Source organism: Microtus oregoni, unplaced genomic scaffold, assembly GCF_018167655.1.
Source record: "Microtus oregoni isolate MIOR12 unplaced genomic scaffold, Mior012 000072F_ref0000427, whole genome shotgun sequence".
Lineage (NCBI taxonomy): Eukaryota > Metazoa > Chordata > Mammalia > Rodentia > Cricetidae > Microtus > Microtus oregoni.
In genome coordinates, this window is record NW_024543979.1 from 5,955,661 (window position 1) to 6,075,963 (window position 120,303).

The window sequence follows — 120,303 nt, forward strand, 5'->3', positions numbered from 1 at the left end:
CTTGATCTCCAGATCTTTCCACCTCCCAAGTGAAGACACTATAAGCATGCACCACCACACCAAGTTCACTGATTTTTTTAACCTTAAAAGTAACATGGGTTTTTATAACATATTTTAGAACCATGTTTTTTAAACAGAATCAATACATTTTAATAGACCAGATAATGGCCAATGGTGGATTCATTTGGTGGATGATAGCTTATGTTCTCACTGCAAAGATGAAGATGTAAAAATGTAAAAAATGTAAGGTTTTCTAGGACATATTCTCCTTTTCCAGGTAAAACAACTTTTTTTGTTTCCTCTCATGATTATTATCAATGAGATGAGCTAACATGTAATACTTAATAACATTGTCTTGGTGCTTAGACCCTTTTAATTATAATTTAGTGTGTTACTATTTTGTGAACTTAAAAAAATAACCATTGCTGATTTAGAGTCAAACAGAAACCAAACAGGAAAAGGTCTTCATTAGATACTGTACACAAGAAGTTCCTTTTTTATATTTATAATTTTTATTTTAAAAATGTGACAATTCCATATATGTATATAATGAATTCCAGCTAATCTTACTCCCTCCCACCTTTATTTTTTCCCTTCCAACCCCTTTAAATACCCTCTTTACAAGTCTGTTTCCCACATTCATAAATTTGGATTTTGTCTCTAGACCCACAGAGTTTAACCAGTGCTGTCTATGTGAATATCTACTGGAGCCTAACTGCCTCTCCTCTGAGTATACATGTGAAATCAACGATTGCCTTTCTCCTATAATCTACCACTAACCAACAGCTTAGCATAATGGAGTATTGTCATGTTGAGTCCCTCTGTGACCCTTGCTGTGTTGATGAGGGACTTAGTCTTGTGCAGGTAACCATAGATGTGAGATTGAGCAGGGTTGCCAGGGCCATGTCATGCCCACAATGTAGCATTCCCAGAGTTCTTCTCGTCTTCTGACTTCTCTTCTCTTTATACCCCTCTTCCGCACAGTTCTAAGCTTTAGAGGGGGTAGTACAGGTGTCCTGGTTAGAGTTGAGCACTCAAGTGTCACTTACTCTGGTCCCTTGAGCATCCATGAGTCTCTGCATTCAACACAGTTCGTTACACTCAGAATCTTTCTTGGGTAATGTTGGCTGTAGCATGTGTCCATGAGTAGAAAGGTAAATATTTAGAGGACAGAATGAGACCGCAGCTCTTTAAATAACTGTAGAAAATTTTTACTATAAAACCTAAGACCCCAGTTTCTGGGTTATTTTTTTTTTTGGCTGAGTTTACAGAAAAATAAAAACGTTTTAGTTGTTATTTTTAAGGATAATTCAAAGAAAATGGGAGAGTGATTTTAAAATATCACTTTTTCTTAAGAGCTAACAATTGTACGTAGGTAATTGATAAGAGCAAACTCATTATACAAGCTAAGGCCACAAGATTCTGCCAGAATCCCCATGAAGAGAGACTGATGCTCCGCATTGTCAAGAATTCTTCTCCAGTACATCTGTTAGTCAACACACAAAAAAAGAAATGTCAAAGTTTATTTATACATTCACTGTTACATGATTTTAAAAACCCATAGTTCCAACATATCATTTACAGTTTCTTTTTTATATTTAACTGGTTGTAGTAATGATGTACTTACAATTTTGTTACATATTATGCCAATTTAAACTACTTGAATCAGGTACCTTAGTTAGTATAAAAAAACCATCCCAAGAGGCATAGCTGTAACATCCATTTAAAAGCAGTGGAAGTAGGCTTAGTAAACTTAGGCTTAGTAAACTTAGCTGTGCCATTCATTTCTAAATCTACAATACTGCTCTCTTCAAAGGGCAAAGGCATGGATGAAGTATTTGGTTTCTCTTAAGTGGAAAACCTCAGGTATATAATGACACACAGATGCTCTAAGAAATCAAAGCTTTGTGTGAGTCTTCTGACTCACACACAGTCATGCAAAAGAACACAGCATCAAATTTTAGACCAAGGGCCAGAAGAGAAGAAGGGTTTAAGACAGAAGTCAGTCAGTTTCTATCAGCTCCTGTACTAAGAGAATGGTGACAATTATGGATGCTCAGCTATGGAACATCCCCAGGAACCCAGGACTACAGTCAGAGGCTGGGTAGCAGTTGGAGCACAGAATATTGCAGGGGCCTGGACACAGGTTAGAAAAGCAGCTGCTGCCAAAAGTTATGGATACTCTACAATACTTCCTGTGTATCTCCATCTCTGTATGTCTCTATCTTTGTGTGTCTCCATTCCTGTGTGTCTCCATCCCTGTGTGCCTCCATCCCTATGTCTATCCATTCCCTTGTATTTTTTAGGATTGAACAGTTCCAAAATCCACTTCAAGGGCAGATTCCTCCTTCCTCTTGTGAAGACAATCCTTTTGTGAGAATGAGGTCTGTTGTTGATGGCTGTCCATAGTTTCACTTTACCCATCCAAGTCTTCCTGACCAGACACTGGTAAGGAATTTGTATTTCAAGGATGACAGGAGAGAAGAGACATGGGAAATAAGAAACACCCCACACTTGTTTTCTTATCAGTAATTCAAACATAAATTTGGCTTACTATTATTCATTATTATTGTGAGCATTCATGAGAGATTTAAGATATCAGCATATTATTCTCTCATTTATATATCAAAATCAAATCAAAGAAAACAATCATAGAAAGTAAAGGTGTTTTATGGCATCAGACAAAAAAAATATTTCCTTCTCGATGTGGAGACACAGAACTGGCTTACAGTGCAGGCTCCTCCTAGGACAGATGAGACAAACTTGGGAAACGGTTGCTTGGCAAACCAAGCATAGATGAAAGCAAACTTTCTCTGTCCATTTATCAAACATTGTGTTGGAATCTGTACCCTGGATAGGGAAGTGGCCTTTGAGCTCGGTTCTTCATGCTCTACTGGTTACTAAGGAGTGCTTTGCTCCTGTATACATGTTGTCTTGTTTCTATGTACTTCTTTTCATTTTTATTACTGTTATTAATTGAGGTATTGTTTCTTGCAAGGTGAGGCAAGAGTTTCTCATGATCATGTACTTGAGTAAAGGGGGGTTTCAGAGTTGAGGTAATGCTTTTTAGTCTGTATAAAATGCCATACAAAATAAACCTTATTATGCAGTTGTCCATACTCTGCATCCCCTGTGTCCTGATTTGCATGAGACCCTTACACAGGGACCCCAACACACTAGACACTGACATCTCAACATTGTGAAATGTGTGTTTTTCATTGCAGGACAAGTCTTGATCGGACATTTTACACACACACACACACACACACACACACACACACACACACACCAGCCTCTGATTTCCTAAAGTACTCTAGAGTGTGAGGCAGAGGGAAGACCCTGAATGCTGCCAGGCAAAGCTAAGTCCAGTTGGTCCTTGCTATCCTCACATTCTTGGGCTCTGCTCACAGGTGCCATAATCTGTACATGTGAAAACTGTATGCCCTTGTAAACTATCAGAGCAGCTATGTCAAACTCAAATATTCTGAAGCAAGGAACTCAAATCCACAATCAATATACCAAAACTATTTTTAAAGGGCCAAAAAATTCTTTCTGCACATTATCTACACATGGAACAGTAGGATGGAAACACAGCCACCTGTGCATTGGTTACCATGACTCACTCTGGGGAATGGGCAGAGAGCAGAGTGTTAACCCTGAAAGGATGGGTTTCCTCTCTAAGTCTAGGAGCATTATGTGTCCCCATCGCTACACTGAACTGAAGCTTACATTACAAAGTTGTGACATTTATTGATTTCTACCATTCTGTGTTCTGGACAGAAGTTTTGTCCCAGGACTTCATTGTGTAGCAAAGCCTATAACACAAACAAGAACAGGGAAAGGCAAATAGTTTAACATTTCCATAAGTTTCCAAAGAATAAATACAGTTATAACTTTAAGTTCAAACTTGACAGTAATTTCCAAAATATTTTTAGACAAAGAACTTAGTTCAGTCTGTCTAGCAAATTTAGTGTCCCTCCCCACACTGAGGAGTTTCAAGATTAAAATGATGGGGTTTCCAACTACTAAGATGTGAACTCCCTACCTAAACTACTGCAGGATCCTCCCTCTCTGCCAAGTCCATAACCCCATAAACAACATAATTGAAACAGTACTACTGATTTATAGCAACAATATATTCTTGCTTATTTTCATCAAAACCAGTTGTGAAAGTCAATATGGCTCTGCTATCACATAGTTTCCGTTTCTTTTATTATCTAAATTATATATCTTAGTACCTGACCCTTTAGTTATTTCCTTATTGAGTAGCATCTCAACTATAAGCTTTTTATCATATCATCTGCCTCTCCCATTTACTCTCACCCTTTATTTCCCTTAAATAACACATGACCAGGGGAAATCCCGAGATGACTCACTCACCTTTGGCTATAAAACCAAGAGGAAAGTTCTCATTTTTTGCTCCTGCAAGTAAACCCCTGGGCAGCAGCTGGTTAGAGATTACAGCTGAGGAAAGGACTTGGTTGGGAATCATTTCATTTGCTACAGTTGGAGAACCCAAGCACAGTTACAGACAGACAACTTACTGTAAATCCATAATGTGGAATGCTAAAGTAGTAAAGCCAGGAGAGGTCGTGCATGAAGTTTATAGAAAATAGTGACAGACCTGTGATAAACTACAAAGAGCAAAACCACACATTAGAACCAGTCCAGTGAGTTTATACAATAACCAGCTATCTTAGTTTTTTTCCCTGTGACGGTGATAAAACACCATGACAGAGAAAAGTCAGGAGTTTTTCCAAGTATAAATTACAAACATAATGGTAACAAAATGAGGGAATTGGTCTCATTCACAGTAACCTCAAAACGGGAGGAGGGAAAGAGAGGAAATATATTACAATAAATCTAAATAAATAAAATAATTGTACAAGAGAAAAATTAAGATATGGATAAACAATTGAAGATACAAGAAGATAGACAGACCTTTATGCTTATAGATTCATAGGGTAAATAGGAAAGTATCCATCCTAACTAAAGCAATCAACAGATTCAGTGCAATCCCCATCAAAATTCCAATAAAATTTACATAAATTGAAAAAAATACTAAATTTCACATGGAAACAATCCTGAACATTAAGAATAAACCTGTCAGATGTATCATTACCAATTGATGAGAGAATCCATCCCTCAGTAGCACTAGGAATAAGAGGTTTTCAGTGGGCGCTTCCACATAGCTAGCTTAGCCCCAGAAATAATAACACAAAAACTGTATTCTTTTAAATACTGCCTGGCCCATTAGTTCTAGCCTCTTATCGGCTAATTCTCATGTCTTGATTAACCCATTTCTAATAATCTGTGTAGCACCACAAAGTGATGGTTTACCGGGAAAGATTTTAGCCTACATTCATCTCAGGTCAAAGAATCATGGCGTCTGACTCACTTCCCTTCTTCCCAGCATTCTGTTCTGTCTACTCCACCCACCTATGTTCTGACCTATCAGGCCAAGCAGTTTCTTTATTAATTAACCAATGAAAGTAACACATAGACAGATGACCCTCCTACATCAGAACAAGAGTGATAAACTCTGGCAAAAGTAACCACCCATGTCTCATAAAGAGGGCAACATGCTACTCCACTCAGAGGAAAGGATACTTGAGTCTGGGCATGTCTTCCCTCACAGGTGTAGCTGTCACTCCTTGGGCACATGCACTGTACAGTTTACCCAAGTATTCAGGTCTCTACGTGTGTTTTATAAGCACATTTAGCAAAGGTAAAAGCAGAGTGAATGCTACCAACTCCATGTCCTTTAGGTTATGAGGGATTGATAGAGTCCTTTGGGAATTAATTTTAAAGACTGCCTGGATGATCCAAATGGAACAACTTGGGACACATGTACTTGTCCACCAGAAAAAGCTTTCTATTTTTTATTTGTTTGTAGGTATATTTTGTTTCCTAGGTAAGGTTAAGACTAGACACTCATCAAAACAAACTGTTAGGAAAGCTGTTTTTGTTACATTAACAAGTGTTTTTATCACATTAAAATAATAAACAAGACTTTTAATATGACGTTCCATTTCCCTGGGACAATTATTTCAGCACACTTTCACTTGGCTGGAATGAGTCCCACCTCCTTAACCTTCTGAACTGTGTTCTTAGTTAACATCACAGGAAATGGGTCGCCTAGGTTCTTCTGAACTTGTTTTATGTCTTTTTTTTTTTTTTTTGTCTTTTAGCAATATTTGGTTCTCAAGGAGAAAAACAAGGGCTGGAAATTTTAGCAGAGGATTCTGGGTGAAAATTCTGTAACCTAAGAGAAAGTAAAGTGGAGGAGTAATCCTCAACACAGTTGATGAGAAATTGATTTTAGTTTCGCTGGTGGTAAGTGCGGTGGACTCCCTAAGACTGGAGACATGCAACATTCGTACCTATTCATCTGAGGAGGAACTGGAACCCTACCAGTGCACATTAAAGTATTTGTTTGTTGTTTAGTTTCTTTGTTTCTGTGGAATTTGTAGAAGTCCATCTGGATTCCTTCAAAGGGGTTCAGTTCAGATCTCCCATGTGGGTTTTTAATTATATCCATACTCTTTTTTTTCTTTTGGCAAGTTCATTAACACTCATACTGGACTGATACACACCTGTATAGATTCTAGCTAAATTTGGTTTCTATTGTTGTGATACCATGAGCAAAAGTATGGGGGAAAGGGGGTTTATTTGGCTTTCCCGTCATGACCACAGTCTATCATTAAGAGAACTCAACATGGAAACTCAAGGGAGGAACCTGGAGGCAGGAGCTGAAGCAGAGATCATGGAAGAATGGTGCTTAATGTCTTACTCATCATGGCTTCTACAGCCTGGATGACCTTCCTACTGTAGTGTTGTCCACAGTGGGCTGGGACTTTCCACATCAATCATTAAGAAAAGAACACTTCCTCCCTAGACTTGCCTACAAGTGAATCTGAAGGAATCTTTTTTCAACAGAGGGTGGTTTTGTTTTGCTTTGTTTGAAACAAGGTTTCTCTGAGTCATACTGGTTCAAATTCATTTAATCTTTATGCTGAGAATTGCAGTTATGGGTTGGTTGTGTAATCATTAGGTGGTACTAGCTTCAAGAAAGCATTAGACTAGACCAGATATCTTGTTAATGGTTTTTAAAATCAAGTATCCTAGATAAGTAACAACACATAGTTGTAGGATCAGGCTCAGTTGTAAATACAAAAAAAGCCAAGTGATTGCCAGCAAGCAAATGATTAATTCCTTTCACCCATTTCTGACCTCAAGTTTCAATAATAAATTCAGACAAATCAAGGCTACAGAAGATAACTTTACTCTGTAGCCACAAATGAGGGCTGCAGGTGTTCTTGGATAATTAGAAGATATGCATAGTCTTTATGTTTGGAATGTGACTTTTCATGACTCTTATACTGCCTGAAATTGTTGGCTTGGATATAAAACTATAAGAAATACAGAAGGCAAAGCAATGTAGTAATTCAAGGATCGACGAGAAAGAACAAAATGAATGTAAGAGCAAGAGGGGCCAACCTGAGAAAATAAAGACAAGTAACCACCAAGAGTATGCATGAGTTTTTAAACTTCCCTTAAAAAGACCTTAGATAGAAGAGGTCTAAGTTATTTGCGATGCTGTGGGTTTCTCTTTGAGATTTAGCCTGAGACTGGTTTCCTGGGACTGGAATAATGTAAATCCTGTCTGATGTTGTGGTTAGCGGGGTCATAGGTTCCAGGGGAAAATCTACTGTTATTCTTCTAAATGGATATGGTATTAACTGACTTCCAATGAGTTGTGATACTCATAGATTAGTGCATCTCAAACTTTCATCAGAGAAGTTCCTTTAGCAGGAGACAGTGATTAGCAAAGCCACACCACAGGTCAACACAGAGTGAAAAGAGACTACACAGGATCCAGCCCTGAATGGGACATCTAGATATCACACCCTCCTCCCAAGGATTCAAGGATCATGAAAGAGAGGCTAGAGATATTGTATGAGCCAGAGTCAGTGGACAACTACAACAAGACAGTGCTTCCTGTCACAACAGGACAGTGACACATATGAGTGTAGAGCAGCTATGACAACATGGGCATCACCTGTACAAGATCAAGACAGACAAAATCCTGCATGGAGGGGAGAAATAACCATGAACTCCTACCCCTACTTAAGGAGCTATTGGTAGTGATGATTGCTGGAAGGGGGAGAGCCAAATTTCTTTAAGAATGTGGCCCCTGAGAGCCTACCCATGCTCCAGTAGATGGCTCTCCACACAGGCACGTATGGGCACAGCTAGGTAGACTCAGTGGTTTACAAAATCTAAACAAAGAATGAGACAGGGAGGGTAAAATTGTGAGAGCAACAGGAAATGTAGCAGTTACTTCCCTGTTGCTCTAACACAACAAGTCAGCTTGTAGAAGGGAGAGTTCCTTTGGCTTTGGGTTTCCAGAGAGATAAGAGGCCATCTTGGCAGGGAGGCCTGGCAACAGGCAACAGGCAATGTAGTGGGAGAGGAAGCTGAATACTCACATCTTCACATTACAATGCAAAGCAGAGAGGAAGGAGGATAGACACCCACAGCCCCTCCCCTGCCCAGGGACAGACTTTCCCATCAGTCTCTACCTCCTAATGGTTCCAGAGCCTCTCACACAATATCATCATCTGTGAAGCAAGTGTTCAAGTTCCTTACCCTTAAGGGACATTTTTCATTAAAAATTTTACAGGGCAGAATTTGGGAGAGAGAAAATTGCATGAACTTCATTTAAACACTTTATGTGTATTTAAGAATTTCTCAACAAAAATTAATTAATAACGTATTTGTTGAAAGTTTACATTAGAGGATGGTCATACATTTATGACCATATAAATAAGAATAAGAACAAATTTTTGCATTTTCTCAATGGAATGCATCTGCCATTGCCAAGCAATAGCATGTTCCTGCACTAACAGAAATACGTGAACAATTAATATGCTACATTAATCGTTCTACTTACTTGATATGTTTTTTTAAAAAATGTGGAATCTGGTTGCATTTATCAATTGATTCATTTACATTCAGTGTGTAATTCATGGGCATGAAAGACTAAGACTGAGTAACCAATTACAGACAGATGAGCAGAAGTGTGCTAATTCAGGAGACTGGTTAGTACTTAGAAGTCTGGCTGGAACCTTCCACTATTTCTGTCATTTTTCAGAACAAGTGAACCCTGAGATAGATGCCTTGTACTCAACAATTACACTGACCATGACCTTGGCTTTCCCACCAGAGACTTCTGGATAAACCAAATCATATCTGCTGTGGTTATAAGAGTTGGCAATTCTCTCAACCAGCAAGAAAGGAAGGCAGCAATCTGTCTTGTTGTGGGGCAATCAGCCAATCACACCACTCCAATTTTTATGGCTTTGTAATATGATCCCAAGCAATGTCTGTTAAGAGCTCACTAGAAAGGACATGCCAACCACGTCATAGGACTGACACCACAGCAGCAGCCACAAATGTTAATGGAAAGGTGGCTCCTTCTCTCCTACAGACCATAATAAGCTTTAGCACAAAGCCTCGTGTCCCATGTTTTGAGGTGTCAAGCAGGTTATATATACAAGAAGGAACACATTACCTATTAGAAAAAAAATAATTCTTACTCACCACCGTGAACATAAAATATATGGTGATCAGTTGTGTTGGTACAGCTGCTGCATTCTCCCCTGCTCCTAAAGACAGCAGCAGGGAACTGGTACAGAAAGCCAACATTGTGACTGTAAATATCATAGTGAAGAAACCCTTCACATCTGTTCGTACTCCTTAGAAAGAAAAAAAGGGGGGTTAGTCCAGCTACTGAAATCCAGGATATTTTACAGTTTTCAAATAATATTTCAATCTCCAAAGAGACTGGTAACAATTTTAGAGTCTAAATAAAGCAAAAATTAATCCTTTATAATACATATGAATAGATACCTAATAACTGATCTTGCTCCACTGACACTGTCTCAAATGTATAAGTTATTAATTAATTAATGATAATACATATGATCTCTTAGTAAAATAAGACCTTTATAAACAGCTTTGCAGTTCTTTTGAAAGCAAGTCTTGGAGACTTTTTTTGAACTGAACACCTGATTTACATGGCACATAGTGGAGACATGCTCTTCTACTTTAGACTCGCCACAGTTGTACAAACCAAAACACGCTCCTCCAAGAGTAAACACACATTCTCTTGCTTCGTCACTTACCTGCTATGCTGAATACTATAACAGTAAATATAATACTTGGGAATAACCTTCTGGGCACCAGCTCACCCAGCAATTTCCCAAGGAAGTATGATGACACTCTGTAGTATCCACTGGTGTGCTCATGTCTAGAGAGACAAAGATCATGTTATACATCTTATATAGATTAGTCCAGAAGGCACAGGGGAGATGCTGGCTAAACTGACTTCTGCTGCCACAGGGAGCCTAACAGGACAGTGTTCCCTACTGCACAGGGTGACTCCCATACCTGTCCCCATCTTCGGTACCAGCATCTCTAAGCCATCATCATTATAAAATTCTCACTATGATTCTACCCACCAGAGAACTCTCCCCTCTTTAGTCCACTCTGGCCACACAACAGCCCCTCCAAGGAAACAGCCCAATGTGCCCACTCTCCTCAGAGTCTCTGCCCTCTGAAGCTGACCCCTGGCTCCCTGAGGAGCAGCTCATTCATACCTCACCTCAGACCATAGACATGTGTTGGGACCAATTGAGTCCTGGCCTCCAGCTGCTCTTCCCTGTCTAGAGCCTTCTAATTGAAGTTACTAGAAGCTGTGCCTCGCCTAGAGGATCAGAGGATGGGATTTTCACCTGTTGGCCATTGACTGCAGGGTATTTAAGCCTCCATGGTGTTATTAAAGAAGGGCTTTTGTACCAGCGATTAGAGGTTCTTTTGCTGGTGTGTCTCTGCGTGTGTTTCCTCAGCCCCCAACCCCTTGCCTGAAGCTAGCGCTCAGAGAGCGGCAGCAGGGGGGGGGGGGTGCACGGCAGTCATGGAAACTCCTCTCCTTCCAGTTCTTATGAAGAAGGTGACACTGTCACTCTGAGGTCACAGTGCAGCTTCAGGACACTACATCCTTCTCTTCTGCTGCTCTCACTTGGGGCAGATTTATTCCTTCAATAATCTCACTTTTCAACCATGAATCCTTACCAGTACCAAATCTATCTTCCCTTCCTGATATCTTTCTCTACGCCATTCCATGGTCTTCCACTCCTAGTGTCTTCATTGTAGCCCTGATTTTCCTTTTTGAGAATAGACCACGAGTGCAGGCTGGACTCAAACTCCATATGTAGCCAACAATGACCATCCTCCTGCCTCTATCCTGTCCACAAGTGCTGGGATTACAGAAATAAAGTCATACTCAGGGTTTTGTGATTCTGTGACTCCAAAATGGGATTTTATGCACTGTACCAACTGAGCAAGAGTAGTGGCATTGCAATTGTATTTTAGTAAATAAAGCTTTCCAGAAGATCTGAGAGTAAAACAGTTCCACTGATCAGTTTTACACCAGGTAGTGGCAACACACAACTTTAATCCCAGTGGCCACACTGGTTGCCATCGAAATGCCTTTAATCCCAGCCCTAGATAGGATTATAAAACAAGAGGAAATGGCTCTCAACACAGTCTCATTCTGAGATTCTTTGAGGCAGGATTGCCATTTTGGACTGAGGTCAAGGTAATAACCAGTGGCTGGCTGCTTTACCTTTTGCTCTTCAGGTTGAACCCAAAATTAAGTCTCTGAACTTTTATTAATCATGCTTCATTAAGGTACCCAACATAGGCACAAATTTACAAACATACACACCAAAAAAAAAAAACATATGCCTGAGGCTTTTTAGCCACCAGCCCATGCCAGGCCTGGGATTGGAATTCCAGCTTTGGAAATTGGAACCCAAACCTAGCCATCTGGGTTTGTGAGAAGCATTAGCACTCCCATCTACCCCAGCTCTGCTTCCTCTCATACTGGGCCCCCCACGGGCCCCCCACGTGGTTTTCCTAAGCCCCATGTAGCTTCCTGTGACTTCTGCAGTTCTGCAGCTTTCCACCAGTCCCATATGCATGCAGCTCCTACATGGCTACTGCGGTTTCCCACTTCCCATGGTTCTTATATGCTACTGCTGCACAGCTGCCCCGAGCAGCATCTCTTTACCAAAATTCCATTCAATTTTGGTTTTGAGTTCTGCTTAGAAAATCCATAGGTTTTTCTGGCCCACATTTTTTTTTTATTGCGAAAAGAAGAAAAAAAAACATAAACAAAAAACAAGTCTCCACCTCCTCCCAGCCTCCCACCTCCCTTCCCCTCCTCCCACCCCTCTCCCCCTCCTCCCACCCTTCTCCCCCTCCTCCCACCCTTTTCCCCCTCCCCCCACTCCTCTCCCCCTCCCTCTCCAGTCCACAGAGCAGTCCGGGTTCCCTGCCCTGTGTTAAGTCCTAGGTCCTCCCCCCTCCGTCCATATCTAGGAAGGTGAACATCCAAACTGGCTAGGCTCCCACAAAGCCAGCACATTAAGTAGGATCAAAACCCCCTGCCATTGTCCTTGGTGTCTCATCAGCCCTCATTGTTCGCCATGTTCAGAGAGTCCGGTTTTATCCCATGCTTTTTCGGTCGCAGTCCAGCTGCTGGCCCACATTTTTATTACACCTTAAAAGTCTCAGGTAAACCAGAATTTTAACAGAGGCAAAACATATATATAAAGACAACTATAATTTTTTTGTAAACCACTCCTAAAATAATGGCAGATATTATAATCATCTAAGAATTTAATAACCTTTGCATTTCTGTTATGGATAGAATTAATAACCTACCTGGGACTTCTACCTTATTAGCCATAACTGTCATCAATTTGATTATTAATATTATATCTTTAAGGAAATTGTTCAATAACAGAGTCAAGAATGAGAAACTTTAAAAAAATGATACAACTTTACAGACTAATAATGAGAAGTTGGCTGAAAGGATTCATACGATTAAAAATCATGAACATAATTTGAAAGGGAAAATTCAATCCATGTCAATGGGTGATGAAAACCTTACAAAATGGTACTGAGAGATTATCTGAAAGAATACATATTGTTGAAATTGACAATCAAAATCTGTTAAACGTTATGACAAGCTAGCAGATAGAACATCCCTCCTAGAAGGAAATCTATGTACCATCCAAATAATCTCTAAGGATGAGAAGATATCACTAATGGAAAAATTTTAAAACTTGGAGTCACATTATCATAATGAGAATCAGAAAGTAATTGATTTGAAGAAATAATTAGAAATAGTCACAGGTCAAGAGGTTCAGACCTTACAAAAGACAGTAACAAAAAGATTTGAGTTTGTTGAGAAACTTATCAGAACTGATAAGGAAGGAGAGGAGTTACATACAAAAGATAATTTTAGATATTTAGTATTGCCAATACCTCTCAGAGTCAGAAATGACATACCAAAAGATTTAGCTATAACTTATCCTGTTATTACCTCTGAAAAGCCAGCAAATACTCAATACCCAAAAAGATATACAGAATATAAATGGGAATTTATATGTATGAAAGATCTGAAAGATATTAAGCAATCAGTATCTTATACATTTCTAAACTTCTTCAAGGTATTATACTGTACAGCTCATTTAACAATGTATGCAAATTTATAGTCTTTGAAAATTATTATTACCAACTATTTAGGATAATAGGAGATACGGTTAGTAGTTCATCACCTACAACAATTGAACTTATAGTCACATATGGTATCTTTTCATGCTAAAACATAGATATATTTTAGATAGATAGGTCTTCTTCAAACACTTCAGAGCTCTACAGAATATGAAATTTAAATATTTTAATAACCTAGGCTCTTCTTTTTATGACAGTGATATCTATCTGCTCCTGGCAGCAGCAATCTTCTACTTCAGAGAAGATAATGGGCATTGAAGAAATTCCACATGGAGTTTGCTTTCTTTGTGACAAAAATAAGACACTGGGCAAGAAAATGTCCTTGCCTCATCTGCTGACAGCATGCTTTCCTAATTGGATAAGCAGGACAGGAAAGAAAGTAACTGCCAAACGTTGTCAAGACCAAGAGGGACAGCCCTTCAGAATGTCCTGCTTCGCAGAAAGATCTGTTGGATCTGTTAGGCCTATAGGCTGAAAATGGAGATACCCTATTGTTGCAGAGGAATTTTGGGTGACTGTCCAGAAAGTCAGCTGTTTCTGTCATTATTCACATATTTTGTGGAAGTCACATGCTTGCACTTTCTGTTTGTTCAGTTAATATTATTTTCTTCTTGGGTCTCTGAGATAGTTGAAGATTAGATTAGGTTATTAGATTAGAATAGGTTATAGACACAGAAAGCAAGTTATTATAGAAAGTAAATTAGGTACAACACTTTGGACTCACCAAGATAGGATAGATTTAAAGTATTTTCTCTAAATTTGTCAAATGCAAATGGACTAGACATTGTTGATATATTTATTGCCTGTGTATATTGTATATAGTCATTGTACTTATTGTATTTTGTTTTCTTATATTATAGCTTTCTTTTGACTTTAGACAAAAAGGGGAAATGTAGTGGCATTTCAATTGTATTTACTAAACAAAACTTGCCTGAAGATCTGAGAGTGAAACAGCACCCCCCTATCAGCCTTACACCAGACAGTGGTAACACACACCTTTAATCTCAATGGCTACACTGGTTGCCATAGAAACCAGGCAGTGCATGTCTTTAATCACAGTGGTGCACACCTTTAATCCCAGCCCTAGAGAAGATTATAAAATGGGAGGAAACAGCACTCAACACAGTCTCATTCTGAGATTCCTGGAGGCATGATCGACATTTTGGACTGAGGTCAAGGTAAGAGCCAGACGTTGGCTGCTTTACTTTTTGGTCTTTAGGTTGAACCCCAATTTTAGTCTGAGTTTTTATTAATCATGTTTCAAGCAAGGCCCTCAGTTCCTCTTTGATGACTCCCCTCCTCAGCATGTACTTGGGGGCAAATCTTGCCCATCTTTGAGAGGAGTGACTCCTAAGCATGTTTGAGGAACACAGGAGATAAACAGCTCTTTTATATTCAGCTCCTGTCTGGCTCTTTCCAGTACTGCATCAAGAGGAGGACTCTCACTCCAATGTGCTGCTGAACTCAGTACACTTAAGCTCAATGAAACCCCTGAGGTTTCCGGACCTTCCAGTGATTCTCAGCCCCTACTACTGTGTCTGCAGCACTGAGATCTGGTGACCACACCCAAAATTTGAAACTTTCACAGAGCATCAGACACTTTTGTTCTTGATTTCCCATTCAGCTTTTCATTAATATTAGTAATCTCTTTACATGCTTCAAAACGCCTGGGGCCACAACAATAATGAACACAAACTTTCATAATTTGTTTACTTTTCAACTAAACAAATAATAAAATGGAAAAATACTAGTATTTCATGTGATAACATCCAAGCCCAACTATGAATATAATTAGCTTGGTCACCATGACCTTAAGCCTGCCTCTGGAGCAGGGGCTACTTACACAAAGCGATCCCTGTCAATCATGAAGAGCTCCCCTGCAGACGTGCCTGTGATACACTCAACACTTGTAAGCAAGAAGAGCATGACAGATCTGCAGAAAGAAAATAGAGGAAAATCAAACAGAAAATTCAACATTGGAATGGCTTCTTTACAACAGAGCTTTCTATAGATTAAATAAAATCATATAAATTTATTTTTTAAAAATGACAATAAAGAAGCAGTATTGGAAAGAATTGCTGCAGACTGAGGCCAGCTTGGGCTGCATGACAAGGTCTGGGCCTGTCAGGTCACAGTTGTGTCCCTGCCTCAAAGGACCAAACAAGGACAGAGGACCAGAGGACCACGTGACCAACCATAGTGTGGAGGAGCTGAGCACCATGTGCCCAGCAATAGAGCAGAGGACCTGGGTTTCTCCTCCCCTCCTAATGAGCCAGTCTTGCTTTCAAGGCTCTGCTCTACTAGATGCACAACTCTCTTCCTCGCCACTCTTACACGCCCATACACACCCTTCCCTTAGTGTTCATGGAATTCTCCCTCTGTCTGCCTCCAATAAATTGTCCTCAAGTTCCCATCTGGGTTTACTCTCATGTATGTTTATCAATAAAACCAAGAACTTAGAAGGGGAATTTGTGACCCTGGCTACACTTAACCATAAATGTCACGTCTAAATACTTATCTGTTATTTTAAATTTTATAATTATAGATTGACAACCTATGACCACATATTGAAGGTATAAACTAACATGATTCATGAGCAGTTTTGTAAAATAATTATATAAAACTATATTAGGTGATGTTCATCACTACAAATATACATCATTTTCATAAAAATGTATCAGAAATATATTCTCAGAAACCTTGAAATGTGTATTATATTTTCTGAATTGAATGTGCTGTACAATTTATCTCAAAGGAAAAGCATCCTATTCTCCTGTGTAACTAATACTGTTCTCCTTGCCCATACTCGTGTCTTCTCTCCACACTGCCTCTGCCCATCATCACTTTATCCCCTGTTTCCAGGAGGGCAATTGCTTCATAATCCACAGGGAAGTGAAACACATTTGTCTTTCTGTGTTTAGATTATTTTACTTTGCATGATGTTCCTCAAATCTTCAGTTTTATCCATGTTGTCATAAAATCTTATTTTGAAAATCAGCCGCATTACAAGTCACATTTTTTGTACCAGCTTTCTGCTGGTAGACACTTAAGTTCCATCACTTGATTACTGTGCATCGGGCTCCAATGAATACCAGACTTCACATGCATTTGGGGAAAATTGTGTTTGTAAATAGGCACAGAATAAATTTCTAGGTCTAATTATTTCCTGTGATGTCATTTCCTTAATATTTGGCTGCCTCAACCCTACAATGCTTCTGAGACAAAGGAACTCATACATCACAAAATTGAAACCTAGTTACTAGTTACACAGGTTGGACAAAGTGAAAAGGTAATGCTGGATCAAAACAAGAGAAGTATCTTTTGGACTCTGGAATATTGCTGACGATGAAAATACTAATATTGACCCTGAAAGTAATTTTTTTATCACTTTATCACTCACTGGTTTATTTTTAATTTAATTTATTTTTTTTAAAAATAAAACAAACTATCTTTTTTTCATTTAACATACCAATCCCAGTTCCCACTCCTTCTTCTCCTCCTATTTCCTCCACATATCCCCTACCTCATCCTCTATTCACTCCTAAGAGAGGGTAGGGCACATTGTTTGGGGGAAGGTCCAAGGCCCTCCCTACTATATCTGGGCTGAGCAAGGTATCCATCCAAAGAGAAGATTTATGGGAATAAAGCCAGTAGAAGCAGTAGGAATAAATCTTGGTGCCACTGCCAGTGACCTCACAGTCTGCCTCAGTCATCCAACTGCCACCCACATTCAGAGGGACAAGTTTGGACCTATGCAGGCTCCTTCCCTGTCTGGCTGGAGCTGGTGAGTTCCCATTAGCTCAAGTAAACTGTTTCAGTGAGTGTCCCCATCATGGTCTTGATCTCTTTGATCATATTCTCACTCCTCCCAATCTTCAACTGTACTTTGGGAGCTCAGCCCAGTGCTCTGCTGCAGGTCTCTGTCTCTGTTTTCATTGGTTGCTGAATGAAAATTCTATGGTGATATTGGGTGAAGAACTAAAAAGAGAATTCTCAACAGAAAAGTCTCAGATGGCTGAAAGGCACTTAATGAAATGTTCAACATCCTTAGCCATAGGGCAAATGCAAACCAAAACAACACTGAGATACCATCCTGCACCAGTCAGAATGGCTAAGATCAAAAACACTAATGATAGCTCATGCTGGAGAGGATATGGAGTAAGAAAAACACTCCTCTATTACTGGTGGGAATGCAAACTCGTACAATCACTCTGGAAATCAGTATGGCAGTTTCTCAGAAAATTGGGAATCCACCTACCTCAGGATCTAGCAATACCACTCTTGGGAATATACCCAAAGGATGCTCAATCATACTACAAGGACATTTGTTCTACTATTTTCATAGCAGCATTATTTGTAATAGTCAGAACCTGGAAACAGCCTAGATCTCCCTCAGCCAAAGAATGGATAAAGAAAATGTGACACATTACACATTAGAGTACTCCTCAGAGGTAAAAAGCAATTTCAAGACATCTTGAAATTTGCATGCAAATGGATAGAACTAGAAAAAAATCTTAAGTGAGGTAACCCAGACCCAGAAAGATGAACATTGTATGTACTCACTCATAACTGGATACTAGCTATAAAGCAAAGGATAATGAACCTATAGTCCATGACCCTAGAGAAGCTAAGTAACAAAGTGAACCTTAAGAAAAACATATATAGGTCCCCCTGGAAAGTAGAAATGGACAAGATCTCCTGACAAAATTAGGAGCATGAGGGTGGGGAGAGAAGGGAGGATAGATAGGAAAGAGGAGAGAAGAAGGGGAGTGGGTAGAATAACTTGAGGGAATGGGATAGTCAAGATGGAGGACGGACAGAGATGAGAGCAAGGAGAGAGACATTTTGATTGAGGGAGCCATTATGGGGCTAGCAAGAAACCTGGCACTAGAGAAATTCCCAGGAATCCACATGGATAACCCCAGCTAAGACCATAAACAATAGTGGAAAGGTTGCCCGAACTGGCCTTACCCTGTAATCAGATTGATGAATATGTTAAATATCACCATAGAAAGTAATTTAATAGCTTTATTCCACAGAGCCTGTTGAGGAAGTGTTTAGAGCTATGCTACTTAGGTTTCTGTTGCTGTGATGAACACCCTGATTGAAAGAGACATAGGGAAAATAGGATTTATTTGGCTTACATATCCCAGGTCACAGTCCATTCCCAAGGAATGTCACACAGGAATTCACGGCAGGACCGTGGAGGCAGGGATAGAGGCTGGGGCCTTAGGAGAGTGCTCCTCATGGCTAGCTCAGCCTGCTTTCTTATTAAACTCAGAACCACCTGCCCAGGGGTTGCACCACTGTCAGTGGGCTGGCCCCTCCCACATCCATCATTAATCAAGATAATGCCCCACAGCCTTTCTTTCCCACAAGCCACCCTAATAGATGCATTTTCTTAATCAAGGTTTCTTCTTCCCACATGACTCTGGCTGATGTGAAGTTGACAAAAACAAACCTAACCAGGACACTATCTAAAAGGATCAACCATTAATCAGGAAGACTGGAATAAACCATACACAAAGGCCATTGTCACACAGTCCAACTTCTTATAAAAAAATATAAGACACAAAGGCCCCTCCTGGGATGAGACCTCAGTGGCAAGGAGATGGTAGGCAGAGGCTGCTGAGGCACAGTCAGTACAACTGGGAGAAGGAATTGATTCATAAGAAAATTTCCATCTACACAATATCCCCAAATTGTACACATATTAAAGTTCCCCAAGCATACAGCACATAGAGATCACAAACAGAAATGGAACAGTGTCACCCATGTGGCTCAGCTTTGTTGGATCTTTGTCAAGCAGCTCTGCTAGCATTAGGACCTTTGCCATTCTCACGAGATATGGCTACGCCAGGAAAGCTTTTAGATCCTTGCCTTCAGGGATGATGAAAAGCAGACAGACTGAATAGCTGCAATGATCATCTCACTGCAGATTATTGTTTGATCCACACATAAGGAATCCACAGAACTGATTTTTATGTGTATTCTATCTTTCAAAACTGGTTATTGCTTTCCATATATCAAAACAGACTTATGGAGCTGAAAGGTGGCCCGTTTAGCAAAGCGTCTGCCATTTAGCCAAAATGACCTGATTTCAGATGCCTAGGACCCAAATAAAACTACCTAGGCACAGCACTTCTCATCTGTAACCCCAATGATGAAGGGTACAGAGGTGGATGCTTAGAGCTCATCAGCCAGCCTAGTCAAGTAAATGATCTCTAGGTTCAGTGAGGGATCTGCCTTGAAAAAGGAAGTAGAGGGACATCAAGGAAAACCCGCCATCAACCTCTGACCTCCACGTGCAGACACCTGCACATTCAACAACATGGACATGTGTACCTAATCATGAGTGTATGCCACACAAACCTGGACATATAACACACAACATACATACTTCACACACACTAACACACATACACACATATACACTAACACACACACATTCACACGAAAATCAAGTCAACAGAACTTTCATGGTAAAAATTCTCTGGCCATTGGGTGGTATCCTGAGGCTGTGGGTGTTAAGCAGGGAGCCCAGTTGAACAAAGAGTAGTGTGCCTCACATAAATTACAGTGAAAATTCTGAAAATTGTCATCCTGCTGAGAAGCTATGTTTGGAACATGCTGTAGTCCTTGAAAAGTTTTAACATGAAAGCATATCTTTAAAGACACATTGTAGTTCAAACTAGACAAGAGCCAAAAGGGTGATGATCTGGAAGACAAGTCAGGAAAGACAGTCCCATTCTATCATCCACACTCACATTCAAATAAACCTAATATATTCAAAAAAATTGGCACCAGGGCAACAAAAGGATAAGCAGAGTACGCTAAAAGCATTTATGTGCCAAGGCATTATAAACAGAATAAAAAGGCAACACACAGAGGGAGGAAATATCTGTAGATCATGTATGTATCTGGTGGGGGACTCACATCTCAGAAACCAAAATAACTATAACTTAATAGCAAGGAAAAATTAAAGGCCAGTGAGATGGTTCAGCACGTAAGATGACTGCTTTCAAGCATAATGCCCTTGAGTACAATGCCTGAAACCCATGTGCTGGAAGGATCTGCTCTTCTCAATTTTCCTCTGACCTCCACATGCATGCAGTAGCAAATGCATGACCTCATATGTGCACATACTAAGTAAACAAATAAATATTTGTGGAATGAAAAGAAAGCATTCAAACTTAAAATGGGAAAATGGGTTCAACAGGCTCTTTATAGAATATTCAATAGATTGTGATTTATTTTTTTCATTGCTATCTTTGAATAAGATATTCAAACCATTTTAATTGGGTTATTTAAAATTGTTAATGTCTAGTTTCTTGAGTTTTTTATATATTTTAGAGATCAGACCTTTGTCTGATATGGGGTTGGTGAAGATCTTTTCCCATTCAGTAGGTTGCCTTTTTGTCTTAATGACTGTGTCCTTTGCTTTACAGAAATAACCCAATTTTACAAAATGGGGTACCGAACTGAACAGAGAATTTTCAGCAGAAGAGTTTCAAAAGGCCAAAAGATACTTAAAGACATGTTCAACTTTACTAGCTATCAGGGAAATGGAAATCAAAACAACTTTGAGATACCATCTTACACCTGTGAGAATGGCTAAAATCAAAAACACCAATAGCCTATGCTGGAGAGAATGTAGAGTAAGGGGAACACTCATCCATTACTGGTGGGAATGCAAACTTGTACAATCACTTTGGAAATCAGTGTGTTGCTTTCTCAGAAAATTGGGAGTTAACCTACCTCAGGATCCAGCAATAACACTCTTGGGAATATACCCAAGAAATGCCCAATCATACTACAAAAGCATTTGTTCAACTATGTTCATAGCAGCATTATATGTAATAGTCAGAACCTGGAAACAACATAGATGCCCCTCAATGGAAGAATGGATAAAAAAAGTGTGGCACATCTACACATTAGAATACTACTCAGCGAAAAAAAAAATGACATCTTGAATTTTGCATGCAAATGGATAGAAATAGAAAACACTATCCTGAGATAACCCAGACCCAAAAATATGAGTATGATATGTACTCACTCATAAGTGGATTCTAGCCATAAACAAAGGACCTTGAGCCTATAGTTCACGATCCTAGAGAAGCTAAGTAATAAGGTGAACCCAAAAAAAAAACATATGTAGATCCTCCTGGAAATTGGAAACAGACAACATCACCAGGCAAAAGTTGGGAGCATGGAAGTGTGGTGGAGGAAAGAGAGGGGAAGAGAGAAGGAAGAAGGGGATGGCTGAGGAGAGCTTGGGGGAGTGGTATGGTTGAGATGGAGGAAGGATGGATATGGGAGCAGGGAAGGAGATATCTTAATTGAGGGAGCCATTTGGGGTTTAGCAAGAGGCTTGGCTCTGGGGGCGTTCCCAGAAGTACATGGGGATGATTCCACCTAGGACCCTGGGCAGTGGAAGAGAGGGTGCCTGAACTAGCCTTGGTCCAATAGTCAGACTGATGACTATCTTGAATATAACTATAGAACCTTCGTCCAGTGACGGATGGAGATAGAGACAGAGACCCACATAGGATTACTGGACTGGGCTCCTAAGGTCCATTTGAAGAGCAGAAGGAGGGAGAATATGAACAAGGAAGTCAGAATCACGAGGGGTTGGTCCACCCACAGAGACAGTGTGCCTAAGGTAAAGGGAGCTCACCAGATCCAGCTGGACTGGGACTGAAGGAGCATGGAATCAAACTGGACCTTCTGAATGTGGCTGACAATGGGGGAAGACTGAGAAGCCAATGATAATGGCACTGATTTGTCTCTACTGCATGTACTAGCGTTTGGGGATCCTATTCTATTTGGATGCATACCTTCCTAAGCCTGGATTGAGGGGGGAGGGTGTTGGACTTCCCACAGTGCAGGGTACCCTGCCCTCTCTTAGGACTAGAAGGGAAGAAAGGAGGGTGAGTGGGGGAGCAGGAGGGAAGTGGGAGGAGGGGAGGAAGTGGAAATTTTGATTGGTATTATTTATAAAGTAATAAAAAAATAAAAAATAAGATATTCAGACCAAGAAAGCGTGAGGATGTGGACATATTGGAGCCCTCGTGTTGTGCTGGTGAGGATATAAAATAGGACAGTCGAGTTGGAGACAGGACAGCAGCTCCTCAAACAATTAACCCAATGGCCTATGATTTGGCAGCTCTTGCTTTCTACCTTAAATAACAAATGTCCAGGGCTCAAACAGGTATACTTGCACACTTAGAAGCATGGTTCATAGTAGCCAAAGTTGAGACCAAACCACATTTGCAATCACAGATGAATAGGAAATAGCACAGCATATTCACACAATGAAATATTATTTTGCCTTCCAGAGCCCAAGAAATCTACACACACATACATACCACACTTTGATGAGCCCCGAGGACATTGCACTAATGAAAACAAACCAGCCAAAATAAAGAAGTACAAAACCAAATAACACAAAAAGAGAGATACTGTGTGACTCCAATCTGGGTTCCCACAGAACTAATTTCAAAGACAGAAAATAGAATGGTTGACATCAGCAATCAGAAATGGGTAGTATGAGGAGTCTTGTTTCAAGGTATGGGATTCCTTTTGGGAAGATGAAAAATGACCTATATTTCAAGTGTGGCGATAGTTGCATAATATGATGCTACTCCACACACTAAAACGGGTAAAATGTGAAATGTGTGGTGTGTCTACTTTCCTACTCTTTACACACAAACACGTGAAAAGTTGGGTTTGCCCATTCAGGCTTCAACGCACACTCTACCATATCATAAAACATTTACTCTGCTCTCATCATGAATTCTAATTCTTAATGGATTTCTATAAGCTTGAACAAAGTAACAGCATTTTCTCAAAATCAGGATGTAAGTTTGCTTACCTGGTATAGGCTCCACCACAATCATCTCTTATAATATAGAACATGGTACCCATAAACACAGCCACTATGACTGTGATAATTGCCTTTCAAAAAATAGAAGAAAAAAAAAGAAAAAATATTCCATTAGGAGAAAGCAGTATCCTACACATTGTGCATTATTTTAATATATATAATTTCCTAATAAGATCTCTCTAATGAGATAAACATTATATTTTGGTCAAAGTGCCTGGAAGAATATGAAACACACATAGACTGCTTATGTGTGAAACTGAAAATGAAGGTCTTTGCAATCTGAGGCTCCAACAGTGCAGGCCCTGAAAATGCTAAGACTTCTCCCAGTGCTCCACGAGGGACTCAGTCCAGGTACTAAAACATCCATGACACAGGGTGGGAGAGGAGGCTGGTGCCGGGGGAGGTCAACTCTGGTGCGAGCAAACAATTGCAGATTTCTACTTCATGTGGCTCAAAAGAATTTAGGCTTACCTCACTGCTCAATTTACTAGACCTGGATGGAGGTGGGGGATCCTTGGACTTCCCACAGGGCAGAGAACCCTGATTGCTCTTCGGGCTGAGGGGGGGGGGACTTAATTGGGGAAGGGGGAGGGAAATGGGTGGCAGTGGCGGGGAAGAGACAGAAATCTTTAATAAATAAATAAATTAAAAAATATAAAAAAAAAAAGAATTCAGGCTTTCTTTACTCCTATAGTTAGAAACAAGCACACTAAGGCCAGAGGGACAGCTCAGTGGAGAACATACAGTGGATGCTGTATGTACAAACCAAATAATGAAATTAAAAATTACTTACAACACAGTTCCTAGCAATGGGATTTTGTGTGCTAAGAAGGGGTGAGCTGGTCCTCACCTGTGTCACCTCTGGGAAGTGTGTGCTGTGTGGGAACCAGCACTATTGCTGTCACCACAGTGATCATACAGCCTCCTCTGGGTCCCTCGATGCTCCCATTGCCCACCATCTCTATCACGGCAGCTCCATCAGCATCAGCCAGAGCAGCCTGGGCTAAGTCTCATTTAAGCTGCCATCTCCTCCAGACCCTCATTGACCTCCAACTGCTCAGTGTGGACAGACTGTAACAGGGAGCCTGCACTGCTTTGATGTTTGGGTTAAAATCACTTTAGAAGGTGCTTCCATTAGCAAACGTGTAAGGCTACGTGATGCTGCAACTTATTTGAAAGATTCTATTATTTCTCTGATAATGATTTAAAAATATAATATTATAACTTAAGGAAAAGCATCCTAGCATGCAACCCTATAGATTAGAAACAAAATACCTAAGGCTTGGCGGTATGGTTCAGTAGTTAAGAGCACTTGCTTCTCTTTCAGAGGACCTGGGATTCAGTTTTCAGCACCCTAATGGCTTCTAACAACCATGTGTAACTCCAGTTCCAAGAGGCCTTCTTCTGGCCTCCATGGGCATGCAGATGGTACACAGATATACATGCAGGCAAAACACTCAAATACAAAACAATAAATAAATAAAATTTTGAAAAGTTAGTCTTTAATTCTTAGCATTGCTAACACACACACACACACACACACATATTTCCTACCTCATGAAATTGCCTCACCACTAAACAGTGGATAACCCAAAATAATGAATGTAAACCACATATTTTCAAATCATATCAAATCTTTTGTTCTCAAAAATGGACTTAAAATGTTTCTTTTATGACACAAATGTTCAAGTATAAAGACCGAAGTATTTAGAGCAACTGACAGTTTAACACAAATGGTACAAACGTTCACAGACACACAATCAGGAAAGGAAGCAACATTTAAATATGATAAGGGGAGCTCACATATTAAGAAGAAAGTGATGTTTCATTACAGCCAACAACACCAGACCTTTCAGTATGAAACAGAAACTAAATGACTGAGAATAAAATAACCATGCACTAACAGCAGAACTGACTGTAAATTCTGGTTGACCAGGGACAGGGATATAGGCCCATGGTAGAGTGAGTGCCCTCTAAGGGCTATGGCCCAGGATCAAACACTAACACAACAGAATCATCATAATCATGAAATAAAAAATAACTGAATAAGTGATGGCCCAATGAGCTGGAAGAACCACACTTCTGTGTGACAATTATGTTAAAAATAACAGAAAACCTTAAGGCATAATGATCCTTGTTACAGAGCCAGTTTAAAGAAAAGTAGAACTTCACCTCCTCCCAGTTCCAGTTGGCTGACAGGGAAGAGCATTGTTCAGTCCAGTTACTGTGTGTGTGGGCTGCACTCTTTGAGTAGCTGCTGCTTTCACACGCTGGACTCCTGATGAGGGAACAGCACTCTGCAATGGGCTCATCTCAGACAGTGGATGCTCAGGCTCCCTCAGAGCTGTTCTATGGCCCTGTCTCCTCACCACATTTCAACGACAGACCAACCGTCCTTTCCCTCTCCAGTCATCTCCACCCTTCTCAACTTAAACTTTCTCCAAGTCCATTTTTTCATGAAAAGTTGCACCAGAAAAAAAAAAAAAAAAACCTTTTCCTTCTTTACTCATTCCTGGACTTTAAACTTGTAGGATGCACTGGTGAAATAAAGCAGACAGGTGTGAGGAGCTCACAGTTGCGCTGAATTTCTCTTTGCATTCCTTTAATTTCCTACTTGGATTATTCGTTATAGTTTCTCTAAATAAAAAATGACCACTAAAATGGCTTTCCATAAGTAAAAACTTGTGTTCTACTTGCTTCGTTGAATATTTCTCTATGCTAAGGAGAGTGGAGATGACAAACACATGGGAGGGAGCAGAAGATAAGTGTGGACTTGAGTAGAATGACTCAGAAATTCTTCACACTTGAGTTTCACAATTAAAATAATTCATCAGATTACCCGAATTATAGTGGTCTGTAAAAAACCTTTGAAGTTCTTAAATGAATGACGCATAATCCACCAGAGTTGATGCCAGAAAGGAGTGACATGCGTGATCTTCTCCAAGGCTGAGCTCCTCCCTGCCTTCTGTTCCCCCAAGAGTGGATCCAGTTCAGTTTTCATTTCCCTGTATAGGGAGGACTGGACATACATATTGGCTAATTTTTCTCTGACTTGGTGATGTCTTTCAGAAAGATCTTTATGTTCATCGGCTTTGGGATAAAAGTGGATAAAGACAAGAAATATTAGACAATAATGTAACTGATTTTTCTGAGACAGTATACATGAGTAAGACAGAAATTATGTATCAGTTTTTCTTTGAAAGAGTCTCATGTAATCTAGACTGGCCTCAAAGTTGCTATGAAGCCAAGGGTGAGTTTAAACTCTTCCAGGTCCTCCTGTCTCTGTTTCAAGTGCTGAGATTACAGACATGCACCTTCACACCCAGTTATGTGCTAGGAACCAAACTCAAGGCTTTGTGCATGCTAGGCAAGTAGTCTACCAGCTGAGCTCCATCTTCTGCCCACCAAACTTTGAGAAAAAGAGACGTTATTCCTGAGAAATTCCTTCACAGATTAGAAAAGTGTCCCTAACTGTCCTGACTACTGTCATTATTCCATGGATACAGCAAACTGTATGCCCTTTTCCTTATCTATACCCTAATTCTTAACATAGTCTTCCTTATTTTATGGTTGTATACTTAATATTCATAAAGAGTCTGGTACCTGTTTCTGCCATATGTGAATGTGCTGTGGGAAATGCTCATGTACACTGTAAAGATTTGTCACTTGTAGTGGTTTAATAAAATGCTAATTGGCCTGTAGCCAGGCAGGAAGTATAATCAGGGCAGCCAGAGTAGGAAAAGGCTAGGAAAAAGAAAGGCTCAGTCTGCAGTCACCAGCCAGATGCAGAAGAAGCAAGATGAGAATGCCTCATTAAGAAGACGCAGTCATGAAGAAAACATGCTACAGAATGCTGTGGACATCATTTTCCTAAAACATAAGTAAAGGTTCTAGGACTGCTTGCTTCTTAAATAGCTTCCAATTCTATCCAGCTGTGAATCATGCCCTCTGGAACTGCAAGCTGTGCTTTGTGGGCAGCATGCTGCTCTGTCACAAACCAACACAGTTACTAAATCCCAGCCCTCTTGTAGCTGAAGAGTTATTTTAGTGCTTGGGAATTGATTTAAAAAAAAATACTGCAAGTTGGAAAAAAAATGAGGATGAGTGAGTTATTTTCAAACTTTCCTCAGGTGTTTCTTGACACATTTTGACTTCAATCAAAGTTTGTTGACCAGTATATCTACTTGACAACTTTAATGTACCACTTAAAGTGTTAGTTACTCTATGTCTGTAGTTATTTAATACTATCTTTTTTACAACATCAGTAAAGAAAAATGATGAATAAGAGAAAAATAAACACATGCACAAGTAAAAAAAAAAAAAAAAAAAAAAAAAAAAAAAAAAAAGAAAGGTACCAAGCCACGTGGCTAAACAGAGATAATATTTATGGATTAATTTAAGATGTAAGGGATAATTAATAATAAGCCTGAGCCAATAGGCCAACCAGTTTATAATTAACATAAGCCTCCATGTGTTTTGTTGGGACTGAATAGCTGCGGGAATGGGCAGGATAGGAATGTTCATCTACAAATGGCATCAAGTTTGGGCAATTACATCCACATAAAACCTGAGAGAGCTTGGAAAGAAATTCTAGACACAAAAGAACAGAGTTAAACATGGCTTCTTGGTAGCAGCATTTTCTAGGGTGGGCTCTTTTGCTAGAGGAAAGGCACATCTCCTTGAAGAGAGGCTTCCTGACTCAGTGTTAGCAACAAAAACCTCACCGCTTTTTTAAGAGAACCTTCCACCAAACACTTAAATGGTTTTTATGATCAGTAGCTGGCATGCTTCTTGGTGGTGGCCTGGACCTAGAAACTCTACAGACTTGTGGGGGGGAAAGTGGCTCCCACCAGTACTTTTGCTATGGATCTAAATTCTCAGGAAGTAAAGGAGTGAGGCAGATCCAGTCACCAAAGCCACTGCCTTAATTCTAGTTATATCACTTAGAAAATTAAAGACTCATGTAATCAGAAAAAGAGAGATCTATAGTAAAGACAGATTCCAATAGAAAAAAAACTCTAAACAGTTTACCATGTGTTTAAAAATATATGTAGGCTTGGGAGAAAAAGAAAAAGGATAGAAAAAAATTATTTGAAAAACAGGGAAAAAATAGAGTAGTTTGGTGTGGTGGTGCATGCCTTTAATCGTACCTAGTACACAGTAAGCAGAGACAGGTGGATCTCTGAGTTTAAGGGCATTCTGGTCTACAGAGTAAGTTCCAAGACAGTCAAAGATGCACAGAGAAACCCTGTCTGAAAAAAAGCAAAAGCTAAAAATAAAAATAAAAGAGAGTAGAAAAAAACTAAAGCCATGTAAAGATGGAAAATACAGAGAATTTGGTACTATATGTTATTGTGTTGTCTTTGTATTGTTTCACTGCTGATGAAGGAGCAAAAGCTGCTAAAAGACAATTGATTATAAATGTTGCTCAATTAATTCAACCTATAAAATTTGAAAATGCCTTGACTTCAAAATTTAAGTGAAAAGATATGTTACTTTGGAGAAGAGCTTTTGCTTTTGTTTCCACAGGAAATGAGAGGCTGTGGATTCATACTGGGTTAAGAAAATTTAAGTTTGATCAAGGAAGGCCCCCTGAAAAATCTCCAATGGGAACAGATGACCCAGATGATCCAGTGTTTCAGATCACCTCTGCTGCAGTTTCCTCTGTGTTCTACACCCAGAACAGCCTCAAGATTGCTGACTGATATGCTCCAGTCTCACAGAATAGTTCAGTCAGGACTTGATCATAATCCTAAATTTTCTTTGAGTCCCCATAAAATCATCAGTGCCCCCATTCAGCAGGAAGTAGCTTAGAAAACTAAGCCCACATTGCCCAAACATCGATTATGGATGTTTGTCATTGTTTAGAGTATTGGTTACAAGTTGCTATGAATAACATGAGAAAAGTTAAACAAAGAAAATTAGATTCAGAGTTCTTGTTTTGAAAAGAAAAAGTGGAAGTGCTGTGGGAAATCCTCTTGCACATGATAAAGATTTGCCGTTCATGTTGGTTTGATAAAATGCTGATTAGTCAGTAGCCAGGCAGGAAGTATAGGTGAGGCAACCAGACTAGGAGAATTCTGGGAAGAGGAAAGGCTCAGTCTGCATTCACAAGCCAGATATAGATGAAAAAAAAAAATAAGAATACCTCACTGAGTAAGGTACCAAGCCATGAGGCTAAACATAGATAATTATTATGGATTAACTAAAGTTCTCAGAGCTAGTTAATAATAAGAATGAGCTAATAGGCCAGTTTATAATTAATATAAGCCTCTGTGAGGTTTTTAGGGACTGAACAACTGCAGGACTCAGCAGGACAGAAATGTCCATCGACATGAATGTGTATGTAAATGTATAAACTGCCAAGTATCTCGTTTTTAAATGTTATAAACAAAACCAGGAATGTTGTCATAGCCCTGTAATACCTATAGTTTGGAGGTGATGTAGTAAGAGCACACATTCAAGTCTAATCTGGTTACATAAGAAAACCCTATCAAAAACAATAGAACAAGCAACATGGCAATCAATAGGTACTTTTTAACAGAAATTTCCCTTGTAACAATATCATAAAAATATTCTTTTATACGTTAAATTAAAAAAACACAGCACTAGCATACAGTAAAGTCTATTGGCTAATTTTAGATACTGAATTAGCATGAGATACATGGTTATGTTTTAATGAAATCAATTAGGCAAAAATCTGTGACTCTAGAAGGCTCACATACCTTCATGGCCATCTTCCTCTGTGTTTAATAGAGAAGAGAAACCTCCATTGATGATTTCCAGGAAGAAGTCTGTAGGGTAGTTGTGGGAATCATAGTTGTAACCTACAAAGAAGGTAGTCTATGAATATAAACATGAGGACCCTCTTTCAGAGAGTGGGAAAGGGGAGTGAGGACTGAATCTAAGAACTTCTTCCTCTTCTTGCCCAACCCCCAACAAATTGTTCTTTTCTATTATATACACACTCATAATATTTCAGCAATCTCTGCGTCACAGCCTATTGTATGCATGTATGTATTTATGTTGGTGCTATACATACATACATATATACATACCCATATATAATACTCAGGCATAGACAGAGTTGACATATCTATAGGCTCTGACATAAACATATATATGTGTGTATATGTATACATACATACATACATATATTGTGAGAGTCATAGACCGAGACATAGACTACACATGAACACAGACATGTAGGAGAATGGTGCTTGTTCTTCCCGGCGACCAGCTAGCTTAGACCGGAAATAATTGCACAGAAACTGTACAAATTAAAACACTGCTTAGCCTATTCGCTCTAACTTCTTATTTGCTAACTCTTACATCTTAATTTAACCCATTTCAAGTAATCTGTGCATCACCATGAGGTCGTGGCCTACCAGCAAAGTTTCAGCACTTCTCTCCCCCGCGGCTCCATGGCTTCTCCCTCTCTGCCTTCTCCTCTCTGCCTATACCAGCACTCAGTCCAGTTTTCCCCTCCTACCTAAGTTCTGCCCTATCAACAGGTCAAGGCAGTTTCTTTATTCATTAACCAATAAAAGCAACGCATAGAGAGAAGGACCTCCCCCATCAAAGACATGAACATGGACATAGACAAACATATGGACATGAACATAGAGATAGATATGAACATGGATATACATGTAGATATTGATATGGACAATGACTTAGATATGGAGATAGACATGCACATGGACTTGGACACTGATGTGGATCTAGATATGCACATGGATATAGACATAGACTACACATAGACATGGACATAAACATGAACATAGATTTAGACTACACAGACAGAGATATAGACATAGGCCATATATATTCATACAGACATACACACACACACACAAACACGGACTCATCTTGTGAAACAATTATTTTAATTTGGCCTAAATTTTTGTTGGACTCCATAGACCCACAAATCTTTGCATATTATTAAATGACAAAGATTAATCAAAACAAATAAATAATATTGAGCAGCAATTATTTGAACCTATATTTGTAGTTAAAGATAATCAACAATAGCTATATTAATATTTCACTAAGATAAAATTGATGGCAAGAACCATCAAAAATATGTCATTATCTAATCTCACTGTAAAATAAAACCAGACAGACCAAAAACATGAGTTCGCAGGAGCCAGACTTAAACCACTACAGCTCTCAATTATCTAAACCTGAAATGCAAAGTAACCACTAAGCAAGGTCTCCATAGCTCCTCAGAGTCAGGTCACATGAGGGGAAAACTGAAAATCACCATCCGCTATGTGAACAAGAACACGATGGTGCTGGACCTTCCCAATGTTGTTGAAATGATAGATAAATGGCCCTGAGCCCAGCATGTTAGTTAAGAAGGTTACCACAACTGGGAAGCAGAATAGGAGACTCAGTAAAAATCTTGTACAACAGGCATGCTTACAAGACAAGAGAAAAGAAAAGAGACCTGAACAGCAAAAAGTCTGTGTTGCACGACTAACAGAATCCTATAATCAAATTAAACAAAGGTATTTAAAATAAAGAAACCCATACACAGTAAGCCTGCACGAGGGTCAAGTAGCATTCCTGAGAAACCCTGCTCTCTCCACATATCTCATGAATGAAAGAGATCTCATCGCAAAAGCCAGCCATACCTGCAGATTTGAAGTACTCCAAAGCCTCCTGTGCAGGCCCGTGAAACATGACTTTTCCTGAGGCCACTAAGGTGAGGCTGTCAAACAGTCTGAAGATGGAGTATGGGGGCTGATTAATGGAGAAGATGATTGTCCGTCCCCTCCTAGACATCCTAAGTTTAAAGAGGGAAAAATAATAAGTCACTGGACAGAGAGAAACCTTGAGATTATCGACAAAATATTTTATTCCTGAAGTTATAATCTAGGTTCCCATTTCAGCTTGAATTTTTCTTAAAAACACCCTGTCTCACTTGTGTAATGCACCTAATAGAGAAAACAAGCTCCAAGCTTTTATTTAAAAAATTAAGACTTCTAACATGTGGGGCGTCAGTATTGGAGGGTCCACTGAAGTGTTATTATTTAGATCCCTGTGCTGTCTTCTCAGACAGAGTCAGTGCAGGGAATCCATATCATGAGCAGGCTGCTCAGGTGATTGACAGGTTCACCCAAGCTTGAGATGCAATGACAGAGCAAATATTACAGCTATGACTGTAAGCACAATTCCCCTCAATCATTCACACTTTCTGTCTCTTCAGGAAATGGTTTTCACTGTTCTATGATGTGACTCATATTCCTAACCACTTACTCTCCTGATAAACACTGAAGCAATAATCTCATTTTGATTTTCATAGTTTAGGCATAAGGAAAATCTAATAGAATTCCCCCATTCTGTTGTTAAGGCTCAAAATGTCAAGCAATAGACCAAGAGGTCAGCTAGAGAGGGTCAAGCCTGAGACTTTATTATTCATTTAATTCCATGATGGGAAAAAAATAAGCTGAACTACCATTTCAGAAAATCTGAGCACAAATAACCAAAAACTGTTCAAAACTTCTATGAAAATATCTTCATAAAATATGGGTATGATGGCATATCTGTAACATTCTAGCACTTGGCCCATCTATGCTGTGTGAGACCCTGTTTCAAAAAGACAAACAGACAGGATGGATGAAATAGAGGATGAGGGAAAGAGGGAGTAAGTAATAATGGTCAGAAATACTAAAAGAGGGAAGAACATAAGAAAGGAAGGGAGAGAAGAAGGGAGGGAAGAAAAATGGGAGGGAGGGAGGGAGGGAGGGAGGGAGGGAGGGAGGAAGAAAAGATGGAGGGAGGGAGGGAGGGAGGGAGGGAGGGAGGGAGGGAGGGAGGGAAAGGAAAAGAGCATGGTGAGTGCACATCTTGAATTCCACCAGGACAAATGGTTTGTATAGACAATATAATGGCAGAATAATGGGCATGATAACTGATTATTTTCTTTGAGAGACTATTAATAAATCACAAAATGAAAAGTGCAATTTTATATCATATTACCCAGCAACCACCAGCCTGACTAAATGATAAAGATTCAATACAAGAAATAAGATTACTCAATGGGTAAAGAAACTTAATGCAAAGTCTTAAGACCCTAGTTCAGTCCCCAGAACACACTTATTTGGATGGAGGAGAAAGTGAACTCTTTGCGCTCTCCTCTGACCTCTACAGGCATGCTATACAGGTACACATGTACACACACACCAAACAACTCAAGCACACACAAAATAAAAATGTTTTTAAAAAGAATTCTACCACTAGGATGCACTTCCAGGAGTGTTGGAGACATAGGAGATACAGCATATCAGGGCCTGAGTTTACTCCCAGAATACTAGGAGAAACCACACTTGGGATGACCCCATACAATGCACTGACTACCCATGGCATGAGACGCAGGGAAGGAGGGTAGCATTCCATACTGGAAAATGAGCAGAAACCTGATCTTAAGGTGTATCCTGAAGCAGAAAGGAAAAGGGACAGAAACAGAAGGTGGTGACACCTGAGGCAAGAAGGTGACACAGGTAGATGATGGCAAGGCCCCAGCTGTTGGCATCATCACTGGGAAGGTACAATGGCGGAGTGATCTTCATCCCTTGAGGGACAGGAAACAGTATTTAGGGTGATGGACCATGATGTCAGAACAAAACAAAGAACAAGGGGAAGGAAGGAAAGACAGAAAGGGCTGTAAATTCAACAGCCAGGAGCTTATTTCATGGGAATGGGATAGTTCTTACATAGTTCTTGGGATTAGTCAGTCAGTTGTAAACTCTGTTAATTCTAAAATGTGCAAAAACTAACCCTTATAAACTTTCTATAAATATTTCATCCACAGACTTATTTTGTGAGAGAATAAAATATCATTCTTTTTACTATATTCTTCCCCTTGATCAGGACCTAGACCTTAGGAATCATTCCCTCAGTCATCACATCCAGGGCTAATCCCAAAGTTAAACCTACTTACTCTATATTAAAGCTATACAGAACACACCAGTTGCTAGCTAAGGAACCAATATAACTAAGCATTCTGCTGACACTTAACACCCCCACAGAGCAACTGCACAACCTTCTCCATGATGTATTGCTCTGCTCTAAACTCAGAAGTTTTCTCACATCCGTCCCCTGCCATGGAAAACCTTAGTCGTTACATTGGCTCAGGTGGTCTAGGCAATCTACTCAATGCAACCTCACTTCAACTGTGAATGTGGAGAGCAGAATTGTAACCTTCCAAAAACCCATTTGTTGAAGACTTCACATCTAAAAGCTTAAAATGTGGATATAATTGGAGACAGAGTCTTTGAAAAGGTAATTAAGTTTCATGAAATTACTAGGGTAACCTAATGTAACTGGTGTCCATTTAAGAGATCAGGGCATAGACAGGTAAAGAGAAAGAAGATACGATTAACAATCAGCGACTTAAGTCTCAGCAAACAAGGCCTGTGAAGACCTTAATATTTGGCTTCCAGAATCCAGAACTGTAAGAAATTTAACTTCTATCTAGTCACCCACACTATGGTATCTTTGAAAGTGTACTACCAACTTTTCATCCCCTCAGACCACTGGGTTATAGTCAACTTGATCTCTTTAATGTTCCAGACACATCAAACATGCCATGTCACAGAGCAAATATATTTTCCCTCCAGCCTTCACTTTGTTCAGATCTCACCCATTCAGCTCTCTTGACACTGACTTGAGTGCTATGGGTACATGCTATTTAAAGCAGTCTCCACCTTCACCACAGCCATCATTCCCTATGCTCCTGTCTCATTGTTCTTGATGTGTAATCCTTGTTAGTGGAGTTTTCCAGCTAATAAACAATGAATTCCACTGCTTACTTCTGAATCTCCTGCACCAAAAATACACACATGTGATCAGGTATTAAGTGAATAAAACAACGTTCCTTTAGCACTTACCTTCTCAGGACCGAGATGACATCAGTAGAAGTGTTCAAGCTTAAACCAGTGGTGGGGTCATCCAAGAACAAAATGGGATGCTCAGTGACCAGCTCCATGGCTATACTGGTCCTTTTCTCAATCTCTTTAGAGTTAGGCTAAAGCAACAACAACCATCATTATCAAAAAGAACATGAACAGTATTTGTCAATTAGTGAATGAGCCTATTCCAGCAATAAAAGATTTTGTTCTATCATTATTCTGACAAGCAAAAATATGACCACCTAGGATAAGAAGGGGATTTTCTTTTTCAAGTGAGTAGAAAGACTCAGGTCAGACTTGACATAAAGCCTGTGTTAATCTCTGTCTAAAGAACAAGAAAGACAGCACAGGAGAAGAAGTATCTGTAGTAATTCATATGTTGTAAAAAACAAACCAACTAAACAACCTAGGGCAATGAATAATTATTCTTCTAGAAAAGAAAGCCTGAGCCAATCTGGGCATGAATCCAGTAACTCTGAGGGAGGAGGCAGGAATCAGAGATCTCTGTGGGGCCAGGCATGAGTCTGGGACCACAGAGGGAGTAGGCCTGAGCGAGGACCTCTGTAGATCCAGGGGTTGGTCTGGGACATCAAAAAGAATAGGCAGGAACTTGAAACCTCTGAGGGTCTGAACATGAATCTGGGACCTCTGAGGGAATAAGCCTGAGCCATGTTCTTTGTGGTTCTGGGTATACCCTAGCCTGAAAACTTCAAGGCAGTAGACTTGAACCAGGGACCTTCGCAGGGCCAACTCCAAGCCAGGGACTTCTGCAGGAGTGGATCCAGACCAGGATTTACAGAAACAGGTCAAAGCCAGTAACCTAGACCAAAGTAGGCCTGAGGCAGCAAGCTCCAAGGGAGCAGAGCAAAGCCCAGGAGTACTGATCTCCAGGAACATGGAGTAACCAATGGGGTACTAGAACTGTGGCACTGACTGTAACATGAGGAACAACCATCTGAACTTTGGATTCACTGGCACCTAGATTAACTAACAGAATCTCAGACAGCCCCAACCACACCTAGTAGAGGAAAAGATGACTAGAAAGGGTAAGAACATACATACAACACCACAAAGAGCAACACAACACCAGTAAAATCTAAAGATCCTACAACAGCAAGACTTGAAGATCAAATATAGATAAATCAGAAGAAATTGACCTAAAAAACAACTTCAAAAGATTGTTTGAAACTCTTAAAGAGGAAATGAGAAATTCTCTCAAAGAAATGGAGGAAAAGGCAAACAAAAATTGGAAGACATCAACAATCCCTTAAAGAAAACCAAAAAAAAGCAATCAAACATATGAAAGAAACTATTCAAGATTTGAAAACTGAAACAGAGACAATATAGAAAGCACAAGTCAAGGGAATTATAGAAACAGAAATCATGAGAAAATGATCAGGAACCACAAATACAAGCATGAACAACAGAATATAAAATATGGGAGAGAAACTCAAGCACTGAGAATATAATAGAGAAAATAGACTCTCAATTAAAGAAAACATTAAATCTAACAAAGGCTTTACCTAAAATATACAGGAAATGTGGGACACCATTAAAAGGTCAAATCTAAGAATTATACATATAGAAGAAGGAGAAAAATTTCAACTCAAAAGCACAGAAAATATATTTAACAAAATCATAGAAAACTTTCCCAACCTAAAAAAGGTATGTCTATGAAGATACAAGAAACTTATTGAACACCAAATAGAATGGATCCAAAAAAGACCCCTCACCACATAATAATCAAAACACTAAACATACAGAGTGAAGAAAGAATATTAAGAGCTTCAGAGGAAAAATGCCAAGTAACATATAAAGGTAAACCTATTAGAATTATACCTGACTTCTCATTGGAGACAATGAAAGCCAGAAGGTTGTGGTCAAGCTTTATGCAGACCTTAAGAGACCACAGATGCCAGCCCAGACTACCATACCCAGCAAAACTTTCAATCACCATAAAGGGACAAAACAAGATATTTCATGACAAAACTAGATTTAACCAATACCTAGCCACAAACCCAATCCTATATAAAATACAAGAAGGAAAACTCCAACCGATGGAAGTTGGTTAAACCAACAAAAACACAGACAATTGATGGTCTCATAACAGCAAATCCCAAAGGAGGGGAAATGCACAAATTAACATCACCAGAAATGACAACTAAATTAACAGAAGATAGCAATCACTGGTCATTAATATCCCTTAATGTAAATGGACTCAACTCACCTATAAAAATGCACAGGCAAACAGATTAGATATAAAAACATAATCCAATGTTCTTTTGCATACAAGAAACACATATCAACCTCAAAGACAAACATTGTCTCAGAGTAAAGGGTTTGGAAAAAAATATTCCAATCAAATGGACCTAAGAAACAAGTGGATATAGCTATCTAAAATCTAACAAAATAGACTTCAAGCTAAAATCAATCAAAAGAGACAAAGAAGGTCATTATATATTAGTCACAGGAAAAACTCATCAAGAGGAAATCTTAATACTGAGCATCTATGCCCCAAATACAAGGGCACCCTCATATGTAAAAGAAACACGTCTGAAGTCTTAAATAAAACCCCATACATTAAACCACACACATTAATAGTGGGAGACTTGAACCCTCCCCTCTTACTACTGGACAGGTCAATCCGACAAAAAAATGAACAGAGAAGTAAGAAAATTAACAGATGTTATGACTCAAATGAACTTAACAGACATCTATATAATATTCCATCCAAACAGACCTTCTCATCAGCACCTCATGGAACCTTCTCAAAAACTGAACAGTAACAAAACAAACTTCAACAAATACAAAAAAAAATTGAAATAACTCAATGTATCTTATCAGATCACCATGGTTTAAAACTAAAAGTCAACAACAATACTAATTCCAGAAAACCCACAAACACATGGAAATTAAACAATGCCCACCTGAATCATCAATGGGTCAATGATAACATAAAGGGAGAAATTAAAGACTTCCTAAATTTAATGAAAAGGACCACACAATATACCCAAATTTATGGAACGCAATGAAAGCAATGTTAAGAGGAAAGTTCATAGCACTAAATGCCTACATAAAGAAGCTGGAAAAATCCCACACTAGTGAATTAATGGAACATTTGAAAAATTTAAAACAAAAAGAATCAAACTCACCTAAGAGAAATAGTCAGCAGGAAGTAATTAAATTGAGAGCTGAAATCAACAAAATAGAAACAAAGAAAACAATGCAAAGAATCACTGAAACAAAGAGCTCGTTCTTTGAGAAAATCAACAAAATAGACAAACCTTTATCCAAACTAACCAAAAGGCAGAGAGAAAATCAGAAATGAAAAGGGGGACATAACAACAGACACAAAGAAAATACAGAGAATCATCAGGTCATATTTTGAAAACCTGTACTCCACAAAATTGGAAAACTTAAAGGAAATGGACAACTTTCTGAATAAATATCACTTACCAAAATTAAATCAAGGCCAGATAAGCGAATTAAACAGACCTATTCCTGCAGAAGAAATAGAAACAGTCATAAAAACTCTTACTTTTTGATGTAAAAAAGCCCAGAACCAGATGGTTTCATGATGTGGGAGTGTCATCTATTTATCTGTTAATAAAGAAAGTGCCTTGGCCCTGATAGGACAGAAAATTAGGTAGGCGGAGTAGACAGAACAGAATACTGGGAGAAAGAAGCCCAGTCAGGCAGTCGCCATAATTCTTCCACCCTACACAGACGCAGGTTAAGATCTTCCCTGGTAAGCCTCCTTGTGGGCTACACAGATTATTAGAAATGGGTTAGATCAATATGTAAGAGCTAGCCAATAAGAGGCTGGAACTAATGGGCCAGGCAGTGTTTAAAAGAAGACAGTTTCCCTGTAATTATTTCGGGTATAAAGATAGCTGTGCAGAGCTGGGCAGGAACGCAGCCCACCGCAGCTCCTTCAACAGTTTCAGCTCAGAATTCTACAAGACTTTCAAAGAAGAACTAATATTGACACTCCTCAAATTATTCCACACAATAGAAACAAAAGGAACATTGCCAAACTCTTTTTATGAGGTAACAATTACCCTGATACCCAAATCACAGAAAGACTTTACTAAGAAGGAGAATTACAGACCAATCTCACTCATAAATATTGATACAAAAATACTAAATAAAATACTGGCAAAGCTAATCCAAGAACACATCAGAACCATCATCTACCATGATCAAGTCAGCTTCATCCCAGAGATGCAGGGATGGTTAAACATATGAAAATCTGTGGACATAATCCACCATATAAACAAACTGGAAAATAAAAACCACATGGTAATCTTATTAGATGCTGAAAAAGCTTTCAACAAAATACAACATCCCTTCATGATAAAGATCTTGGAGAGAACAGGGATACAAGGAACATACCTAAACATAATAAAGGCAATATACAGCAAGCCAACAGCCAACATCAAACTAAATGAAGAGAAACTCCCAGTGATTCCCCTAAAATCAGGAACAAGACAAGGTTGATCACTCTCTCCATCTCTATTCAATATAGTTCTTGAGGTCCTAGCTAGAGCAATAAGACGCCAAAAGGAGATCAGGGGGATACAAATCAGAAAAGAAGTCAAACTCTCACTATTTGCTGAAGATATGATAGTTTACATAAGCAACCCCAAAAAATCTACCAAGGAACTTCTATGACTCATAAACACATTCAGTAATATAGCAGGATAAAAGATTAACTAAAAAAAAATCAGTATCCCTCCTGTACACAGATGAAAAAAAGGCTGGGGAAGAAATCATAGAAACAACACACTTGACAATAACCACAAATAGCATAAAATGTCTTGGAGTAACTCTAAGCAAACAAGTGAAAGACTTGTATGACAAGAACTTTAAATCACTGAAGAAAGAAATTGAAGAAGACACCATGAAGTGGAAAAATCTCCCATGCTCTTGGGAAGGTAGAATCAATGTAGTAAAAATGGCAATCTTCCCTAAAACAATCTACAGATTCAATGCAATGCCCATCAAAATCCCAGCAAAACTCTTCACAGACCTCCAAAAAACAGTACTCAGCTTAATATGGAATAGCAAAAAACCCAGGATAGCCAAAAATCCTGTACAATAAAAGAACTTCTTCAGGCATCACAATCCCTGACTTCAAACTCTACTACAGAGCTGCAGTACTGAAAAAAGCCTGGTTATTGGCATAAGAACAGACAGGAGGACCAATGGAACCAAATAGAAGACAAGGATACTAATCTACACATTTCGAACACCTGATTTTTGATAAAGAAGCAAAAAATATCAAATGGAAAAAAGATGATGCTGATATAACTAAATACCAACAGGTAGACTCATATCTATCACCATGCACAAAACTCAAGTCCAAATGTGTTAAAGACATCAACATAAAGCCAGCCACACTGAACCTTACAGAAGAGAAAGTGGGAAGTTCATTTTAACATATTGGCACAGGAGACGACTTCCTAACTATAACCCCAGAAGCACAGACACTCAGAGAAACAATTAATAAATGGGACCTCCTGAAACTGAAAATCTTCTGAAAAGCAAAGGATGTGGTCAACAAGACAAAACAACAGCCTACAGAATGAAAAAGATTTTCACTAACTTCACATCAGAAAGAGGTCTGATCTCCAAAATATACAAAAAAAACTCAAGAAATTGGTCATAGAAAGAACAAATAATTCAATAAAAAAAAAATGGAGTACAGACCTAATCAGAGAACTCTCAACAGAGGATTCTAAAATGACTGAAAGACACTTAAGGAAAAGTTCAACATCCTTAGTCATTTGAGAAATGCAAATCAAAAAGCTCTGAGATTCCATCTTAGACCTGTAAGAATGGCCAACAAGATCAAAAACACTGACGACAACTTATGCTGGAGAGGTTGTGGGGAAAAGGGAACACTTCTGCATTGCTGGGGGGAGTGCAAGCTGATACAACCCCTTTGGATGTCAGTGTAGTGATTTCTCAGAAAATTAAAAAACAACCTTCCTCAAGACCCAGTAACACCACTTTTGGGTATATATCCAAAGGATGCTCAATCATTCAATCATGCCACAAGGACATGTGCTCAACTATGTTCACAGCAGCATTGTTTGTCATAGCCAGAACCTGAAAACAACCTAAATGCCCCTCGACCAAAGAATTTATAAGGAAGATGTGGAGTACTACATAGCAGAAAAAAATAATGATATCTTGAATTTTGCAGATAAATGGATGGAGCTACAAAACATTACTTTGAATGAGGTAACCCAGACACAGAAAGATAATTATCACATGTACGCACTCATAGGTGGTTTTAAACATAAAGCAAAGAAAACCAGCCTATAAATTGCAACCCGAGAAAACTCAGACAACAATGAGGACACTAAGAGAAACTTACATAGATCTAATCTACATGGGAAGTAAAAAAAGACAAGATCTCCTGAGTAAATTGGGAGCATGGGAACCTTGGGGAAGGATTGAAGGAAGGAGGAGAGAGGCAGAGAAAATTGGAGAGTCAATTAAAAAAAAATAGGAAAGAAATTATCTCATTGTAAACATAAACCACATCAATAAACAGCAGAGCCAAAGTTCACAAAATTCCATCACTTAGAAAAAAAAGAAAGCATGGTAAATATCAGCTTTTCTATTATTCTTCCCAACAAGACAACCATCTTGCAAACAAATGTGAAGGATCATGGGAATCAACAGTCAGTATGTTCCGACTTCTCACTGCTGCTAAGGAGGAGCCACCAGAGACATTATTTGGCTGTGGGAACTCCTTCAACCAATAGCCTTTAAGATATTGACCAACGTTGGGCTTGGTCTCATGTACTATAAATTCAGATGAAAAAGCAGGCACTGACCCTTGGCTGCTAGATTTGGTTTCAGTCCCCTGTTCACGCAGATGACTGCTGATCATTGCTTTTATGTGAGTCTACATCTAAATAAATGAACCTTTATTATACTCCATTCTGTGTTAGTGTGGGATTATCTTATTATACATTGCAACATTAATTCATGAAAATCATATTCTGGGGAGCCCACTTTCATCCATATCACCAAATGTCTGCACTAGAGACATCTGTATATACAATGAGACACATCTGCTCCTGGCAGCACCAATTACTTCAAGAGGAAGATGGGCATTCAAAAGGCTCCTCATGAAGTTTGTTAGCCATTTGGACAAGAAACTGCTCTTGCCTGAATGCTTGATGCTATGCTGTATGAACTGGACATGCCAGACACAGAAATATGTCTGTTGAATTTGCCTAAAGGTAAGATGATTCTCCAGGGTTCCTGATTCATGAAAGAGTCTGCCTGACATTCTGCAGGACAAAGAAGAAAGTGACTGACAAACTGCCAATACAGGTTCAACTGTCTTTGAAATTTCCTGCTCTGTGGAAAGTTTGCTGGATACCATGGCCTATAGGCTGAAGATGGATGCCCCTACAATACAGAACTATGGGTGACTGTCCAGGCAGCGAGATATCTCTGTCAATTCTAGAGTTTTGGAAGTTGCTTACAATGCACTTCCTGTTTACTTAGTAATATCATACCATTTTGGAGTCTTTGATGGAGTTGAAAAATAGATAGTTATAGTTTTCTTTAATTATTATAAAAGATTAAAGAGATGTAAATATTGTAACTGTAATTTTTGCTTGATTCCTTTTTGTTATATTTAATTTTACTATGTTAAAGTTAAAAGCCTTCTTTTTTATTTAAACAGAAAGGGGAAGGTGATGTGAGATTCCTGTCTATATACTATGAATACCATTGGCTAATACAGAATCTGTTTCAGCCAGTTGCTTAGCAGAACAGAGCTAGGCAGGGAAAACTAAACTGAATTTTGGGTAGAAAGACGGCAGAGTCAGGGAGAAGCCATGGAGCCGCCACCAGAAACAGACACATTAAAACTTTGCTGCTTGCCATCAACATCATGGTGAGGCACAGATTAATGGAGATTGGTTAAATTAAGATGTAAGAGTTAGCCAATAGGAAGCTAGAGCTAATGGGACAAGCAGCAATTTAAATAATATAGTTTCTGTGTGATATTTAGTGAGTCTGGGCAGCCATGAAATGAACAAGCAGCTCTTACAACATCTTCTCAATGTACTGATGTCATTGTGAGAGTCAGGATGGTGTGGGTAACACAAGAAGAGGGAAGCAACTTTAATGTTGAAAAACTCGAGGCAAATAATAAATTAAATGCCAGATCAGGTTCTGTAAACAATGCAATATTTTGAGGAATGTGAATAGTTATAACCTGTCAGGGCTGATGTTATCAAGATTTCGCTCATTTTGATAATTAAGAATGGAATTGCTAAGAGAAGCAAATGTCCTTATTTTTCATGGCTAAAAAAGAGTATTCTGAGATGAAACACTTTTCAATATTCTTTCTAATATGTCAGTAAGAAATTAGCTAGCTATTGTAATAGTCAGCTCTGAAGCTCACCACTTATCCATTACCCTTCCTAATCCTGTACAAGTCTCAACAGGAAGCATCACTTGATCCATTTATTGTTACATTTGCCCAAGGTTGTATCTATTAAACCTTACACAGAGTCTAGGAATAAATAAAAGTAGAAGATGAGGAAGCAGGGGCAAAGGCAAAGTGTACCCTAGTTTCTGGCCATTTACTAAGATAAAAGGTAAACAAGTAGGCTAAATGGTTTTATTTTGGTACACAATTCAAAAGTATAGTTGACCATTGCAGGGAAGTCAAGCAGGAAGCTGATAAAGCTGACTACATATGGTCCAGAGCACAGAGAGGATGAATGCATCCATGCCTGTCAGTGTTCAGCTCACTTTATCCATGCTCATGACACCCAGAACCTAAACCCAAAGAATGGCATTGCCTGAGTGGGTTAGGTCTTTCCATGTATCTTAGCTTAATCAAGATAATCAGATGCCTTCTCTGATTTCTGACAAATAAAATTGTCCACAAGTCAACCTGACTATAATTCCTCATTGAAACTTTCTTCTAGATGATTTTAGGTAATTCTAGACCCAGTCTAGTTGACAGTTAAAACTGGGCACCACAAAACACAAAAAGAAAGTCTATAGAAAACAACATGCACTATACAAGTTATAAATAAATGCTAAAGAGACCAAGGACAGCTCTGGAGGGAAATAAATGCAGAGTGAACACAGAGCCAGAGTTCTCCATCTCACATTCTGTATCAGTGCAGAAACACATTCTGAAACTACAAGGGACAAGTCCTCTAGGGGAAGAGAAAATAAACAGAAGAAAGCACTTGTCCAATTCTCTAAAGTCATGAGATTAAGGCTGAGGGAAGAGGAGGCTCTCATGAGGAGTATTTGAAAGTGGCCATGTAAGGAACACTCTTCCCTGCTGGATCACACTCCATTCCCAGGTTTAGCCACTGTAAAGAAGGTTTTGCAGCTCAGTTTCCACTCTACAGCATGTAACCATTAATACACAGAACAGCTGCATTGAGCACACACATTATATGGAGCTGTTGACAGAGGGTCATATATAATCCATACATGAATATCTCTCTCTCTCTCTCTCTCTCTCTCTCTCTCTCTCTCTCTCTCTCTCTCTCTCTCTGAGTCTTTCAAGATTTTTCTTCACATTACCTTGACATTTGCCATTTTATCCAGACACAGAAGTTCAAGGACCTCATTAATTCGTCTTCTCTTTTCATCTTTTGTCATAGTCATTGGCAGTCGAAGAGCTGCTGAGAACTCTATGTTGTCTCTCACAGTCACTGTGCGCATCACCATATCATTCTTAAGGTTAAGTGGAATTTTAATTACAAATAGTTATCAATATGACCATCACTCTAAAGTATGTAACCTGATCACATATAAAGCACACCCAATGCTCTACTTAAAATTATTCTTTCAGGTTCACTCCTTTCAGGTACAGAGCCTGATGCAGTAACTTTCATTCCCCTCCCATTTTCTTTCCAAGTAGTGCACAGGGATTTTGGTGACTGCTATCAGCAATTATTTTCAGAAAATATCTTCTAAGCAGTGGAGAAAGTAGGGACTATATATGTGTCATATACCTAACTGAAAACACACATATCTACAAGTTGAGCATCTAACAACACAGAAAATCTAAAATTACAAACCCACAAATACTTACCCGTGGCACATAACCAGAAGTACATGTGAAATTAGCAGGCCGAGGTTTTCCATTTATCAAAATATCTCCCGATAATCCATGTGGATCTGTCCTTGCGGCTAAGACATCTAATAACCTACAAGTTTTACATATGTTGTGTGGTTTATTTCCTCCCTTCAGTAACAGCTATCAGCTTTCAGATGCTCAGAATAAAATGCTGCATAAGTTTAACTGAAGTCACACACACACACATACACACGCACACACACACACAAACACACACTCCTTTCTGTTCAGTGTGTGCTCTAATACAGCCCAGAATTATGAATGTAAGACATGATTCACCTGACCTCCCCTCCCTGACATTGGGAACTCAAATTGGTAATGTGCTTCTGTAGTTTGAGAATTAGACATGGTGATGATTTCTTGTCCCCAGAAAACTTCTACTTCACCTTCCCAATTTAATACTATCTCCCCACATTAACTAATAATAATATGACCCAATACCATATGCCAATAGCTGTATCATTTCCTATCATTAAGGTGCTCTAATAAGACTTGCTGTTCTTGGTTGAAAATTAGGAAGCCTCCTCCTGCACATTGTAACCTGTACTTGGGACCAGAATAGATAAACCCAGATAATATTTAAATAAGTCCTATAGAAGTGATTTTTACAGCACAGAAACTAGATACAAAGAGCTTGCATATGCTTGCTGTTATACTCACAAAGATCTGCTCCCATCTTGAGGAGCCATAATTGCATTGAGGCCAGGTTTCATGATCCCACTGTAAACACAAAATCATACTGGTTGATTTTTTGACTTAAAAGAGGTTTTATTTACTTAGGGTCTACTCTGAATATGCTATTGACATTGCATGAATTTGTATACAGAAAAAAAGCACAAACTCACAGGAAAAAATTAAAATATTAATATAGGACTATTATTTATTTATTTTTAAATGATTATTTTTTAAAAGAAACCCTTTTCTCATTTTACTTATCAATCCCAGTTCCCACTTCCTCCCTTTCTCCCACTCCCTCCACTTTTCCCCTCCCCATCTCACTCCCAATCCACTTCTCAGAAAGGGTAAGGTTTTCCATGGGGAATCAACAAATTCTAGAACATTACTTTGAGGCAGGACGAAGACCCTCCCCACTATACCTAGGTTGATCAAGGTATCCCTTCAAAGAGAATGGGTTCCAAAAAGCCAGTACAAGCAGTAGGGTAAATCCTGGTCTCACTGCCAGTGGCCTCACAGTCTTCCCAAGCCATACAACTGTCACCTGAAGTCTATTATTTAAAAGATGTTCAATTCTAATGGTGACTCATTAGAAAAATGCTTTAGATATTACAAAAGCCCTGTTGTTTATTATTTAAAGACTTCTCTTTTTTGAAACATGGTGCATCTAAGTTCTGCATCCCTGAAGCAAGAAGCAGATTCTCAGAACTCCATTGCACATACGGCCTTTTTGTGTCACACATATAACAGCTTCTTGCTAATGTTTGATGAGTAGTACCATCATATAGCCCTCCTTGCTGCCTCTAGACTTGGTAACAAGTAACCAATGATTAATGGGATATTAGTAGTATTGTTGCTATTATTAAAATACAATAAAACCACAATCAATATATCTCAAGTAGAAATTCAAAGACTAGAAAGAAGCATTCAGAGGACAGGAGAGTGTTGCCAAGGTTAACACTCAAAATAAATCAAAAGAAAACAACCTTATTCAAAATAGAAAATCTAAATACACTTCCACAAAATTTTGATTTCCCTCCCTGATGAAGAGATTAGAATATGCTCAGTTTAGGACTGGGAGACATTCCTCAAGTAGACGACATTATTTACTGGTGTATAGGTACAGCACAAACACACACTAAGTCCAAAAAACTGACTGACTGATTCAGAGTAGTGAATATTCAGATTGAAAAAGGCATATTCTTATAGAAAACATAGCTATATTACCCTTTCTTACTTCATATTCAGACAGTGTGTCAATCATTTGCCCTTCCCATTCCCTTCTTAGTAAGAAAATGATAGAAGTTGTAGGCTAAGGAGCAGAACCAGTCCAAGAACAGAGGCTATGATTGGGGTCGGGAGGAAGAGTCTATGCAGACTGCATGGGGAAATCTTGGTATGTGTGCTCCTTCCTTAGCATTTGTTTGGAAACATGGTTCTCTAAGTCATGGAACAATGTGTGGAATGTTGGCTTTAGCTCTTTTTAGCATTTAATGAATTTTGAGCAAGTATTTGAGGATCCGGGCTTTCTGCTGTTGGGACTTCATCATTACTTCCATCTCATCTCTTCATTGGTAACTGACCCAGGCAGCCTGTTCTAAACTCTTAGTTCATTTTTGGGAGGGATGGTGCATAGATGTATACACAATTCTTTCATACATTCTAATTTCTAAGAAATAATTCTCAATATTTCCTCTGAATTCTTTAATTTTAATAGTATGTGCTTGATATTATATTTTCATCCCTTATTTATTTGAATTAAAATTATTTCTCAGGGTTTTTGTTGTTGTTTTGGTAGTAAGTCTTAGGGCACATAAAGTTTCTTTGTGTTTTCAGAGAACCATCCTTTGTGCCATTCATCCACTATTTTGTTCTTTATATTAATTAATCAATCCCTCACATTGATTTCACTGTGATCATGAATCTATCTGTCTGTATAACAAGGTGAGGCTGGGGACAGTTTATTGGGTGAAGGGCTTGCTGTGCATGGCTGAGGACCTCAGTTAAGCCTCCAGAACTCACATAAAGTTCGGTGCAGTGGTGGGCACCTGTAACTCCATGCTCTTTGGAGAGATGGAAGACAGAGGCAGGAGAATCCCAGGACCCTTGCAGTCTGCTAGCCTGGCATACACTGCAGTGAGCAATGAGGGCATCTGTGTGCAACATAGCAGAAGATGGAGACCAGTGCTCAGGGTTGTCTTCTTATTGCCTTGCATCATGGTGTGTCATAGCATCTACACATCTGCACACGTAAACACTCACATATACACACATATATAAACATATTTATATAAACATACACACATAAACACACAGCTTATAGATAATAGAGAAATTCTGTGTTTTAAAAAGTTGTTCAATGCTGTAGATTCTGCTTCATGCACATACCTCATATTTGATAGTCTTTCTACCACACGTGTTTTTTTACAAAATGGAAAGTCACTATGCACTGTTTCTTGGTAGCTGATGTTATAAAAACTTAACACAGCCTCTCCATTCAATGTCTTCAGGTCACTGGTGTCTATTCCAAGAAGATCATTAGGATTTCTTTCTATCATTGGGATTGCAACAGGGTCATTATCGGAAGACATATTGAGATGTCTTCCTTCCTGTAGAAGGAAAGGCAACAGTAAGTTGATGGTCCATGAAAACAACAATATTATACAGAACAGCACACTTAGGGATTGTTTGATTGTTTGAAACTGTGCAGTCAAAGACAGATTCCTTCCTGATGAACAGTACATGTCACTGTGATTCTCTAAGGACCCGATGAGAAGCAGACATAACTGAGTACAGACTCCCCTTAGACACCAAATTCCTAAGAAACAAATGAGACCTAATGAGTAGAGTATAAATGCTATACACAATTAATAAAGGAAGGCAGGAAAAGATGGGGGGGAGATTTGTCTTACTTCAAAAGCATATTATTATTAATATAAGTTCAGATGGAGAATACATGACCACCACTACCACATGTCCTATGTGTGCATGTGTGTGTGTGTGTGTGTGTGTGTGTGTGTGTGTGTGTTGCATTATGAGGTGTAACATAATAACAAGTTGGACCTCCACAGCGAACAGGAGACATTTCTGACTATTTCCAGCTTCAGATTGCACCTCTGGTCATCAGGCATCTTCAGACAGCCAAGAAGATGAACCACTGGTGATGACATCATCATTGCTATAATGGGTTTAAATTCTAAGGAAGACTTAGATTTTAAAATGATAGGGATTAGGAACACCAAAATAGTAGCTAAGCAGCTTAAGACTTCCAAAGAAAAAGAATACAAATAAAATTTAAATATCCAATTTCACAATTTATTGTCTGCTTTAAAGTAAGACCTTTAGTGAACTGAGCTAGTGAAAAAGTTTAAAATATCATCTTCAACACAGTCAGTTTTCCTTTCTAATATCTGCTGTCTTGAGTGGTGTGCTCCTGCCTGTGAGGGACCAGTGGCACAGGCAAGCCTCCTCCAGGAGCATCCTTAAAGTAGAGTGAGAGCAGCTGTGTGAAGAGCTCTGATGACATCCAAACCAGCCAGGGTTAAGGGACAGCAGCACTGAAGCAAACCCAGTCCCTCCTGCCTTCCCTCCTGCCATCAGCATATCAAAACCTCCAAGTAGAGGGCCAACTTCAGAAAAGGCAAAAAAACAAAACCTGCTAAATACATCTGTCAGGTGCTCTGTTATTCTTGAGGATAATTATTAGCAGTCTGTCACCAAGCAAATGTGGAGCTTCAGAACAAAAGCATCCTCTAAACCCTGTGCCTTGAGATCCAGAAGGCTGAGGCTTTGGGATTTAAAACAAACCAAACGATGGGGCTAAGGCTCTACCACATCAGTGTGCTCTGCTCAAATTTTGATTGAAGAATGTTAAACCTCTCTTGTTCAAAAACTGTTATCCATAATTTGAGTTGCAAATTTCTAGGCATGGGGTAAACAAGACTAAAGATTCCTAAAGTGAGAACTTAGAGGGAGGGTCCCAAGTATTCCAGACTGCAATTAGCAATCATTAATAATATGACAATTGATTGCTACATTCAAAGACAGAAAGAAAGGAATTACAGATCTCTTTTCACAAGATGCAAAATCTATTTTAAAAACCATCATAATTAAGATTTCGCGAAAGGCATTTAGCAAGCATTTAAACACTAATAAATTAATAAGGAGAACTAGAGAAGCCCATGACTGATACTGGAATAAAACCCATTATGAATGAGAATTATCATATGGAAAGAAAGAGAGGTACAAAGGAGAATCTGCAGGAATTGATGAAAGGGGTTGAAATTCTATAAAAGAACACCTGTGATGGGAGAAAATGAAGATGACAACATCACATGGAGAAACATGGGCCTGGGCCTGAGAGCACAGATCAGTGCACATTCAGCATGTGTGAGGCCAGGCAGCAACTCCAAGGTGAAACAGGATGCCCAGGTGATGACAGGGTGGCAGGAGGAAGCTATTGCTCTTCCAAACCTTAACTCCAGTGTTACAGAATGGCACCAACATGTGGACGATTGTATCCACATTAAGCCTGACAGAGCTTGGGAAGTAATTCTAGACAGAAAAGAATAGAGTAAAGCATGTTTTCATGGTAGCAGCAATTTCTCAAGTCTGCTCTTCTTGCTAGAGGGAAGCAAGTGCTCTCATCTAAGAAAGGCTTCCTGACTCAGCTTTAGCTGCAAAACCTTGCAGCTCTTTTAAGAAGTCCTGCCATGAAACACTTACATAGTGTTGATGAAAAGCTGACTGAATGCCTTTTGGTTTTCAGCCATAGCAGGAAAAAAGCTGTGCTGTTTTAAAATGCTGGCTTTCTGGGCCATCCTACCAGTGGAAACTCTGACTCTTTCAGGCAGGCAGTCCAACTATGGAGCTATTGAGTGTGGTTTGTGAGCACACTGCTGCATCTTGTTCACTGGCAGGGACCTTGAAACGCCATAGAGTTATGGCAATAAACATGGCTACAGCTGGTATCTCCACCATGAGGCTAGAATCGCAGAAAGCTAAGGAATGGGCGGGATCCAGCCGTCAAAGCCACGGCTTTAGTCCTTTCCTTAAAGACTCATGTAGTCAGTAAAAGAGAGTTATACAGTAAAGAGAGATTCAAAGAAAAAACCTCTAAATGGTTTACAGTGTGTTAAAAAATATATGCAGGCTTGAACAAAGGTTAAAGTCCTTAAAATAAAAAAGAAAGAAAGAGAGTAGTTGGGTATGGCACACACCTTTAATCTCAACACTTGTGAGAAAGAGGTAGATTGATCTCTGTGACTTCAAGGTATGGTAGAACACACTTTTAATCCCAATGCCTGGGAGGCAGAGCAAACAGATCTCTGTGAGTTAAGGTGTGGTAACACATACCTTTAATCCCAAAGCTTGGGAGGCAGAGGCAAGTGGATCACTGTGAGTTCAAAGATAGCCTGGTTTACAGAGGGAGTTACAGGACAAAGACACACAGAGAACCTGTCTCAAAAGTTACAAGTAAAAATAAAAGAAATAGAGGATAAAATAAAGCCATGTAAAGATGAAAAATACACAGAGAATCTTGATACTGTATGTTATTATTCTCTCTTTGAATTTTTTGAATGCTGAGAAAGGAGCAACAGCTGCTAAACGATTTTTGCTTATAAATGCTGCTGAATTAATCCAAGATAGGTATTTTGAAAATACCTTGACTTCAAAACTGAAGTCAAAAGGTATGTTGCCTTGGAGAAGAAAATGAGAGGCTCCGGATTTATTCAGAGTTAAGAAAAATCAGGTTTGATCAAGGAAGACAACCTGAAAAATCTCTGGCAGGAACAGATGACCCAGATGTCTAAGTTCTTCATCCAAAACAGGTTCAACATTGCTGCCTGAGATAATCCAGACTCACGGGATACTCCAGTCAAGACTTGATCATAACTCTAAATTTTCTTTAGGTCCCCATAAGATTAACAGCACCCGTAACCAGCAGGAAGTACCCTGGAATACTATGCCCACATTCCCCAAAATGGACTATGGATGGTGGGGGAGTGGTGCAGGAGAATTGTCTGTATTCTGTCAATCATGTTTTAAATAAACACTGATTGGCCAGGCAGGAAGTATAGGCGGGTCAACCAGAAGGAAGTAGAGGTGGGGCGAGGAGAACAGAAAAATTCTGGGAAGGAGGAAGCCCATTCCTCCCAGTCCTGTCCAGATCACTGAAGAAGCAGAATGTGAGCTACCCCACTGAGAAAGGTACTGAGTCATATGGCTAACATAGATAAGAATAATGGGTTAATATAAGCTACAAGAGCTAATAAGAAGCCTGAGCTAATGGGCCAATCAATTTATAACCTAATGTAGATTCTCTGTGTGATTTTATTTGAGGCTTCCCAGCTGTGGGAACAGGGCAGAACAGAAACCCCAAGAAGCAGGCCTTCATGTTACACTCCAGCATGGGTATTTGTAAACGGACACTTCCTGTCCCCACTGCCCAGTCCCAAATAACTGACTCAGAGGCTGAATATGAATTATAATTGCTCAGTTGATAGTTCAGGCTTGTTACTAGCTAACTCTTTCACTTAAATTAACCCATATTTCTATTTATGCTTTGCCATGAGGCTCATGACTTGTTACCTCATTTTTTTCACATCCTGCTTGCTTGCCAGCTGACTGGATTCTCTCCTGACTCTTCCTTCCTTCTTCCCATCATTCTCAGTTTGACTTTCTGGCATAACTTCCTGCCCAACTACTGGCCTGTCAGATTTTTATTAACCAATGAGAGTAACCAATCATAGTGTAGAAATGGACTGTTCCACTGCAGATATTTAACCTGACACTGTCTCCTCCTGCATGGCAACCAGGTAGGAATAATTTGTTTGTATGGTTTGCATTAATGAGTTATTTGTCAATCTATGTCTTACTACCTGTGATGGACACTTACATACATAAGATACAGAGCCATTTTGCCTCAGTATTTGCTTTCAAAATTAAACAAATCACTTCTATATAAATGGAGTCACTCGGGGTAAGGGCCACTCTGAAAACCCCTGTCCTATGTAATAGAAAGGAACACAGAGGGGCACAGCCCAAGCTCTCCACACTCTATCTCTCATAGTGCTAGAATCCAGAGCTTTTATTCTCTGAGTTTGAGCTGTGGTGGGGTCCAAAACCATCTAGCACATGTCATCGTGCCCTGGATGCCCTGGTGGGTAGGCAGCCATGAGGAACAGTAGCGCAGGAGGGAGTGACTGAGACACACTCCTAGTTCAGGCTGTGGAGGCATGAGGACAGGCAGCCCTGCCTCCTGTAACCAGAATGACATGGATCCTCTGGATGACTGCTGAGCCCAAGAGTTCTGAGCAGGTGGCTGGCAGACTCTTTGGTTTCTGAAACTGACTCATGGTGCAATTTGTGTGCAGCAGACAGGGGTTGAGAACTGTGAACACAAGTAAAATGATTACACAATTTCCACAGCTTCTTCCTTATTGCATGGTGGTTTGTGGCTAGACAGGATATGAAAATGCTTAGGCAAAGAGCTCAGATCCCAGAATTTCTCTCCATTGTAGAACTCCATGCTCTGTTTGCCATCCCCACTTCTCCAAAGCATCCAGGAGACACTGCTTCATTTAGACAAACCCACAACAGAAGTGCCTACCTGGACTACAGGCCACAAAACCCCTGGCACTAGCCGTGGAGAAGACTATACAAAGACAGGAAGTCTTTAGTGTGAATAGTATTTTGTTTCTACACTGATTTTAAGGTCTTGCTCTTTTCTCTTAATTTCCTTTTCTTTTTCCTAACTTTACTTCCTATACATTTTAGTTGTTGTTTATTTGAGACAGGATTTCTCTCTGTAGCACTGGATGTCCTTGAACTCACTCTGTAGACCAGGTTGACCTCAAACTCAGAGATTCCCCCTCCCTCTGCCTCCCAAGTGCTGGAATTAAAGGAGGTGTGACACCACCTCCTATCCATTATTTCATTAGCCCCATTATGATTATTGTGGGGAGTTGGCTCTGGTGTTGTTACTGTGGTTGATTCTGCACTCTGACCAGTGATCTCTGTAGAAGGAAGCTTACTGTACAAATCCTCACATCAGTGTGCAAACCATATTCTCTCCCACAGGTGCACAAACCACAACAATAAAACACAAGAATGTAGGAAACAAAACTTTCTAATAAGATCATAACTTGTCAGCAACTGAATCCAAAAGTATTTAATTGAAGAAAATATTCAGGAGGTTTAGTTACAAAGAATTGCAACTTCAAAAAGATAGACAGCTGAAGGAAATAAGCAAAACAATATAGGATATGTGCAATAAACAGAGAAATTTTAAAAATGTAAATGTTGGAATAATGGAGGAAGGTCATTGGTTAAATAAAAGGAAACTGCTTGGCCCTCATTGGTTAGAAGATAGGTGGGAGGAGTAAACAGAACAGAACGGTGGGAGGAAGAGGAAGTGAGCTCAGACTCGACAGCTCTCCTCTCGGGGACAGATGCCTCAGAGAGACACCATGCTCCCCGCTCCCGGGAAGATGCACGCGATGAAGCTCCGACCCAGGATGGACGTAGGTTAGAATCTTCCCGGTAAGACCGGTGCTACATAGATGATTAGAAATGGGCTAAATTAATATGTGAGAATTAGCCTAAAAGAGGCTAGATAGAAATGAGCCAAGCAATGTTTAAAAGAATACAGGGTCTGTGTAATTATTTCGGGTAAAGCTAGCCGTGGGGGCGGCCGGGTGCAGGGGATGCAGCCCCGCCGCTCATATTACTACATTGGAAAAGTTTGCAGATAAACTTTCAAAAATTCAGGAGAAACCACCACCCACAGACTAAATTAACTGAAAGATAAAATTACCAGGACTTCAAATACAGGTTAATGAGTTATTGCATTCCTCTTTATTTGAAAGGAATAAAGAAAATTTATGATGACCCCCAGGACATGACAGACCAAATAGGAATATCTTATTTGAACAGAATGCTGAAATAGAGACTAAAGAAAAAGAAAACCTATTCCTTCAAGCAATATCCTAAACTACCCTGTATCTATTGAGCAATAAGGACATCCGGGTACAGAAGTAATTTAGACTACCACATAGATAGGACCAGAAAATAATCTTGTTATATCACACCGCTGGTAAAATTCAGAAAGGACAGAACAAGAAAAGAATGCTGGAAATGATTACAGAGATGATCCAAGTTATTAACATGGACCTGAATGGAAAACCAATCAGAAAAACAGCTTGTTCCTTGACAGAAAGGCTAAAGGCCAGAGTATGCAACTATGTATTTTGAGTCCTCAAAGAAAATAACTGACAACCAATGTGAGTACATGCAAATTTGTCCTTTATAAACACCTTCAAGATGAACACAGCTAAAGCAATGCATGACCACAGAGCAGTGAAGAAGACACTCACAAGAAAATAAAAACATAAAGGAGACAGAAAGCTAGGATCACAAGAGCTCAGGAGAAAATAACTCCTGTAGTTCTAAGGAATCAACAGCAGTAACTCAGAACGTGTGCTAGTTAGCTTTTGTCAGCTTGACACACACTGAAGTCATCTGGGAAGAAGAATCTTCAGGTGTATCAGATTGAGAAGCCTGTGGGGCATTTTCTTGATTGATGATTGATGTGGGAGGGCCCAGTCCACTTTGGGGTCCTAGGATACTTAAGAAAGCAGGCAGAGCAAGCCATGAGAAGCAACTAGTAAGCCATTATTTCTCCAAGGTCTCTGATTCAGTTCTTGCCTGAGTTTTTGCCTTGGCTTCTTTCAGTGGTGGGTTGTGATGTGGAGGTGTAAGCCAAATAAACCTTTTGCTCCCCCAGTATCTTTTGATCGTGGTGTTTTATCACACAATCGAAAGCAAAGTGCCAGCGAGCCAGCAAACATCTAAGATGAGAAAGAAAATATCACATAGCAATTGAAACCAAATCAGAAAATCAGAAGGTGAAAAGAACCCACCAAATTATAGGATTTCATTCAGTACAAACTTTTTTTTTTTTTTTAGCTTTTTGAGACAGGGTTTCTCTGTAGCTTTGGTGCCTGTCCTAAAATTAGCTCTTGTAAATTAGGCTGGCCTCGAACTCACATAGATCCACCTGGCTCTGTCTCCTGAGTGCTGGGATAAAAGTCGTGTACCACCACTGCCCAGCCAGTACAAACATTTTAACAGTAACCTTAATATAAATAGTCTCAACTGGCAGGCTGAATTGCAAAGCAGAAAACAATAACCAATTGTTTCTTGCAGCAGGAACTCAACTAGCTGGCCATGCATATGAAGACTGAAAGTGAAAGGATGGAAAACAGCATTTTAAACAAGCAGACAAGAAAGCTGTACTCCTACCTGACAAAGCAGATAACCAGCCAGAGTTAGAAAAAAATAAAAATAACTACATGTAAATAACTGGAACACTCCATCACAAACTTTTAACAAATCGAAAAGGTAATTTCTTATATCCTATCAGATCATAATAGAATTGTAGAAAAAGTCAGCAGCAAGAGAGAGCACAGAAACACATGATGAACGAACACTGTGTTTTTTGCAAGCACGGTCCAGCATATGCAAATTAGTAAAAGAAATTCAGCACATAACATGATCAGGGATAAGTATGATATCATAATCTCAACAGATGGGGGAAGTCCTTAAGAAACTGAACTCATTCTTGATTACACCCCTGAACAAACCAGCAAGAGAAAACTTACACCTACACACAAGAAAGGGCACTGTGATAATCCTACCAACAGCAATATACTGCATAGGGAACAACTTGAATCAGTTTCTGTAAATGCAGTATAGACCCAGGAGTGACCATTTCTCAACTATTATTTAATACAGAGCTTGGATCTTCAGAGAAATAAATTGAGAGAAGAAAAAGAGAGTTACAAACAGGTAAGGAAGAAGTCAAATTACCCTATTTGTAGATGAAATGCTTTTATATTTAAAATACACTGGGCTGGAAGACCACTTGCCTAGCATATGCAAGGCTCTGGATTTGATCCTCTGAACCACATACCAAGAAAAGGGCTCTGAAAACCGTCCCGGGTCCAGCAAGAGGTCTCTGCAGGTAAATGTGCTGGAAGCACAAGATTGGTGATCTGAGTAAATCAAAGAACACCATCAAAAGAAGAATACCTTTATAATCAGAGCACAGGAGGTCTCCTGGAAGCTGAGGGGCCAGCTACCCTGGAGTTCTCAGCATGGAACAAAGTGCAGGAGAGATCACCTCAACTAGTTGAAAGAAAAAACTGACTCTCAAAAGTTATCCTGTGATCTCCACACACATTGAACCTGCCCCTAGTCCTCTCCCCTCTTCCCGGCGCCCTTAACTCTCCACCTCCACACACATTAAAAATACCTAGAAAAGCTGTGGGAAAGCATCTCTGGATTAAATAAGCAGAGAAGATTATGGAAATGTGCTTGCACACCTCTGAATAGCCACACAACTGTGCACTGTAAGTCGGTGAGGTGTGTGATGCTAATTATACTATAAGAAAGCCATTTCTGTTGCCCACACTCACTGCTGTCAGATGCAGGGGAAGAAGAGAGACCCAGGCTGCTGCTCAGCTTGTCCTCAGACTCTGCCTGCATCAGGAACTTCAGGGAAAGAAAGTGAGCCTGGGCGGAGCCAGAAGAGAGGAGTGGAGCTAGCGCCACCTAGTGGTAAATCGAGATTCTCGTGTACTACGTTGTCCTGAAGCCTCCAGGCTGCACTGAGCCCTAAGTCAGGACCACATCAACTGGATGTTGGGGATCCAGGCCCCAGAAGAGAAAAAAGGAAAGCAAAGGCGTCTTTCTGTCTGTGTCTCTGTATTTTTTCTTTCTTTTTTTAGTAGATTGGCGGTGGAAGTAATAAACAGAAGGTGAGTATATGCTTAACACAACAAAGGACAAACAAGGGGATCAAGACAGCCGAGGGTATGGCTTCTTAAATGTCCACGTTGTTAATATAAATTGATTTATAGCTTCATTTTGTTTCAGAAAAGACAAATTGATAAAAAAAAATTCGCTGTTCTCAATTGTAAGCCCTATAACAGAGAAACTTAGGAAGGAGAATTTGGGCTATGGGTACCTGAGCTAAATATCGAACTCTATCCCTAAAGAATAAAAAGAGGGGAGGGGGGACTAAGTGCAGACTGTTAACCTGCAGTCAAATGGTGCAGTGTGCAGTGTAGGACACTTCACGGACCAGAGAGTTAATGTTGAAAAGTAAGTCAGCTTCATACTCTGTCTTTTTAACATTCTAGCATGAATGGGGAGGGTCACACGAGCCCTCCCCCTGTTCTGAGGAGCTGCAGACAGGTGAGGACTGCCAGGAGAGGGAGAGTCGGTTTTCTTCAGGAGTGCGTCCTTGGTGTGTCGACTATCCAGAGAAATGTTCTAATCATATGTCTTCATGGGCAGCAGTGACTGGACTCAGTGGGTTATTGAAGAAGGGGAGGGAGAGGAAGGGAAAGGAGGGAGGGAAGGGGAATAGGTGGGGAGGGGAAGCAAAGGAAGCCAAAAGAGAACAGGGAGAAGTTGTTGGGAGGGGGATTTGGAGGAAAATTCTTCTGTAAAGTAGCAGTGGTGAGTGTGATTAAAATACATTGTTTCTATGAAGTTTTCAAAATTCTCAAAGAATAAGAACTGTACAAGTTTTTTGAAAAAGTTAACTTTCATTGGAGTACAAGATGCATACAGAGAAAGTACGGGCTGGACAATGGCCTGTCTCTGTAAGCATGAGGACCCGAATTCATATCCCAGCACCAGGGAAAGAGCCTGATAGTGAGAGGGGGAGGCAGGGCATCCCTGGGGCTGGAGGATCAGACATCCTAGGTCATCAGAAAGTCCTGGTTTACTCCTCAGGCTCAGTGTGAGAGTGTCTCTCTTAGGGTTCTCTTTGTTGTCTAGGTTCTCTGAGATTGTGAATTGTAGACTGGTTTTTCTTTGCTTTATTATTAAATGCCACTTATTAGTGAGTACCTATTTTATTTGTCTTTCTGACTCTGGGTTACCTCACTCAATATGATGTTTTCTAGATCCATCCATTTGCCTGCAAATTTCAAAATGTCATTATTTTTTCCTGCTGTGTGGTACTCCATTGTGTAAATGGACCACATTTTCCCTATCCATTCTTCAGCTGAAGAGCACTCAGGTTGTTTCCAGGCTCTGGCTCTGACAAATAATGCTGCTATGAATGTACTTGAACACATGTCCTTGTTGTGTAATTGAGTATCCTTGGGGTATAAACCCACAAATGGTATTGCTGGGTCTTAAGGTAGGTTGTTTCCTAGTTTTCTGAGAAATTACTACACTGATTTCCAAAACAGCTTACAACTTTGCACTCCCACCAAACGCAGAAGTGTTCCCTTTTCCCCACATCCTCTCTACCATAAGTTGTCATCGGTGTTTTTGATCTTGGCTATTCCAACAGGTGTAAGATGGAATCTCAGAGTTGTTTTGATTTGCATTTCTCTGATGGCTAAGGATGTCGAGAGTTTCTTTCAGCCATTTTAGATTCCTCTGTTGAAAGTTCTCTGTTTAGGTTTGTACCCCATTTTTATGGGATTATTTGTTCTTTTGATATAAAGTTTCTTGAGTTCTTTGTTCATTTTGCAGATCAATCTTCTGTCTGATGTGGTATTGTTGAAAATCCTTTTTTATAATTGTCTGTTCATTGCATCTCATTTCAGACTACAAAAACAATAAGTCTCATGTTTTAAACTGGTATGTACTTTTAAGTCTCTTACAAAAATACTTTATATTTAATCCAACCCTCAACTAAAATATATGTGGATGTTCTCTGCTATTGTCGGTTCTGCCATTAACCTTCTATTGCAAGCAGTCTTTTTTTCTTTCTGTCTTTTTTGAGTGTAAATCTTACCTGCTAAATTGAGAGCCAGTACAGTCAAGCTTGGATCCAGCTCCCCAGGCAGATTCTATACTGTAGCTGTACCTGATAAACAGTCCTCAACTGCTCAGGGATCTGGGGAATATGGCATTTAAATATTTAATTATTAAAAAAAAACTCTTCATAACAAAAAGACAGTTTGGCTCCTAGCGGCACTCTACTTCCTCCAAAGAAGACAGAAGACAAATGAGCACAGAACATCCATCTACAATTCGCTTCAACTGCCAAGCACTGACCCCTGGGAAAAACTGCCTTTCATCTAAACTGAAGATCTCCAGATTTTGACAGAATCGCTGGAATCGACAGCCTAGCTGCTCAGGTCAAGGTAGGCTTGTCTTCCTACAGATTTCTCAGCCCACAGGATCTTCTGGAGCCTAGTAGGCCCTGCGCTAAACAACAGAAAACAAATACAACCTTCAGTGACCATAGAGGACCTGAGGAGTAGCTCTGGGTGCCAACCAAGTAAGTTCTCTGTTCTTCTTAAATCAATAACTCAAGTAAAATTTTATCCTTCTCAAAGATTTCTGATGCAGTTTGACAGCTGAGAGGTTTTGTCAGTTTAAAAGGACAACCTCACCAAACAAATTTCAGTAAAATACAAATACAAGACCTGCAAGTTATAAAGGTGTGAGGACAAATACAAGTTATCAAACTTCTCTCTCATGCTGCCTTCCATAGTCTTAAAAATACTTTTCATTGTACAAAAATATCTTTCACAGTCATCCTGACATAAATATGCTACTGTTTATACAATGTATATGTCTAAAACTTCTGTTTTCACAAACTCAAAGAATTCTTGTGAGTTTCAGGGATCCAAATTGAAGGATCCACCTTAAACAGGTCAGATACACTCCCTCAATTCCCTGGTCCTAAAAATTTTTTCATTAACTTAACTTTGTTCTCTGTTTTGCCAATACCTTAAACAGGTGTAAGAGATACCAGGTGTTTCCATACCACAAACACTGGACAGGAACAAAGAGACCAGCTATGCCAGGATGTGACCAGCACCCAGTCTTTTCAGGTTCTCCACAAAGACAACACCCACAAATAAGCAGGAAGTGGACTTGAGAATCCTCTGCCCCAATTCCTTTAACCTGTGGTGCCTAACCTTCCACCTTTTTATTATAAAAAAGAGATGGGAGTGTAATGATCTGTCCTGTTCCTTTAAGAGACAAGCCATACCCACTCCCTCCCCCATCTGCCAAGGCAAGATGATCTTCATCTTCCAGCCTGAGTTTCTTCCTCTTTGCCATCTCTCTCCCAAAGAGGCAGCTTCTGCCTCTTTCCATCCTCTCCTTCCCCTTCTGTTTCTCTCCTCTCTCTCTCTCTCTCTCTCTCTCTCTCTCTCTCTCTCTCTGCCTCTCTGCTCTTCTCCCCTTCCCTTCCATAACCCACTAAATAAATATAAAACCTCACCCTGCATGGTGTGCCTATCCATGTCTCTGTCTTTCTCCCACTGCCACGTGGCTCCCTGCCTGGGACCAGCCACCTTCAGAAGTTATGAATATAAATTATAGAAACCCTGGTATAGGAGTTCCTTCTGTTTATGTGTTGTTTTCATTGGCTAATGAATAGAGAAACTGCTTTGGGTCTGATAGGGCAGAACTTAAGTAGACAGAGTAGACGGAACTGAATGCTGGGAAGGGCAGAGTGAGAGATGCCATGTATCTCCTGCCTGAGAAGGACACTGGTAAAAATCTTACCGGTAAGCCACAGTCACGTGGCTATACACAGGATAAGAAAAAATGGGTTAAATTAAGATATAAGAATTAGCCAATAATAAGTTAGAGCTAATGGGCCAGGCAGTGTTTAAATGAGTACAGTTTCTGAGTGATTATTTCAGGTGTAAGATAGCTGGGCAGCCAGGACCAAGCAAAGGGCCCATGCTCCATGCAACAGTTAGTGGTGTGGAACAATTCTGTATTGTGTCAATTATGTTTTAAATAAATGCTGATTGGCCAGTAGCCAGGCAGGAAGTATAGGCAGGACAACAAGACAGAAGTAGAGGCAGGACAATAGGAGAATCCTGGGAAGCAGGAAGCTCCCTCTGCAGTCCTGCCCTGACACAGGAGAAGGAAGATGTGATCAACCCCACTGAAAAGGGTACTGAGCCATGTGGCTTACATAGATAAGAATAGTGGGTTAATATAAGTTATAAGAGATAATCAGAAGCCTAAGGTAATGGGCCAATCAGTTTATAACTTTTGTAGACTTCTGTGTGATTCTTTGGGACCTAAAGACTGTGGGAACCAGGCAGGACAGAAACTCAGACAACAAAACCCAAGAGAAATAAAGACTTTGAAGGTACAGATATAGCAGCTATCAAGCCATAGTCTGTAGTCTCTAGGGCTGCAAAGGATCTTGGAAGCAGATTTGGGAGTGGGCAAGGATTACAAGAGGCAGTTTCTACAGATACTAACCTGTAAGGTGGGGCCCCAACATCTTTGTCTCTGAAATGTTCCTCGAGAGATCCTCTTGCCAAATTCTATACCACTGCATTACCCCAAAACTTAAGTGACTTTTCAGATCAAATGTCACAAGAGCCATTTCATATCACAATAACCCTGTCATTTTATAGCGACTATTGCCAAGACCCCCCAGTCAACACTCCTGAGCCATTACATCACCACAGAGAAGTGTTTACCTGTCCTGGCTGGCTTTATGACAAGTTGACACAAGTCAGAGTCATCAGGGAAGAAGGAACCTCAGTTGTGAGAATGCCTTCATAAGATCCAGTTGTAAGGCATTTTGCTAGTAAGTGATCAATGGGAGATGGCCCAGAAACTGTTCATGGGGCTACCCCAGGATTGAGAATCCCAGTTTCTATAAGACAGCAGGCTGAGCAACCCCCTCCATGGCCTCTGTGGTAGTTCCTGCCTCAAATTTCCTGCCGTGCTTGACTTTCTGTCCTGATTTCCATTAGTGATGAACAATGATGTAGAAGTATAAGCCAAATAAACCCTTTCCTCCTAACTTGCTTTGTGGTCATAGTGTTTCTTCAAAGTAATACAAAATCTAAGACACCATCCATAAATCTTATTTAATGAGCTCATCAAAGATGTTTCCATGGTCACTCATGCATGATTTGTTTGTTTTTGTTTTGTTTTGAAGTGTGTCTTTTCCAGGGTAGCCTCAAACATACAATCTACCTGAGGATGACTTTAAACTCCTGATCTCACTTCTCAAGTAATGAATGCAAATTTTTGTCCATCCAGATCCTGCAGCTGATTAGTTCCAACATAACACACAGAGACCTATATTAATTATAAACTATTTGGCTAATGGTTCAGGCATATTCCTAGCTAGCTCTTATATCTTAAATGAACATATTTCTGTTATTCAATGTATCACCACAAGGCTATGGATTTCCAGTAATGTTCTGACATCTTTCTTCTTCGACAGCTGCATGTCATTTCCTTGACTCCACCTACTCTCTTTATATATCTCTGTTCAGATTTATTGCCTGGCTTTACTCTGCTAAGCCATTGGTCAAAACAGCTTTATTCATCAACCAATAAAAGTAACTCATATACAAAAGGACATGACTTCCTTCTCACTACTTCCTGATGAATTTCTTCTCACTACTACTTCCTCATGACTTCCTACTCGCTATTTTTTCCCTTACAATTTCTACACCCCAGCAGAATCTTTCAAACAATATGAAATTGACAATCTGGTTACATTCTACTTTTAACTGAATGATTACAATGTATACAAGTAAGAAACAACATGCTTCCCATTTCCCTTACATGGTTAAACATTCTATGTATTTCAGGTGAAAAACAAATTATCTCCAAGCACCCACAGACAGTTAACATTTATCTTTCAGACATCTCGTGGATCAGGAGCCTTTCAGTCATAACTACTTACCTAGGCAGTAGTTTTTTATAATTGCCAAAAAAAATGGGTTACTGTGTTCACTTTTCATATTTTAGAGTTTGATTATGTTAATTAACCATAACATTCTTTGTTTTCTAGTTAGATGAAGTCAGTTATTTACAGCTTTCTTTTAGCTATGGTGCACACTGAAACCTGAGAACACATTTTCCAATATCAAAAAAAAAATTGAAAGAAAACAAAACCCAATGGATAAAAAAATATTTTTTGAGACAGGATTTCCCTGTGTAGCATTGGAGCCCTGGCAGTAGCTCTGTAGACCAGGCTGGTCTCGAACTCATAGAGATCCGCCTGCCTCTGCCTCCTGAATTCTGGGATTAAAGGTGTGCACCACTGCTTGGCTAAACAAAAAATATTTTTAAAGTGCTTGAATCCTTATCCACCAAGGACTCACAAATTAAATGATTTGAAGTCTATTTCACACCAATACAAATGGATATCATTTAGAAAACAAACGATGGAGAGGATGTGAAGGGAGCCCCTACTCTCTACTGTAAACTGATACAGGTGCTGTAGAATCAGTGTGAACTGCCATATGGGTGCGCCTATCCTGGTCTCCAGTTCGACCCCATGGATTTTCATCTCTATATTCGTGCCAGTCCTGTATGTTTTTAATACCACGGCTCTGTTGTCCGTCTTCAAACCAAGCATGATGATTCCTGAAGCATTATTTTTCTTTTTCAGGATTGCTTTGGGTTCCCAGGGTCTTTTAAGCATTAATATAACAATTTAAAGAATTTTTTTCAATTTCTGTGAAGAATGATGGAATTTTAACGGATATTACGGGGATGGATTTTGTTTTGATTTTTGTTTCTTTGTTTGGAGAGCAGCCATTTCCACAACAGCAAGTTTTCCATTCTCAATGCATGGGAGGTCTTTCTTCTCTATCTCCCTCAATTCCTTTGTCAGGGCTTTGAAATTCTTACTGTGGGGATCATTAATTTCTTTGGTTAGGTTAATTCCAAGGTATTTTGTTGCTTTTGAGGCTGCTGTTGTTAATATTGTTTTCTTGATGTTTTTCTCAATCCTTTTGTCATTGGAAAAGTTCCTAACTTTTATTTGTTACTTTTTTATCTGAACACTTTTTACTGAAGGTGTTTATTAGTTCTAAAAATTAAGAATTTTCCGGTGGAGTCTTTAGAGTCTGTAATGTGTGGTTTCCTGTAATATGCACTGAAGGAAACTGTCTTCTCCCTTTCTGTGCATCTCTGTCTTTCTCTTGTCTTGCTGCTTTAGCTGAGATCTCAGGAACTGTACTGAACAGGAGTGGAGAGTGCAGACAGCCTGGTCATGTCCCTGATCTTAGTGGAAATGCCTTGAGTTTTTCTCCATGGATCATGATGTTGGCTGTAGGTCATTTAGTCTGGATAATGCTGAGTTATGTTGCCTCCATTCCCCTCCATTCATGTTTTCTTCAGGGTTCTTTTCATGAGAGGATGTTGGATTTTGTCAAGGTCCTTTTCTACAGCTGTTGAAATGATCGTGTGATTTTTGTCCTTGACTTTATTTATGTGGTGTATTACATTTATTGATTTGTGTATGTTGAACGTCTTTGCATCTCTTCAATGAAACCAACTCAATTGTGATGAACAATTGTTTCCATATGGTTTTGAGCTCAGTTTGCAGGAATTTTATGGAAAATGTCTGTGTCTATACTTTCACGAAATTTTTTGATATTCCTGTGTCTTCACATTGTTTTGGTATGAGGATAACACTAGCTTCATAAAATGACTTTGGAAGTATTCCTTCCTTTTATACTTTAGGAAATCACTTGATAAAACTTACTATTCTACTTTGAAGGCCTGGTAGAATTCTACACTGAATCTACCTGAGCTTGGACTTTTGGGGTTGGTACTCTTCTCTCCCATTTATATTATTTATTTCAGCTATACTTTGCTATATCATAAAAGTCTAGAAATTTATTAATATCTTTTTGGGGGTTTCCCACTTAGTAGAACATAAGTCTGTAAGATATGACCTTATTGTTGTAGGTTATTCACCAAAGAAGACCAATCAGAAACTGGTTTAAGCCAAGAGAAAGACTTTATCAGCTGGAAGGTAACTACACCAGGTGTTCATGATGCCAGTGTAGTACTGAGACTTTCCCAAGGTGAGCTTTTAAACACAAAAAACATGTTCTGGTTTGACATACCTCAGTTCACAAGAACAGTTTATTCAGAAGTAGAACTATAGAAGCTAAAAAGGAAGGCTAGTACATTTAGAGTCTTTCCCAGAACTATATGGACTTTGATATATTAGGTCTTTTAGTTTTATCAGGTGGTGCTGTTTATGTGCTGAGTTCTGCAGCCTGGATGGTATATCTGTTATGGAGTCGGCTGTGCTAAAGTCTGTGGATCCTGGTCTTAGTGAATGAGTCAAATCATAGACGCATCCTGTTTTAGTTTAAGATGCAGGGCTTGGCTCTTAATCCAATCAGAATGAGAACTGAAGGCCCGGCCAGTGCTGATAGTAGAGCAGTTATCCAGGGCAGTGAGAGAATACAGACTGATACCATATATTATTCAAACCACGGCAAGATTATTTTAAAATTACTGATGGATAGAAGCAAGTTTTCTCTACAAATCATACATAGTTTCCTTTATCTTATGAGAAACCTAAGTCTCCAATTTTGTGAGGGAATCTAACAATTGTTGCAATACCTTCAGGTCCTGACCAACCTGTCTACTTAGTTTGGAAAGCATCAGAAGGACATTTATTCAGAACATTTTTACTGCTCAACAAGTATTTTTAGGGACTTGGTAATATTACTCTTATACAGATTAATTAAGGCATAGGACAGAACACCAGGTATCAGAATAAGGGGAAATGGTTATGATATGCCTTCTTTTTCTAATTTATTTATTTATTAAAGATTTCTGTCTCTTCCCCGACATTGCCTCCCATTTTCCTCCCCCTCCCCCAATCAAGTCCCCCTCCCTCGTCAGCCCAAAGAGCAATCAGGGTTCCCTGCCCTGTGGGAAGTCCAAGGACCACCCACCTCCATCCAGGTCTAGTAAGGTGAGTATCCAAACTGCCTAGGCTCCCACAAAGCCAGTACGTGCAGTAGGATCAAAAACCATTGCCATTGTTCTTGAGTTCTCAGTAGTCCTCATTGTCCGCTATGTTCAGCGAGTCCGGTTTTATCCCATGCTTTTTCAGACCTAGGCCAGCTGGCCTTGGTGAGTTCCTGATAGAACATCCCCATTGTCTATTGTTGATTTGGGCTGCCCCAGTCACAGTGAATTTTGTTAGCCAATGGGCTGACAATCTGGTGGGTTCCTATTTCTATGTAGATCAGGGGTTGGGTGTCTACCCTTTCCTGTGACATAGAGACTGATTCCTAGGGTTCAAACATTTATTTGGCCTACCATGTCTCTGATACCTAAGCTAATGATTTCTATATGTTCCATGAATATATGGAATTATAAAGGCAATCAGTAGAAAAATAGAACCAGTGGTTTCACTACCTCCTTAAGTGTTTTCAAATAATTGATTTAATTGATGTTTAATTGTCAAAAAACAATAGCTATTTAAAATACAATGAGAACTGCAGATCTAACTCTAATGGTAGAGTGCTTGCTGCCTCCTGAGTAATTCTATTACAGGCCTGATCCCCAGTGCTGGTAGTCCTGAATGTTATAGGAAGGCAGGCTGAGCAAGTCAAGAAGAGCAAGTCATGAAGGGCACACATTAAACAGCACTCCTCCATGGCTTCAGCACCACCTACTATGTCCAAGTTCTTACCCCGAGTTCCTGCATTACTTTCCTGAACAATAGACTACAAACTTTAAGATGAAATGAGCCTTTTCTTTCCCAACTTGCTTTTGATCATGCAGTTTTTTTTTCAAAATAGAAACTCTAAGAAACATTCCTTGATATTCACAAACTATGCAAGACATTCAATAAATTATAATAATGCCAATGTCATGAGGGAAAAACCTTTAAAGTTCAAAGATAAAGCAGTGTAGCGATGTCTTCTAGACTGGTGTTGAGATGATGCTGCAGAGCATCCACCGTGTGCTAAATGATACCCAGAATCCAGTCTCAGGGGTCTGTGTTCAGTGTCCTAGGCCCTTTAATTCTAGCAGTTGATTTTTTTAATGAGAGGAGCTTGATGCTATGTATACCCCAAATTAGATCTCCAAACCACACAAGAGTATTAATAGGAAAGCAGTGGATTTGAACGGAGTCTTCAGTTTAATGACCAGCAGTGGCCCAATGTTAAGTCAGGTTTTTTCAAAGTACCCTGACAAAATAGGGGGAAAGGGCACAAAACAACTATCTATGCTATCTTTCTAAATTTCTGTACCCATGAAGTTATTTGAAAATTGAACCTATTAGATCAAATATAGTAGGATACTCCTGTAACTCCGGCAGGTCCGGAAGCAGAGTCAGAAGGATATGGATTTCAAGAAAGTTTGTCCTAAGGGCATAAAAATCTGTCTTAATAAGAAAGAATAAATCGGCTAAAAAGTGGGTGAGGAACTTGAATCCATGCCCACAAACACTAGAAGACAGACTTAGCTGTACCAGTGCTCTGATGGTGAACAGATGGATACATTGTGTCATTTCAGAAGCCACACCTGGGGACAGAAAGCCTTGAGTAGAGAGGGGCATGACTACCTCATCTGTGTTAGTCACAACCCACTTCCTAACCAAGAGTGCTGCTCATAATGTATCTTGTTTAAAGTAATTTAACAAACTGTACTTGAAATTTTTTTCTTATTTAAATGAATATTATATGTAACATTTTTGATCATATTCTTTCTCTTTCCCTAGCTCCTCCCAGATCCTTTCCACCTCCTTACCCACCTAACTCCATGATAGCTCTCTATCACCTATTAATCAATCTACCTACCTAACTACCTACCTACCTAACTACCTATTTTTCCCAGCCTCAAAATATAAAGATAAACAAAGTTAAACATAAAAACTAAAGAAAAAGAAAATCAGTAAGACAATAAATAACAAAACCAAAACTACACAAAACCGATGAGACATCTATTTCATGTTGGTCAACTTCCCCTGGGCACAGGTCCTGCTCTGGAGTGTAGTTGATAGTCCCAGGGACTATATTGGAGAAAACTGATTTTCATTTTATGAAAAGATTCCAGTTACACATAGATTCTGGAATTAAGTGGAATCTTTTGTTTAATCCCCCCTTTTAGTTCTGGAATTCTGTCTGGCTTGAGCTGTGCAGGTCTTTTGGGTGCTGCCACAATCTGTGGGTTATTTATGTCTTAGTCCTATTGTTTCTGAAAGATGCTGTTTCCTAGGTGTCATACACCGTCTCCTATTCTTAAAAATTTTTTACCTCCTCTTCTGCATAGACCTCTGAGCTTCAGCAGGAGGGGTTTGGTGAAGACGTCCCATGCAGAGCTGTGTGCTATAAACTCCCAATCTCTACAAATTAGCCAGTGTGGACCTCTTTGTAAATTACTATATACTGCAAGAAGAAACTTCATTATTGATGGTTGAGCAATGTTTTGGTCTATAGATATGTCATTAGAAATAACTGTATACGATGCTTCTTTAGACAAATAATAAGTAAGTTTTCCCATAAGCCAGGAACAATCGAGTCTTACGTTCTTGGCCACTTTAGCAATGTCAGATATAAGCTCAATCTTATTTAGTGGACCTTAAACCTATTTTTAAGATGGTCAGTTACAACCATAGCATCTGTACCATTATTGTGTCAGTATATCTCACAGGCATGATACTGGTGGAGGTCACAGAGTTCGTAGCTGCATGATACTGATGACTCTTCTCCTCTAGCAGTGTGCAAAGTGCCTTCAAGCACCACAAATGCTAGCAGTGGGGGTGAAGATTCTCTACGTTCAATGACATAAGTGAGTGAGGTCTTTAGCAACAGGGTCCTATCACCATCTTATAGATAGCAACTAACAGCCTTTAAAGTAATCTGTGATGTTTGAGAGGTCTACAGGAACTCCTTTGACCAATGACTCAACATGATGCAGTCCATTCCTAGCACTCAAGGTGACTTGTTACTGGGTGACATAAAATATCTTGTTGAGATATTTTCTCCTCCATTATAGTGTGACTCCACTTAAATTGTTTTCATATGTGTGTATATTTTAGGGTTCTTCTATGGTAGTAAATTTGCATATGGTATTTCACATGGCCTTTAGTGTTTGATGTCCCTCCCCTTATTCCACCCCCTTACTCGGCCTCCCCCATGCCTGTCCACATTAAATTCTCCTATTCTAATTTTCCAGTTACCTCTTAATAAAAATATACACGTACTTCTCCTTCTTTGGAAGATCCCCTGGCCACCCCTGGTTCCTTACTAGCTAGCTAATGTCTGTTGTTGTTCAGATTGAAGCACACATATCTAAAGCTTAAAAGCTAACACCCACATATAAAAGAAAGCATGCACTTTTGTATTTTGTATTCTGGCTAACTCAGTCAGAATAATTGCTTCTATGCATTCATTTTTCTGAAAAATCATTTTTTTCTTAATGGCTGAACAATGTTCCACTGTATAAATGTACCTCAGATTCAGTATCTCAGCACCAGTTGATGGTGATAGAAGCTGTTTTCAACTTCAGGAGTTATGAACAGAGTAGTAATGAGTGTGGATGAGCAAGTGCCACTGTAGTGCTATGTATAGTTCTCTGAGTCTATAACCAAAAGTGTTCTAGCTGGAAATGACTGAATAAATGAGTTATGGATATAAATTATAGAAACACAGATAAAGACCTATGAAGGTTCAAATATAAATGCTACTAAAACATAGTCTATAATCTCTAGGACTGAAAAGGATCTTGGGATCTAGCAGATCTAGGAGTGCACATGTATCCCAAGAGGTAGTTTCTACAGATACTGATGTACAAGGCAGGACCCCAACATCTGTGTCTCTGCATTGTTCTTCAGGAGAGCCTCTTGCCTAATTCTATTGATAAGATGAATTAGCACACAATATTTAATAGCATTAATTTGAGCCTAGGATTCCTTTACTTATAATTTTATGTTTTACATTTGTACGCCTAAAATATTAGTCATTGTTGAATTACAGTACAACAGAAAACACATAGAAAAGAGTTTTAATTTGATACTTTACACAAAAGCTCCTTTTTATATTTGTAATATTATTTTTTAAAAATGGCAACTGCATATATGTATATAATGCATTTCAATCATTCTCACTCATTTCCACCTTTCTGATTCCCCTTCCAACCACTACAGGTGCCTCTCTCTACAAGTCCCTTTCCCACATTCATGTTTTTGGGTTTTATCTTGTGACCCACAGAGTTTAACCAGGGTTGTCTGTGTTTAACCTAGGTTTTAGACTGTTCACAGAAGCCTAGCTGGCTCTCCTGTGAGTATACATGTGAAATCAATGATTGCCTCTCTCCCATGATCTACCAATAGCTAATAGTTCAGCAGAATGGGGTATGGTCCTGTTGAGTCCCTCTCTGACCCTTGCTGTGCTGATGAGGGACCCAGTCTTGTGCATGGAGCTGCAGATGTTGTGAGATGGACCATGGTTAGAAGGGCTGTGCCATGCCCACAATATAGCATTTCCAGCCATTCTTCTCATCTTCTGACTCCTGTACTCCTTCCATCACCTTTCCACACTGTCTAAGCTTTAGAGGGTTGGTATAGGTGTCCTGGTTAGGTTTAAGCACTCAAGTGTCACTTACTCTGGTGCCTTGAGCATCCATGAGTCTCTGCATTCACCACAGTTCATTACACTGGGAATCTTTCCTGGGTAATGCATGTGTCCATCAGTATAAAGGTAAATACTTAGAAGAGAGTTTGGTATCACAGTTCTTTAAACAACTGTTGAAAATTCCTCCTACCAGACCTAAGAATTTATACTTTTTGATGTGGCAATAGCTGCACATAGGTAAATGATAAGAGGATAATTGTTATACAAGCTAAGGCCACGTGATTCTCCCAGAAGCCCCACGATGAGAGGTCGATGCCCTGGATTATCAGGAATTCTTCTCCAGTGCATCTGTAATTCAACACAAACAAAAATAACGTCAAAGATTATTCTGTACATTTACTGCTCCTTCCTTTTAAAAGCTCTGTTTCAGCACATCATCAAAAAATTCATCTTTATATTTAATTGGTAGTAATACTGATGTATTTAATTTTTATTATATATTATATCAATTTAAACTACTTGAAACAGGTACCTTGGTTAATTTCAAGAGGCAAAGCTGTCATATCTATTTAAAAGCATAGATGAAGTAGGCTTAGTAAACTTGGTCGAGTTTAAAGACTCACACTAAGATCCAACTTTGTAGCCTTTAAGGTGTCATTCATTTCTAAACCTACATCACTGCTTTCTCTTCAAAGGGCAAAGTCACAGGTGAAGTACTTGTTTCTGCCAAAGCAGAAAACCTCATTTTCTTAAGGACACACACAGAGATCAAAGCTTTGTGCAATTCTGCTGACTCAGCACACAATCACACAATACATCAAGTTCTAGACCAAGGACCAGAGGAGACTAAGGGTTTCCGAGAGGAGTCAGTCAATTGCCGTGAGCTCCTGTACTAAGAGAGCAGTAACAACCTTGGATACTTAGGTATGGAGCATGCCCAGGAGCCCAGGGTAGTAGTTGGAGCACAGCAGGATGCAGGGGTCCTGATACAACTTAGAAAAACAGCTGCTGCTATAATTTCTGAACACACTACAATTACTGTCTGTGTATCTCCATCCCTGTGTTCCACCCCTGTGTGTCTCCATCCCTGTGTCTCCATCCATGTGTGTCTCCATCCCTGTGTCTCCATCCCCGTGTGTCTCCATCTCTGTGTATCTCCATCTCTGTGTGCCTCTATCTCTGTGTCTCCATCCCTGTGTGTCTCCACTCCTATGTTTCTCCATTCCCTTGTATCTATTAGGATTTAACTGTTCCCAAATCCACTGAAAGGGCCATTTTCTTCTTCCTCTTGAGAGGACAATCCTTTTGTGTGTACAAGATCTGTGGATGACCCTTCTCTGGTTAAACTTTACCCATCCCACCCTGGACAAGAAACCAGTAATAAATTTGTAGTACAAGGATGCCAGACCACACCAGGAGAGAGGAGATGTGGAAAATAGGATATCCCCCATACTTGTTTTCTTATCAGTATTTCAAACTTAAATTTGGCTTACTATTATTCCTTATTATTTTAACATCCATGAGAGATCTAATGTATCAGCATATTCCTCTCTCATATTTATATATCAAAATCAAATCAAAAAGAGCAATCATAGAAACTGAAAGTACTGTAACTTTAAAACAACACACTTGTTTTATTAAAAACCTCCGTTACTATTTTAGTGACATTACACAAAAAAAAGAGATTTCTTTCTCAACATACTAAAATATGTCTATGTTTCATTACAGGGTATATCCTCTGGTAGGACATTTTACACACACACACACACACACACACACACACACACACATCACCACCACCACCACCACCACCACCACCACCACCATCACCCTTTGTTTTCTCCAAGTTCTCTAGAGTGTGAGGCAAAGGGAAGACCCTGAATGCTGCCAGGCAAAGCTCAGTCCTTTTGGCCCCTGCTCCCTGACATTCTTGGGCTCTGCTCACAGGTGTCATAGTCTACACATGTGGAAAATGTATGCCCTTGTAAGCTATCAGGGCAGCCTATGCCAAATTCAAACATGGCACCCAAACCCACAATCAAGACACCAAAACCATTTTTGAAAGCTTCGAAGAACCCTTTCTGCACATTATCTACACCATGGCAGTAGAATGGAAACACAGCCACGTGCATTGGTTACAATGATGCACTCTAGGGACCCCACAGAAGACAGAGTTAATCCTGAAAGCATGGGTTTTCCTTCTATGTCTAGGAGCATTCTATGTCCCCATTGTGACATGGAACTCAAGCTTACATCACATAGTTGTGACATCTCCTGAGTTCTGTTGTGTTATTTTCCAGACAGAAGTTTTGTCCCAGGAATTCATTGTGCATCAAAGCCTATAAAACAAAGAAGGACACAGAAAGGCAAATAGTTTAGTATTTCCACAAGTTTCCACAGAATCAACCATCTATAAATTCAAGTTCAATCTTGACTGCAATTTGCAAAAATATTTTTAAATAAACAACCCCACCAAGTTCAGTCTGCCCAGTAAAGCAGTCTCCTCCCCCACACTCAGGAGACTTAGGATTGAAATAATGAAGTTTCCCAACTACTAAGAGATAGACTCTCAACTAAATCACCTCAGGAACCTCTTTCTCTGCCTAGACAATAACCCACTAAGCACTGTAGTTAAAATAATACTATTGCTTTATAGAAATAATATATTCTTAATTATTTTCATCAAAACCAGTTGTGATTATGGGAGTAAGAAAGTCTACTAAGACACACTTTACTGGAGAGAAAGCTTGGCAAAACCAGTATAGCTCTGGGTATCACATTGCTTCTTTCTTTTATTTTCCTGAATACACTATATATCACAGTCCCTGATCCTTTCCTTATTTCCTTATTGGGCATAATTACAACTGTTGGCTTTTCATCGTATCATCTACCTTTCCCCTTTGCTCTGAGGTTTTTGTCACCATTTGTTTCCCTCAAATAAAACACGACTATGAAAAATCCCAGATGACCCACTTAAAACCAATAGAATAGTTCCCATCTTCTGCTCCTAGAAGGAAAATCCTTGGCAGTGATTGATTAAAGATTACAGCTTGGGAAAGGACTAGGTTGGGAATCATTTCAGTTGCTACAATTGGAGAACCCAAATACAGTGACAGACAGGACAACTTACTGTAAACCCATAATGCGGAATACTAAAGTACTGAATCCATGAGAGCCCAGGTATGAAGTTTCCAGAATATAGTGACTGACCTGAGAAAACCTATGGAGAACAAATCTATGAATTAGAATCAGTCCATTCATTAAGAATTCTCGATAAGATCCTCCCTCTTCAAGACCCCTCATCCTTCTGACTGTTTCTTTTTAGATCAGCTCTTTAAAAAGTTCTTCAGTAAACTTTAAACAGAATTCTTCATGTTAAAACCAAAGTTCTTTGTGGTTGGTAAAAGAATGTCCCCCTCCTCTCTGGATGTCAAGCCCTACAATATTATGTTATCTTTAAAATGGCACACAACCTATAAACATTCTTTATACTTTACATACACCTACCATACATATTTAAAATCCTCTTAAGATTCCTTATAATATCTAATTTCTGTAGTTTATACAGCATACTTCAGGAGATGGCAATATTCAAAGCAGAAGAGCCGTTTGTTTCCTATATTTTCAGTATGTGATTGATTTAATCTTTGACAATATGACAGGCCAACTGTAGTGACTGCTCTAGTAAAACTGCTACCTTCTAGGAACTCCAGCTAGAAGAACTCTGTCTTGGCTCATTTTATATCACTCAAGCTAAATTCACAGGAGAGTAGGAAACCTCAATTAAGAAAATGTCTCTAGGAAGCTCGGTCCTACCTCAACTTGATGTGCTGTGCTTCATTCAAGCCCATGGTAGGCCTATCCCTTTCTGAATGAAAATTGAAGAGGAGTGGATGAGAAAGGGGTAAATAGGACTCAGGGAAAACAGGAGGATAGGAGGAAAGGAAAACATTGGTTGGTATGTAAAATAAATAAAAAATGTTAATTAAATAAAATTAAATTAAAAAAGGAAATGTCACTATAAGATCATCCGTAGGTATGTCATTTTAGAAGAAAGCAGACTGAGGGAGGACTTAGAACAAGCCAGTAAGCAGCACCCTTCCATGGACTCTGCATCAACTCCTGCCTCCAGGATACTGCTGTTTGAGTTCCTATTCTTATTTCCTTCAGGGATGAACAGTAATATTGAAGTGTAAGCCAAAATAACCATTTCTTCTCCAATTTGCCTTTTGGTCATGGTGTTTCATCTCAGCAATAAAAACCTAACGTGGATAAGCACTGATCATTGTATACCCACTTCTACTTCCAAGGATCAGTAAGTCTTGTTACTAATAAGAGTTTTTGACTCTCTTAGTCATGAGTTTAGGAGTTTGGATTCAATTAAAATACCACCTTAAAACAATTGTAAGCCTAGAACTGATAATCCACACCAGGTGGTAAAGAGCAGCAGAAAGTGCTCAATCCCCCATTTAAAAATGCTACCAAAAGTCAAAATCACAACAGAGATGGAAGAAAGCACTGATGGGGATAAACAAGGGACAGTTCTGAAGTTCACAAAAAATTTATTCTGTCTGCTCTTAAGCACACTAGAATATGCACAACAATGATGGTGCGTGCATGCATTCAGACTGCATCTGAACAAATGCCTGTACAGAAAATACATTTGGCATCATAACTGGTTTTCAAAGTCCCATATAGAAACTTGATACAATAACCAGTTGTATTAGTTACTTGCCTGTAGCTCTGATAAAGCACCATGACAAGCAGAAAAGTTGGAAACTTTATAAGTAAAAATTGCTGATATAATGGGGGGGGGGGGATGAGACATACAATCTCATTCATCAAAAAGTAAAAAAAAAAAGAGAGAGAGCATGGGGGATCCTGGAATAAATCTAACTAAATGAAATTTTGTATAATAAAAATTTCAAGACACTGGAAAAAAGAAATTAAAGTATAGGGAATAAGTCCAGCCCCTTAGGGGGCGTGTTCACCTCGGGCTAATGTTTACCTATAAATCTGGCGAGCTTGCTCCCAGCCGCCCCTTCTGCTTTCCTGGTCTCCACGGGAATGGTGGTTCTGTAAGTCTATTTCCCCATTAAAGCTGTATATATTTTTACAATCTGTCTGCATTCATTTACGCTGTTACATTAAAGATACTAGATGATAGAAAGACAGCCCATCTTTATTTATTAGGAGGATAAAAATTATAAAAATATACATCTACCAAAGGAAATCAACATGTTCAATGCAATTCTCACCAAAATTTCAGTACAATTCTGAGAAATTGAAAAACAATAATAAATTTCACATGGAAGTAAAAAAGACCCAGGTTAGAAGAACAATTCTGAACAAAAAGAATAAAACTGTCACAGGTATCACCACCCATTGGTGAAAGAATCCATCCTTTTGTTATGTGAGGAATAATTAATCTTCTGTTGATAAGAGGCTTTCGATGGGTCTGTCTACCCATCTGGGAATAAGAGCAAGAGACTCCTGAGAACTTTACCACCCTAAGTGCCCTTCTCTCATAAAGAGGACAACATGTCATTTTCTCTGTTAGGACCATGGTCCCTTTAAAAGGGAAAGGATACATGAGCCTGGGGATGTGCTGTGGGATGTCCTTCTGTACACTGTGAATGCTGCACTCATTGTTAATAATAGACTTGATTGGCATGTAGGCAGACAGGAATTATGGGTGGGACAATTAAACTAAGGAGAGAAGAGAGTTGTGGGGTCAGGCAGAAATGCCAGCCCTCCAACAAGGAAGTAAGCCATGTAAAAATGAGGTAACAGGCCATCAACAACATGGCTACACATCGAAAAGAATTATGGGTTCATTTAAGTGTAAGAACTAGCTAGTAATAAACCTGAGCTACTTGCCAAGCATCTATAGTTATTATAAGACTCTGAGTTATTATTTGGGAATTAGTGAGTGGAAGAGAACCATCTGTTTATATATGGCACCCAATATGGAGCCAGTATATTTACATAGAGCCTGAAAGGCTTTAAAAAAGGATTCTAGATACACAAAAAGAAAGTCAAAAATAGCTTTCTCAGCTTCCTAGTTGTGTTTCTCATGCAGGCTGTGGTACAAAGATGCCAGGGTATATAGACTTGAGCTACAGCATGGCAGATTCCCAGGACAGTACATAGAGACCTCTCCAAGCCATGTAGCACACTGCATGGTGGACTTAGCTTTTTCTCATACAGGTAAAAAGGGCTAAGAAACACTATAAAAACAAACTCAGACATAAAGTCATTTAAATGCATCACAGTATTTTTGAAAAGTGTGCATGGGCTTAAGAAAAGCAAAAGGGTATATAAAATATACAGTTTAAAAATAAAGTTTTTAAAGAGAGAATAAATTTATATAAAAATAAGTCACATAGACACATAGAGATGGAAAATTACACAGTCTGTATCCTGTATACTATTGTGCTGATTGTGAATTTTTTGAACGCTAACAAGCAAATAACAGTTGCTGAGAAACGTAAGATTGAAAAGACTGATAAAACACACCAGCCTAGACATGTTAAGTATGCCTTAATTTTAAAACAAAAGTCCAAAAGTATATTTGTAAAATCGAATTTAAAAGATGCATTGCTTTAGAGAAGGAGTATTTCCATCAGGGAAAAGAAAGGGGGAGGGGCTGTGGATTCGTTCCAGATTAAGATGGATCAGGTTTCATCAAGAGTTATCTTCAACCTTTCCAAGTGATATCTATCAACAAGGTTATATCTGGTCTTCCAAGGGCTTGGCCAATACCTCACGTTTTCTCAGGGTTCCATAAGCTTACCAATACCCTCAATCAGGAGGAAGTATTCTAGAGAACTATGCCCAAATTCCCAATATCTTTATGAATGTTTGTTTTCATTTAAAGGTAGTTGGCTATAAATTCTTAATGATCATAGTCAATCTCTTTCTTAAGGAGAATGGGGGATATGATAGAGAAAACACAGGAGAAAGGATACATAATTATGATTAAAAAGGGGTAGATAATTTAATCTACCTTAATCCAAAAAACAACTGTTAATCTCAAAATATTTTACATTGGTATCAATTTTGCTTTGTTGATGCAAATTGTAGGTCAGTTTTGTTATACTGTATCTATATTTCTACTCTTCTTTAAAATATTATGTTTATGCAACTCATATAAAAGTATAATGTATAATTAAATATTACAGATTAAGTCATCTATAATAGTTAAACTTATAGTCATGTTAGTTACGTTTTCTAGGTATACAAAGATATGTTTCAGATAGGTAATCATCAAACCTTTAAAAGACCTACAGAATATAGCATTTAAAATGTTGTAAGAACTTAGACTTGACAGTGAGGCACATTTGCTCCTGACAACATCAATTACTTTTTTTCTTTTTGTTCTTTTCTTTCTTTATTTTTTTACCATTTTTTCTTTTCATTTTTCTCTTTTCTTTTCTTTCTTTTTTTGTTGTTTTTTTTCGAGACTAAGTTTCTACGTGTAGCTTTGGAGCCTGTCCTGGAATTCATTCTATAGACTGGACTGACTTCAAATTCATAGAGATTTGCCTGCCTCTGCCTCCTGAGAACACCGATTATATCTAAAAGGATGGTGGACATCAAAAATCCTTATGGATTTTCTTTTGATGTGTCAAGATAATTATTTGGGCAAGAAACTGCTCTTGCCTGGACTACTTGACAGCATGTTGTATAACTGGACATGGAAGGGTCTAAGGAAAGTTACTGCTAAACTTTTCCAAAACAAGGCAGGATAGTCCTTCAGTTTTCTGTATCACAGAAAAACTGTCAGTCATTCTTCAGGACACAGAGAAAAGATACTTTCAAATTTTGTCATTATAGGTGAGACAGTTATTCAAATTTCCTGCTTCACTAAAAAATGCTGTGGAATAACCCTCTTGTACACTATAAACATTTGTCACTCAATTTTATTTAATGAATTGCTAATTGGACAGTAGCCAGGAAGGAAGTATAGGTGGTGCAACCAAACTAAAGATTATAGGAAGAAGAAAGCAGAGTCAGGAGATGCTAGCCAGATGCAGAGGGAACAAGATGGGCAAGAGATTCTTCTGGCTAGGTGCCACATACCAAAATTAAATAAAGACAAGATAAACAATATAAGTAGATATATAACCCCTAAAGAAATAGAAGCAGTCATCAAAAGTCTGAAGAGAAAGTGGGAAATAGACTTGAATCCATGAGCAAAGGAGACGACTTTCTAAATATAACCCCAGTAGCACAGTCACTGAAAGCAACAATTAATAAATGAGACATCCTGAATCTGAGAAGCTCCTGTAAGGCAAATGACACAGTCAACAAAACAAAATGGCAGCCTACAAGGTGGGAAAAGATCTTCACTCACCCCACATCAGATAGAGAACTGATCTCCAAAATATATATTAAAAAAAAACCACAAGAAACTAGACATCCAAATACCAAACAATCCAATACAAAAAATGGATTGCAATGGCCAATAGAAAATTCTCAATAGAAAAATTGCAATGGCCAAAAGACACTTAAGAAATTGCTCAGGGGGCTGGAGAGATGGCTCAGAGGTTAAGAGCTTTGCCTGCTCTTCCAAAGGTCATGAGTTCAATTCCCAGCAACCACATGGTGGCTCACAACCATCTGTAATGGGGTTTGGTGCCCTCTTCTGGCCTTCAGGCATATACACAGACAGAATATTGTATACATAATAAATAAATAAATAAATATCTTTAAAAAAAAAGAAATTGCTCAGTATCCTTAGCCATCAGGGAAATACAAATCAAAATGACTCTGAGATATTATCTTACAACAGTCAGAATGACTGACATCAAAAACACTGATGATAGCTTATGCTGGAGAGGATGAGAAGTGGAACACTCCTATATTGCTGGTGACAGTACAAACTTGTAGTCACTTTAGAAATCAGTACGGCTGTTTCTTAGAAAATCGGGAATCATTCTACCTCAAGACCCAGCAATGGGGGGTAAGGGGAGATGGGGAGAGAAAAGTGAGAAGGGAAGGATGGGGGGAACTTGGGGAAACAGGATGATTGGGATAAAGGAAGGTTGGATAGGGGAGCACGGAAGCACAATTCTTAGTTAAGGGAGCCACCTTGGGGTTGGCAAGAGACTTGAACCTAGAGTGGCTCCCAGGAGGCCAAGGTGATGTCCCCAGTTAATTCCTTGGGCATCTGAGGATAGGGAACCTGAAATGACCCTATCCTATAGCAATACTGACGAATATCTTGCATATCACCATAGAACCTTCATCTGGCGATGGATGGAGATAGAGACAGAGACCCACACTGGAGCACTGGACTGAGCTCCCAAGGTCCCAATGAGGAGCGGAAGGAGGGAGAAGATGAGCAAGGAAGTTAGGACCACGAGGGGTGCACCCACCCACTGAGACAGTGGGGCGGATCTATTGGGAGCTCACCAAGGCCAGCTGGACTCTGACTGAAAAAGCCTGGGATAAAACCGGACTCTCTGAACATGGCGAACAATGAAGGCTGATGAGAAGCCAAGGACAATGGAATGGGGTTTTGATCCTACTTCATGTTCTGGCTTTGTGGGATCCTAGCCAGTTTGAATGTTCACCTTCCTAGACATGGACAAAGGGGGGAAGTCCTTGGACTTTGCACAGGGCAGGGAACTCTGACTGCTCTTTGGACTGGAGAGGGAGGGGAAGAGGTGTGGGGGGAGGGGAAGAAGGGTGGGAGGAGGGGGAGGGAAATGGGAGGCTGGGAGACGGAAACTTTTTTTCTCCTTTTCTCAATTAAAAAAGAAAAAAAATACATTGCATGAACTTCTCAAAGAATTGAAATAAATGAGGAAAACATGTTTTCAGATAAAAAAAAAAAAAGACCCAGCAATGCCACTCTTGGGCATATACCCAAAGACATTTGCTCAACCTTATTCATATCAGTATTATTTGTAATAGCCAGAACCTGGAAACAACCTAACTGCCTTTCAACTGAAGAATGGGTGAAGAAGATGTGACATATTTACACAATGGAGTACTACTCAGCAGTAAAATAAAATGACATCCTGAACTTTGCATGCAAATGGATGGAACTATTTAAAAAAAAAATCCTGGGTAAGGGAACTGATACCCCAAAAGACAAACACAGTATGTACTCACTCACAAGTGGGTATTATATATAAAGCAAAGGATAACCAGCCTATAGTTCAAAATCCCAAGAGAAGCTAAGTAACAGGGAGAATCCTAAGAGTGACATACATTACATGGATCCCCCTGGGAAGGGGAAATAGACAAGATCTTCAGAGAAAATTGGGAGCATGGCAGGGGAGAAGAGAGGGCAGAGTGGGACGGGAGAAGGGGAAGGAGGAGGAGAACATTAGGGAATGGGATGGTTGAGTTGAAGGAAGGACAAAGCTGGAGAGCCAGGAAAGAGATATCTTGATTGAGGGGGCCATCATGGGGTTAGTATCATGTGGTACTAGGGAAATTCCCGGGAATCCATGACCCCAGCTAAGACTCCAAGCAACAGTGGAGAGGGTACCTGAACTGGTCTCCCCCTGTAATCAGAGTGATTACTACCTAATTGTTATTCTAGAACCTTCATCTAGCAACTGATGGAAGCAGATACAGAGATCCATAACTAAGTACTGGGATGAGCTTCTGAAGATCAGTTGAAGAGAGGGAGGAGCAGTAATATGAGCAAAGGAGTCAAGACCATGACAGAGATACCCACAGAAACAGCTGACCTGAGCTAGTGGGAGTTCACTGACTCTGGACTGATAGTGGGGAACCTGCATAGGTCTAAACTAGGCCCTCTGAATATGGATGACAGCTGTGTGACTTGGAAAATCTGTGGAGCCACTGGCAGTAGGACCAGTGTTTATCTCTAGTGCTTGAACTGGCTTAGTGGAGCCCATTGTTTTTGGAGGGATACCTTGTACAGCCTAAACATAGGGGAAATGGTCTTCGTCCTACCTCAAAGTGATGTGTCAGACTTTGTTGACTCCGCATGGGAAGCTTTACCCTCTCTGAGGAGGGGATGGGGGGGGAGGTAAGGGAAGATAGGGGAAGCAGGAGAACAGAAGGAGTGGGAACTAGGATAGGGAAGTAAAATGAAAAAGATAAAGAGTACATTAAAAAAAATATTAAAAAAAACCACAATTCACACTCACCAGCATGAACACAAAGTAGATGGTCACAAATAGAGTTGGTACAGCCACTGCATTCTCCCCTGCTTTGAAACACAGTGGCAGTGAGCTGGCCGAATAAGCCAACATCATGACGGTAAATATCATAGTGAAGAAACCCTTCACATCCGTGTTTACTCCTTAGAAAGAAAAAAAGTAGGGTCAGTTCATCACCTAAGTCGAGAGATTGTACATATTTCAAACAATGCTTTAATAATCAATGAGACTGGTAACAGTTTCTCGGCCACCCAACTTCTCTGTGTCTCTAACTGTGTCCTGATCATGTGGATGCTGGGAACAAAATTTAGGGACTTTGCATGAGCAGCATGTGCTCTTAACCAATGAGCCTCTCTCCAACTCCATCGCATGGCTTTATTTTTACACCTGACACAAAATATATTTCCATATATTAGCTTCTCTCCTCTATACACAACTATGAGCAATTTACAGGATCCTGACATGGAGAGCTACAGTAGGAAATACAACTGGCCAAAATTGTATTGCATTCTTTCACAGTGGAATCAACAATGCAACACATTCATGTTCACATTCCCCTGTGTTTATTATAACTGCATTAGTAATGAAACTGGGATCCAAGCTGTACCAGTTAGTTGTTTTGTAAATTTAACGCAAACTAGGGTCATATGGAAAGAGGGAACCTCACTAAGAAAATGCTTCCTTTAGATTGGCAGGTAGGCAAGCCTGTGGGGACATTTTCTTGATGGATGATTTATGTGGGAGGTCTTAGACATCTGTGGATGATGCCATCCCTGGGCAGTGGTCCTGGGTTCTATAGGAAGGCAGCCTGGGGAAGCCATTAGGAGCCAGTAAGCAGCACTCCTCCATGGACTCTGCTTCACTCCCTGCCCCCAGGGTCCTGCCCTGAGTTCCCTTCTTAAAGGACATTGAACTGTAAAATGAAATAAACCCTTTCCTCTACAAGTTGATTCTGGTCATGGTGTTTGTCACAGTGCTAGAAACCTATCCAAGGCAAGGGTTAAAAAACTGTGCAGTGATTTTAATAATGAGAGGATGGGAGGGTGCCTGCAACTTTAGTTTTCCTAGAAAATCACCATATAACTGCTTTGGAGGAAGGTAATGGGTTCCAAAACTGATTTGTAATCTTTATGGTGCTAATGTTATAAGACATGCATAGTCCTGTGTCTTATAATAGTCACAAGGACACAGAGTCTGTAGGAGCTGAGTTCAATGCCTAATTGTTTTCAAAGTTAATATTATGATTATCAATGTGGGTATGGTACACATGTGTGTATGGGTATGCATGTGGTATGATGTGCATGAGCCATGGTGTGTATGTGGAATTTAAGGACAACTTTCTGGAGTGACTCTCTTTCCATTGTGACTCTGAGGATCAAATTCAGGTTGTCTGGATGGATGATTTATGTGGGAGGTCTTAGACATCTGTGGATGATGCCATCCCTGGGCAGTGGTCCTGGGTTACAGAACAAATAATTTTTCCCTGGCCTAAATTACTGGCTCTGAATGGTAAATCTGTTATAAAACAAAGTCTAAGCTTTATTAGTGCTTCTCTGTCTCTTTCTCTCTCTCTTTCTCTCTCTCTGTCTCTTTCTCTATGTGTGTGTGTGTGTGTGTGTGTGTGTGTGTGTGTGTGTGTGTGAAAAGTATGTAAACTCTCAGCACTTAGTCTAGGATAAAGTTTAACCATAATGCACAAATTAATCGGTGCACATATTTCAAATGACATTTATATTATTTAATTTCAACAAAACTCAAATTCAGTATCCTCTTTATTTGTAAGATTAGGTAGCATAATACACTGTGTGCATTTAAGTTCTTTTACACACACGTATGAGATATTATCCTCATTTCTATATTTTATATGCATATACAGAGACATATACAGAAACACAGAGAAAATATACAGCTGGGCTAAGGAGATGGCTCACTAATTAAAAGCAAGTGCTATTATTGCAGAGGCCCTGGATTCTGTTCCCAGCACCTACACAGTGGCTCACGTACTGTAACTACAGTTCCAGGGGATCTGATGTCCTCTTCTGGTCTCCCAGGCACTGCACTGCATCCACTTAGTGCACACACAGGACAGATACACAAACAGACAGACACACACACACAATCAGGCAAATGCACAAATAAAGAAAAATAAACATTTTATAATATGCATGGATAGATATCTAAAATTGACCTTGCTCCATTGGCACTGTCTCAAATGTGTAGCTATTTCCACACTCATTACAGTGCACAGAATCTCTAGTAAAGCACAGTTTCACGAACATCTTTTGTAGTGTTTTTTGATCAAGTCCTAGAGACGTTTCTCCCACTGAACTCCTGTTTTGATGGCACACAGTGGAGATGTGCTTTTCTACTTACAATTTTCTACTTTAGGCTTTCTACAGTTGTACAAAGCAAAACACGCATTCTCTTGTGTCACTTACCTGCTATGCTGAATACTATAACAGTAAATGTAAGACTTGGGAATAACCTCCTGGGTACCAGCTCAGCCAGCAATTTCCCAAGGAAATACGATGACACTTTGTAGTATCCACTGGTGTGCTCAAGTCTACAGAGACAAAGATCACATTATACATCCTTAGACTAGTCCAGAAGGCACAGGGGAGATGCTGGCTATACTGACTTCTGCTACCACAGGCAGGCTAACAGGACAATGTCCTCCATACTCCATGCTGACTCCCACACATGCCCCATCTTAGGGACCAGTCAATCTAGATCAACAGCCTTATGATATTCTCACTATGATTCTCCCCACCAGAGAACTCTCCCCTCTTTTGTCCACTCTGGGCACACAACATCCCCTCCAGGCAAACAGCCCAATGTGCCCACTCTCCTCAGAGTCTCTGCCCTCTGAAGCTGGCTCCCTGAGGAGGAGCTCATTCGTACCTCACCTCAGACAGTGTTCATGGAGACTCCTCTCCTTCCAGTTCTTATGAAGAAGGTGACACTGTCACTCTGAGGTCACAGTGCACCTTCAGGACACCACATCCTTCTCTTCTGCTACCCTCACGTTAGGACAGATGTATTCCTTTGATAATCTCTCTTTACAACCATGAATCTCTACCAGATGCCAAACGTAACCCTTTCCCTTTCTGGTTCTTCCAAATCCCAAGCTTTTACCCTTCAGGTGACTTCAGCATATCTCTGATTTTTTTGAGACATGCTCACCATGCAGACCTGCATTAAATTCAATATGTACCCAAGAATGACCAACTTCCTAGCTCTTCCCCAGGCCCAAATGCTGGGATTACAGACATACAGTCATTTTCGGGGTTTTGTGGCACTGTGACTCTAACACAGGATTTCATGCACACAAAGCCAGCGCTCTACCAACTGAGCAAGACCCTCATCTCCTCTCTGATGACTCCTTTCCATGGCATGCACTTGGGACCATACCTATCTTGGCCATCTTTGAGACCAGGGAATCCTAAGCATAGACCACCAGGAAAAGGTTCTTCCATGCTTGACAACACAGGACATAAACAGCTCTTTCATATGCAGCTACTGTGTGGCTCTTTCCAGCCCTGCATCATGAGGACCCTGATTCTTGTGCAGCTGTGTCTCTCCATCTTCAATATGCTGCTGAACCCACTACACCCAAGCTCTATGAAACCCCTGACATTCTTCTTCGGAGGCATCATGAATATCCTGTGATTTTCATCAGTTCCTTACTATTGTGTTGTCTGAATCAATGAGATCTAGTGGTCTCACCTCAATTTTGAAATTTTTCTGAGCAGCAGAACCTTCTGCTCTTGATTTTCTATCCATTTTTCAGTTAATATTATTAATCTCTTTACACACTTCAAAAATCATGATACCACATGATAAACATAAAATTTCATAATTTATTTTCAACTAAATAAGAAAAGGGGAAATTACTGGTAATTCATGAGATAACATTCTAGGCCCAACAATGAATGTAATTAATTTGATTGCTATCCCGATGCCTGCTTCTGGAGCAGGGGTTACTCACAGAAAGCGATTTCTGTCAATCACAAAGAGCTCCCCGGCAGACACACTTGTAATACACTGGAAGATTGTGAGCAAGAAGAGCAGGCTGGCTCTGCCAGGGGAGAATGGAGACAAAAGCATCAATAAATTCAACATTAGGATGGGTTCTTTCCAGTATACCTTGACACCTTGTTCTGTAGATTAAACCACAACATTAGACAGATCTTTTCTTAAAAAGAAAAAAAAGCAGGACTAGAGAAACGGCTCAGCAGGGAGGAGTGCATGCTGCTCCTGCAGAGGACCCGAGTTTGGTCGGCAGCACCCGCGTGCCAGATGGATCGCAGCCATTCGTCACCCGAGTTCAAGGGGATTCTAGGACAGCTAGTTTTATGTAAACTTGACACAAGCTAGGCTAATCTGAAAGACAGAACCTCAATTGAGAAAATACCTTTAGAAGATCCAGCTGTAAGTCATTTTCTTAATTAATGATGGTAGCGGGAAGACCCATCCCATTGTGGGTGGTACATCCCTGAGGGTCTCAGAAAGCAAGCCAAGCAAGCCATGGGGAGCAAGCCAGTAAGCAGGACTAGCATGGCGTCTTCAGATTCTGCCTCGTTGGGTTCCTCCTGCCTTGGCTTCCTTCAGTAGTGGATGACAATGTAGGAATGTTAGCTGAATAAACCCTTTCCTCCCCAACTTGCCTTTGGTCACGTGTTTATTCCAAACAGTAGCGACCTAAACTAAGACAGAATATGATGCTTCTTTCTGATAGCCGCAGTTCTCAGGAAACACACACGGTACAGACATACATGCAGGAAAATTTCGTTCACATAAAATAAAATAAGTATTTTAAAAAGAAAGAAGGATAATGTAGAACTGTTCTGGTTTAAAATGTCAGGAAGAATGAGTCCCATGAGTTAGTCTCCTCTGTCTCTATAACAGTATCTATTACTGGAAGTTTGTCCTCTAATTCCAACTTTTCATTGATTTATATAGGATTGAACAAAGTGATGGCATTTTCTCCTTTGCTTACCTGGTCTGGACTTCAGTACAGTCATTTCTTAGGACACGGAAAGCAATACCCAAAGACACCGCCAGTATTACTGTGATAAATGCCTTTCAAAAAGAAAACAGGGAAAAGAACATTTTTCAATTAGGAGTAGAAAATATTCTACACATTGTCAATTATTTTAAGATGTATGGTTTCCTAATAAGATCTCTCCAGTGAGATGAACACTCTATTTTGGCCAGAGTCCCTGAAAGAACATACAACACACATGTCAATAGACTACTCATATGTCAGACTGACAATGAAGGTCTCTGCAGTCTGAGTGCAGACCCTGGAAAAGCTAAGACTTCTCCCAGTGCTCCAGCAGGAATGGACAGTGAAGAACTCAGTTCAGGTACTAAAACCTGGATGACACAGGGTGGGAGAGAATGCAGGCACCTGGCGAGCTCTGGGAACAAACCCAGGTAAGTGACAGAAAGTCTTCACCTAAACCGAGGTCTCAACTCTGGTGCCAGCGAACATGCACAGTTTTCTACTTCAAGTCACTCAAGGGAACTCAGGCTGTCTTTACTCCTACAGGTAGAAACAAGTGCACCCCAGGCCAAGGGGACAGCTCAGTGTCAGAGTCCTCACAACATACAGTAATGCTAATCCCCTCAAGTGTAAACCAAAAAACAAAATTTAAAATGGCTCACAACACAGTTCCTAGCAATGGGATTTTGTGTGCTAAGAAGGGGTGAGGTGGTCCTCACCTGTGTCACCTCAGGGAAGTCTGTGCTGTGTGGGAACCAGCACTATTGCTGTCACCACAGTGATCATACAGCGTCCTCAGAATATGCCTTAAAAGTAGAACATTATGATCTAAGGGTAAGGATCCTACCACGTAATGTGATAAATTAGAGATCAAAATTCCAGGGCTTGGAAAGATAGCTCAGCAGTTAAGAGCACTTGCTGCTCAGGCAGAGGACTTGGGATTCAGTTCCCAGCACCCAACCCCTAGCCAACTTCTGTAACTCCAGTTCAGAGAATCTGATGCCTTTTTCTGGCCTCCAATGGCATGCACATGAGTACAGATATACATGCAAACAAAGCAAAACACCCATACATAAAAGTAAATAAATATTTAAAATTAGTCCTCAATTCCTACATTGCTAACACACACACACACACACACACACACACACACACACACCTTACCTCATGACATTACCTCACTGTTGAACAGTAAGTAGCCCAATTTGATGACTATAACTCACTTGTTCCAAAATCATATTGAATCTTTTTTTTTCACAGAAAAAAATGGACATAAAAATGCCTCCTTTAGACATAATTGCCCAAGTTAAAGGCCAAAGTGTTTGGAGCAACTGACAGTATAACTCAAATGGTCGGAATATTCATATACAGGCAGGAAGGCAGCAACATTTAAATATGAGAAAGGTGGTAGTTATGTTTAGAAGCAGTGTCTCATTACAGTCAACAACACACGAACATTCAGTATGCAACAGAAACTAAATGCCTGAGAATAAAACAACAATGCGCTAACAGAAAGACTGACCACAAGTTCTGGTTGTTCGGGGACAGGGATGTAGGTCCAAGGTAGAGTGATTGCCCTCTAATGGCTAAGGCCCCAGGATCAAACACTAACACAGCAGAATCAACATTATGAAATAAAAAATAACTGAATAAGTGATGGCCCAATGAGCTGGAAGAACCACACTTCTGTGGGATATTCATGTTAAAATACAGAAAATCTTAAGTCATGATGATTTTTCTTACACCATCAGTTTAAGGAAAAGTAGAACTTCACCTCCTCCCAGTTCCAGGTCGCTGACAGGGAAGAGCATTGTTCAGTCCAGTTACTGTGTGTGTGGGCTGCACTCTTTGAGTAGCTACTGCTTTCACACTCTGGACTCCTGATGAGGGAACAGCACTCTGCAATGGGCTCATCTCAGACAGTGGATGCTCGGGCTCCCTCAGAGCTGTTCTATGGCCCTGTCTCCTCACCACATGATTTCAACCACAGACCAACTGTCCTTCCCTCTCAGTCTACTTGCTTTATTGAATATTTCTCAATGCCAGGCAGAGTGGGGATGACAAACACATGGAAGGGAGCAGAAGATAAGTGTGGCCCTGCAGTAGACTGACTCAGAAACAAATTGCTCCCACATGAGTTTTTCACAATACAAATAAAATAACTCATCAGATTACCTGGATCCTGGTGACCCGTGGAAAACCCAGGAAATTTTTGAATGAACGATAGATAATCCACCTGAGCTGATGCCAGAAAGGGGTGACACACGTGATCTCCTCCAAGGCTGAGCTCTTCCCTGCCTTCCGTTCCCCCAAGAGTCGATCCAGTTCAGTTCTCATTTCGCTGTATAAGGAGGACTGAGTATACGTATTGGCTAAGTTTACTCTGACTTGGTACTGTCTCTCAGAAAGTTCTTCATATTTGTCAGCTTTGAAATAAAAATGGATAAAGACAAGAAACAGATAATAATTTAATTGATTTTTCTGAGACACTTTTCATGAATAGCACATACATTATGTGTCAGGTTTTTGAGACAGTCTCATGTACCCTAGACTGGCTCGAAGTTGCTCTGATGTCAAGGGTGACCTTAAACTCCTCCAAGTCCTCCTGTTTCTGTCTCAGTGCTGAGATTACAGGCATGCACCTTTACACCCAGTTATATGCTGCTAGGAACCAAACTCATGGCTTTGTGCATGCTAGGCAAGCACTCTACCAGCAGAGCTCTAGCTTCAGCCCACCAAACTTTGAGCATGAGATAATTACTCCTGTGTAATTCCTTCGCAGATTAGAAAAGTGTCCCTAACTGACATGACTACTGTCATTACCCCATGGACACAGCAATCTGATTGGCCTTTTCCCATATGGACCCCAATTCTTAACAAAGTTCTCCTTCCATTATGGATCTATACTTCTTAACATAGAAGTCTGGTCCCTGCTTTCTTCCACATGTGACTGTATATGCAAATGTATGAACTGCCAAGCATCATGTTTTTAAAATGTTATAAATAAGGCCAGGCATGGTGACATAGCCCTGTAATACCTACACTTGGGAGGTGAGGTAGAAAGAGCACATATTTAAAGCCAGTCTGACTACATAATCAAACAATATCTAAAACAATAACAATATGACAAACAATAGGTACATTTACTTTTTAACAGAAATTTCCCTTGTGTCAATATCATAAATGGCCGATAATAAATTAAATAAAAAACACCAAACACAACAAACAACAAAGTCTATTAGCTAATTTGGGGACAGTTTATTAACATAAGAAGTTATATTCTAATCAGACACATGCTTGTGTTTTAATCAAACCAACTAGACAAAAATCTTTATCTCTAGAAGACTCACGTACCATCACGGCCATCTTCCTCTGTGTCAAATAGAGCAGATAAACCTCCATTAATGATGTCCAGGAAGAAGTCTGCAGGGTTGTTGTGGGAATCATAATTGTAACCTACAGAGCATGTAGACCATGAATACAAACGAGAAGACTCTTTCAGAGAGTGGGACAGGGAGGGGCAAAGAATCTAAGAACTTCTTCCTCTTCTAAGCCGCTCCTTTGCTAACTTATCCTTTCTTTTCATATATACACTCAATGTTTCAACAATATCTGAGTCCCAGTCTAATATATATATAATATATGTTTATACACTTTTACAAATACATATGCAAGTTTATGTGTATATTATATATACAAATATGGACTCTTCCTATGAAACAATCATTTGAGTTTGGCCTATAATTTTATTAGACTCCAAGACTCACAAATGTTTACACTTTTAAAGGACAAAGATTAATCAAAAACAAAGAGTGATGCTGAGAACGCTGATAGCAATGGACTTACCAGAGGCCACAAGAACACCCTGCACATGGCGATTCATGACTCGGGTGTCGACCCATGAGATGAATAGCTCTCTGATGGGAAATCTCCTTAAGGCTTACAGGACCACAGACTCTGAAAACCAGCTGCTTCTGTCTGTAATTATTCTTGGGTGACAATACATTTCTCCCCTAAAAATAGCTATGGGTGTTTTCCCACTGACTATGGATACTGTTGTTTCTGTGTGTAAAATCACACATGCAAAAACAGCTGTGTTATCTCCCAACACCTGCACTGTAATGTGTGACCTCATATAATATGTACAGCTGTGTTATCTCCCAACACCTGCACTGTACTGTGTAATCTCATATAATATGTACAGCTGTGTTATCTCCCAACACCTGCACTGTACTGTGTAATCTCATATAATATGTACAGCTGTGTTATCTCCCAACACCTGCACTGTAATGTGTGACCTCATATAATATGTACAGCAGTGTTATCTCCCAACACCTGCACTGTAATGTGTAATCTCATATAATATGTACAGCTGTGTTATCTCCCAACACCTGCACTGTAATGTGTAATCTCATATAATATGTACAGCTGTGTTCTCTCCCAACACCTGCACTGTACTGTGTAATCTTATATAATATGTACAGCTGTGTTATCTCCCAACACCTGCACTGTACTGTGTAATCTCATATAATATTTAAATGGAATCTCATGATCACATTTCAATCTTATGGATACTTAAATCTGTGGACCTTCTAGGTATGACTCATCATTAAGCTGTATAATTTTGATATATAGAAAACATGCTAGGATGTGCTTCAAAATTAGATCTATTATTTCCCAAGGACTGCAAGATGCTTAGGCCCTGTTTTATATCATTAGCTCAGACTGACATAAAGAAAACATCAATTTCTTCTCAGTTCTAAGACAAGCTACATACAACTGGCTGAGTTTGGGCCTCAGAGCTAATTCAGTCCAGACTCAATGTCTCACAAGTTAAAACTCGACAGACACTACAAAGGACAAATTCCCAGATGTATAATTGTGGAACCAAGATTAGACATCAAGCAACCCTGTTGCCAGTTCCCCACCTGGTAAGTCTGGCTGACAAAGACCTACTTTCTACAAAAATTGTCTCACTGGGCACTGCGCCCCAGACCTCAGGTTGCAACCTGAACCCTGCAGTTAGGTGTTGCCAAGGCTGCTCACTCCCTACATAGCTTTTTTACATTCCACAGGATGGATATAAGAGAAGACAGAAAGAGAGAGAAGCTGGAGAAAAATAAATGATGGTCAATACATGCCTGAGTCTGATTCCCTCAGATAAAAAAGAATTATTCCTAAGTTCTGTTATTCTGAAAGACATTTTTTTGCAACCCTGGGTAGTCTCTTAGGCTGCTATAGAGCAATGAAAAGTAAATATTTAAACCTTGAGAGTGACCCAAAACTATATTCGTATCTCGCTAAGATGAAATTGATGGCATAAACCATTAAAAATACATCATCATTCAATGTGAAATGTGAAAAAACCATGGAGACAGAAAACATGAGTCCATGGAACCCAAGCTAAGCAACCTCAGCCCACAAGCAGCACCTAAACTTGAAATGCACAGCTACTAAATTAAGTAACCACAGCTCCTTAGAGTCAGGTCACATTAGGGGAAACTGAAAACCACCATCTGCTGCATGAGCAAGAACACCATGAAGCTTTTCCAAAGCTTTTCAAGAGATGGAAAAATGCGCCAGAGGCTGGCATGTTAATTAAGAGGGTCACCATGACTGGGAAGCAGAACAGAACCTTCAGCAAAAATCCTGTACACAGGCATGATACAGGAAAGGAGAAAGAGAGACCTGCACAGCAAGCCCATGCTGCACAACTAACAAAACCCTGTCAGCAAATTAACCAAAGGTATTTAAAATGGAGAAGCCCACACACAGTAAGTCTGCTTGAGGACCAAGCAGCATTCCTGAGGACCCCTCTTCTCTCCCCAGATCCCGAGAATGAAGGAGCTCTAACGGCAAAGCCCGCCATACCTGCAGATTTGAAGTACTCCAAAGCCTCCTGTGCAGGCCCGTGAAACATGACTTTTCCTGAGGCCACTAAGGTGAGGCTGTCAAAAAATCTGAATATGGAATATGGGGGCCTATAAATGGAGAAGATGATTGTCCGTCCCCTCATAGACATCCTAAGTTTAAAGAGGGAAAAGTCATAAGTCACTGAACATTGAAATCTTGAAGTTCTCGACAAAATATTTTATTCCTGAAGTTATGTTTGTTCTCATTTAAGCTTGAATTTTCCTTAAAAAATACTTCATCTCACTTGTCTTATGCATCTGCTAGCAAAACCAAGCTAAAGCTCTAATTTAAAAGTTTATGACGTCTAACATGTGGGACGTCAGTAGTGCACTCAAGTGTTACCACGTTGATCCCGATGCTGTCTTCTCAGACACTGAGTCAGAACATCTGGGAGTCAGTGCAGGGAATCCATATCATGAACAGACAGCCCAGTTGATTGACAGGTTCACCCAAGCTTGAGAAGCAATGACAGAGCAAACATTACAGCTGTGACTGTATGTACAATTCCCGACAATCGTTCACACTTTCTGCCTCGTCAGGAATTGGTGTTCACTGCTCTGATGATGTGACTCACAGTCCTAACCACTTGCTCTTCCGCTAAACACTGAAGCAATAATTTCAGTTTTCACAATGTCGGCATAAGGCAATTCTAATATAATTTCCCCTTTGTTTTGATAAGGCTTAAAATGTCAAGCAACAGACCAAGGGGCCACAGTTAGTGAGGGGCGAACCTAGGATTTGATTGTTGGTTTAATTCCATAACATGAAAAAATAAGCTGAATGTCCATTTCAGGAAGTCATATCTTCTGTTAGGAGAATCAATAACCAAAAACAGTATTTGAAACATATACAAAAAATATTTTTAATAAAATTGGGTATGGCATATCTGTAATACCCCAGCACTTGGAAGGATCCATTATTCAAGGCTCAACTAGGTTACAAGAGACCCTGTTTCAGAAAGACAAACAGAAAAAATAAAAGAGAGCGGTTGGAAGGGAAGAAGAGAAAGAGGATGGAGGGAGGAAGAGAGGGATAAGAAAAAAGGAAGGAAGGGAGGGAGGGAGGAAAAAAGGAAGGAAAGGAGAAAAGGGAGGGGGAGGGAGAAATGGAAACGAGAATGAGAAAGCTGTGAAGTGCAGTGCACACCTTGAGCTCCAGCTTAGAAGGCAGAGACAAGAACGTGAGATCAGCCTCAGCTACAGAGTAAAGTGACAAACTGTGAAACCTCAAGACAAGTGTCTCATAAGTGTATGCTCTGAGGTGTCACCACTTCCTCAAATCAGCCAGGCCAGACAGTAATACCAACACAGGGTGGAAGAGAAGTAGACAGGATCCCTTGTGAGAAAACAGACTTGCAGGCCGTCTGCAGGTAAAACAAGAGAGGCACCTAAGAAGAGAAAAAACAAGCTGTACAGAGTATGAATGAAAATGTCTGTCCGAGAAACTATGAGATTCACTGCTACACAGCAAGGATTGTGTGTGCCTGAATGTGTTTGAGAAAGGGAGAATGTAGGAAGAAGCAGAAACAGGGAGGAAGACATAGGTACATAAAGAAGGATGTCTTGCCTTGAGTGTATGTCTGTTACCACGTGTCCCTGGTGCATGTGGAGCGGGGAAGACTGCATTAGATCCCCTAGAACTGATGTTACAGATTGGTGTGAGCTGCCATGGGGATTCAGGGAATGTAACTGAGTCCTCTGGAAAAGCAACCAATGATTTGAACTCTTATTTTATCTCTCCAGGTCTTGTCAAAGAATTTAATTTAAAAATTTTTATTTTAAATATATGAACCCTTATTAAAAGAAAAATACGATTGAAACATATTGCTTGAAATTCCTATGAAATAAAAACATAATTATTCTCACAGTGAAGGGGCTTCCATTAGCCAGATTTTGATTACTTTAATACTTAGAATAATAAAGAATAACACATTACAGTACACTGTACAAAATAGGAAGTGTGTGGCTGGAGAAATGGCTCAGAGGTTAAGAGCACTGAATGTTCTTTCAGAGGTCCTGAGCTCAAATCCCAGCAACCACATGGTGACTCACAACTACCTGTAATGAGATCTGTGCCCTCTTCTGGCCTGCAGGAATACATACAGGCAGAACACTGTATACTAAATAAATAGATAGATAGATAAATAAACAAATAAGTAAATCATTAAAAAGAAAAACAAAAAAAAGGGCAAAATAGGAACTGCGGAGAGACACCATTCCACACAGAAAGCCATGTAAGCTTGTGAAGTGATTAAAACAAAAGCAGAAAAAATTTACACCAAAACTGGCTGGTAGAGATTAGATAAGGAGCAGAATAATGGAATAACAACCTATTGTCTTCCATGTCATACTATTTATAATCACAAAAGGAAAAACAGTAATTTAGTATGATATAAGCCATGAAGCACCAGAATGATGAGATGATCAAGATTCAAGCCAGGGAAGCAAGATGGATCAATGTGTAAACACACCTGATGGTAAGTCTGAAGCGTTGAGTTCCCAGAAATCACTTGGTGGAAGGAGAGAGACAAATCACTCAAAATTCCCTTTGACCTCTACTTGCATGATACACACATATAGATACATATACACTAAATAAACAAATGTAAATAAATTAAATATTCCTACCATGGAGGACGCACTTCCAGGAGTGTTAGAGGCCAGGGAGAACACAGCATATCAGGGCCTACTGAGTCTGCTCCCAGACCCTGGGAGAAACTACACATGAGAGGACCCCATGCGATGCACTAAGACTAGCCATGGCATGAGACACAGAGACAGAGAGAAGCACTCAATACTGGAACTTAAGCAAGAAGCTGACCTTAGAGATTACAGAGAGTATACTGAAACAGACAGGAAAGGGGGCAGACAGGAAAGGTGGTGATACCCAAGGAGTCTACAGACTAGATGATGGCAAGGCCCCACTTTTTGACTTCCTCACTGGGAAGGTTAAATGAGGAAGGGATCTTTGTTCTTGGAGGTGCAGTATTTAGGGTGATGGACCATTGGTGTGGGAAGTCCTTCTGTGTATGTGTTGCTTTTATTGGTTAATGAATAAAGAGGCTGTCTTGGCCTGTGGAAGGACAGAGTAGAGCTAGGCAAGAAAACCAAACTGAATGCAGGGAGAAAGAAGGCAGAGCAAGGAGAAGCCGTGTAGCCCCACCATACAGAACCTTGCCAGTAAGCCACAACCATGTGGCAATACACAGATTAATAGAAATGGGTTAAATTGAGTTGTAAGAGCTAACCAATAAGAAGACAGAGCTAATAGGCCAAGCAGTGATTTAAAATTGATATAGTTTCAGAGTGATTATTTCTGGTCTGGACATCTGGGAACAAACAAATGGCCTCCTACAACAGACCATGAGGTCAGAACAAAACAAAAAACAAGGGGAAGGAAGGAAAGACATCGAGCACTATAGAGTTCAACAGGCAGTAGCCTAGGTCATGGGAATGTGGAAATCCTTAGATGATTCTTGGAGTTATCCAGTCAGTTTGAAACTCTATTAATTTCTAAAATGTTTTATTTTTTTTGGACAAAACATAACCCTTACACTTTTTCTATAAATATTTCATCATTAGGCATCTTCTTTCTTGAAAAAAGGAACTGTCAGTACTTTTATTTCATTTTTCCAGGTTCAGGACCCAGATTTTAGCAGTCATTCCCTCAGCCATCACATCCAGGGTCAATCTCTGAGATAATGCTGTTTATTCTATATATGAAGCTACCTAGAGTCCACAATATGCTAGCTAAGGAACCCCCACATCTCAGTCTTCTGGTGATATCTTTACATCCCCATAGAGCTGCTGTATAACCTTCTCCATGATGCACTGCTCTGCTCTAAACTCAGAAGCTTTCCCACATCCCCTGCCGTGGAAACCTTAGTCCTTACAGTGGCTCAGGTGGTCTAGGCAATCTACATCCAACCCAACCAACCTCCTCACTTCAATTAGGAACGTGGAGAACTGAACTGTATCTTTCCAAAGGCTCATTTGTTGAAGACCTCACATCTAAGAACCTAAAATGTGGCTATAATGGAGACAGACTCTTTAAAACGGTAATTAAGTTTCAATGAAAATTACTAGTGTGTCCTAATGTAACTGGTGTCCATATAAGAGATCAGGGAATAAACACATGAAGATGGAAGAGACACCATCCACAATTCAGTGACCCAGTCCTCAGCAGAAACAGCCTGTGGATGCCTGAAAATCTTCTTTCCAGGATTCAGAACTGTGAGAAATTTAACTTCTGTCAAGTCACCCAGTCTGTGGTGTCTTTACCAGAGAACTACCAACTTTCCTTCTCCTCAGGACACCAGGTTCTAGTCAACATGTTCTCTTTAATGCTCCAGACACACCAAACATGCTCAGAACAAATGGGTTTTCCCTCTATACAGCACTCTGTTCAGATCTCACCCACTCAGCTCACTTGGGGCATGCTATTTAAAGCAGTGCTGCACCTTCATCATCCCTCCCTATGCTCCTGTCTCATTGATCTTGATGTGTAATCCTTGTTAATACAAGTTTCCCTCTAATAAACAAGAGAGAAATTCTGTTGCTTACATATGAATCTCCTGCACCCAAAATACACACTTGTGATCAGCTATTAAGAGAAGAAAACTTAATGTTCCTTCAGCTCTTACCTTCTCAGGACGGAGATGACATCAGTAGTAGTGCTCAAGTCTAAGCCAGTGGTGGGATCATCCAAGAACAAAATGGGATGCTCGGCGACCAGCTCCATTGCTATACTGGTCCTTTTTCTGAGCTCTTTAGATCTAGGCTAAAACAACAATGACCATCATTATCAATAAGAATGCCCAGTCATTGTTATTAGGCAAATAAGCCTGTTTCAGCAATACAAGATTTTGTTATATCATTATTCTAACAAGCAAAAATATGGGCACCTGGGAGAAGGTTTTTCTTTTCCAAGTGAGTAAACTGTTTGTTCTTTACAAAGTCACATGTTCTAGGTAATAAGTTATCACACTCAAAGACTGGTCCAGTGAAATCTCTGTCTCAGGAATGAGGAAGAAGGGACAGGAGAAGATGTATTATCTCTAGTTATTTAGTTGTCACTTAGCACTCCTCTATCACACATCACACACACAACATATACACACATTACTAACACAATACATAGGAACACACACATGTACACATTGCTTTTTATCAAAAATGCCACATTGCCTTATTAGGATTTTTTAACTCCCTAAAGTCTTTGTGAATTGACATTATTTACAATGTACAGCATCACAGAATTCATGATTCATCCTTGTAGGCAAATTCAAAAGGTCATATAGTTTATAGATCAAACTGGAACAGTCTTGGTACCAGTCAAAGTCATTGCGTAAGACAGAGGGAATAGCAAGGTTTAGGAGGACACAGAACTAGGGAGGAAGTCTCTTTAAGTGTGATAATCAAAACCATGATGAAGCCCTACTGACAACATACAACAAAGGATGTTTGGGGAATGTGGATGAGTGTGGTCAGGACCAGGCTGAGGATATAAAAGAATCATTAATTGATAGTTAAGAATAGAGTTTATAAATAAGCAGATGTACTTATTTTTATGGATGAAAAGTAAGTACTTAGGAGTAAGGAACTACTCAATGTTCTACTAAAATGCTGCAGTGAGAAACAGCTTTAGTGAGTATGCTGCTGTAAGCACTAAGAAACCAGAGAGCTGGTATTATTAAGTATACTATTGTGCTGGAAAGACAACACTCAATCTTCTACAGCAGCCGTATATTCCCTCTATGTTGGCAGAAGCCGCTTGTTCGCTCCCAGCAGCCAAGAACCAATAATCACACAGCAATAATCACACAGAAATCTGTATTAATTGCAATACTGTTTGGCCAATAGCTTGAGCATATTTCTGGCTAACTCTTATATCTTAAATTAACCCATTTCTTTTAATCTGTATATTGCCACTGGCTGTGGCTTACAGACAAGGTTCTGGTGGGCTCCAGCAGAGGTGTCTGTCTCCTGTGGGTACCTACTTAGCTTTTGACTCCGCCTACTCTCTCTATATATCTATTCCAGCCTGGCTTTACTCTGTTAAGCCATTAGCCAAAAGCAGCTTCTTTATTAACCAATGGCAATAAAGCATATTCACAGTATACATCACCTCACACACCACCTACCCTTTTCTGTCTAAATAAAAAGGAAGCTTTTAACTTTAACATAGTAACTTTACATATAACAAAGTAGGTATCAAGCAAGAATTACAGTTTCAATATTTTTATATACTTTATCTTTTAGTATAACTAAGGAAAATTATAACTATCTATTCTCAACTCCATCAAAGATACCAGAAGGCTATAGTATTACCTGAGTAAAGAGGAAGTGCATTGTAAGCAGCTTCCAAAACTCTAGAATTGACAGAGACATCTTGCTGCCTGGACAATCACCCAAAGTTCTGTAACATTGCGGGCACCCATATACATATTACTGGCCTATAGTATCCTGCAGACTTTTTCATAAAGCAGGAAATTTCAAAAACAGTTTCACCTATATTGGCAGTTTGTCAGTCACCTTATTCTGTGTCATGTAGAATGTCTGGCAGTCTCTTTCATGAAGCAGGAACCCTAAAGAACAGTCTCACCACATTTTTCTGTGGGTCCTGCATATCCAGTTCATACAGTATAATATCAAGCAGTCCAGGCAAGAGCAGTTTCTTGCCCAAATGGCTAACAAACTCTATGAGAAGCCTCCTTGATGACCTTCATCCTCTTGAAGTAGATTGATTCTGCCAGGAGCATATGTGTCTCATTGTCATGAAAAGTCCTAAGTTTATAAAATATTTTAAATGCCATATTCTAAAGGTCTCTGAAAGATTTGAAAAATACTTATCCATCTAAAATATTTCTCTGCAAATCTAGAAAACCTAACTAACATGACTACAAGCTTGACTATTATACTAATTATGTATTAACCGGTATGTCTTAATTATACTTTGCATTTTTAAATGAACTGCACAAACACACTTTCTTAATTAGGAGCAGAAATAAATATATAACAAAATTGATCTTAAATTTTTATAAAGCCGGGCAGTAGTGGCGCACGCCTTTAATCCCAGCACTCGGGAGGCAAAGGCAGGGGGATCTCTGTGAGTTCGAGGCCAGCCTGATCTACAAGAGCTAGTTCCAGGACAGGAACCAAAAGCTACGGAGAAACCATGTCTCAAAAATTCAAAAAAAAATTATCAATAAACCAAGATCCATTCCAAAGCACAGTACCCATCTCTATATCATATCCCCCTTATTTATTATTTATAAATAATCATTTAGGGAATTTGGGTGTAGTTCTCTCCAAACTGCTTTTTGTTGGGTGAAGTAATTTTAGGAGGTGTTCACAGAGACCTCTCAGAAGCGGGGGTTCTTGGTCCATCAAACAATATCAGTCTGAAAGCTCCTCTAAAAGTGGTCTTCCTCATTCAGCAGTAGCAGAAGAAATGTGCAGTTTCAAAATTGTAGCTTCTTGGTTCATGCTGCCAGCACAAACTCTGACTCATTCAGGAGGCCAAGCACTTGAATGAGGTTTGTGATCAGAGTGCTACAACTTGATTAGTGACAACATAAACCCACTGTGTGTCTGAAAATGGGGCTGTGAGCATGGCTCTCAGAGGCAGTGAACACGCCTCCACCGTGCTGGACTGGGCAGAGTGGACTGGCAGGACCGCCAAGTTGGTCCTAGCCACGTCCTTTCAGCATTTAGAAGAAAAAAGCAGTCCTGGTTAGAGAAGGATTACAGAGGTGCAATAAAGACAAATTCAGATAAAAAAAAAAAACCTCTAAATGGGTCATAGTGTTGGATAGATGTATGTAAGCCTGGGAGAGAGAAGAAAAAGAATATGGTCAGTTATAAAAAGAAGCAAATCATTTAAAAAAAATAAAGTCTTTAAAGAGACAGAGTACAGATTAAAAGAGTAAAAAGAGAACAGGATAATTCTGGGAAGAGGAAAGCTTGGTTTGCAGTTGTGACCCCGCCACAGAAGAAATAAGATGTGACTGCCTCGCTGAATAAGGTACCAAGCCACGTGGTTAACATAAACAAGAATAATGTTATAAGAGTTTATAAATGTTATAAAAGTTATAAGAGAGAATAAGAAGCCTGAGCTAATGGGGCAATCAGTTTATAACTAAAAAATAAAACAAAATAAAATAAAATTGAAAGAGTAAAAAAATAATAAGCCACATAAAGATAAAATATACACAGAGAATCTGGATTATGTGTATTTTTGTGTTTCCACAGAGGATGAGAACCTGTGGATTCCTTTCAGGTTAATGTAGTTTGATGGAACAAGAGACCCCATGAGAGGTCTCTGTGAACCCTAGAAATGTTTCGCCCAATAAACAGCAGGAAGTAGTTTGTAGAGAATGACTCCCAAATACCTAAATGATTATTTATAAATGTTTTGTTTACATTAAAGGGGGATATGCTATAGAGATGAATACTTTGCATTGGATATGGATCTTGATTTATTGATACAAATTTAAGTTCAATTGTGTGTGTGTGTGTTCTTGATAAAGGTATTGTGTTTGTAAAGCTCATTTTAAAATGCAAAGTATAATTGACAAATATATGTTAATAGTTAATCATGTATATAATCAAGCTTGTAGTCATATTAGTTAGATTTTCTAAACATATAGAGATATATTTCAATTATACAGATAATCTTCAAACCTTTCAGAATATACCATTTAAAATGTTTTAAAACTTAGAACTTTTCATGACAATGAGACACATCTGTTCCTAGCAACACCAATCTACTTCAAGAGGATGATGGTCATTGAAGAGACTCCTTATGGAGTTTGTTAGCCATTTGGACAAGAAACTGCTCTTGCCTGGACTGCTTGATGTTATGCTGTGTGAACTGGATATGCAGGACCCACAGAAAAATGACTGCTGAACTTGCCTAAAGGTGAGACTGTTCTTCAGGGTTCCTGCTTCATGAAAGAGTCTGCAAGATATTGTGCAGGTTACAGAAAAAAAGTGACTGACAAACTGCCAGTACAGGTGGAACTGTCTTTGAAATTTCCTGCTTCATGGAAATGTCTGCAGGATACTATAGGCCAGTAATATGTATATGGGTGCCCGCAATGTTACAGAAGAACTCCGGGTGACTGTCCAGGCAGCAAGATGTCTCTGTCAATTCTAGAGTTTTGGAAGTTGCTTACAAAGCACTTCCTATTTACTCAGGTAATACTACATCCTTCTGGTATCGTTGATGGAGTTGAGAATAGATAGTTATAGTTTTCCTTAGTTATACTAAAAGATAAAGTATATAAAAATATTGAAACTGTAATTCTTGCTTGATACCTATTTTGTTATATGTAAACTTACTATGTTAAAGTTAAAACCTTTCTTTTTATTTAGACAGAAAAGGGTAGGTGGTGTGGGAGGTGATGTATACTGTGAATATGCTTTATTGCCATTGGTTAATAAAGAAGCTGCTTTTGGCTAATGGCTTAACAGAGTAAAGCCAGGCTGGAAGAGTATAGAGAGAGAGAGTAGGCGGAGTCAAAAGGTATGTAGCCACCCGCAGGAGACAGACACCTCTGCTGGAGCCCACCAGAACCTTGTCTGTAAGCCACAACCATGTGGCAATAATATACAGATTAAGAGAAATGGGTTAATTTAAGGTATAAGAGTTAGCCAGAAATATGCTCAAGCTATTGGCCAAACAGTATTGCAATTAATACAGATTTTTGTGTGATTATTTCCAAAGTCTGGACATCTGGGAAACAAAGAAGCAGCCTCCCCCAACACCTCTACATTTCTTAAGTCAAAATCTGGTGAAATGTTGAAGAGAATTAAGTCTCAGCAGCAAAAAGCACTTGTCCCACAAACCTGAAGCCCGGGTTCAATCCCTGGAACTCGCACATAAAGAGGTAGCAGTGTAATGCCTGTGTAACCCCATCAAGATGTAACTACAGTGAGGTGGGACGTGGATCAGGGCGTCAGGCATGTGTGTAGGGCATCAGCAGAACAAGACCAACAATGTGGGAAGAGAGAACGGACCCATGACAAAGGTGTCCTATGACCTCCATGTGTGTGTTAAGGCATTCAGGTGAACACACACACACACACTTTTTGGAACACTATCATTTAAAAATTATATTAAAGTTCTTGCAATCTATTACATTTCATGACTTTAAGAAGTTAATAAATATCTTCATATGTTGTCCTTAAAAAACAAGTAAAGAACTTAGGGCAATGGCTAATTATTATTAAAAAGAGAACAAAAGAAAGAACTTTATTGTCAATATAAAACCATGTAATAAACAGAGCACAGCACACCAAAGCCCATCACTTGGGAAAAAAGGAAACATAGTAAATGTCATCTTTTCTATTATTCTTGCCAACAAAACAAACTTCTCATAAATGACTGCAGAGAAGCATCATGAGAATTAACAGCTAGACCTTCCTATTCCTCACTGCGTCTAAGGAGGAGACACCACAGGAGTTAATCCATGAGATTCCTATTCTGGGAAGACCATTTTCATCCATACCTCCAAATGGCTGCTCAGCAGACATCTCTATATAATCTTCTCAATGAATTGATGTCATTGTAAAAGGTAGGATTATTTGGAGGACACAAGAAAAGAAAAACAACCCTAATGATGAAAAACTCTAGACAGATAATAAAATAAATGCATGAGCAAGCTCTCTAATCAATGTAATTATAAAAACATTTGGGGTTTACAAATGGTTATATACCTGACAGGGCTAAGGATACCAAGATTTTATTTATTTTGATAGTCAAGAATAGAATTTCTAAATTATCCTTAATTTTTAAAAATTAAAAATAATTAAGTACTCAGGAGTGAAGTATTACATAATAGTCTTTTAAACATTTGTTAGTAAGAAACTAGTTAGTGTTAGATAACTAGCTATGGAACTAGTTAGTGTTAGATAAATAGCTATGAAGCTGTCTACCACTTATCTACTGCCCCTACTGATCCTGCACAAATCCTCTGAGGAGTCACCAGGTCCACTCTTTGTTGCTCATGCCAAAGGTTGTATCATTAAATCCTGACACAGTAGCTGGTAATAAATATTGACAGAATATGGAAGAAGGGAGTGAGGGCAAAAGAATATCCTAGGTTTCCATCTAGTTACTAAGATAAAATGGTCTTACAAAAAGTAAACAAGGAGTGGAAGGTTTTATTTCAACACACAGTTTAAAAGTAGAGTTGACAACTTCCGGGAAGTCAAGGCAGGAAGCTGAGGCAGCCGGTCACATCCAGTCAAGAGCTCAGAAGAGAATGAATGCATGCGTGCCTGTCAGTGTTCAACTCACTTTTCCCATTCTCACAACACCGAGGATCTAAACCCAATGGCATTGCCTAAGTGGGCTGGGGCTGTCCACACCGCTTTACTTAATCAAGACCATCACCCACAGGATTGCCTGCAAGTCAACCTTACTACAATTCCTCACTGAGACTCTCTGCTAGATGATTCCAGGTGATTCTAGACTGTATCAAGTTGACAGTTAAAACTAGACATCACAAACAGGTTTAGATAAAAACACAAAAAGAAAGACTATAGAAAATAACAAACACTCCATATGTGAGAAGTAAAAGCTAAAGAGACCAAGGACAACCCTGGAGGGGAACAAACGCAGAGAGCCAGAGTTCTCCATCTCACGTCCTGTGTCAGTACAGAAGCACATTCTGAAACTACAAAGGACAAGTCCTCTAGGGGAAGAAAGCACTTGTCCAATTTTCTGAAGAGTCAAGAGTTTAAGGCTGAGAGAAGAGGAGGCTCATGTGAGGAGCACTTTGAAATGGCCATGTGAGGGACACTCTTCCCTGCTGGATCACACTCCATTCCCAGGGTTTGCCACTGTAAAGAAGGTTTCACATCTCAGTTTCTACTCTACAGCATGTGACCAGTCACTTACCCATTAATACAGAGAGCAGCCGCATTGACCACACACATAGAAAAGTAATGGCGGTATCATATTATTAATACTGGGAATTTTTTTTTTTTTTGGCTCTGAGCCTTTCAAGATTTTCTTCACATTACCTTGACATCTGACACTTTATCCAGATGCAGAAGTTCAAGGACCTCATTAATTCGCCTTCTTTTTTCATCTCTTGTCATAGTCATTGGCAGTCGAAGAGCAGCTGAGAACTCTATGTTGTCTCTCACAGTCACCGTGAACATCGGAACATCATTCTTATGGTTAAACGGTATTTCAATTAAATATAGTTACCAGTGAAACAAACATTCTAACAAATGTAACCTAATCCTTATATAAAACATACACAAGGTAATACTCCACTGAAAAATAAGTTTTCAGTTTTACTAATTTCAAGTAGAGAACCTGATGAAATAATTTTCACCTTCCTTCCCATTTGCCTTACAAGTAAAGCTCAGCGATTTTGGTGACGGCTACCTGCAATTATTTGAGGAAGACATCTAAGCAGTAGAGAAAGATGAAGGAAGGACAAAATGGACAAGAGTAGTCCTCTATAAAAGTAAATCACAGCTCAGTTACTAATACTGTGATGCAGATGTCATACTTCAATCTCTCCCCATCTTCCTATTTAATAATGCCACCCTCAGGCTAATGAGTCATTGTGAAAAACTGGTGTAGAGAAAATTGGGTATATAAATGTGTCATCTAATGAACTGGAAACACACAAATCTATTAGCTGAGCACCTAGCAATACAAGGGGGAAATCTAAAATTACAAACCCACCAGTACTTACTTGTGGCACATAACCAGAAATACATGTGAAATTGGCAGGTCGAGGTTTTCCATTTATCAAAATGTCTCCCAATAATCCTCGTGGATCTGTCCTTGCAGCTAAGACATCTAATAACCTACAAGGGTTACATATGTTGTGTAGTTTGCTTTGTCCCTTCAATAAAAGCTATCAGCTTTCAGATACTCAGAATAAAAATGCTGCATGAGTTTAACTGAAGTCTCTCTCTCTCTCTCTCTCTCTCTCTCTCTCTCTCTCTCTCTCTCACACACACACACACACACACACACTCTTTTCTGTTCAGTATGTGCTCTAATACAGCCCAGAATTATGCATGTAAGGCATGATTCACAGGACAGCCCCTCCCTGCTATCTGACCTTGGAAACTCAAGCAGGTAATGTGCTGCTGTGTTTTGAGAATTAGACTTGGTGATGATTTCTTGTCTCTAGAAAATGTCTTCATCTTTCTAATTCTAATATTATTTTCACCACATTAGATAATAATAATATGACCCAACACCACAACACTCTATCATTTCCTATCAGTAAAGTGACCTGGTAAGACTTCCTGCTCTTGGTATAAAATTAGAATGCACCCTCCTACATGTTATCCATGGCACATGGGACCAGACTCAGACTTACACACTCACAGATAGACTCACACAGTACTCAGATAACTCCTATAGGAGTGATCTTTACAGCCCAGAAACTGGATACTGTGGGCTTGCATAAGCTTTCCATTATACTCACAAAGATCTGCTCCCATCTTGAGGTCCCATAATTGCATTGAGGCCAGGTTTCATGATCCCACTGTAAACACAAAATGATATTGGTTGATTTTTTCTATTTTTAAAGAAGTTATATTACTTTCATGTTTACACTAAATATTCTATTGAAATTAGGTAAAACTGTACACAGAAAATAAGCATAAATGCATAGGAAAATTTAAATATTATTAGAGGTCTATTGTTTATGAAAGATATTGAAAGCTAGTGGAAATTCATCAGAAAAAAATGCTTCAGATATCACAAAACCTCTGTTATTTATTGTTTAAGGACTTGTCTTTTTTGAAACATAGTTCAAGCATCTAAGTTCAGTGTCCTTGAAACAAGTGGTCTATTCTCAGGAGGACTCCATTACACACACAGCCTTTATCTGTCAAGGCTATATTTGCTAATATAACTATTAGCAAGTATAGCTTCTCTCTAATGTTTGATGGTCAGTATCTTCATATAGCCCTGATTGCTGCCTTGTAAACCTCATCACAAGAATTTACGGGATATCAGTAGCCATGCCGTTATTATTAAAATAGAATCAAACCAAAATCAATCCATTTTAAGTAGAAATTCAAAGACTAGAAAGAAGCACTCAGAGGACAGGAGGGACTGCCAAGTAACAGTCACAACAACAAAGAGGACAGGAGGGACTGCCAAGTAACAGTCACAACAACAAAGAGGACAGGAGGGACTGCCAAGTAACACTCACAACAGCAAAGAGGACAGGAGGGGACTGCCAAGTAACACTCACAACAACAAAGAGGACAGGAGGGGACTGCCAAGTAACACTCACAACAACAAAGAGGACAGGAGGGACTGCCAAGTAACACAACAACAACAAAGAGGACAGGAGGGACTGCCAAGTAACACTCACAACAACAAAGAAGACAGGAGGGACTGCCAAGTAACACTCACAACAACAAAGAGGACAGGAGGGACTGCCAAGTAACACAACAACAACAAAGAGGACAGGAGGGACTGCCAAGTAACACTCACAACAACAAAGAGGACAGGAGGGGACTGCCAAGTAACACTCACAACAACAAAGAGGACAGGAGGGACTGCCAAGTAACACTCAAAACAAACAACAAAGCACCACCTTAATCAAAACAGAAAAGCTAAATACACACCCACAGAAATGATGATTTCCTTTCCTGATAAAGAGATTATAATACACTCAGTTTAGGATCGGAAAATATCCCTCAAGTAGAGGACATTATTTACTGGTGTATAGGTACAGCACAAACATAACTATGTCTCAGAACACTGATTGACTGATTCAGAGTAGTAAATATTCAGCTGAAAAAGCCATATTTCTATATTCTTATAGAAAGCATAGCTAGGCTCCCATTTGTTATTTCATATCCAGACAATGTGTCGATCCTTTGCCCTTCCATTCCCCTCTTAGGAAAAAAATGGTGGAAGTTGTAAGCTGAGGAGCAGAAACAACCAGCGCCCAATAATACAGGTGATGGTTGGGGTCGGGAGGAAGAGTCTACGCAGACTGTGTGGGGACATCTTGGCATGTGTGCTCTGTACTCAGAATTGGTTGGAAGCATGGCTTCTCTATGTCATGGAACAATGTGTGGAATGTTGCTTTTAGCTCTTAATGAATTTTGAGCAAATATTTGAGGACCTGGACTTTATGCTGTTGGGACTTCCTCATTGCTTCTTCTCATCACTGGTAACTGACCCAGTCAGCCTGGTCTAAACTCTCAGTTCAGTTTAGGGAGGGGATGTGTGTATAGATGTGTACACAATTCTTTTAGATTTTCTAATTTGTAGAATTTAAATTTGCAGTAATCCCTCATATCTCTTGATGTTAACAGTATGGTTTTTATATTACTTTTTCATCCTTAATTTATTGAGTTAAAACCATTTCTCACATTTGTTTTTGTTTTTGTTTTCTGTAATATGTCCAAGGGCTTGTCAAGTTTGTTCGTGTTTTCAAAGAACCAGCTTTTGTGCCATTCATCCATTATGCTGTCCTTCAGCCTCCATCGCATTAATTTCACTGTGATCGTGTATCTATCTGTCTGTGATCATGTATCTATCTGTCTGTATAACAAGGTGAGGCTGGGGAGGGTTCATTGGTGAAGCACTTGCTGTGCGAGAGTGAGAACCTCAGTTAAAACTCCAGAACTCACATAAAGCTGGGTGCAGTGTGGGCACCTGTAACTCCATGCTCTATGAAGAGATGGGAGACAGAGGCAGGAGAATCCCAGGACACTTGCAGTCTGCTAGCCTGGCATACACTGCAGTAAGCAATGAGGGACACTGTAACATGGTAGAAGGGGAAGACCAGGGCTCAAGGTTGTCCACTAACAGCCTTGTGCCACAGGTGTGTCATAGCATCCACACATCTGTACATGTGAACACACACATACACAGAGATAGACATATACACACACTAACACATACATACACATACACGTACACAGACATGCACACACAGCTGGTTGATAGTAGAGAAAGTCTCTGTTGAAAAAAATATGCAATATACTAGTCTCTTTATTTACATACTTCATATTTGATAGTCTTTCTATCATGAATGATTTTTTACGAAATGGAAAGCCACTTTGAACTGTTTCCTGATACTTGATGTTATGAAAACTTAACACAGCTTCTCCTGTCAATGTGTTCTGGTCACTGGTGTCCATTCCAGGAAGGTCATTCGGATTGCTTTCTATCATTGGGATTGCAACAGGGTCAATATTGGACGCCATCTTGAGAGGTTCTTCCTTCCTGTAGAAGGAACAGCAAGAGTAAGTTGATGGTCCACACAAAAAAACATTATTACATGGAACAATCAGGATTATTTTAAACTGGGCACTCATGGGCAGATTTTGTCCTGTTCATATTGCTGTGATCACCTAAGGACCCAATGAGAAGCAGACATAACTGAGGACATAGACTCCTCTTAGATACCAAACTCCTAAGAAACAAATGAGCCCTAATGAGTGCAGTATAAATGTTCTTCATAATTCATAAAGCAAGACAAGGACAGATGAGGGGACGAATCTGTCTTACCTCAAAAGCATAATCTATGATACAATGTAAGTTCAGAGGCAGGTATGTGGGCACCATTTTCACAGCACCTCTTTGTGTGGAGAGGCTGGTATATGTGTATGTGCATAGATGTGCAGATGTGTGGAATTATAGAAGGAAGAATCACATAGCAGATGAACATGCACAGAGAGCTATTGTGGAACAGGGTGACCAATAAATACTCAGTTGGTTCAAGGCACAGTGTCAGTTCAAGATAGAGAGATGTTTCCTGGGGCAGACTGCTCCAAAGCACAGAGCTGACTCCAGACATAAGTGATCTGAACAAGTGGGAGCTCAAGTGGGACACTTCAATTAGGGCTGATCATGTGAGCAGAAGGCCTCGGGTCAAAGTTGAGAGTTTGTTGCCTTGTGTCTAGTGCTAGAATCCAGAGCTTTTATTCTCTGAGTCTGAGCTGTGGTGAGACCCAAAATCATCTAGCACATGTCATGGTGCCCGGGATGCCCTGGTGGGTAGGCAGCCATGAGGAACAGTAGTGCAGGAGGGAGTGACTGAGACACACTCCTAGCTCAGGCTGTGGAGGCACGAGGACAGGCAGCCCTGCCTCCTGTAACCAGGATGACATGGCTCCTCTGGATGACTGCTGAGCCCAAGAGTTCAGAGCAGGTGCCTGGCACATTCATTGGTTTCTGAGACTTTCTCATGGTTCAATTTGTGTACAGCAGACAGGGGCTGAGAACTGATAACCAGGGTGAAAGGATTACTCAATTTCTACAGCTTCTTCCTCATTGCATGGTGGTTTGCTCCTGCATAGGATCTGAAAATGCTTAGGCAAACAGCTCAGCTCCCAGAACTTCTCCATGCTCTGTTTGCCATCCCCACTTCCCCCAAAGCATCCAGGAGACACTGCTTTGTTTAGATAAACCCACAAACAGAAGTGCCTACCTGGACTACAGGCCACGAAGACCTCTGGGGCTAGCTGTGGAGAAGACTGTACAGAGACGGGAGGTGTTTAGCGTGAGAGGTGTTCCGCTCCTCAAGGCACCTGTGTACAGCACCAACCTGGAAGACGGCAGCAGAGGGGGACGACGCACACCAACCACAACTCTGATGCCCCCAGACCTGGAAATTTCTATGAGCATCAAGAGAGGCTCTTCCAAGTCTCTGTCTTCCAGATGCTGAAACGTTATGTGTAATTTTTCTATAGTATGTTATTTTCAAGATGTAAAAAAGTTTTTAATATTTAAAAAAATCTGTCTGTGGCTTACATAATCCTCCTTGATACAGACTTTCCACATATTTGTGATCTTCCTGCCTCACCTTCCGTTTGTCAGATGGTCACCTGTGGTTTATCTATTTTATATACATTTTTTAAAGTTGGTAACTGTATTGCTTTTAATCTCTTTCTCTTTTCTCTTCTACTCTCCTTTTTTCTCTCATTTCTTTCTACACATCCTATTATTGTTTGTACCTTTATTAGTTGCAAACGCCATGTTTTATTATGAGTTGGTTTTTCCCATTACTTCTATTATGCCCATTACAGTAACTCTGGAGAAGATGACTCTGGTGTTGTTGTTACTGAGGTTTGCTTTCTCCATCCTGACCAGTGCTGAGGATTAAGCTCCTGGCAGATGAATGCTCACTGTTCACGTCCTCACATCACTGTGTAAAACACACTCACTCCCACAGGTGCACCAACCACAACAACAAAGCACAAGAATGCGAGGAAACAAGGTCACACCACTTCCTCAAAAGATCATAAAGTGTCAGCAACTGAATTTTAGCATACTTAATTAGGTAGAATGCTAAAGAAATCATTCAGGAGGTTAACTTTAAGAGGATTGCAACTTCAGAAAGATAGACAACTTAATGAAATAAGCAAAACAATATAGGATATAAATGATAAAGAAAGAGAGATTTATTAAGTGGAAATTTTGAGAAAGTTTACAAATATATTTCTAAAATTCAGGAGAAATAATCAACGACAGAGTAAATTAACTGAAAGATTAAAAAATACCAGGACTTCACAGATAAGGTTAACGAGTTATTGCATTCAGAGAAGAATAAAGAAAAATTATGATGACCTCCAGGACACCACAGACAAACCAAACAGGAACATTTTAATAAACTAGAATGCTGAATTAGAGACTAAATGCATATAAAACCTACTCATTGAAGAACTATCCTAAAGTACTCTACATGTATTGAAAGATAAGAATGTCTAGGTACAGAGGTCATTTAGACCATCACATAGATGGAACCAGAAAATATTCTTGACATATCACACTGTTAGTAAAATGTAGAGAGTGTAGAAAAAGAAAAGAATGCCAGAAGCTACTACAGAGAAGAGTCATGTCACTAACACGTTGCCTGATGGGAAAACCGATCAGAACAGCAGCACCTTCCTTGACAGAAACACTGAAGCCCAGAGCATGCAACTGTGTATTTTGAGTCCTCAAAGAAAATAACTGACAACCAATGTGAGTACATGCAAATTTGTCCTTTATAAAGACCTTCAAGATGAGCATAGCTAAAGCAATGCATGACCACAGAGGCAGCGGTGAAGAAGACACTCGCAGGAAAATAAAAAAAAACCCAAAGGAAGAAGATAGAAAGCTAGAATCACAAGAGCTCAGGAGAAAATAACTCCTGTAGTTCTGAAGAATCAACAGCAGTAACTCAGGAAGTGTGTGGTTAGCTTTTATCAGTTTGACACACGCTGGAGTCATCTGTGAAGAAGAATCCACAGGTGAAGAATTGCCTGCATCAATTGACATGTTCCTCCATGGTCTGATTCAGTTCCTACCCAAGTTATGATGTGGAAGTGTAAGCCAAATAAACCTTTTCCTCCCCAAGTAGCTTTTGGTCATGATGTTTTCTCACAACAATCGAAAGCAAAGTGCCAATGAGCCAGCAAACATCTAAGAAAGAGAAACATCTAAGAGAGAGAAAGAAAAGAACACAGCAATTGAAGCCAAAACAGGAAGTCAGAAGGTGAAGAGAAGCCTGCCAAATTACAGGATTTCATTCAGTACAAACATTTTAACACTAACCTAAATATAAGTGATCTCAATTCTGGAGTAAAAGATGTAACTGGCAGGCTGAATTGAAAAGCAGGAAACAATGACCACTTGTTTATTGCTGTGGGAAACTCAGCTAGCTGGAAACACATATGAAGACTGACAGGGAAAGGATGGACACAGCATTTTAAGCAAACAGACAAGAAAGCTCCACTCCTACCTGACAAAGCAGATATCCAGCCAAAGTTAGGAAAAATAAAGATAACTACATATTAATAATTGGAATACTCCATCACAAATAACTATATATATGTAATGAAAATTAGCATAGCAAACTCATGTTTGACACATGCAGCTGGATAAAATAAACAGTGAATGACTTTGGTTTTTTATTTGTTGTTTGATATTCTTGAATAGTATATTTTTATGGAGGAAAGTCATATCTGTAGATGAATGTACGCTGTTCTGTGCTGTAAGCACTGACACTTTCTCTTCACTGTGTGAGGAATGCTCGGGAGTCAGCCTCTGAGCTGGGACCTTGGCCTGGACTTTGATTTCCCATGGTAGCATGAAGTGTGTGTGTGTGTGTCTGTGAGTGAGTGTATCTATGTGTGAATGTGTGTTTGTGAGTATGTGTGAGGTATGGGTATCTGTGTATATGTCTGTGAGTGTGTATCTGTGTGTGAATATCTGTCTGTGTGTGTGTGTGTGAGAGAGAGAGAGAGAGAGAGAGAGAGAGAGAGAGAGAGAGATATATGTGTGTGTGGAGGCCAAAATAAGGATGCCTGGTCCCCTGGAACCAGAGCTTCAATAGTTGTGAGCTGCCATGTCAGTGCTGGGACTTGAAACTTGGTTCTCTGGAAATGCAGCCAGTGCTCTAAACCAGCTCTCTAGCTTCTGGAGTTTATTTCTTCTTGTTACTAATGTATGTACTCTGTAATCTGTGGTTTTGGAAAACAGCACTTAATAAATTTAGAAGGCATGAAGTTGCTTATGAAATTACTATGACTGTCTTATAATAGCTGAGTGATGAAATATCCACATCTTGATCTGTGCTCTAGTGTGGAAATTGTAGCTACCCTTGTGAGGTGTGTACTATCCATTTTGAGTTATTCAGCACATACAACCACTGCTTGAGTAAGGCCTCCTTCAGTGAGAGAACACTTCTGAAAGCTTAGGGGACCATGCACACCCTAGGTCCTTCTACCTGTCTAAGTGGCTGCTAAAATGAATAGGGTACACTTCCCACACTCCCAGGCTTCTGGTCTGATTAGGAAGAACAAGGCTATCGGGACAAGGATTCTAACCCTGGGCCCCGTGATGCAGCATAACCTTGCTGCTCCCTAGAAGGGAGTGGTTACAGTGAAAGCTTCCTGGGTCCTTTCTTCTTCCTTCGTGTCTGCAGTCACCGTTTTTAGGAGGTCTGTTATGGTCAATGGCTTAGTAGAGTAAAGCCAGGCAGGAAATCCAAACAGAGACATAGAGAGAAGTAGGCAAAGTGAAAGAGACGCCATGAGCTGCCGAAGGAGAAAGACACAAGCCACCAGCCAGAAACTTACCAATAGGCCGCAATCTAGTAGTGATTCACAGATCAACAGAAATGAGTTAATTTAAGTTGTAAGAGCTAGAAATATGCATAAGCTATTGACCAAACAGTGTTATAATGAATATAGTTTCTATATGATTATTTGCATATGGGTGGCTAGTAAATGAACGAGCAGTCTCTGCCTCCAAAACACCAGTGAAAATGGATGGTACAGATGATCCAGCATTTCAAAATCCCTCTGTTAAAGTCTCTTCAAAATTCTGCATCCAAAATAGCTTCAAGGTTTCTGGCTGAGATAGCCCAGTTTCACATAATTGACTGATACTACTCAAGCCTGGACTTCATTATATCCCAATTTTCTCAAGGTTCTGCCAAAGACACAGTTGCCCCCAGTCAAAAAGAAGTAGTCCAGAGAACGAGAGCCATAGGTAGCCATTCCCTGAACTATTATCTAATACAAGGTTTGAATGCTCAGAGAAATAAGATGAGAGAGACATGCAATCAGGAAAGGAAGAAGTCAAATTACTCTGTTTGTGGGTGAAATGTTTAATACATTCAAGGCTCTGGACTTGATCCTCTGAAAAACATACCAAGAAAACAGCTCTGAAAACCATCCAGGGTCCAGCAAGAAGTCTCTGCAGGAAAACATGCTGGCTGAACAAGATTGGAAGATCTGAGTTCAATCCAATAACGCCATGAAAAGGGGACTACAGTGGCATGCCTTTGTATTTTAGCACAGAGATCTCCTGGAAGCTGAAGGGCCAGCTACCCTGGAGGACCCAGCATGAAAAAAAGTACAGGAGAGATCTCCTCAACAAGCTGGAAGAAAAGAACTGACTCTCAAGAATTATCCTGCAATCTCCACACACAGTGTAACACACACGCTGAAAATACCAAGAGAAGCTGTAGGAAAGCATCTCTGGATTAAATAAGCAGAGTAGATAATGGAAATGTGCTTGCATATCTCTGAATATTCCCATAGCCACACAACTGTGCACTGTAAGTCGGTGAGGTGTGTGATGTTAATTATACTGTAAGAAGGTCATTCCTGAAGAGAAGAAGTGTGAAGCCAAAGTCATCTAGACTATTAATCTTTTGTTTCACATCCTGAAGTGAACCGGGCAATAATCTTCGTGGAGAAGAAATTTTAATTTTCTATGTACGAATGTAGCTTGAGTGTGTGTGTGCGAGCACACACACACATGCACATGCACATGCACACATATGCAAGATAGGCTTTCCAGTTCTTTCATTTTCATAATCCATCTTAATCCTAATTATTTTCTTCAAGCAGTTCTTCTGAGACTTCCTACTTCGTACAGTTTTCAAATACAATCCATCTTAAATCAGAAACAGTCAACAGAATGTCTGGGGTGTCAGGAAAGCGGCCCTGAGCTGATCATACATGCTGTTCAACTTCACTGAAATGTCGCATGGTGCTCCCAAAAGATATGCAATGTGGTTCGAAGGTGAGTATTTTCCAAATGCTTAGAGAACATGAAATTTACACAACCCATAGAAAACCTTGGTTTATTTTTAAGTAAGGCCTGTTCATCAAGGTGTCTGTAACAGGGTATGGGAAATGACAGCTAAAGTTTACCTTAGCAGAGGCACTGCTCTGGCATTATGGGATGGTTCTAGGCACAGCCTTCCTTCAAGTCTCCTCAACATCCCAAATTAACCCACACAAGAGATGTTTCCTCAAAAGCAAAAGCCAGGAGAAGTGTCTCTGAAAAGTCACTATGTTTCCCCTTCTTGTTCCTGAGCTGGGACACTGATTGGCCCCCTCTTGCTATGGTCTCCGGAATGCAACTTAAGGGATGGAGAGACGACTCAGCAGTTAAGAGCACACGCTGCTCCTGCAGAGAACCTGGGTTCCATTCCCAGCCCCACATTGGGACTTCCAACTGTCTGCACCTCCAGTTCCAGGGATCCGGGGGCCTCTCTGACCTCCAGGGGCACCAAGTGTTCAAGCAGTGCACTTACATACATGCAAGCAAAACACTCATGCACATCAAATAAAACAATAAATCACTTAAAATGTAACTCAGTTCCACTTTGAGGGCCCCATTCTCATGTTCCTTCTTACAATTCTCCATTCTAGTTTGTATTTCATTGTCCACTTATCATATTTATCCTTCTTTCGATGCTTCAGATGCTTAGCCACAGTTAAGTGCAGAAATAGGTTCTGTGTGTGTGCGCATTTTAATACATGTTGGTCAAAGAGAATGTACTGCTGGAGAGAGGCATATTAATTCCATAAGAAGGGCTTTTCTGAGAGACATACATGGGTCTAATCTACCTGGGAAGTAGAAAAAGACAAGACCTCCTGAGTAAATTGGGAGCGTGGGGACTATGGGAGAGGGATGAAGAGGAGGGGAGAGAAAGGGAGGGGAGCGGAGAAAAATGTAGAGCTCAGTAAAATCAGTTTTTTAAAGAAGGGGCTCTTCTGCGCAAACACACAGACCTGAACACATATCCTTAATTAATATGCGTTACTATTAAACTTTCTGTCTTCCTAAAACTAGATAAGCAATTGCATTTCTAGTATTAGACAGGGGAAAAAAAGATTGCATTATATATACACAAACAACTTGCAAGTATACAATTGGCTTTTGATTTTTGTCTGTTCAAACTTCCTCCGCAGTATCCAAGGAAGAGATGTAAGGAGTTAATGAATAGCGGCATAGCAAGCTACAGATTTTTGGACAAATTTTACATCGTGAGATAAAGAAAAAGGATAAATTGTTCAGGTCCCTTACAATACCAGTGTTAACAAATTTCTTTTGCACTTGTGATAACTTCACTACTTGATAACATTTTCGCCCACCCGACATCATGAACCTTCTTCACCTTCACACATCTGGAGATCAACCCGCCCTGAATACCACACCCTCTACAGACAGGTGATAGGACCAGTAATTTGCATTTCACACTTGAAAATGGAGCTGCAAAGGATTTCCCAGCCCTGGCTGCCCACACTCACCGGGTTGGAAGCAGAGGCCCAGTCTGTTTCCGCACAGGATGGGAGGAGAGTTGCAGCTCTGGCTTCTGCCCCACAGTGTCCTATAGTCTCTGCATCTAGGCCACCTCTGCTCCTTCAATGGCAGCGACTTGAGCGACACCCAAAGAGAGGAGAGGAAGTAGAACACCAGGACGTCCTGGGGTGGGGGTTAGGGCGTGGGTGGAGGAAGTGGTGTGGGGGAACGGCGCCGTGGAGGAGGAATGTGGGGTCAAGCTCTGCTCGGGGCCAGCTTCCAGAGAACTAGGCTGTCAGCACTGAACCCTAGGTCAGGCCCAAAGCAGTATTGAAACATGAGAAGTCAGCATTTAGTATCCCAGAAGAGAGAAACTGAAAGTAACGGTTTGGGGGTTAGGGGGGGCTTAACAGGTGGGACTGAGGAAGAAACAGGAAGTAATATTTGCTTAACACAGAAAGGAACAAACACATCGTGATCAGGACATTCTAGGATAGGGCTTGGTAAGCACCCAGGTTGTTAATATAAATTGATTTATAGCTTCATTTTGTTTCTGAAGAAACCAATTGAAAACTAATTCACTGTTCACAATTGTAATCCCTATAACCAATAGTCTGAGGCAGGAGGATTTGGGGTTTGGGTGCCTGGGCTAAATATCGATCTCTGTCCCTAAAGAGTAAGAAGAGAGGAGCAGGAACTAACTTAGTTAACGTTAACCTGCAGTCGGTGTGTGCAGTGTAGGACACTTCACAGACCAGAGAGTTAATGTTGAAAAGTAAGTCAGTTTCATACTCTGTCTTCTTTTTAACATTCTAGCATTAGTGGGGGAGGGTCACACAAGCCCCCCCCCCCTTTCAGCTGAGGAGCTGCAGACAGGTGATGACTGCCAGGAAATGGAAAGTCGGTTTTCTTCAGGAGTGCGTCCTTGGTGTGTCGACTATCCAGAGAAATGTTCTACTCCCATGTGTTCATGGGCAGCACTGACTGGACTCAGTGGGTTATTGAAGAAGGGGAGGGAGAGGAAGAGAAAGGAGGGAGGGAGAGAGGGAGAGAGGCAGGAAAGAGTAAGGAAGGGAGGGAGGGAGAGGAAGAGATTATTGGGGGGGAGAGGTGTTGGGAGGGAATTATGTTGTAGTCTTGGAGGGTGAGTGAGGCTAAGTATGATTAAAATACATCGTATGTATGAAGTTCTCAAAATTCTCAAAGAATAAAAATTGTACAAGTTTTGATGACATTAACTTCTATCAGAGTATGAGATAACATACAGAAAAAGTGCACGCTGAGCAGTGACCCAACTCTGTAAGCATGAGGACCTAAATTCAGATCCCAGCACCACATAAAGAGCCTGATAATGTGTGTGTGGGGGGGGGGGGGCAGGGGATCCCTGGGGCTTGAGGACCAGACATTCTAGGTCATCAGAAAGCCCTGGTTCATTCCTCAGGCTCAGTGTGAGAGAGGGGACAACACTAGTGTTGACCTCCACAGGTATGCACACCCATATACAGCCACACATGCACATACACACAAAATTATAGGAAACCTGACCAGACAGCTTGATGGACACTTACAATGTGACACATTTGCATTTGTGAAACTCTTATTTTTTATTTCAGAACACTTGGAGTACCTCAGAAAGGGAATAGGAGCACACACAGGTAATCTCAGACACTCCACCTGAGACCCAAGGCTGGCAGACTGAAGGACAGCCTGTGCTACATAAAGGTTGCTGACCAGCCAGGACTACAAAGCAAAACTGCCTCTGTGCGCTACCTTGGAAAAAAACAAAAAAGAACAGAAAGTAAAGAGAAGAGAGGGGAAGAATGGGAAAAGGACAGAAGTAGGAGAGAGAAAGGGAAGGGAAGGGAGCAGCAAGGAGACACAGAAGAAAGGCAGAACCACAGGGTTTTCCTCAAGCTCCACCATGGCCATCCTCTCCAAGAGGTCACCACATTCTTACTTCTGTCATTTGTTGTCTATTTCTATTTAGTTTTTACTTCTATTATGTAGTAGAGCTGCTGACCTAACCCAGGGCTTCAGGCCTGGCCCAGGTATGACACTGAATTATATCCCCAAATCTGAGGATTAGATAACTATGTAATGAACTTTCTTCTTTTTATTGTTTTTATTGAGCTATACATTTTCTCCATTCCCCTCCCTTCCTCCCCTCTCCCCTTTTACTCTCTCCTGTGACCCCCACCTTTCAATTTACTCAGGAGATCTTGTCTTTTTCACCTTCCTATGTAGGTCCATTTATGTATCTCTTAGGTCCTCTTTGCTGTCTAGTTTCTCTGGGATTGTGAACTGTAGGCTGACTTTTCTTTTCATTATATCTAAAAGCCACTTATGAGTGAATACATATTATATTTGTCTTTCTGGATATGGGTTACCTTACTCGATATGGTTTTTTCTAGATCCATCTATTTGCCTGCAAACTTCAAGATGTCAGTATTTCTTACCATTGAGTAATACTCCATTGTGTAAATGTACATTTTCTTTATCCATTCTTCAGTAGAGGGGCATCTAGGTTGT

General features: G+C 39.9%; 2 protein-coding genes across 4 annotated transcripts; both read right to left on the bottom strand.

The window, feature by feature from the left end:
* Nucleotides 1-541: 541 nt before the first annotated feature.
* LOC121440950 (ATP-binding cassette sub-family G member 3-like) lies at nucleotides 542-57,809 on the bottom strand. 3 transcript variants are annotated; one of them, XM_041642025.1, is made up of 16 exons: nucleotides 57,757-57,809; nucleotides 48,665-48,885; nucleotides 46,262-46,321; nucleotides 45,557-45,671; nucleotides 45,043-45,195; nucleotides 35,434-35,570; nucleotides 32,176-32,327; nucleotides 30,262-30,363; nucleotides 26,376-26,626; nucleotides 23,525-23,607; nucleotides 15,494-15,583; nucleotides 10,191-10,315; nucleotides 9,607-9,761; nucleotides 4,545-4,634; nucleotides 3,762-3,815; nucleotides 542-1,486 (listed from the first exon to the last, which is right to left on the bottom strand). In XM_041642025.1, exons 2-16 carry the CDS (start codon nucleotides 48,865-48,867, stop codon nucleotides 1,352-1,354), a joined length of 1,905 nt encoding a protein of 634 aa, XP_041497959.1. In that variant the 5' UTR covers nucleotides 48,868-48,885; nucleotides 57,757-57,809; the 3' UTR covers nucleotides 542-1,351. The 3 variants fall into 3 exon arrangements, with proteins under 3 accessions (XP_041497959.1, XP_041497958.1, XP_041497960.1); XM_041642024.1 differs by having other exon boundaries at nucleotides 3,730-3,815; XM_041642026.1 differs by lacking the exons at nucleotides 3,762-3,815; nucleotides 4,545-4,634.
* A 13,282-nt stretch (nucleotides 57,810-71,091) lies between these two features.
* Nucleotides 71,092-109,949, bottom strand: LOC121440951 (ATP-binding cassette sub-family G member 3-like). The gene is made up of 15 exons (XM_041642027.1): nucleotides 109,747-109,949; nucleotides 107,198-107,257; nucleotides 106,451-106,565; nucleotides 105,762-105,914; nucleotides 98,372-98,508; nucleotides 93,688-93,839; nucleotides 91,171-91,272; nucleotides 89,992-90,242; nucleotides 87,808-87,890; nucleotides 86,797-86,886; nucleotides 85,247-85,371; nucleotides 82,797-82,951; nucleotides 74,789-74,878; nucleotides 73,912-73,997; nucleotides 71,092-72,006 (listed from the first exon to the last, which is right to left on the bottom strand). The coding sequence occupies exons 1-15, from the start codon at nucleotides 109,947-109,949 to the stop codon at nucleotides 71,862-71,864; spliced, it is 1,947 nt and encodes a 648-aa protein (XP_041497961.1). The 3' UTR covers nucleotides 71,092-71,861.
* Nucleotides 109,950-120,303: the final 10,354 nt, after the last annotated feature.

Coding starts and splice junctions, on each gene's coding strand:
- LOC121440950 (XM_041642024.1), bottom strand. CDS start 48,867: ATGTCTTCCGATAATGACCCTGTTGCAATCCCAATGATAGAAAGAAAT. Junction 23,608..26,375: donor TACAGACCACTATAATTCGG/GTAATCTGATGA, acceptor ATTTTTTGAAAG/GCAATTATCACAGTCATAGT. Junction 15,584..23,524: donor TGTGGTGGAGCCTATACCAG/GTAAGCAAACTT, acceptor TTCTTTCTGCAG/ATCTGTCATGCTCTTCTTGC.
- LOC121440951 (XM_041642027.1), bottom strand. CDS start 109,949: ATGGCGTCCAATATTGACCCTGTTGCAATCCCAATGATAGAAAGCAAT. Junction 105,915..106,450: donor TTTCTGGTTATGTGCCACAA/GTAAGTACTGGT, acceptor TTTAACCATAAG/AATGATGTTCCGATGTTCAC. Junction 98,509..105,761: donor ATAAAGTGTCAGATGTCAAG/GTAATGTGAAGA, acceptor TTGTTGTTTTAG/CCTAGATCTAAAGAGCTCAG.